At 37.7% G+C, this 144,179-nt stretch overlaps 7 protein-coding genes and 1 long non-coding RNA gene across 9 annotated transcripts; 3 read left to right on the top strand and 5 right to left on the bottom strand.

Moving 5' to 3' along the window:
• The first annotated feature begins 15,302 nt into the window (after window positions 1–15,302).
• mrps22 (mitochondrial ribosomal protein S22) lies at window positions 15,303–20,127 on the top strand. Its single transcript, XM_026282872.1, has 8 exons — window positions 15,303–15,467; window positions 15,899–16,056; window positions 16,285–16,449; window positions 16,644–16,787; window positions 16,865–16,948; window positions 17,065–17,210; window positions 17,639–17,747; window positions 19,933–20,127. The coding sequence occupies exons 1-8, from the start codon at window positions 15,344–15,346 to the stop codon at window positions 20,020–20,022; spliced, it is 1,020 nt and encodes a 339-aa protein (XP_026138657.1). The 5' UTR covers window positions 15,303–15,343; the 3' UTR covers window positions 20,023–20,127.
• Window positions 20,128–34,287: 14,160 nt separating this feature from the next.
• LOC113115583 (uncharacterized) lies at window positions 34,288–35,208 on the bottom strand. Its single transcript, XR_003293914.1, has 2 exons — window positions 34,713–35,208; window positions 34,288–34,624 (listed from the first exon to the last, which is right to left on the bottom strand). It is a non-coding gene; the product is annotated as an uncharacterized LOC113115583 (long non-coding RNA).
• Window positions 35,209–38,238: 3,030 nt separating this feature from the next.
• prss16 (serine protease 16) lies at window positions 38,239–43,520 on the top strand. The gene is made up of 11 exons (XM_026283156.1): window positions 38,239–38,379; window positions 38,621–38,720; window positions 38,914–39,043; window positions 39,134–39,257; window positions 39,773–39,850; window positions 39,957–40,004; window positions 40,083–40,367; window positions 41,309–41,441; window positions 42,195–42,374; window positions 43,087–43,238; window positions 43,388–43,520. Exons 1-11 carry the CDS (start codon window positions 38,239–38,241, stop codon window positions 43,439–43,441), a joined length of 1,425 nt encoding a protein of 474 aa, XP_026138941.1. The 3' UTR covers window positions 43,442–43,520.
• An 18,559-nt stretch (window positions 43,521–62,079) lies between these two features.
• Window positions 62,080–73,246, top strand: meis3 (myeloid ecotropic viral integration site 3). The gene is made up of 13 exons (XM_026282871.1): window positions 62,080–62,278; window positions 62,598–62,693; window positions 64,883–65,022; window positions 65,740–65,908; window positions 66,300–66,350; window positions 66,440–66,490; window positions 66,934–67,083; window positions 67,163–67,271; window positions 68,053–68,198; window positions 70,905–70,981; window positions 71,212–71,270; window positions 71,393–71,479; window positions 71,562–73,246. Exons 2-13 carry the CDS (start codon window positions 62,682–62,684, stop codon window positions 71,750–71,752), a joined length of 1,242 nt encoding a protein of 413 aa, XP_026138656.1. The 5' UTR covers window positions 62,080–62,278; window positions 62,598–62,681; the 3' UTR covers window positions 71,753–73,246.
• Window positions 73,247–77,213: 3,967 nt separating this feature from the next.
• On the bottom strand, window positions 77,214–95,859 carry rinl (Ras and Rab interactor-like). The gene is made up of 12 exons (XM_026282866.1): window positions 95,545–95,859; window positions 94,584–94,712; window positions 94,340–94,499; window positions 87,425–87,533; window positions 86,832–86,904; window positions 85,924–86,012; window positions 85,726–85,817; window positions 81,983–82,205; window positions 79,879–80,490; window positions 79,312–79,629; window positions 78,410–78,541; window positions 77,214–78,160 (listed from the first exon to the last, which is right to left on the bottom strand). The coding sequence occupies exons 2-12, from the start codon at window positions 94,628–94,630 to the stop codon at window positions 77,721–77,723; spliced, it is 2,295 nt and encodes a 764-aa protein (XP_026138651.1). The 5' UTR covers window positions 94,631–94,712; window positions 95,545–95,859; the 3' UTR covers window positions 77,214–77,720.
• An 801-nt stretch (window positions 95,860–96,660) lies between these two features.
• Window positions 96,661–104,347, bottom strand: sirt2 (sirtuin 2 (silent mating type information regulation 2, homolog) 2 (S. cerevisiae)). The gene is made up of 16 exons (XM_026282867.1): window positions 104,191–104,347; window positions 103,977–104,023; window positions 103,288–103,339; window positions 103,078–103,188; window positions 102,838–102,879; window positions 102,423–102,529; window positions 102,290–102,346; window positions 101,977–102,045; window positions 101,740–101,869; window positions 101,583–101,642; window positions 99,339–99,394; window positions 99,186–99,262; window positions 98,921–98,972; window positions 98,758–98,825; window positions 98,228–98,294; window positions 96,661–97,724 (listed from the first exon to the last, which is right to left on the bottom strand). Exons 1-16 carry the CDS (start codon window positions 104,198–104,200, stop codon window positions 97,590–97,592), a joined length of 1,140 nt encoding a protein of 379 aa, XP_026138652.1. The 5' UTR covers window positions 104,201–104,347; the 3' UTR covers window positions 96,661–97,589.
• An 821-nt stretch (window positions 104,348–105,168) lies between these two features.
• Window positions 105,169–109,404, bottom strand: dmac2 (distal membrane arm assembly component 2). 2 transcript variants are annotated; one of them, XM_026282868.1, is made up of 6 exons: window positions 109,164–109,404; window positions 107,426–107,619; window positions 107,146–107,226; window positions 106,852–106,991; window positions 105,684–105,846; window positions 105,169–105,507 (listed from the first exon to the last, which is right to left on the bottom strand). In XM_026282868.1, the coding sequence occupies exons 1-6, from the start codon at window positions 109,179–109,181 to the stop codon at window positions 105,309–105,311; spliced, it is 795 nt and encodes a 264-aa protein (XP_026138653.1). In that variant the 5' UTR covers window positions 109,182–109,404; the 3' UTR covers window positions 105,169–105,308. The 2 variants fall into 2 exon arrangements, with proteins under 2 accessions (XP_026138653.1, XP_026138654.1); XM_026282869.1 differs by lacking the exon at window positions 109,164–109,404 and adding an exon at window positions 108,980–109,123.
• A 9,658-nt stretch (window positions 109,405–119,062) lies between these two features.
• On the bottom strand, window positions 119,063–140,095 carry gjd1b (gap junction protein delta 1b). The gene is made up of 2 exons (XM_026282865.1): window positions 139,190–140,095; window positions 119,063–125,252 (listed from the first exon to the last, which is right to left on the bottom strand). The coding sequence occupies exons 1-2, from the start codon at window positions 139,258–139,260 to the stop codon at window positions 124,409–124,411; spliced, it is 915 nt and encodes a 304-aa protein (XP_026138650.1). The 5' UTR covers window positions 139,261–140,095; the 3' UTR covers window positions 119,063–124,408.
• Between the last annotated feature and the right edge of the window lie 4,084 nt (window positions 140,096–144,179).

Here is a 144,179-nt window from a genome sequence, read left to right as displayed (position 1 = left end):
TTCCACGTTAGAAATATCAGGCCCTTTCTTTTGGAACATGATACACAACTTTAAGTTCAAGCTCTTGTTCTGTCCAGACTCCAGACTGGACAATTTGCACTGTCTACCAATAGCTGCTCGCTTAACATTCAAGACATTAATGTTTTCCTACAAAACCACCACTTGCTCTGCACCCCTTTACCTAAATTCACTACTTCAATTCAATCCAATTCAAGTTTATTTGTATAGCGCTTATTACTATACAAATCATTGCAAAGCAACTTTACAGAAAATTAAGTTTCTACGATATTTAGTAGTAGCTTATCAGTGGTGACCATCAGTTTAGAAAAATTTATACAAGACGTAGTCAACCAGACGATGAACACTATTTACAGCAATTATTATATGATGGAAACACACTTGATTATATATATATATATATATTGTGACGAGTCAGCTGCCTCCTCCCTGATTATCACCGGCACCCCGTCCTAAATCGCCGCCCTTCACCAGGCTCCCGACTGGAGTGGGTGTGTGAGAGGAGGGGCGCTGGACGAGTCAGGGCTGGCGGCGTGTGATGGGGCACACCTGAAGGAAGTGGAGCCTCATTACCGCCGCTGTTTAAAAGCCCAACGCGCCTCTCCTCAGGAGACCGGTCTCTTCCCCGTGCATGCACACTGGTGTCCTCGTGGGTCCAGGAAGGGTGCGTTGAGGGACTCCCGCGCCACCAAGACGTGAGCTGCCGGACCCGCGATCCGGATGGGAACCGCACCCGTATACACGGCCGACGGGCCAGGATGCCGGGCCGTTCATCCCCTACCAGCGCCGCGGCCAACGAGAGAGACGCGGCCGCTAGGAGAAGCCGCCGCCCCTCGCGCCCCGGACCTAGGAGGGGGAGCGCGTGCGGCCGCCGGACTCCGCCCCTTGCCTGGACCCTTCCTTGATGAACACTGCCCGACCTACACAAATCCCGCAGCACGACGAGGACACCAGATTCCCTGTTATTTTGGACACTTTCCCCCTTTGGCCACTTTTATTCCCTTTGTTTTATGATTTCTGTTAATAAAAGCCTCTCCGAGGCCTGACGCCACGCCCACTGTGTCTGTCTTGTGCTCCTCCCGTGACACTGGTGGAGAATGCGGGCAGGCGGAGCCTAGACAGCGCAGTTGGGAAACGTCTGGTGACGTCACCCCCTCTCGCTTGCGAACGTTCGTGAGAACCCAGACTGGGACGGAGGAAAACTGGGGACAGCCTCCCAGCCACACAAGGGGTAAGTGACTTTTCCATTGTCATTTTTACCCTGTGGTTGGTTGAGGCTGTCACTAAAACCCGGTTTCTCTGTCCCTGTTCTGGTGCGCTGCGAGAGGGAGGACCGCCCGGAGAGGAAGCCCCGCCCACTCCGACCGTTTGGAGCCTGGTTGAGGATGGTAGCACTCCCGTGTGGGTGGCGCCCTGGGGACGGGGATGTCGCTTGGGAGGGGGAATGTGACGAGTCAGCTGCCTCCTCCCTGATTGTCACCGGCACCCCGTCCTAAATCGCCGCCCTTCACCAGGCTCCCGACTGGAGTGGGTGTGTGAGAGGAGGGGCGCTGGACGAGTCAGGGCTGGCGGCGTGTGATGGGGCACACCTGAAGGAAGTGGAGCCTCATTACCGCCGCTGTTTAAAAGCCCAACGCGCCTCTCCTCAGGAGACCGGTCTCTTCCCCGTGCATGCACACTGGTGTCCTCGTGGGTCCAGGAAGGGTGCGTTGAGGGACTCCCGCGCCACCAAGACGTGAGCTGCCGGACCCGCGATCCGGATGGGAACCGCACCCGTATACACGGCCGACGGGCCAGGATGCCGGGCCGTCCATCCCCTACCAGCGCCGCGGCCAACGAGAGAGACGCGGCCGCTAGGAGAAGCCGCCGCCCCTCGCGCCCCGGACCAAGGAGGGGAGCGCGTGCGGCCGCCGGACTCCGCCCCTTGCCTGGACCCTTCCTTGATGAACACTGCCCGACCTACACAAATCCCGCAGCACAATGAGGACACCAGTGTGCATGCACGGGGAAGAGACCGGTCTCCTGAGGAGAGGCGCGTTGGGCTTTTAAACAGCGGCGGTAATGAGGCTCCACTTCCTTCAGGTGTGCCCCATCACACGCCGCCAGCCCTGACTCGTCCAGCGCCCCTCCTCTCACACACCCACTCCAGTCGGGAGCCTGGTGAAGGGCGGCGATTTAGGACGGGGTGCCGGTGACAATCAGGGAGGAGGCAGCTGACTCGTCACAATATATATATATATATATATATATATATATATATATATATATATATATATATATATATATATATATATATATATATATATATATATATATATATATATATATATATATATATATATATATATATATAAACCTTGCCTAACATAGTTCGGGAGGCAGACACACTATGTCTGTTTAAATCTAGATTAAAGACCCATCCCTTTAACCTGGTTTAAACATAACACACTAACACATTTCCAATATTAAAATCCGTTAAATGATTTTTAGGCTACATTAATTAGGAAAACCGGAACAGGGAACACCATAACAAACAATGAACTTGCTACATTGTTAGAAGAATGGCATCTAATAATCTAATTTAATATTAGTCTGTTTCTCTCTTATTCCAAGGTCACCTTAGCCACAAGATCCAGTCTGTATCTGGATCAGATGGTCACTGCAGTCACCCGGATCCATTAAGTTTCCAGCCAAGATGGTGGATCAGCACCTAGAAAGAGGACCTCTACATCCCTGAATGTCAGCGGAGACCAGGACAACTAGATGAGCCCCAGAAACAGATCCACAGTCAAGACCTTGTGTCCTAAAAGGCCACCGGGAGAAGACCACAGGAAACAGATTCTCTGCACAATCTGACTTTGCTGCAGCCTGGAATTGAACTACTGGTTTCATCTGACCAGAGAAGAACTGGCCCCCCAACTGAGCCTGGTTTCTCCCAAGGTTTTTGGCATGGTGTGTCCATAAGGATCTGTGGCAATGGTTCATCTAGTCACCAAGGTATTTGCTGAGGATCTGTGCCAAGGGTTTGGGCTTTTTTCTTAATCACTGGTGACTGTGTATGAAGGTTATTTACTATGTTGTACATTACAAGTTAAGAAAGCTGCAAACTCTTGTGATAAGTGCAGATGATCAGAACTCAGGAGATTGGGAACGAGTGGGTATTCACCTTATTCCGCCCCGCCCACTTTTAATACTTCGCATTTCCGCATTTTGTCATCCAACTTCCGCTAAACCTATACGGCACGTCCGGTTACTAGTTTAGTAGTTGTAAGATTGTTTATAGCTAGCTATAACTGTGGCGAAATGACAAAGAAAGTTATGTTATAAATTGGGAGCACGATGAAAACGTCTTACGACGATCAAATGGTCTCAAATTGTCCCATCCATCATCGCTGTTAACGTGGGTAATGTTAGACGATATGAAGAAGTGGCCGGAGTTAACCTACCCTGTCAGGAGGAGTTGATGGAGCAGCAAGGAAAAATGATTTAAAAAAATGTACCGAGGCTTACCAGTATTTACATAGTGAGACAGTGGGTCGTGTACTGTTACACAGCGAGGGTTTTTTTCGTATTTTTTAAAATTGAACGTGCAACCAGCCAGTCGAGCAGTCTAAACCTCTCAGCATGGTGCTGGATAGTTTTGTGTGTGTGTGTGTGTGATGTTAATATACACGAAGGTTATAAATGTTTAAAAGTATAATAACGTATTTGATGACCATCATCAGACTAAGTATTTTGTCCAATAACTTAATTGTACAGTGGAGTAAGGTAAGTGAACGTTTATATAATTATAAATTGTATATAATTATACATACTAATTGTATAATTATTAGGCAGATTTTATTTTACAGATAAAACAAGCCAAAAAATATTATATATCACTTATAAAAGATTAAATGCAAAATTAATAGTTAAGATTGGTTTGGTTTGGAATTGGTAAATTTTACCAAAAAATATGATCAGAAAATCAGCTTGCCTCTTAATTCTGCACAGTGTATATGCAAAAGGTAAGGTAAAGGTAAGATTTGGTAGGTGTACATTAAGTCTAATCAATGAATAATGTAGGTAAACGTCGAGTGTAATAATAATGAATGATTCTGAAATAAGACAACTGTGAAATCTTTTAAATGTATTTTAGGTTTGCCATGCTCTGTACAGGGCTGAGGACCTGTAAGCTGCTCATCTGGGTTCATTCACAGCAAGTTACATGTGCCACACAATCAGCAATTCTGTGCCAAGACTGTAGCTAGACTACAAACCTTTTATTTTAAGTGTATGCTTCCTCGTGTCAGATGAGTTTCAGACAGGTGACCTGCTGCTTTCCACAAGATGCTTGCAGCTTTGTAAATAAGCAGGAATGAGAATAATTAGGTTAAGGATAGGATATTAGGTAATTGGGATGGGATGTAGAGGGTGTGGGTGAAGACTAACTATATGAAATAAGTTGTTTTAAACAAGAGACAGACTGTGATTTGTTTTTTGGAACATGGATAATTTAATATAAGTTGTATAAAATCATTTGTGATGTGTTTATCAGTGTTTGTTGTTTTCAGGAAGCAAGAGACCCCTTTCTACTGACCATCCTATAAAATTTCAACATTTAATTTCCATATGTAATAAACCAAGATGGAATTAACTTGCAAACTTGACATGACTTATTCCTTCGAATCAGAGATTAAAGAAAAAATGAAAATGATTTTTTTAAATGAAAAAAGAAGATCAAATTAAGATAAATAAATAAAAACTATTTACAGCAGGTAATGTCAGGTGACACTGTAAAGGTTCATAATAACTATTACAGCAGGCAACTTCTGGTGACTTTGTAAAGGTTCATAATAACTATTACAGCAGGTAACTTCTGGTGACTTTGTAAAGGTTCATAAAAAAATAACTATCACAGCAGGTAACTTCTGGTGACTTTCAGCAAGATCAGGGGCATGTGGATCTGATCACCCTCACAGTTGTCCACTGCATCACTGGCGGTCATCGATACATTTGTGGAAATAATTAAACATTTTTACATTAGTACTTACAATATATCATGAGAATTAATATATAATGTGACCCGAACTGAGAACTGTGTGTGTGTGTGTGAGAGAGAGAAAGAGCTGCATTAGACACAAAACAGTATACACACTGTTAACTGTAGTGTTCAAACGTAGGTCAGTATCTGAATGAGAAATGTAGCTAGCTGGCCTGCTATCACCTGCAATCTCTGTAGCAGGAATAATGTGAGCTATTGTGATGTATTATAATATCTTGTACTACCGTAAATATTAAATAAATAGGTGGACAATGGTAATCATGGAAAATTCGTTGTACCTTGTTAACTGCCTGTTACTGATCATAAATGTATTCATAGAATGGACTTCATAAATCTAACGTTAGGCGAGCAAACACATAGCTAGTTAAGGTTAGCTTACCCGAATCTGACAACATTTTCATCCCCGGCGTGACCTCTTTAACAGGACATCGTAGTCGAGCCATTTCTCGGGGTAAGGGTGTTCGTCAGTCGCCTTACCGTCCATGAAATGGTACAAACACACATAAGAGCGCTTGGGTGGGCGCTTCAAATTTAGCGCCTTCATCCATTTCCTCAGGTGCTTCTCTTCTTTAGGTGGTGGGTGTAAATTGTAAAGTGCACCACAACACTCCGACCGCGTCACAATGTGTTCGCTACATCGTTGGTGCAATTGTTTTTTTTAATACAATTGTTATGCAGCCCCTAACTGAGCATATATCATACTTCTGTTCGCTCTGCGTTCTGTTATCTAGCCAGCCACTAGCTTAGGTACGTTACATCCGGTCCCTCAGCCGGAAGTAAGATGACAAAACGAGCGCAATGGCGGCACCGTTGTTGCCATGGAAAATAAGGTGAATAGTGTAAGGGTCTGGTGCTGTGGAGGTTGCTGACTCTGTGACAGTAACCCCCACCACCTCCTTGGTGCTGGACAATCTGGGTGGTTCGTATGTAATTCAGGTAGCAGAGATGTGTCCAGAATGTCAACACTGGCAACCTGATCTTTTCTTCTGGCCAGAACCCTTCCCAGTAAACAAAGTATTCTAGTCAGCCACCCTGTTGTCGGTAGTCCAGGATGGTGTTGAGTCTGTTACCTCTGAAGGATCCACTGGAGGTGGAGGAGGCACATCATCAGCACCAGATCCTGGAGACAAAGGAATCAGAGACTCAGTATACAGATTTGATAGAAACATGTGAAATAAAGGTGAAATTCAGTAGTGGAGTGGAAGGTTTAGCCTCTTGATGACTTTGTTGATTTGTCTCCGAATGATGAAGGGAACTCAGCTTACCGCAGGGCAGTTAAAGATGGATGTCCCTTTTTGATACCCAGACCTTCTGCCCTGGATGGTACTGGGGAGTCAATGATCTTCTAGGTTCGTCCTGACTCTTGTGTGTCCTAACTGCCCTCTGCAGGTGAATGTGATCAGAGTCTCAGACCCTCTCACTCTCTTGAAACTAGTGGTGGATAGCTGGAAAGTCTGAAGGTTCACCTTACCAGGGAAACAGGGGTGGTTGGTAACTAAGAATGCACTAAAAAGGTATTAATCCCATGGTGATTTGATGCAGAGGGTCTGTGCATACTCAGCCCTCAGGAGAAAATGGCTCCAGCTGTCCTTATGTTCATGACAATATGAACACAGGTATCACCCAGTATCCACAGCCTGTTAGTTATAAGTAGAGGCTTGCCTTCTTGTAGATGATGAGGTACTCTTGATAAGGCAATGAGCAACATTGGATGAGCTGGGAGATTTCCTGTGCCATATTGGGCCAACAGTAGTGATTTCTTAATGAGTAAGAGTGTTTGCTGACTGCCTGGATGTCCAAAGCATGGAGTTGTATGGACTGAGTCCATGAGGGACAGATAGAGCCAAGTTGGAACATGGCTGTATCCCTCAGGACCTCTCCATGGAGCAGATTTAGACTGCTCATGTTCAGTGATTTCAGTGGACAACTGATTACGACAAACTATGATATAATACTATAATAAAGAACTATAATAACTAAGACTTCAAAGGGATGTAAGCTCCGTCCAGCCCATATCACCACTCTCTAAAGCCAGTTTGATAGCCAGCATTTTATGGATACCGATGTCATAAAATCGGTCCACCAGGGACAGCTTCCTAGAGTATAAGGCACGTGGATGGAGTGGATGGAACCTTCCTCTGGTCCATTTGGATGCTGATATCATCATGATATTGCCAAGGAAGTGAACAGTATCATGGTGGAACTTGCAGTACAGGTGGAATTCTTGAAGTTTCTTGAGGATCTGCATCATGTGGTGCAGATGTTTGGCCTTGTTTTGGGAATTGATGAGGATATAATCAATATAGACAATTATGAAATGATGGAGGAATTCTCTGGAAAAACCTTGATGAGTTGGTAGCTCAGTTGCCAGTTGCTTGCTGAAGACATCCTGGAATGCCCAGTATTCTGGAGGAATCTTTTGTTGCTAGGGGTTGTTCAGACTCTTGAAATAGAGCACCTAACAACATTTCTAGAAGAAGGTGTTGATTTCTGTTTGACAAATTTGAATGTGGTCTTTTTAACAGTTTTTATACAGTTAGCAAAGCAGATCTCATTATTGAACTTCTCTAATGTTCTAGTTTACAAGTAGGACTTGTTCTAACAATCATGGGCATCTCAGAATGATGTCAGCCATGGAACCCTGCAGCACCATGAATGAGATCCTTTCCAGATGTAAGCATCCTTATCCATATCCTAATTCGGCTGTGCAGTAATTCATAATTGAGGCGCCGGGGAAGACAGAGGACACACTGTAAGGACTATGTCTTTTGGCTGGCCTGGGAATGCCTCGGTATCACCCCGGAAGAGCTGGAGGAAGTGTCTAGGTAGTGGGAAGTCTGGGCGACTCTGCTTAGACTGCTGCCCCCATGACCTAGTACTAAGTAAGTGGAAGAAGATGGATGGATGTATGGATGGATGGATGGACTCGAAGGCTGGACGTGGAGACAGGGGATCCTTGTGCCTAGGCAGAGCTGGAGACTGGAAGGCCAGAGGTGTAACAAAGCATCCGGGCGATGCTGACCAAGGGTGAGCTGAGGGACTACCAAAAACCAGTGGAGACAGGGCTGAGGAGCTGGCTGGTTTAGGAGAGGAGGCAGGAGAGGGAAGCTGGGTGGGAACCCAGGAGACACAGGAAGTTCAGGAGATGCAGTAGAGTCAGGGCTGGGCGTAATCAGTGAAGACTCCAGGAAATTGGGCATTACCTCCCCAAACCAGTCAATTAAATCAACAAACATGTCCATCAGATCCTCTAAATAATTTCCAGAGGCCAAATGTAGCTTACCCTCAGTGGTAAGAGTATTAACCTCCCTCCAAGCCGTCAATATCCACCAGTACTCACTCAAGCATGTGCAGTGATACTGGCTCATACATCTTGTCAGGAATGTTGTGAGGCTCAGTATTGGAGGGCGATGATTGGCTCAGTCATGGGTTTTAGCACTGGCTCTAATGTCTGGGGTGGGCTCAGGAGATCACTCCATGCATTGTGGGAAAGGCGGCTGACTGGGCTCTTGGTTGAGTGTGGGGCTTGAGATGTCCTCCTCAAGATGGAGAAATGCAGTCCATTATTCTGCAGCACCAGCTCCACAAATGTAGCTAAATTTTCATTGGCATGTATTGTACCACTCATTCAGGCTGATGTGGTCTGTTTAGTGGGTTTGGTATGCTAGTTCAATAAAGTCCTGTGTGTGGTCTTCCAGCAGACAGTCTCCCTGCTCCAGGCATAATAGTTCCCATGGTGCAGGTCTACTGGAAGATGGGAGGGGGAAAAGAAAGAGAATGCTACAAAACAGTTTTTGTCCATTCTTCTGTCATGCATTGATGACACAAAATGAAAGATGATGGAAATCAGAAAACATAATAAATCCAGGATACAAGGCAAGGAAACCAACTAAACACAGATGAGATCAGACATAGAACGGATTAGAAATCAGGGCTTAATGTCTCATCTACACACATGTGCAGGGTGTTTGATAGCATCTTCATGACCCTCCATAGGATAAGCGGTTTGGAAAATGGATGGAATAGATTTTTGAATACGTCATAATTTCATCACATTCCACTTTTTCAGCATGCAAAAGAATGGAATATATAATAATAATAAAAAAAAAGACAGAGCATGTTGTTTAGCCACTGAAAACAATTCTCTACTTTTCATAAAATCCTTTAGACAGCATGTTTAGCAAGAAGGAGAGATCTGAGGGAGGGAGAAAAAGATGAAGGTCTCCTCCACACAGCTGTTATATTATCAGTCTGTGTGTGTCTGTGTGTATGAGATTGTGTAGTAAAGGTACAGTTTGCACTTATCTTCAGGGTCACTGTGAACTGCTGGGATCCAGCTGTTGTGTGTATGTGAAAGAGAGAGCAATTTCTGTGATAAGTATCTTAGCTAAAAGTATGTTCAGAAGCAGCTCTTCACTAATAATCATATCACGTAATCATAACAACAATCATTTTCCTTTTTGTGTTCTTGCGTGTAAGCTCATTCCCAGAATATCTGGAGCTGACAACTATAAACAAACATCTTTTCCGCAGTTTCTGATTGTTCTGTAAGAATGGAGAAGCATTAAAATCAGGCCTATAATTAGAGTCCCTCTCGTTCATCAGCTACATTTGCTATGTGTGTGCGTGTGTGTTTGTAATAGTAAGAACATTCCTGTATTGTGTTTTTAGTGATTACAGTCTTCCTACTGTTGCCTCTGAGTGTCAGTTTAACATTGTTTGTATGTAGATATTATAGTGCTTGTTTCTGGATTACTGTGACTTTCTATTCTTCTGTTTCAATCACAGGAACCTTTTTTCACATCTACCATATTTATAATGTCAATGGTGGAAAAGCAAAAGCAAAGAATTAAAAAATATTTGAAAATCCAAATTAAGAAATATATTGAATATAATTGTCTATACCAGAAGTAAACACAGACATGTCCAGATCTGACCTATGTAGAGATCTACATGTATTTAACCCATAAACTATCTCTGTTCATCAGTGAGAACAGAGGAAGACAAGTACTGTATGAACATCTTGTTTTAAAATTTAGAGTTATTGTGTTGTTTTATACTCTAATGTTGTCACAGTATTACAAAGAAAGAAAGAAAGTGAGATGATATAAAAATGTAGCTGCTGCTTTCAGAGCACTGGAAATGGGTCCATGAAAAAATAAATGCACAGAAGCATATGCCATATTTTTGCCATTTGTCAGTTATTTTTAAATTAGTGTTGCATTTTATTGATGTTGTTATTTACTAAAAGTATATTTGTTTTAAAATGCAATCCCTGGTCAATTAACAGTAATAGCACTATATTTTTTTGCAGCTATTGTCACATCCCACTCTGCATATTTAAAGTATGTTAATACATTTCTGACATAAATCAATCATAAGGGTCAATAACACATCAAAATAAATGAACAATCTTTACCGTAGCAAAGTTTAAATTATTAATCACAAACTTATTTTTGAAGTTTTTGTGTTACAATGTAAATACACAAATAACTATTATGAGTATATTAAATAGCATTTATAAAGGCATTCTACTCTTACTATTAATACTATTTTTGCAACGCCAAGGTTATTGGTTTGATTTATAAAATCATGAATCAAAGTTTATTTGGATGAAATGATTCACTAAAGGTATAAAATGTGATATTGGTGCTTTTAAATACAAAACTGAATAAAAATGAGTTTGTGTGTGTGTGTGTGTGTGTGTGTGTGTGCGCGTGTGTGCGTGTGTGTGTGTGAGACAAACAAACAAATCCACTAAGGCCACTTTTGCTGTTTATATTACTGTTCATGTGTAAATACTGCAAGATTAGTTTCTTAAAATGAAAGTAGAACTATAATGAAAGGAAAACGAGAGAGCAATTCTGTTGGGAAGCAGATAGAGGATGAGTGTCACTGTGCCCTTTTCCAATCTCTCCTTTACCTCCCTCCCATTCAAATGAGAAATACCAATGCTCAAGTCCTTGAAGCCTTAGAGCTGCCTCTGAGAGCACACTCACACTCACACACACACACACACACACACACACACACACACACACACACACACACACACACACCAATAAACTCCTTTCCATTTCTCTCTTCCTGAAACCTCAGAAAATGAGCATAGACTGAATTAGTCTTTATATACAATCAGTGTCCATACACATTGCCTGTGCAGCCAGGCAATCCTAGGTCAAGCTCTGACCTTCCTGGACACACGTGTACACACACACACACACACACACACACATACTTGTTTACTTAGCTTTCTAAATGGAGACATTCCATAGAATTCTATTGTTTTTTTTTATATATATATACACCTAGTTATAAATACTACAGCCTGACCTTAGCCCACACCCAATCGTAAATGAAAACTTAAATTTTTAATTGACTTTATCTAAGTATGATTTAGCTAATTTTTGAATAACATTTTAACACACACACACACACACACACACATCAATACACTCTCAGATAGTGTTCTAAATTCTATAATTCATATAAATGTGTATGAAGCTTGACAATAATAGGTGTGTGTGTGTGTTTTCTCCATTCTGTCACCGTTGGAGTTTTGGTTCCTTGCCGCTGTCGCCTCTGGCTTGCTTAGTTGGGAACACTTAATATCCAGCGATATCATTGACTTGATTGAACAGATACTATTTAAACTGAACTGAGCTGGATGATTGCATCACTGAATTCAATGATGAACTGCCTTTTTGCTTTATTGACACACTATTTTCCTATTTAATGCTGTTTAGTTGCTTTGACACAATCTGTATTGTTAAAAGCGCTACATAAATAAAGGTGACTTGACTTGACGTGTGTGTGTGTGTGTGTGTGTGTGTGTGTGTGTCTGGTTCAGTATGGAGACAGCTGTTGCTTGTTGAAAGGCTAAGTCTTGCCTCTGGTGACTACCCTCCACCATTAACATGTTCACACACACACACACACACACACACACACACACACACATTCATGACTACTTAGCAATCTTAGCTAGCTGATTTTCCTTAGGCGTCTGATGTTTTTATACACAGCAAATTATAAATATCACAGTCTTTTGCTTATAGTTTGGCAAAAAAAAATATTTCACTGACAAAAGCCCCCTTTGATGATATTCAGGTACATTTTTTCATTTTATTAATGCAATACATTCATGGTCAGGGTTATGTTTGTAGTTACATCATCATTTGCTAACCCTAACCCTACCCCTAAACCTACTCTTATAGAAAACCTTCTGCTACTTGAGTTTTTTAAAACACTTTATTCTGTATGATTTATTAGCTTTTATTCCTCATGGGGACCAAATAATGTCTCCATAAGGTCAAAGTTTTTTTTTGCATTGCTATACTTGTGGGGACATATCATAATGTAGTGAAGCTACACAAGCACACACGCACTTGTTTGTTTCACTGTATTATTGAGGACACCTCATAAACTTCCATTGTTTTTATATCAGGCTAATAATTTCTATAGCCTAACCCTAAACATAACCTTCATAGAAATGTAGACTTATAAATACAAACGTGATTTGCCCAATTTATAAGCCGTTTTAACTAGTGAGTGTTTAACTAGTTTAACTAGTCTGGCTCTCTAGTCTGTGTTTAACAGGTTTCACAAGTAGGCTACAGTCAAACCAGTACACACACATGCACACACACACATGCACACACACACACACATGTTTGTTTTTGTGAAAAGTGGGTTCATCCCATAGGTGTAATGGTTTTTATTCTGTACAAACTGTATATTCTATGGCCCTACACCAACCCTACACCTAACCCTTACCCTCACAGGAAACTTTGTGCATTTTTACTTTCTCAAAAAAACTCATTCTGTATGATTTATAAGCATTTCCTTGTAATACCTGTTTCATACTCATGTCATCATAGAAAGTTGTGTCCTGATATGTCACAAAAACACACCATGCGAACAGCTATGACCACCTTCAGAGGGACATACAGACCTTCTAAACACTCAGGATCCCACAGCCAGCTCTTTGTGTATGCTCAGAGTGATTGACATAAAAAATCCATACATGCAAGCATAAATACAGAGGACACAGCCTATATTTAAACAATTAGAAGAAATAATAAGTTTCACCTAAAACCTCATTGCTGTTCACATGAGATAGATGGTGATCACAGGAACCCTTGCCAAAAGTGGACAGACAAGACAAATAGACAAACCCAACAGATAGCCTAGCAGACTTTTAAATGTAGCTAATATGTAGTGATATTTTTCAATTATCATAAAGGGTATATTTGATCAATGATAAATGTCAGCATCACAGCAGTTTAGCAAAATATGAGCAAGCATCGGCATATACTAAAAAAACAAGCAAAAAAAAAAAAAAAAAAAGGAGAGAGAGATTGATGATTAATAACAATTGCTTTAAATCAATCTGTTAAAAACTTTGGGGTGCACAAAGGAAATTATCTGTTTAATTATTTCATCAAGGAATTATTTGACCATGTTATTGTAAAAAATATAGAACATAAATTAATACAAAACTTTTTTATTATAATCATCATTATTTTTATTTTATTTTTTTTACTGTTTTTGAAAAATTGACGGGTGGATGCGCAGCTGTAATAATCCAGGGATAACTGTAAACCTCTGGCGCCATCTACTGAGTAAAATATTCTCATCCCGTACAGATGATTTGACTTGTACAGGTTTACCAGCAATTCTGTAGGCCTACCAATACATGCTTTATGTGCAAATTTTTGGGTCTAATAAATTGTTTTACTATATTTGTGAGTACATCTCCATAGACTTTAAATCAGGTTTAGGATTTTCTATTGCCTAACCTGACCAAAGCCACGATCATATCCCTATAGAGAAACCTGTGCAAATCACCGGATTTATATATAAAGATGATTTGACCGAGTTATACGCTTTTATGAAGCTTTAATATCTAGCGCCATCTTGCGACAAAAAAAGGTTTAACGTGGGCTTGAAATGCAGGGCTGCTTTAATAAGCTTAATATTTTCAACATGTATGCTGATGACACATTTCAGCATTTTTTTTATTGGGGGGGGGGGGGGGGGATATTTGTTTCTGTATTTATTTTAATTGAAGTCTAATTACAAACCATATTTGGAATACATTTTTTCCGATAATCCTCTTGTGAGGTGAGGCCACAAGTTCACTAGTTCACGTTCATTTATATTTTACAAATTCTTAACAAAATTGATAGTGTATTATTGTATTATTAAAATGCAATAGAGAGATCAATGATCCTCTTTGGTCATCAATTTTCTGATCAGTGTTGCAATACATAGGAAAATGTGTCCTGTACTTTGCTTGTTCTTATATTTGTCTCTTCTACATGAAGGTAGAGCTGCCATTTAGCAAAGAGTAAACTAGCTTATCAATTGCCATTTCATTTGCATGATAATCTTGATAGGCTACTTGTTAAACTCTCTGTTTACAGTCCTAGCAGGTCCTGGCATGATGCGCTCACCGTGTTCATCACACTTATATAGTTTTTCATTAGATTAACAACTATTTGGGACAAATATGTATATAGTTTATCCTATGCTGGAACATTTTATATTGTGCCTTTTTTTTCTTCTTTCTTTAAATATTTTACCTTTATGCGGATTTATCTTTTCGGGGACATTTTATCCTTTGTCATTGGAAGAGAGTCTTCAGTACAGAGTTTAGTACGCAGGCATTTGTGAGAACACAGCTGAACTGACAGCCTATCCGCTAATCTACAACATATTTACTGTTAAAAATACATTTTTTGGAATTGCTATGTTACAACAACAACAAAAAAAACAAAAAAAAACAAAAAAAAAAAAACTTGTTTTATGGGACATATAATTTTGTTTTAATTTTATAGACTGTAATTTAATCTAAAAAAAAAATGTTTAAATAAAAATGGTGGTACACAGCAACAGAGCTGTCCATTCAATTCAATTCAAAATTGCTTTATTGGCATTACTGTAAATTATATAATATTGTAAAAGCTTAGTATACATATATAAAAAATAAAATAACATAAATAAATAAATAAATAAATAATAATAATATAACAATAATAATAATTAAATGAACACCACAGTAATATAATTCAATGTTATAACATTTTGGAAATTTAAAACTAACAAATTATAACGTGTGAACATTTGAACACACTGAGGTCAGACACAACGCACATCCACACCTGTTAGCACGTTTCTCTTCTCGGCAGTTATTTACTACATCTCCCAGCATTCCTTGTGGTTCTCTGAAAGGTGGAAGTTCAATACACAGCCGCAGTGAGTGATATCGTTTACAGCATGGCTGCGTTCAGTTTCACAAGGTGTTTAGTAAGGTCTCACTCTTGCTTTAAATGTGTAGATCATGTCCAAACGCGTTTACAGACAGCTACGCGAATGCTCTGTGTATCAGCATCACGCAGTGGTAAGTATACTCACTTTAAATGAGGCGTTAATGGTTCTGTGCTTCACAGTAGTGTAGAGCTGACCTTGTATATCACGTTTAATGTTTTGCAGTTTAAATGTCTCATGTGGCTACTAAATATAAAATAGCTTTAAAGTCATTAGAACATTGAAACGAAATTCGTGCTTAACGAAAAAGTACAGTTCGATTACCATTTTGCTGTAGCTAACAAAAGTACCACAGTAATTGTTTTTATTTGGAATTAATTTTTACGTGTGTAAATACTGTGCTGTATATGATATTTAAGTATGTAAGTAGTGTGGCATATTTCAAAGTACCATGCTATAACATAACTGTTAAGTGTCATTCATTTGATCAGTATTCGTTCGTTCATTCATTCATTCAGTCAGTCAGTGATTGATTGATTGATTGATTGTCCCTTCTTTTTCCAGGCTTTGTGGATGCACCCAAAGCTCAGTTCACAGATACAGAGGTTCAAGACATTCTGACCAAAATCACGGGTCTGGATCTGAATAAAGTGTTCCGACCCATAAGACAGCAGCTAACGCCACCTAAATACAAGCTTATGACAGACACAGAATTAGAAGAGGTGAGATTTCTCATGATAGGCCAGGATTCATGATGGGATGAAATTAGTGAGATGATGGTCATATGATACACTAGGGTTAAAAAAGGGATGAGATACCTGATGAAATGGAAAGAGATTCAGTATATCATTTGGGAATACATCAGATAACATCTGTGCTGTGATTGTACAGTTATTCTACTAGAAAAGACTGTGGTCTTAATTAGGTTCCTGTGTTCTGCTGCTGAGCAGGCAGTGCGTAAGGCAGAGGAACAGGCGAAACATCTGCTGAAGATGCCACCGGTCCTGCCTGAGAGGAAGCCTATAGATGATGTGCTCTCTGAAGATCAGATGCTAGAAGGCATGGACACTGCTAAATACGTCTTCACCGACATCAACTTCAACGTCCCGCATCGAGTAAGAAAACGACATTTTTTAGCGAATCTGTAAACTTTCATTTTACATTGAATTTAAAAGTAATGTGTATGTGTACTGTAATTTCTTGGTGTTTTTCTGATTTATTAATGCAATTTCTGATCGTTTTGTATGTATACAGAGGTACTGTCTTTCTTACTGTTGGAGGTTTTGTTTCTCTCACCATTATTCCAAAGGAAAGATTCATTGTTGTGAGAGAGCCCAGTGGAACCCTAAGAAAAGCAACATGGAATGAAAGAGATAGGCTGATACAGGTTTATTTCCCCAAAGAGGGTCGCAAGATCACACCACCACCCATCTTTAAGGAAGAAAACCTCAGGGTATGTGCAAACACTGATTAAGTCTTATTTATTTGCACATGTATTCATTTCTGACTAGTGTTTCCTTCTCTCTACAGGTGGTCTTTGAACAGGATAGACACGAGGATGTGCTGAACCAATGCGTTGTCCAATTTGAGCCAGACTCTGCAGAATTTAAGAATGTTCGTTGCTGACATAAAGATGTATAGAAAAGTTGTGCGATAAGCTGTCACAAACGCTGCAAAAACATCATTATTCTGAGTTTCTTGGAGAGAATAATATTTATGTGGTCTTTTAGGTGCTCGTGCTGACCTATGAAGACATTGAAAAGCATGGGAAATACGATCTGCTCAGATCTACACGGTTCTTCGGTGGTTTGGCCTGGCATCTGGTTAATGGCCGACGAATTGATGGCCTTCTTGTGGACATGTTGCAGAGAGACCTGTGAGTATGTGTGAGGAAAAAAAGGAGTGATCTGTTTTCAGTGCAGATGCAGTCAATTTCCACAGAAAAAAAATTGTCATTTTCATTTGATTTGTTATTCAGTTTTATAAAAAGAACAAAAACAAGCTTGGTGGAAAGCATTGCATTAAAAGTCTATCGGAGAAGTGTATTGGATGGTTTAACAGCAGAAATTAGTCTTTAAAATTAGCAGAAATAAAGTGATTGCTCCATGTAAAATGTGCCTTATAGATAATATAAAAGGAAAATGAAGAGACCACAAACAAAGCAAGATGAATGAATATCTGACTGTATAGCTTGGAGAGAGCTTTGGTCCTTAAAACTCTTGGAAGGTTTTGATTCACAGTATGGATTATCTTGTGAGAAGTCTAGTTGCTTTGTATGATGATCAAATGTTGTCTTACTTCCAGAATGCAGGATGCTGTGAGGTTGGTGCGTCTGTTCAACTTGGTTCATCCTCAGAGTGAGTCTGCACAGCAAGCTCAAAGACAACATGCCACTGACCTGGACCTGCTCAAGGTGAACACACGCAGGACATGGTCACCAGTGTTTTATTGTGCATTTCAATTCCACATCTGTTACTGTGACCTATCAAATTTGAACTATAGTTCAAGCATAACTATAATGGTTTGAAATTACGGTTTTCTATTACCATTACTTACTTACTGTTAGTGTACTATTAATTAATGTGCAATGTCCTGTGGTTACTTTGAGCTCCCATGACCTCATATATGTGACCCTTAAGTGTCGATTTTTCGAAATTGATATTTATACATCACCTGAAAGCTGAATAAATAAGCTTTCCATTGATTTATGGTTTATTAGAATCTGACAATATTTCTCCATGATGCAACTATTTGAATAATATCTGAAATCTACGGGTGCCTAAAAAAATCTAAATACTGAGAAAATTGCCTTTGAAGTTGTCTAAATGAATTCATAGCAATGCATATTACTAATTAAAATACGTTTTGATATATTTATGGTAGGAAATTTACAAAATATCTTTTTGAACATGATATTTACTTAATATCTTAATAATTTTTGGTATAAAAGAAAAATCTATCATTTTAACCCATACAATGTTTTTTTTTGGCCCTTGCTAAAGATATACCCCAGCAACATAAGACAAGGGTCACATATGCACATGTGCCCAAAACCTTTAGTCTGTATTTTAGACTGAGCAATTTCTTTTTTTAATGTGTAAGTTAGGCTGTCAGTTGTTTAAAAAAATATTCCAATTAAATTTTTTTGTTAATTGCTCAGGTTTGCACATGTAATCATAAATACATTGGGCCTCATTCATGAAACACGAGCAGAACAAATTGTGTAAATCATTCGTAAAGCTGTTCTGATATAAACTTACGAATTCATGAAAAAGGTCTTAATTTCAAAATGTTATTTTTTTTTTCTTCTTCTTCTTCAAATTGTCACTGTTGTCTAACTATTTACTATGACTTATATTATACCCTTAATAAACTGCTGCTTATTAATAGTTAGCAAGGTAGTTAAGTTAAGGTTATCTGAAATATGGTCATGCACAATAAGGGATTTTTAAGTGTTTTGGATGTAATAAACAGCCAACATGCTTGTCAATAGTAATAGTGGTCAATAGTAAAATAAATCACCTCAGATTATAAAACTGCATTTTAATAAGAGCATATCCACAAATGTACTAGAGATATTTACTGTGGTTTAAATTACTTTTAAAATCTCTAGTTTGGGTGTTTAGCCATTTAGCTTTTGAAGAGATCAGAAGAGCCGGTCAGCGAAACACTGGAGCTGTTCAGTCAATGTAAAAACAAAAACAAAAAAACACTGTTGCAATAATGATATGTGCTTTTGACAACTCTGGAAATAGGAAATAAGGGGTCAGGCCCAGGGTACATCACTTCCCATTAGCCTGTGGTTAGACCTTTAACCCATGCAAGGACGTCATTCAGAGTGCATGGAGTATAGAAGGGCAAGGAAATCTTGTCGAATTTTGAGATGCCACCAGTAATTTGGTAGAGATGGTGGAGTGACATGTTTTAATGTGTGTGTTAGAGAGCGTGAGTATATTAAATTCTTTGAAAGGAAATGGGAAAGCATGGTAGATTTGATGAGGGGCCACTGTTTAGTCACGGTTCCTGCTTAGTGCACACTCCACTCAACCCTTCTTATGTCACACTGACCCTTTAACCCCTGTATCAGGAAGTCAAGCTGGTTGATGTAGCCGGCTCAACTTCAGAGGTGGATTCAAGATTTTTTCAAATTTTACACAAAGAAATAAAATAAATTTAAATGATTTAGACTCACATGAGACAAAGACTCTGAAAGCTGTAAAAGCGGTTTTATTCTACACAGAGTGGATTTGGTGCCATTCTGACATCACAGTAACCAAAAAGAGCAATGGAAAGATAATGCGAATGGAAACATTCTGTGTGAACTGAAACAAACTTCATCAAAGGTGAACTGATACTAGTGGGACGAATAAGGGCCTGCTAAACTGAGCGAAGTACTTTAAGGCAGTGGAAAAGTACGATCACAGTCAGCTTCAGGCTTTTTTCTGGCTTATCAAAATAAATACAATAATAATAATAATAATAATAATAAAAACTTGTTTTAAAGTCACAAAAAATACAGTCCAAGGATATTATGTTTAATATATTTTAATTTAAATATGTGCATATATGATGCATTTTCTTTTTCCCCTTATTTTTAGATCTATGCCCAGTATGAGTCAAACAGAGCTGGGTTCATCGAGTTGGCGGTGCAAACCTATGAACAGACCGATGCCATGAGCTCTTTTTAAATACAATAATTATGAATGGAAGTATGTCATATAGTTCAACTGTTGATGTCAAGTTTTGAAACGCTTACTCATTCTGTACATAATAAAGAAAACTTTTGTATAAAAGGTCTGTTTCTTTAACTTCCTTTCAAGTGTACCAAATCTACTACTCTAATGTACCAGATTTGTAACATTTCATGTTGACTGGAACTCATTAATTAATAGAATGGAAGTTTTCATTGGCTTTAGCTATTTTTTTCATTATTATTATTATTTTGATTGCAGACTTTTTATGCTGCCATTGTTTTCCTTGGGTTTGGTTCTTGTTTCAATCCAATTTTAAGCTTTTTTTTTAGTTAGTTCCACACTAATAGGCAAACTCTGTCAAGCTAATACAGATCAGCACAGTTGGTTTTAAATTTATTTAGTTTAATGTAATTCAGTACTTTTTAATTCTCTTTTAATTCTTTTTAATTCTGTGTTTAACTTCTTTTAGTTCTGTGTTCTCAGAACGCCATTTTTAAAGCATGATTCAATATTCTATATTAATACCTGCTCCTGGATTAATTTAGAGCCAAGGAAACCACCCCTTATTGTTGCCTCTTCACTTGTTAAAGGAGAGATTATTTTTCATGTTAAAATGCTTTTGTTACATGCAAGTATAGCCGAAATCACATCACAACCATTGTCTTAATCTTATGTGTATTTGATTTCATTAAGACAATGTCGTGAATAGGATTTTAGTGCAGATTAATATTTTGAGAGCTGGTTATGTAGTTTCACTGGACCATGTTTAAGTCATTATAACATTCATACGTGTTTTCCTTAAAGAGCCACCGTACATCAGAGGAAAACACTGACTTCTTGAAAAAATAAAAGCTGCGTAATAAAACAACCCTATTTAAAAACCGAGCCCAGAGTCAGATATTAAACATGTATTTGTTGTTGTGACTATTTCCGCTTAAACATATAAACCACATTTTTTAAATTATTTTTTGTGATGGTCTTAATAAACCGGTCTTCGCTTATGTGATTTTGAATGTATCGGTCAAAGCAGGCACCTATATCATTTGCATTGAGATCTGCATTCAGAAGTAGGTTTGATCATCTAGCTGCATTTGTTAAAATACTCAAATGAACAATTTTCACTGTTTATATTAATGTTAATGTGGTTAAATAGCAAGCATATTGCTATGTCTGGGGCCTAACTGGGTGAAAGGTCACAAGTGCAATTACATTTAATTTTTTTTCCCTAAATGTAGAATTAATTACATTTATGGACAAAATCATATATATGCATGCGGTCTGTGTGTAAATAAATAATATAATAATGCATAAATTGTGTGTTTTTTAATTTTTTTTTTAGAAGCCATTACATCTGTCTTCAGTGTCACCTTCGGAAATCATTCTAATATGCTGATTTGGTGTTCAGTTGTTATCAATTATTATTGGTGCTCAGCTTAATAATAGTTCTTCGGTGTTCAATGAAAGCATTTGAAATATAAATCTTTTGTAACAATATAAATGTCATTTCTTTATCAGTTTAATGCAATTTTGCTAAATAAATGTATTAGTTTCTTCTTTTTTTAAATCTTACTTTCTTTAAACTTTTAAATTGTTAAAAACATTAATAATGAGAAATGTTTCTTGAGCATTAAATCAGCATATTAGAATGATTTCATATGATTTATTTCAACATTTGAATTTATGTTGAACTTTATATTTAGCTTTATCAATCAGTCCATTGCAAAATATGGATTTAGAAGTCTAAATGGCAAACTTTTTCTCATGTTTCATCAATACTCTTGTGCATCAATGTACATTGTCCGAAACCAGTGATTGTGGCCATTCATGAAGCAGGTTAGTTGTCTTGTTTAAAGAGGTTGCCAAAATATTTTATATTTTTAATACAATTTTATAAAAACATTTATATTGTGTTTATAGTGCGGATATAGAAGTTTAATTCTGTTCATTTTTAGAGTACTTTTCACAATACATAAAAAACAAAAAACTATGGATAACGAACTCTGTGGTGGGTGCAACAAAAAAAAAAAAAAGAAGTTTGTATGTTTAAGCTAATATTCAGCTGGATACATTCTTTCACAGGCTTAGACCTAATCAAAGCATGTGATATACACATAACGCCTGGTTTCAGATCAAGGTGTGGGCATTTTTATTAGATTTCTTTTCTGATTTTAATCATCAGTTCTCGAAAGCTCATTGTAGTCCCACATTGAACCACTGTGCTCTTATTTGTTTACTACCATTTTAAAATAACTTACATTTGCATTGATTCAATTTGAATGCCTGAATCCATCACCTGTGACACGGGTTTGGCAGCTGATGTCGGGACTTTGCAGGATCTCTCCAGTGTGATTGGAAGTCGAAGGTACTTGCTTTATCTTAAAGCATGTTATAGATTCAGTAGCAGTGCCCTGTGTTCATACAGCTCATTTTACATCTTTTCTTCTAATGTCTTTCAGTCTAGTGAATAAGTTGGTATTAAGGCAAGAAAGATGTATGCTGATGAAGCCAAGTGCTTGGACTGGGCAGGTGAGATATTTATACATGAGATTATATGCTATTTTTATTTTATACACACACACACACACACACACACACACAGATGGCAGCTGCGTCCAACGTGATACCTCTTGTCCTGCTGTACATGGGACCCCTACAGTGGTGGCTCAAGATCAATCAATCAATCACCTTTATTTATATAGCGCTTTAAACAAAATACATTGCGTCAAAGTACTGAACAACATTCATTAGGAAAACAGTGTGTCAATAATGCAAAATGATAGTTAAAGACAGTTCATCAGTTTAATTCAGTTATGTCATCTCTGTTCAGTTTAAATAGTCTCTGTGCATTTATTTGCAATCAAGTCAATGATATCGCTGTAGATGAAGTTACCCCAACTAAGCAAGCCAGAGGCAACAGCGGCAAGGAACCGAAACTCCATCGGTGACAGAATGGAGAAAAAAACCTTGGGAGAAACCAGGCTCAGTTGGGGGTCAGTTCTCCTCTGACCAGACGAAACCAGTAGTTCAATTCCAGGCTGCAGCAAAGTCAGATTGTGCAGAAGAATCATCTGTTTCCTGTGGTCTTGTCCTGGTGGTCCTCTGAGACAAGGTCTTTACAGGGGATCTGTATCTGGGGCTCTAGTTGTCCTGGTCTCCGCTGTCTTTCAGGGATGTAGAGGTCCTTTCTAGGTGCTGATCCACCATCTGGTCTGGATACGTACTGGATCTGGTGGCTACGGTGACCTCGGAACAAGAGAGAAACAGACAAATATTAGCGTAGATGCCATTCTTCTAATGATGTAGAAAGTACGGAGTTATGAAGTGTTTCCGGTTCCGGTTTACCTAATTAATGCAGCCTAAAAATCCTTTAACGGATTTGGATATTAAAAGCATATTAGTATGTTATATGTATGCCAGGTTAAAGAGATGAGTCTTTAATCTAGATTTAAACTGCAAGAGTGTGTCTGCCTCCCGAACAATGTTAGGTAGGTTATTCCAGAGTTTAGGCGCCAAATAGGAAAAGGATCTGCCGCCCGCAGTTGATTTTGATATTCTAGGTATTATCAAATTGCCTGAGTTTTGAGAACGTAGCGGACGTAGAGGAGTATAATGTAAAAGGAGCTCATTCAAATACTGAGGTGCTAAACCATTCAGGGCTTTATAAGTAATAAGTAATCTTTTAAAATCTATACGATGTTTGATAGGGAGCCAGTGCAGTCTGGACAGGACCGGGCTAATATGGTCATACTTTCTGGTTCTAGTAAGAACTCTTGCTGCTGCATTTTGGACTAGCTGTAGTTTGTTTACCAAGCGTGCAGAACAACCACCCAATAAAGCATTACAATAGTCTAACCTTGAAGTCATAAATGCATGGATTAACATTTCTGCATTTGACATTGAGAGCATAGGCCGTAATTTAGATATATTTTTGAGATGGAAAAATGCAGTTTTACAAATGCTAGAAACGTGGCTTTCTAAGGAAAGATTGCGATCAAGTAGCACACCTAGGTTCCTAACTGATGACGAAGAATTGACAGAGCAACTATCAAGTCTTAGACAGTGTTCTAGGTTATTACAAGCAGATTTTTTAGGCCCTATGATTAACACCTCTGTTTTTTTCTGAATTTAGCAGTAAGAAATTACTCGTCATCCAATTTTTTATATCGACTATGCATTCCATTAGTTTTCCAAATTGGTGTGTTTCACCGGGCTGCGAGGAAATATAGAGCTGCGTATCATCAGCATAACAGTGAAAGCTAACACCATGTTTCCTGATGATATCTCCCAAGGGTAACATATAAAGCGTATAGCGGCCCTAGTACTGAGCCTTGAGGTACTCCATACTGCACTTGTGATCGATATGATACATCTTCATTCACTGCTACGAACTGATGGCGGTCATATAAGTACGATTTAAACCATGCTAATGCACTTCCACGGATGCCAACAAAGTGTTCAAGTCTATGCAAAAGAATGTTGTGGTCAATTGTGTCAAACGCAGCACTAAGATCCAATAAAACTAATAGAGAGATACAACCACGATCAGATGATAAGAGTAGATCATTTGTAACTCTAAGGAGAGCAGTCTCAGTACTATGATACGGTCTAAATCCTGACTGGAAATCCTCACATATACCATTTTTCTCTAAGAAGGAATATAATTGTGAGGATACCACCTTTTCTAGTATCTTGGACAGAAAAGAGAGATTCGAGATTGGTCTATAATTAACAAGTTCTCTGGGGTCAAGTTGTGTTTTTTTTTTATGAGAGGCTTAATAACAGCCAGTTTGAAGGTTTTGGGGACATATCCTAATGACAATGAGGAATTAATAATAGTCAGAAGAGGACCTATGACTCTTTTAGGAGCTTAGATGGTATAGGGTCTAACATACATGTTGTTGGTTTAGATGATTTAACAAGTTTATACAATTCTTCCTCTCCTATAGTAGAGAATGAGTGGAACTGTTCCTCAGGAGGTCTATAGTGCACTGTCTGATGTGATACTGTAGCTGACGGCAGAATGGTTGCAATTTTATCTCCAATAGTATCGATTTTAGAAGTAAAGTAGTTCATAAAGTCATTACTGTTGTGGTGTTGGAAAATGTCAACACTTGTTGAGGTTTTATTTTTCGTTAATTTAGCCACTGTATTGAATAAATACCTGGGGTTATGTTTGTTTTCTTCTAAAAGAGAAGAAAAGTAATCAGATCTAGCAGTTTTTAATGCTTTTCTATAGGATATGCTACTTTCCCGCCAAGCAATACGAAATACCTCTAGTTTTGTTTTCCTCCAGCTGCGCTCCATTTTTCGGGCTGCTCTCTTTAGGGTGCGAGTATGCTCATTATACCATGGTGTCAAACTGTTTTCCTTAACCTTCCTTAAGCGTAAAGGAGCAACTGTATTTAAGGTGCTAGAAAAGAGAGAGTCCATAGTTTCTGTTACATCATCAAGTTGTTCTGAGGTTTTGGATATGCTAAGGAATTTGGATACATCAGGAAGATAACTTAAAAAGCAATCTTTTGTGGTAGAAGTGATGGTTCTTCGATACTTGTAACAAGAAGTAGAATTGACAATTTTGGCTATATGAAGTTTACACAGAACTAAATAATGATCTGAGATATCATCACTTGGCTGCATAATTTCAACACTATCAACATCAATTCCATGTGACAGTATTAAATCTAGGGTATGATTTCGACAATGAGTAGGTCCTGAAACATGTTGTCTAACACCAACAGAGTTCAGAATGTCTATAAATGCTGATCCCAATGCATCTTTTATATTATCGACATGGATATTAAAATCACCAATTATTAAAACTTTATCTGCAGCCAGAACTAAGTCAGATGTAAAATCACCAAACTCTTTAATAAAGTCTGTATGGTGCCCTGGTGGCCTGTATACAGTAGCCAGTACAAACATAACAGGGGGTTTATCATTAACATTGGTTTCTCTGGATAATGTTATATGAAGCACCATTACTTCAAATGAGTTATACTTGAAGCCTGCCCTCTGAGAAATCCTGAAAACGTTGTTATAAATTGAAGCAACTCCTCCCCCTTTGCCTTTTAGACGTGGCTCATGTTTATAACAGTAATCTTGGGGGGTGGACTCATTTAAAATAATGTAATCATCAGGTTTTAGCCAAGTTTCTGTCAAACAGAGCACATCTATATTATGATCAGTTATCATATTATTTACAAAAAGTGTTTTCGTAGAAATGGATCTGATATTCAATAAGCCAATCTTAATCTTTTTTTTTTATCCATATTGCATTTGTTTTTTATTTGTTGAACCTCAATTAAGTTGTTAATCTTAACTTGGTTTGGATGTTTTTTGTATTTTCTAGTTCGGGGAACAGACACAGTCTTCATAGTGTGATATCTAGGTGAAAGAGTCTCTATGTGCTTAGAATTAACTGACCTCTGTGACGGGAGGCAGCTAGCAGACAGTCGGTTTAGCCAGTCTGTCTGCTTCCTGACCTGGGCCCCAGTTAGTCAAGTATAAACACTAAGACTATGTGCCATATTTCTAAACAGAAGAGTGGCGCCACCCCAGGAGGGATGAAGACCATCTCTTTTAAACAGGTCAGGTCTGCCCCAAAAGCTCATCCAGTTGTCTATGAAACCTATGTTATTCTGTGGGCACCACTTAGACATCCAGCCATTGAGTGATGACAATCTGCTATGCATCTCGTCACCACGGTAAGCAGGGAGAGGACCAGAGCATATTACAGTGTCTGACATCGTGCTTGCAAGTTCACACACCTCTTTAAAGTTATTTGTAGTGATCCCCGACTGGCGAAGTCGAACATCATTAGCGCCGGCATGAATAACAATCTTACTGTAATTACGTTTAGCATTAGCCAGCACTTTTAAATTTGCCAAAATGTCAGGCGCTCTGGCTCCCGGTAAACATTTGACTATGGTGGCTGGTGTCTCTATATTCACGTTCCGTACAATAGAATCACCAATAACTAGAGCACTTTCATCAGGTTTCTCAGTCGGTGCATCACTGAGTGGGGAGAACCTGTTTAATGTTTTGATCGGAACAGAAGAGCGGTGTTTTGACCCACGACTACGCTGCCTCACCGTCACCCAGTTGCCCTGCTGCAGGGGCTCTGTTGCTGGAACCGGACAATGTACAGGAATCCCTGAGCTAGACGCAGCCAAAGCCGTATCTAGAGCCCTAACATTCTTACTGTCCTCAATTAAAGTTTGGATGCGTGTCTCTAATTCTGAAATCTTCTCTGTCAGCCTAATTATTTCCCTGCATTAGTCACATGTGAATCCCTCATCAGCGACAGAGATGGATAAACTGTACATGTGGCAAGAGGTGCAAATAACGATAGTAGGCAAAGCCATTACTCACCGTGCTTGATGAAATATTCTTACTGCGGTTGTTTGATGAACTTTGTGGTTGAGGAGAAAAGAAAACGCTAATGACAAGCTAACGAGTGCTAACGCTTTGCAGGTGTACTGAAGTCACGGAAGAGTGAACGATCAAAGTTAATCTGATAAGATTGATCGATAATATCAGAAATATGGTGTGAATTAAGTTATATTTTACAACTTAAAAAAACAAACAAACAGACAGTGATAGTAAGAAAGATTATAGAGAAAAAATATAAAATAAAAACAGCTACACGGAGCTATGATTAACTACAGAAGGCCAACAGGAAGTAGAGAAAACACTGTCCAACCTCAGGACCAAGGGATTTTCCCAGAGGGGCAATCCACTTCGAACTATCAAGGTCACGCGGTGCTGCCTCAGTGCCTTAGACATGTGGAAGAAACCTTGGTTCTTGAATCAGGGCCCGGTGCTGGGAGCTCCTTGTCGCTGTGTAATACTAGCGACGGATGCATCCCTCACTGGTTGGGGTGCAGTCATGAGTGGCCACCCTGCCCGTGGTCTGTGGAGTGGTCACTATCTGACATGGCATATCAATTGTATAGAAATATTAGCAGTTTATTGTGCACTGAAGCACTTCCTCCCAGACCTAAAGGGTCACCATGTGTTGGTGCACACTGACAACACATGGATGGTCTCTTACATCAACCACCAAGGAGGTCTGCGTTCGCGCCCCTTATACAAGCTGGTGCACCAGATCCTGGTGTGGTCCCAGAGCAAACTCGTCTCATTAAGAGCAGTATATATTCCTGGGAAACAAAATATGGGAGCAGACATACTGTCGAGGCAGGGGCCGAGGCCCGGGGAATGGAAGCTTCACCCCAAGGTGGTGAAGCAGATATGGATAGTTTTTGGCAGAGCTCAAGTAGACCTCTTTGCGACTCAAGAGACATCACAATGTCCCCTTTGGTTCTCTCTAGTTCATCCAGCTCCTCTGGGACTGGACGCTATGGTACAGACCTGGCCGAGGCTTCGTCTGTACGCCTTTCCCCCTATTGCTTTTCTCCCGGGAGTTCTGGCGAGAGTACTTGACGGCTCTCCATGGGAGATACCGATCAGGACAGACCTACTCTCACAGGTACAGGGCATGATAATTCACTCTAGCCCGGAGTTGTAGAAGCTGTGGGTGTGGCCCCTGAGGGGGCACAACTATTAGCATCTGGTCTCTTAATCGAGGTTGTTGAGACCCTTCTCCAATCCAGAGCTCCTTCAATGAAGAAACTGTACGCCCCGAGGTACAATCTCTTCACCTCATGGTGCAGAGACCACCAGCTAGACACAGCAAACTGCCCAGTTGGTACAGTTATGGAGTTCCTACAGGCCAGGCTCTCTGCAGGGTTGACCCACTCCACGTTGAAGATCTACGTGGCAGCTCGATGCTCAGTCTTTGGTAAGATACCCCTTAGTTACACATTTCCTCCGTGGTCCGCTGAGGCTGAGACCTCCAGTACAGTCCCATATTCCCCTGTGGGACTTGGTTGTGGTGTTAGAGGCGTTGTGCAAACCTCTGTTTGAGCCTATTCAATATATTTCAGACAGACATCTGACACTTAAAACCGCCTTTCTGTTGGCCTTGATTTTGCACCTGGCATGACCAAAGCTTTCATATATCCTCGAGCCGGATATGTTCCTAAGGTTTCCTCTACCACACCACAACCTGTAGTGCTGCAGGCCTTCTGTCCTCTTTCCTTTTCGGGAGCCCAACCAAGCAAAGCTAAACTGTATGTGTCCAGTTCGAGCGCTGGACGCATACGTCCACAGAGCTGACCTGTGGAAAAACACAGAACAATTGCTTGTATGCTATGGTCCCCCGAAGAGTGGTTCTCCTGCTTCTAAGCAGACTATTAGTTGTTGGATATGTAAGGGAAACAGGTCAATTTAGCTCAAAGGGAATCATTTAAGATTTTAAAGGGAATTTGAACAGAATCACTGTTTCACGGCTGGTCACGGAGACGCGCCTGCGGTTCAGTGAACGAGCCGTTTAACATCAAATCTGCGCTGGATACTAATATCCAAACTATAGTGAAAACACTATTAATTAGCACAGTAACAAGATCGGCAGTTTAAGACATTAACTTGTAAGCACAAAACACAAGATACTTCTCTTTTCAATATGAATAAGGCTTTATTAGATAAATCTAAGACATATAAACTAATCTAACACATAAACGCACGCACACACACATTCACACAAGTTGCAGGAAGGTCGAAAGTTAGGGAAAGATGAGTTTAAGAGAATGGAAATATGGAATTCCAAGTTTACAGCAATACGTTAAATTGCATAGACATGAACAACCATCAATCAAGTAATTAGCGCTCGCATTGAGTTCCTCAATGGGGTTAAAATTATATTAGATACACCAGCACAACAAATATCTGGGAATACGTTGCCTTCGTTTGCTGTGAAAGGGACTCCAGTTGAAAGGGGTATCCCGGTGTCGCTGATTGGCTGGAAGTTCAGTTGGCTGAAGTGACGTCTTGGGGAGCCCGTGCTTGGGCGTTGGCTGAAGCTGGAGTTGTGTAGCTGGTTGGAGTTCAAACGCGCAGACGAGGTCGACGTTACAAAACTTAAATCAGAACACGAAACTCTCAAACGGAAAAGAAAAGAAATAAAGTTTGACGAGACTAGGTTGTGTTCCTTCTCATTGTGGCATAGTAGCAGCAGGCAGGCACGCTGGAACCGCGCTCAAAGAACAATGATGACTAACCGCATGGCTAGATGCTACAAGCTAAAGCTAGGTAGCAAAGCTACAAGCTAAAAGCTAAGAGCAGGCATGACTAATAGCACGAGCAAGGCTGGAACTAAAAGCAGACTAAAAGCCGACATGGCTAATAGCAGCAGCTAGGGACTAAAAGCAGACTAAAAGCAAAATTACATCGTGTCCAACGTATTTAAACTTCCTTGTTGGCCACCCCTCAAGTGTTGCCTTGACCAATCAGATATGGTCTTGGGTCTGGGGTCATAAATGATTTGTTTATCTTACCAAGCATGTGGTTCCTGCCTCGCAGGATCTAATTTTGGACATGATTCCTATAACACAATTATGATATATTTAACAAATAAATGATTGTCAGGACAATATCAAGCAAGAAAATTCGATTATATCAATACTAGTCATGACTATGTATCCTATAGTTATCAAAAGACATACACAATAAGTGATTATACATGATAGTCAAATGTGTGGGTTACACATAAATGAATATGGAGTTAAGCAATGGAACGATTCATTTATAAGTCTTTTTGAGTTCATTCTGGTCCATATATAATGTACAACAAGCAGTTTCTTTGCCATTCTCTGGCAAAGGGACTTTTCTGTGAAGACAAAGGTTTAAAGCCCTTCCCCCTTAGGAATTTCAGTCTGGCTCTGCTGGATGGGGGAAGTCAATGCAAGTATTTAACTTGATCTCCTGGGTTTACATGTGATGTCCAGTGTTGCATCTCAATCACGAACAATAAATTTGACAATCTCTTCTTCGAATTAAAATTGTCAATAATTGTTCTATTGGTGTTAATGTTGAAAGCTGTTGTGTGAACAAGTTGGTTGGTTGGTTATCTTGCTTGGTTCCTGTGGCACTAGAACTGATTTATGACTTCCTGAGGAGTTCGGCTCTCGTTTAAATGCACACAGCTCTGATAGACTCTTTGATTTGTCTGATTCGACTCATTTCTGCTACAGATAGTTGAGACTATCAATGCCACTTTGAGTCCTCTGGTTGTCCCCCGCTGTCAGGAGCCAAGGCTCACTCTACACAGGGTATGGCAGCCTCCAAGGCCTTCCTAGCAGGTGTATCCATGCTGGACATCTGCAATGCTGCGGGGTGGTCCACACCTTCTACTTTTGTAAAATACTATGGCTTAGACATGCCAGTCACTGCAGGCGCTTCTGTCCTCTCGTCCTAAGCTGTGCTATTCGCATACACACTAGGCAGGGGTTCGGTAGCCTGGCAGCGTTGGTACTCGTTCCCCAAAGCTTTTTCAGCGCAGCTCAAGTTCCTGAAGAGGAACGTCTCTAGGTTACCTATGTAACCCTAGTTCCTCGAGCGAACGAGAACGAGGCGCTGCGTCTCCGGAGCCATACCCCCGGCACCCCTGCCGGCGCTTGCTGGTACTCGTAGCTAACGCCAGCTGCGCGGTACGTGTTTTTATAGCTTCCTGGTCGCTTATGTCACCCCGCCTGTGACGTCACGCTCTTCCATTGGACTGATTACACACAATAGTCTGAGTCGCTCATGCTAAGTGCGTTCCCCAAAGCGTTTTCGACACAGCGTCTCATTCCCTCAAGACTAGGGTTACATTTTTAACCTAGAGACGTTTCTGCAGAACACCTAGAATATGAGCATGCTTCAAACCCAAGATTTAACGAAGTCAGCTCAGGCAGCGATGAGAAGAAAAACCTCAAAGAAGTTACTTTCTCTAAGCTCTGAGAGTCTACACACACTTACTTACAAATAACATCTTCCTCAATGAAAACCACCTGATAAGTTAGGTTTGCTCATCTTAATCAACATGATTTTTACAGCTAAAGTGAAACTTGCCATTGCATATTTCAGTTCGGTCTTCACAATTCAGTGCCTTAACGCAGGTTCATGTCAAATAATTAACCAAAAAAATCCTGCTAAACATGTTCAGTGCTAAATGCATTAAAAATAAAATACCTGAAATGGAGGTAAATGGGTTGACTTGCTTTTGTAGTCTATGAATTGTTTTTAATTTATCAGTGTTCTACATTACATAAAAGGGTACAATTTGTATAAATATTTTTGTGATATTTTTGCATCTCAGTAAAACAGCTAATGCCAAATTAAGTATATTGTAGGATCTAGAAGAGAAAGTAGTTTGGTCTTGAAATATGAACGTCGTCACAGCTTGGATATTGTATTTTTCTGCGCGTCCAGGTTTCAGGTGTTCATTATCATACTGTACACACTGAAAAGTTATTCACAGAACTGTGGACTATGGGGTTAGAATTGTTGCATTATTCCAAATAAATAGATTATTATCCATAAATAAATGTAACGAGATTCACAAAAATATATCAAATTCACAAATAAATGTAAAGAGTTTCACAAAAAAATATAAAACTCACAAATAAATAAAATGAGATTTGCAAATAAAAAAATATATATTTACAAATGTGTTTAATGTCACAAACACAACTCTACCTGGCATTTATTTGTGAACCGCTGTCTGTGCATTTGTAAATTACTGCACGCATTTGTGGATCGCTTCCTGTGCATTTTTGGATTTGAAACACTTCTAGCGTCGACGTGCAGATAAATCCACAAATAAGTGGACTCCACCCACCGTCTACTTAACCCAATCAGACAACGCCCATGTTGCACTGACCAATCGCAGCACGCTCTCTCTCCAACCAATCACGTTTTGCCTTACAACCAGGGCGGGATCAGACACATGAACGCGAGTCACTCGCTACAGTCTCTTCAACATGGCCGATCAAGATGAGTAAAGACAGGTGAGTGATGCTAACACAGTAATTAACTGAAGTTTTACCAGGTTCTTGATATGTCATCATTTGTCATAACTAGTGAGGTAGTTTGACAATTTACACCATGATTTAATAAGTTATTATTTGCTCTCAAGCACCATTTCGAAGACTGTCGCATTTGTCTGCCACATACATCAAGGGTGTCTTAATTCTAAAATGGACCATTATTCATTGTGAGGTGTAAATTGTTGTAATTTCTTTACTTTTGAATTTCTTTACTTGTGGCCTACAAAATGCGACCTCCTTGAGAAAGCAGCCATCGAAACAGTCAGCTGATTTATTTTACATTTAGAATTACTGAATTAGTTTATTAGATTAAATAAACTATTACTTAATATTGAGTGCAAGATGAAGAATATGTGAAGCTGCGGATAGATTCGATGTGCGCCTGTAGTAAGGTTGCCAACTGCCCTAATTATACAGATATACGTTTGGGGTAAGATCTTCCACTGCATATTACATGAGACTCGGTTTTATTCCCCCTTGTCACCCCCCGCAGTGGCATCGTCTCAGATACTACGAGTATGTGTGAACTGAGGGTCATAAGCTGTTGTTACGTTACCTGTAATGCATGACATGACCACAGCCTGTTCATAGATTTATTGTAATTTATTATAAAGCACATTTGAGGAAAAATTGGTATGTCGTTCAGGTTACTATGATTGGAAGTATTAATAACATGTATTTAGTTACCACTTATAGTCCAACTGAACTTCTTGTAATACAAGTGGTAACTAAATACATATTGTTTTAAATAGAGGTAGTATATTAAAAGCACATTTTAGTTTATGGTGTCTCAAAAGAGCACAGTTGAGTACACTTAGATGTTCTTAAGATTATATTTTTTATTAATACTTTGCAAATCAAATTAGCGATATTTATTGTTTTAATATGTATTATAAATGGCTTAATTACAATATAAATCCTGTAAAAAGTATTTTTCAAACTTCTCATTCTAAGACTCATTGCAGTTTGACAGTTTTAATGCATACAACCTTCCATAAAATGTTAAGAGTTGTTTGTATGCATCTTCTGATTATTTTTCCACACAGTTACTACAGACCAGCTACAAAAGCTTACATCATTTTGGACTGGATGGGAAGTCCCATCCAAGAATCTCCAGGTAAATGTTTGGAATGGAAGATACTTCAAGGCTTCTACCTGCAGCAGGACCCTGATGATACCAGCTGAAATAACCACAATGGATAACTTTGCATCTACATTGCAAGCTTGTGCTAACACATCCTCCACTGGATTTGGACTCATTTAATTCTGGACACTGGTTCTATGTAATTTTTTTTTCTATGTACAAATAATAATAATAAAAAAAGTACTTCAATAACATTTTAAAATAAATTTAATTATTTTACATGTCTTAAAAGGTTGTTTCCACAAGTTTTACTTAAGATACAACTATATATACACATTTACAACCTTGCTGTCAAAATTAGAGCAGCAGAAATAAACCTTCAAATATCCCTTTATTCAATCAAAGTCTGTACATATGTGAGAGTCTTGAGGTATACATCTACTCCAAATGAATCAGACACTTGCAGTGGGTCAATTTGCTCATTTGTGAGTTGTGGCCTGTGAATTACAGGCACGTTGACTGCAAAGTGAACATGGTCAGCATCTCCACCATCTTGTTCAACTGCCATTGAGTCTGAATATTCCATCTAAAGGTAAACAAATAAATCATTTTAAATATGGGGGGTTAATCTAACAGAGCAAAACCAATAAAGCATTGTAAGAAGAAATAATTACCTCAGGGTTAATTATTGGATTCTGTCTCTGGCCAAACACATTCTCTCATCCAACGAACGATAGTTGTATGAGTGACACCTAAAATGTTACTGATGTTTTCCTGGGGTAATCCAAGCTTCAGAAAGTGGATTAGTCTGTCATTTGCTGTCTCACTGTCCTAAAATGCATAATAACAAACACAGAACATTTTGATCAATGCAATAAACCTTGTTCATAATGAAATATTAGTCTAATTGGTAAATACAGCACAGTACTTTAGATTTTTTTATTTTTAGCAGATAGCCAATATTCCAACAATATTTTAAAATGTAACATGCTACATGACCAAGTGGTCATTTAATTACCTTAAAAAAAAATAATTAATAACACAGACGGACGGATGGGTTCAGAAAACACCAGAGAGGTAGAAAACTGGGAAACACTAGTTAAATTACAAATAACGTTATAGTTTTATTTTGGATGTTACTACAGTAATGAGCATTATATATAATAGTAATTAGTGGAACGGCTTGGCCCTGGTGTCAGATCCCTGGCGATGATCTGCACTAATGCCCGAGCAGCACTTTCACCTTGTGCAGAAAGCCCCTGAACAAACAGTAAGTAAACACAAACTGCAGCCAAATATTTAACTGAACAGACTGTAGTTTAAAGGTGCATGGAGTAACAGTTCCAGTTATATACAAGGGAACATAATAATGAGGAAAGCCAACTTTTCACTAGTGATGGGAAGTCAGGTTCTTTTTTCGAAAACTGGTTCTTTTCGACAGTTAATTTCAATTAACATGTCATGCATTACAGGTAACGTAACAACAGCTTATGACCCTCAGTTCACACATACTCGTAGTATCTGAGACGATGCCACTGCGGGGGGTGACAAGGGGGAATAAAACCGAGTCTCATGTAATATGCAGTGGAAGATCTTACCCCAAACGTATATCTGTATAATTAGGGCAGTTGGCAACCTTACTACAGGCGCACATCGAATCTATCCGCAACTTCACATATTCTTCATCTTGCACTCAATATTAAGTAATAGTTTATTTAATCTAATAAACTAATTCAGTAATTCTAAATGTAAAATAAATCCGCTGACTGTTTCGAGGGCTGCTTCCTCAAGGAGGTCGCATTTTGTAGGCCACAAGTAAAGAAATTCAAAAGTAAAGAAATTACAACAATTTACACCTCACAATGAATAATGGTCCATTTTAGAATTAAGACACCCTTGATGTATGTGGCAGACAAATGCGACAGTCTTCGAAATGGTGCTTGAGAGCAAATAATAACTTATTAAATCATGGTGTAAATTGTCAAACTACCTCACTAGTTATGACAAATGATGACATATCAAGAACCTGGTAAAACTTCAGTTAATTACTGTGTTAGCATCACTCACCTGTCTTTACTCATCTTGATCGGCCATGTTGAAGAGACTGTAGCGAGTGACTCGCGTTCATGTGTCTGATCCCACCCTGGTTGTTAGGCAAAACGTGATTGGTTGGAGAGAGAGCGTGCTGCGATTGGTCAGTGCAACATGGGCGTTGTCTGATTGGGTTAAGTAGACGGTGGGTGGAGTCCACTTATTTGTGGATTTATCTGCACGTCGACGCTAGAAGTGTTTCAAATCCAAAAATGCACAGGAAGCGATCCACAAATGCGTGCAGTAATTTACAAATGCACAGACAGCGGTTCACAAATAAATGCCAGGTAGAGTTGTGTTTGTGACATTAAACACATTTGTAAATATATATTTTTTTATTTGCAAATCTCATTTTATTTATTTGTGAGTTTTATATTTTTTTGTGAAACTCTTTACATTTATTTGTGAATTTGATATATTTTTGTGAATCTCGTTACATTTATTTATGGATAATAATCTATTTATTTGGAATAATGCAACAATTCTAACCCCATAGTGGACATCATATCATATTACAGGCTTCTCAGTTGGGTATAAAAACTGCTCCAGTCTCATATACACTGGTAACCATAATCCACGACCAAACCACAGGCTTCTTTTAGACTAACATCTGTGAGATAATTAGGTAGAATGATGTCTATGATGAGTTGGGTTACAGTGATTCTGCTTATTGACCTGGTTTGCTCCGGTAAGACTGGTTCTGCATTGCCTTGAATTAGTTTGTATTACAAGCATTAACTTCTTATTTAACTTCTTACCCCTAACTTCTAACTCAATTTAAAATAATATAGCATTTGAAAAGTAATGTATCTTTTCATAGTCATGTTACTAGTTGTAGTTATTTCAGTGGGTAATTGAAAGAATAGTCTTTTCATTGTTGTATCTCTTATTATTATTATTGATAAGATTCTCTGAAAGCATGTAATTTCTCCCTTATTTACACCCCAATGATTAATTTATATTTATATAAAAAAAAATTAATATAAGAATGAAGTACTTTTTGCTTTGTATTGACATTTAGATATTATGCTTATTATTTTTAAAGTGATATATACATTTTATAAATGCATAAATTTTCCTTCACTTCAACTGTTCATTTCTCACCTGCTCCTTCTGACATGTTTAAACGAAACCTGTCCCCTTCAGCAGGGATAGTATTATCATCTCCAGCATTTGACAGCATTATTGTATTTTAAGTTTGTCAGTATGTTTACACTTATCTTGTTTTCATCAAGCTTCGAGTCAGCAATAGGCTTTTCTGCAGGAAATCGCTGTTCTCTTTCATGACGTTATGAGATATAAATCTCACTGTTATTAATGTTCTTTCAATTATAGTGTGTTATGTGAATCTTTACCAGATTTGATCAATGGGGTTGAAATAATTTAGGGCTAGAGTGATAAATATTAAAACCGTTCAGTCATGTTTCTTGAGAGTAACCAATGCATCAACAAGAGCTGTAATTAAATACTAACTAATTTGTTTCCTCCTACAAGTCCAGATAATCTTTTATCTGTTCACATTTAGCTTAATGTGATTACTACAAAGGTGTGTGTGTGTGTGTGTGTGTGTGTGTGTGTGCTGGTGAAATACAAGGACACAACTCTGTATAATGACATGGGTATGACACAGGTATTAACAAGGAGAGGGTGACTTATGAGGACATAACCAATGTCCCCATTTTTCAAAATGCTTATAAATCACACAGAATGAGTTTTTGTTTTTGAGAAAGTAAAAATGCAAAAAGTTTCCTGTTAGGTGTAGGGTTGGTGAAGGGCCATAGAATATTCAGTTTGTACAGAATAAAAACCATTACACCTATGGGATGTCCCCACTTTTCACAAAAACAAACGTGTGTGTGTGTGGTAAATGTATAAGAATGATAAATAAACTATAAAACTAACAAGGCCTGCTAGTAAATATATATCTATTAAATCTGAAGTGATTCCTGTATGGAAAAAATGGCTGACAAAAAATGAAAATGCTTCCTTCTGTTCCAACTGAAAGTATTCCCGCTTCAGATTATTACGTTACCAAACACTCACACACTTTTGTTTTCACATATATACTGTAGACATATGGTCTATTTTCTAGGTCAAATTCTATGGAGAATGAAGGACCATGTGCATAAAATCCAAGAGGCCAGAATAAAACAGCGTGTGACACAGACTTCCAGTGTCATTCCCAAAACAGGCACAATTCACCAACCCCTGAACCACTTTGATAGGAAAGATGACAAAACTTTTCCACAGGTACAAATGACAGACACAGTCTTACACTCACACACTTCTTTACATGTGATATAATCAGGATGGCACAAGAAGTATGTCATTTCAAAACACGTTATAATAACCTAATTTAAATTATGTTAAATAAATATAACGCAAATTATTTAATAATATTGATCATTATTCTTTTTATTCTAAAATTTAATTTTAATTATATTAGAATGAATGATTTATCTTCATTTATTCATTAATATTTGATCTGCAGAAATTCTTTGTGAACGACGTTTATTGGCAGCGTTCAGATGGACCAGTCTTTCTCTACATAGGAGGAGAGGGCCCACTCTCTAAATTCAGCGTGTTGTTCGGTTAGTACCAATTTTCCTTGTTTGAACCTGATCATTGATCCTGATCTGCTAATCTGCTAATGTATATCGTTTTTTTTTTTTTCAAGGCCTAGTGAATGAAATTTTAAAAGGTTCTGTAATGGAATCGGGCTAAAACATTTCCATTTCATTTTAAGAATGATTGATAAAGAAACAAATATTAAACAATTGTTAGGGCACCACGTGGACATGGCAGAGAGACATGGAGCACTGCTGGTGGCCCTGGAGCACCGCTTCTATGGGCAGAGCATCAACCCCGACGGTCTAGAGACAGAGAACCTGAGAGATCTCTCCAGCCAGCAAGCGTAAGTCATGCTGACAGACCGATACTCAGATCACAACAATCATCACAGTCACATTTACCAAGCATGTTGTTTCACCTCTTTCTATCTCAGTTTAGTCGACCTGGCTGCGTTCCATCATTATATCAGCCAGCGGTTCAGCCTGTCCCATAAGAACACCTGGATCAGCTTCGGTGGTTCGTATGCTGGAGCTCTCTCAGCTTGGTTAAGAGGAAAGGTTTGTTTCAAACAAATCGTTGTTGTTTAATTAAAAACATGTGCTAAAATTGTTTGTTTTCTACATTTATAATTCAAATGAACCATTTTAGACAATCAAGTCTCCACCAGTTCTGTTAACTGCACCTTAAAAAGTAAACAAATCAAAATACTGGGTAACATTTCATAATAGAGTCCCAGGTTAAGGCATTACATTTGATACAGTATTGATTAATAGTTGTAAACATTAGTCAATAAAATTAGGCTACAAGTGTTCAAGTTATTTCATGTTAGCTCAGGTCCATCAGATAATGTTGAAAGATACAACGCTTGTTTTTAACAATGTGTTTGAAAAGGTTGTGATTTGAATTCTTGAATATCATTAATTATTGTTAGTTCTAACTAATGGAACCTTCTTGTCAAGTGCTACCAAATTCTGTCATCATTCATTCTTTCCTGTATCGCCAAAGAATGCTTCAGTGAACATATAAATAACAAACAATAGCCTGTATCTTTCTAATGGTCTTTCTCTTCTAGTTTCCTCATCTTATCTATGGAGCAGTGGCATCCTCTGCCCCTGTTCAAGCTCAGTTGGACTTTAGCTCTTATAATAGGGTATGGGTTTGTAAAAACACACGTGGGAGATATTTTATAAATTAGAGCACATTATTATTGCATTACTTGTTTAGTTTGGTATTTATTAATTTATTCATTTTTGCAGGTGGTTGGTCATAGTCTTATGAATGAGGCAGTGGGTGGCTCTAAAAAGGTACAGTAAGAGCACATTTTTGCTCACTATTAATTTCTGTGTGTGTGTTTGAGTGTCTATCTGTGTGTGTGTCCTCAGTGTGTAGCAGAAGTGAAAGGGGTGTTTGCAGCAGTAGAGGCAGCTCTGCTAATGGGGAATGAGGTAGAGGTGGGAAAAGACTTCGGCTGTTGTGAGACCCCTTTCAAACCGGAGGACAAGATGGAACTGCTGCAGAGTTTGGCCGATATCTTCATGGGAACCGTCCAATACAATGAGGAGGGGGTTGCATTCAGCATCGCAGAACTTTGTGATATCATGACCAATAAAAGTGAACAGAATAAACTAAAGGAGGAGGCGTATGACCGTCTGGTCAAACTGGTGGCGGTAACATTTCCTAATCTCATATTAAGTGGTCTCCTAAAAATCTGTTTGGTGTTATAGTTTTCTTTGGTTCAAATTAAAAATGTTAAAACTTTTATGTAAAAAAAAAAACATTCTACATTTAAGCATTTAGCTGTATTTAAAAGTGTGGTACAACAGTATTTATTACCACAGATTGATTATTTATCTATTACTGTTTGCTATTTTAATAATATCAAGCATGATTGACTCTCTATTTTTGTGTATTATTTTATTCAGTATATAAATTCAATATATAAGTATAATTGCATTGGTATACTTACCTTAAATTCAGAATTACTGACATGAATGTAATACATTTATAAATGAACAAAGAATTGTCAAGGGGACACTGAACACATCATTGCCCATGCTCAGAATAACATACAGAACACTATTTCTGTTTATAATATGTATTTAATAATGTGGAATACTGTATCCCATAATGCCAAATGTTCAATTTAACCATAAATTTCTGGTGTGAGGAATGAGCTAGAAGTAATATAAGCTGCAACATATTTTTTTCTTGGGGTAATTTTGATCAAACTTCTGAGTGGTTAGATATGTTTGACTCAAAATGTAATTACAAATGCACAGTATGCTGAATGTAAATGAGGTCACATGGCAACAATTATCATACTAGTATTTGAAAAGTTTAATGCTGTCGATTGCTTTTGAAAAATAGTAGAGAGTATGCACTGTATTCACTAGCAGTATAAGTGTTCTATTTTGCACGTAACCCAAAATGTTCAGCAAAATGAAATGCACGATATTGTATCTAACCAGCAGAGGGCATCAATGTATATGAAAAAAAAAAGTTGCCTGATTTTTTTTTATTTTTTTTAATCTCCATTAAGTGTTTCCTCTTGCTACAGAATACATTGTGTTAGATTGAAAAAGTCACTACATCTTTGCCATGTATTCAGATGTATCGTGCCAGAGAGAAGGTGCCATGTCTGGATGTTTCTCATGAGAAGCTTGTGCTTGAACTCAGAAACACTACAGCTACATCCAGCTACAGACAGTGGTTCTACCAGACCTGCACTGAGTTTGGCTTCTGTGAGTACTAGATCCAGCCTACAGTGCTCTTGTTGATCATTCTCTAATTTCTGGGTTTCAATCAAACTCCCTATACAAATATTCACACACAGACACCTACACAGTAGCCCCAGGAGTAAAGTATCTTCTCACTTTTGTCTGAAAGTCATTACATTAGAACATTAGAAAACAAAAAAATCATCAAACCAGGTGGCATCTGCAAACAAACATTTTCTCAGAACTAACCAGTTATCTTCTTTTCATTTTGCATTGACTTTTAACAAACAAGGCGATTTTTATTAAGCCTACATGCATGTTTTGCATTTTATGAAGTCGGTTCCATCAGGTTCACACAGGTGGAGTATCACTGGTGTAGTTTATGTTCTGTCGACACGTTTGGTGAAAGTTTGTATCATACTACTTTTTGTCTTTATCTTGAACAGTATATCTATTGTTACATGGATGCATAAAACCTAACAAACACACACACACACACACACACACACATATATATATTTATATATTTAATATATATATATATATATATATATTTTTTTTTTTTTTTTTTTTTTGTGGAACTTGCTATCTTTAAATGGCATTTGGCTTGACATACACAATGCTATGATGTTCTTGAAATTGTTCAGTGCAGCCAAATTCTTGTAATCTCTATGTATTTAAGCTAATTGCATAATCTTTTACAAGTGTATTCCAAATTTAGTTTACACGAGGTCTATAGTTTTGAGTTATTTTCATGTTTTTGTGTTTATGGAGCAGATCAGACGTGTGAGGACACTAGCTGCCCCTTCTCACGTATGTCAACCATCCAGTCTCAGACTGAACTCTGCTCTCGAATCTTTGACATCCCTCAGGACCATCTGCCTGTCCACGTTGACTTTACCAACCAGTACTATGGAGGGAACCGGCCCCAAACACAAAGAGTGCTCTATGTCAATGGTAAGAATGGAGCTGGATTTAGTTTTTTTACGAAGTGTTAATATGTTTATTAAAAATAGGATGATCTGTTACAAAAATGTTAGCAAACCAAAATGGAAGAAGATAAAAGAACATCAACACTATTATTTAAAAATTTAATTATAAATAGCGTGTAAACAGAAGTTTTTTTCTAATTTATATTCTTTCAACTTACATTTTTTGCTTAAATATTTAAAAATAAAATTTATATTTGAGTTTATTCACATTTTCTTAGATGTAATGACAGTAGATCCCTGCTCAAGAGTACAGTGACTAAATGTTGCCATACAGCAAAAAAAAAAAAAAAAAAAAAAAAAATATATATATATATATATATATATATATATATTCAGAAATATTAGTAAATATATATAAAAAATGGCCAAACAATTTTTTTTTGTTAAGGTATATGTACATACATATATATTTAACAATATAAATATATATAACAATAACAATATAACAATAATAATATAAATATATATTTTAAACACATTTAAAAATATATACATTTCACTTCTATATATTTCAGTCCAAGAACATGCTTTTTCATGCCTCAGAAATGCATTTAGAAATATGTTTTGATATATGAAGTTTGAAACTAAATACATTTCTTATTTCAAAAATAAACTTCATTGTGCTTCACTGTTTGCAAAATTTCTTTGTTTCATTAAGACCTGTTTTTCTGACCAAGGAAACATTGACCCATGGACAGAGCTAAGTGTGGTCTGGAATGACACTATGGTGGACAATGACAGAGTTATTCTTATTGACGGGACCGCCCACTGTAGGGACATGAACTCAGATAAATCAATGGATAGACCTGCATTGCACCAAGCCAGGAAGGTACAAATCTAAATAAAAATAAAAAAATGAAAAACATTTAAAACGATTATATAGATTCATTATTTTCTGTTTCATATATACAGACATATATTAAATAAGGTAGAAGTTCTGTTTTTTCTCTCACCGTTTTCATGTTCTTACCCCCACAGGAGATTGGAAGACGTGTGGCCGTGTGGCTCAAAAGTGCAGCTCTGGCACCATAAGATTTGATCAGCATGTCTTTCTGATAATCACATGATCGAAGCATGCCAACTGAGTTTCCTTTTTCCCTTTAATTTGCAAAAAATAAATAACTAAATAAAAATAAATAAATAAAATTTAGTGCTTGAAATCTTGAAATCTCTTCTGCAGTAGATTGTTTAGCCTTCTTTAGGAGTCAAGAGACTAACCAGATTCTCATTGGCTTTGGTCAGTGGTACATTTTGTGTTAGGGTTTGGTCAGCAGTGCATTTTAGTATGCAATTACACACTAGTGCTTTAAATAGCATTTTAAATATGAATAAATATAATGTACTGTAAGTACATAATAATTAAAGATATAAAGTCGGCTCAATATTACTATTACTATTACAATATTACCCCATTTTCACACCATGAAAAAACAAACTTCCCTGGTTATGTATTATCATGCTGTTTTTATCAGGCCTTGCTTAAATACAAGTTTTTCTCAAATTTGAACTTCTGAAATTTAACCTAGCCTATTATAAATAGTGTAATAGACAATTTACATCGACGATTATGTCTGTGAAAAACCACCAGCTTGTCTTATACAATAGGAGGCGCTATTGGTATTATGTATACCCCTCCTAATAACAACCTCTTCTAGCCAAAAAAAAAAAAAAAAAACGTTAGGAGGGTTGATCTGTAAGTACCTTTCTCAATGAAAAACAATAATAACTGCATAAGTAATAATGTAGTTGCTTCAATTGCAGATCTAATTCATATAATAGATGAATCTTGCAAAGCTTTCAGCACGTTTAACAAATTTAATGATGCAATTCAAAGACCAAGAGATATTATGAGATGCATGATGATAAGAACAAGAAGATTATCCTGTTATTCTCAGATATTCCTATTGCATGATCTGTACATTACAAGAGTAATCAATTGTTTCTACGCAAATAATTTACAAATAGAGGCATGTGAAGTGTTGTCTGAACAACGGCAGAAACAGAAAATCAATCATACTCAATCTGTGAATGTATGAGTGTGTGTAAGGTGAGCAAGAGCCAGTTGTTACAAAGCCATCTGCTTGGCGGCAGTGTGTGTGTGAGAGGGGGTGGTTTAGGGGACAGGGGGTGTGTTCAGCTCCTGCTGTTTGGTCCTGCCTCTCGCTGATTGATGATCTCCACTCCCCCAGGGTCGACCAGGTCACGACCTCCCACTACTGACCCCCCCTCGGAGAGAGCTCATTCAGCACCCTGCCTTCTCTCTCTCTCTCTCACACACACACACACTATTCCCTCCATTTGGTGCCCTCCCCCTGCTTTCAGCAGACATATGAATACATATACACTTGCCAATGTACTGTCCACAGTCACTTATCCTGTCTTAAATATGACGTGTGAACAGCAGGGTCCTGTAGTGTGACATGCTCTGCTTCATCTGAAACTATTTTAGAATTATTATCCATGATATGGATTCATGTTAATTTTAAATGTGTAGAAATGTAACATTTGTACTTTTAAAAATGTATTTTTGAAACTCCAGGACACTGCTTTTACATGTCAACTGCCCATATATAAGACGGGGAATTACCACATACACACACACACAGACATACACACACACACGTTTTAAATTTGAATTTAAAAATGATAAAAAGTATACATGCATTTTTTTATTTATTTCTTTTTTTTACTATTTTAGTTCACACACACACACACACACACACACACACACACACACACACACACACACACACACACACACATATATATATATATATATATATATATATATATATATAATTATTTACATACCTCACAATTTTTTTGTTTTTGCATTTTATTAATCTTTTTTACATACATATTACTTTACAATATTGTTTTACAGACATTTTGTCTTTTAATTTATCTTATAATTCTATCAATGATTAAATACATTTGTCTTTTATATTTCCATAGATGCTTAAAAATCAATAAATATATTGTCAAGAAATAATAAATAATAAAATATAAGTTGCTCAGAGTTGACAGTATCATGTACCCAGTAATATCATAAACATCAAATCACATCACATAAAGATTTTACACACACTGTTTTGGCTTTTACTTATGTCAGTTTGTGTCATTAAAACCAATAATGATTATGTAAACAATAATAATAATAATGAAAAACTTGATAATGCAATTAATTGCTTCTGTATTTTGTTAATTTATTTGGTTTTGCTTGTTTTATCGATTTTACAGGCATTAAAAAAATATTGTTTTACAGACATTTTATGTAATTTATTGTTGTCCATTGATGATTAAAAAATAAAGAATAGTCTACTGTAAACTAATAATAAACAAAATATATATGTTGATGTTGCATAGTACAAAGAATTATGTTTCAATTATAATATTAGCATACATCACACACTTTATGTTTAGACTTGTTAGCAGAACACATTCTAATATATTTTTAACCATTCTGTGCTGTAAATAATATCACTATGAATTAAATTTGGTAAAAGCAGCCTGCACACAGGCTTTATCTCATCACTGCAACCAGATAAGCAGAAGCTAAGAGTCTGTTGTAGAAAACTCTCTCTCTCTTCAGCCTGTTCCCTTGATCAATGAGCAAGTGCCAGAGCCACAACTATTAATCAGGGCCTATCGGCTATCTGTCTACCACAACAACCAATCACAGTGCCCCGACAGCTACTCCATAACAAATGGAGCAGGGAGGAAGGAGGAGGGGTGAGGTGAAGCCATTCTTTATCTGATCTTAGCCAGGTCACAGCACAATGACACTTACAGATGACTACAGATGCTGATTGAAAACACACATGCGGTCTGAAACAAAAGTATGCACACGTGTAAACAGCGATGCCATGCTATAATGAACAAACATTTGGTGCAGAGACGTCCCATGTCAAGAAGAGATCTGTTTGTGAAATTAAGTCCTATTACAGATTCGAATCACACCTAGCTTTTGTCATGAAACAGTTTGGTAGGATGCTATCATAAATAAAAACAGAAATTATGTTGGCTTGACAAATCTTTCTAAGTTTCAAGGTTATTAAGCATATAAACAGCATTAAATGTGCCATAGAATGCACAAATCACTTTTATAAGGTGTTTGAACACAGCTGTGTGGCCTGCATGTGTGAAAACAACCAGCCTTTAATGGTAAAATTCCACCCACTCATTGTTTTATAATCCCAATAATTCATAAACAGTCTCTCCACACGAGCTGTTCCAGGTTTCTCACTACTATGATGACAAAGTCTGTCATAGACTTTAAAAATATTGAAAATCCCGCCCATTTGTGACACTCTCTGCCCTATTAGCATATACACAGCCCTGAGTGAGAAGCTGCGGTCCGCCATTACTGTTTTCTTGCTGTAGCTGCTGGAGGTACAATGTCAGCACCAAAGAGCCAATAAAAGTGTCGTGTGTTGGGATGCACCAGCGAACACAGGAGTCACCATAGACCGCTGAAGACATGTGGTTACATTTCATTTTCGAAGAAAATGTCCCCGGAATGCCTCTGCCTGTTTTCACTAATGCTGCCTTCATGTGCTACCAGAATGATCATAAATAGGAATGTGGTAGTGTGTGAGGTCAGTAACACGGTCACGTAACACCGGTATGCCGCAAGCATGAGCTCTTGAAGCTCTGCACTCTTCTGAGGAGTTTTCGCAACAAAGCCCTCTTGAGGACATGAAAAGCAAACCTCGGTGACAGTGTTAAAGTAGCCCAATTCTGCAGGGAAAACTGCAGACTTAGCAACACTGGAAGGGAGGCGGGAACACCGGCTCATTTTAATTTAAAGGGGACGTACACATAAACAGAGCATTTTGGCTCATACCCTAAGAGTGCCATTTTCAATTATCTGTGGGGTATTTTGAGATAAAACTTTGCATACACACTCTGGGGCATCAGAGAACAATTTTAAATATTGTATCAATGCATTATATGGCACCTTTAAGGGTTAGAAAGATGCATGTGGCCCATTGTATTGCTGCACTAAGAACCAAAAAGTCTTCTGTTAGACAAGATAGCAGTCAGATAGAACAGACAGAAGCACTGCACCGAGTTTAGTGGATGAAGCTTGAAAGGTCTGAAATATTGACCTGTGATACAAACCCGATTCCAAAAAAGTTGGGACACTGTACAGATTGTGAATAAAAACAGAATGCAATGATGTGGAAGTTTCCAATTTCAATATTTTATTCAGAATACAACATAGATGACATATCAAATGTTTAAACTGAGAAAATGTATAATTTTAAGGGAAAACAAGCAGATTTTAACCTGATTTTAACACATCTCAAAAAAGTTGGGATAAGGCCATGTTTACCACTGTGTGGCATCCCCTTTCCTTTTTCTATCTGTCTGCAAACGTCTGGGGATTGAGGAGACAAGTTGCTCAAGTTTATCAGGATTGTTGTTCCATTCTTGTCTAATACAGGCTTCTAGTTGCTCTACTGTCTTAGGTCTTCTTTGTCACATCTTCCTCTTTATGATACACCAAATGTTTTCAAATTTCAGTACCCAGATCCTTCTTCTACACAGACATGATGTGGTAATTGATGCAGTATGTGGTCTGGCATTGTCATGTTGGAAAATGCAAGGTCTTCCCTGAAAGAGACAACGTCTGGATGGGAGAATATGTTGTTCTAGAACTTGGATACCTTTCAGCATTGATGGTGCCTTTCCAGATGTGTGAGCTGCCCATGCCACACGCACTCATGCAACCCCATACCATCAGAGATGCAGGCTTTTGAACTGAGCACTGATAACAACTTGGGTTGTCCTTGTCCTCTTTAGTCTGGATGACATGGCGTCCCAGTTTTCCAAAAAGAACTTCAAATTTTGATTCATCTGACCACAGAACAGTTTTCCACAGTCCATTTTAAATGAGCCTTGGCCCAGAGAAAACACCTGCGCTTCTGGATCATGTTTCGATATGGCTTCTTTTTGACCTATAGAGTTTAAGCTGGCAACGACGAATGGCACGGTGGATTGTGTTCACTGATAGTGTTTTCCTGAGCCCATGTTGTGATTTCCATTATAGTAGCATTCCTGTATGTGATGCAGTGCCGTCTAAGGGCCCCAAGATCACGGGCATCCAGTATAGTTTTCCGGACTTGACCATTACACATAGAGATTGTTCCAGATTATCTGAATCTTCGGGTGATATTATGCACTGTAGATGATGATAACTTCAAACTCTTTGCAATTTTTCTCTGAGAAACTCCTTTCTGATATTGCTTCAGTGTTTTTCACCGCAGCATTGGGGGAATTGGTGATCCTCTGCCCATCTTGACTTCTGAGAGACACTGCCACTCTGAGAGACTCTTTTTATACCCAATCATGTTGCCAGTTGACTTAATAAGTTGCAAATTGGTCCTCCAGCTGTTCCTTTTCCGGCCTCTTATTGCTACCTGTCCCAACTTTTTTGGAATGTGTAGCTCTCATGAAACCAAAATGAGCCAATATTTGGCATGATATTTCAAAATGTCTCACTTTCAACATTTGATATGTTATCTATATTCTATTGTGAATAATATATAAGTTTATGAGATTTGTAAATTATTCCATTCCTTTTTTTACTCACAATTTGTACAGTGTCCCAACTTTTTTGGAATTGGGTTTGTACATTTTTCAGGATTCTTTGATAAAAAGTTCAAAATAAAAGTGTTTATCCATGTTAAATGGTGTCTTGTTCTTCATTTATTATATGTTGCACAGGCATGCAAAATAAGGAGACGTACAGCGAGTACCAAACAAACTTGGAGCTTTACTGGCAAACGTGCAGCAGTATTCACGTCACATACAAATGGCGCAAAGCCAATCATCCCACAGCAAACTTGCTGTCATGCCGTAAATCAGTGTTGCAAATATTCAGTGCTTACGTGAATATCACATCCCTTTTCTTTTAAAGAAAAACAAAAACAAAACAAAACATTATACATATACATATGTGTCATACATATTCAAACTACTCAAACAGTACACTATCATAAATAGAGGTTGTTGCATTTCACGAAACATCTCCACACATCTGACACTTAACGTAGCACATCATGTAACAATATTTATGAACGAAATGTCTATGGTTCTCAGACAGCCCATACCAGATCTTAGATTCCATTTTCTCTCACAGGGGCAGCGATCCGCCTACACTCCAGACGAATTACAAATCACAAATTAAGAATTGCTCTTGGTCGCACTGCTCGACCCGATCTGGTAAGGTATTGTATGGGCTGGACCTCTCTGTCACTTGAACGCTTTGCTGGTACTTCAGGGTGTATCTGAAGCATTGATGAGGCTTTGGTGTTTTGCTCTTCCTCTATGTTTGCAGAAACGCAAGTGTTTTCCACAGGCTCCTCTTTTGTGCTGAGAAGATGACGACGGTTTCGGCGATACACCCGACCATCTGAAGTACAAACATGATAGGATCTTTGTGTATTGGCAGGGTGGACAACAACAGCTGGTTTCCAAAGGCCGTTCTCTTGTATCCTAACGGATTGTCCAATATGAAGCTGTGAAAGTGGACAAGTCGAACGATCATAATACTTTTTCTGCTGCTGCTGATGTTTTACTCTTTTGGAGCATGCCTCTGCGAAACTGGGGGTAATGGGGGCTAGTGGTGGTCTTCAAACTCCCTGCCTCGATATTGTGGACTTTTTCTGGAATGCCATGTCTCGCGAAGATGACTTTGAGTTTGCTGATGACAGTGGCAGCCGTGGTCGTGTTCAGTTTGTCCAATTAAAAAAACAGCTATAATAGTCTACTGTAACCATGTATTCTTCGTTGTTCCAGGTAAGGAGGTCCTTTTGTCAATGACAGTTCATCTCGGAAATTACCGAAGTCACTGATGTCTGCGGGGCATTTTTTCCTTTCTCCGGGCCATCCATCCAGAATCACCTGTCTTAGCTGGACAAGCTGGCTGTCCGACTCAGTCTCGGCACAGATCTGTTGCAGCTTTGCATCACTAACAGGTAAGCTTTTTAAATCATGGGAATCTGCATGTCCATTCCTTCGCTAAGACTGTTCGTGTTCTGTCTCGATGAACTTTCTAGAGAGGGTATCTGCTGCAGGAATCTCCTTTCCTGGCCGGTGTGTGATGGTGATGACATATTTCAGGAGTTGTAGGATCATTCTTTGAGGTCGCGGCGGAGCTGCGGCTAGTGGTTTTTTCATCACTGATTCAAGCAGCTTGTGATCGGACTCCACTATGACTTTCCAGCCATACACGTATTGATGAAAGTGCTTACTTTCATAAGACCGCATAGAGCTCTTTCTCTCTTTGAGCGTAGCTAACTTCACATTCGGTCAGTGACCTTGACGCATAGCTGAGCCGCTTCCCGTCCTGCAGTAGGACAGCACCGAGGCCATATTTCGATGCATCCACTTGAAGGTGCAGTTCTTTCTGTGGGTCATAGTACGCAAGTACTGGTCCCGGTTCCTTAGTTATGAGATCTTTCATTTTTTGGAATGCGGTGTCGTGCTGGGAATCCCATATTAACTCGCTGGACTGTTTGAGGAGTTGCCGAAGTGGTGCATTAATGTCCGATAAGCAGGGTGCAAACTTGGACAGGTAATTTACCATTCACAGGACTGTTTCGAGCTCCGCTTTGATCTTTGGTGGCTTCATGAACTTGATTGCTGAGACCTTTTCAGGGTCTGGCTTGACTCCTTCAGCAGATAAACAGTGACCGAAATAGCGAACTTGAGTAGCACTCACGGTGCTTTTCTCAGGGTTGAGCTTCACACCTTTCTCACGAGACCTTTGCAACATTGCGTGTAAGTTGTCTTCATGTTCCTTTTTGGTCTGTCCATAAACCAGAATGTCATCAACGATCGCAACGACACCATTTAGACCTTTGCATGTCTCATCAATTTTGTGCTGAAATTCATCCTGAGCTGAAATTATGCCAAATGGAAGACGCCGAAATCTGTATCGCCCAAATACAGTGTTGAATGTCGTCAGCTTGGAAGATTCTTCTGTAAGTTTTATTGCCCAGTACCCTGAACGGGCATCCAAAACACTGAAGTATTTTGCACCTGTTGGCTTGGGCGTGATGTCTTCTATTGTTGGCAAGGGGTAATGTGGACGCTTGATAGCTTTATTGAGGTCGCGGGGATCCAAGCATATTCTGAGTTTGCCGGTTCTCGGTTTTTCCATGACCACAAGTGCATTTACCCAGATGGTGGGCTCCGTTACCTTGACTATGACTCCGTTTTTCCATATTTTGCAGCTCTTCTTTCAGTCTGCCACGTAGAGCCAACAGTATTCTCCTTGGTGGGTAAACAACTGGAGTTGCATCGGGTTTTAGATGGATTGTGCATTCCCCTGGAAATAATCCAATGCCATCAAATACATCAGCATATTCCTCCATGATGGACTTGTCTTCTTTAAGTGCATTCACTGAGAGCACTAGCTTGATTAAGTCCAGGTCCAGACATGCTTTTAGACCTAATACAGGCGGAGCTTACGTGTCGACTATGTAAAAGTTCATCAGTGTTTTCATGTCTTTGTATCTGCACGGCAGCGCACAGCCTAACCTGATTTTACCAAGTGAGACATGTTCCTGGGACAACATCGTTGTTGACCCTGGAACAACATTGTGATTAACCAATCAGATTTGAAGAACCAGTTTATAGATTTTGTGAAGTTTACGCTTAAAATCAGTGTTTGGTGCTTGTGCATCAGTGTCATTCATCTATCATTTCCTCTGATTTTAGGGATTACTCATGGTTAAGGTTAGGTTTAGGTGTAGGGATATGGTTAAGAATATATTTTTGGAGTAAAATGTTGTTCCAGGGTCAACAAAATATGTTGACCTAGGAACACATCGGACTTGGCAAAATCAGGACGTGCCAGCGCACATGTCCCTTTTACTGCGAGCAATTGACCACCATATCCTGTGAGGCTGTGCTTAGTTGGTGTGAGCTTGCTCTGAGCTTGTAGCTTATTAAATGTGTGCAATGGAATTACATTTACCTGTGCTCCAGTGTCCAATTTGAAATTAACTTAATTTTTTTCTTTTCCCAATAGTATGTCTGCAAATGCTTGTTCAGTGTCACGTGACTTTTGAAAGACCGTATCCATGAAAAACTCTGCATTTGGGTCTTCCTCATCATAAGAGGTCTCTTTGCTCAATGCATGAACATTCCTTTTGTAAGCAGAGCGACAGACTTTGGCGAAGTGGTTGCGTTTCCCGCATTTGCCACATTTTTTACCTCTTGCAGGGCATTTATCAGAAGGACAGTGAGCCTGGTTACCACAGTAACCACAAGTTCTGCCACGCTCTGTGACGTCATTGCTGGTCCGATGCAAGGCTTTCACTCCAGCTTTTACTGTTCGCTTTTGCGACCCTTTCTGTGTGCTGACTGCGTGCACTGCTTGATCGCGGGGGCTGTACACACTGTTTGCAAACGTTTTGAGCTGGGCTTGTGCAACTTCGTGGGTCTGGCTATATCTATGGCCTTCTCTAGCATTAACTCAGAGCCGACGCTCAGCAGCTTCGCGGAGAGTGAATGCCAAACACGATGCGATCCCTAACCATTTCCTCGCTGTCTGCATATGCACAGTCTTTCACTAAGAGTCTTAGCTCAGTCACAAATTGCTCAAAAGTTTCGTTAGCTCCTTGAATTCGCTCTTGAAATTTATACCTGGCAAAAATTGTGTTCGTCTTGGGCATCACATATGCTTCGTACTTGTTTGCAGTACCTTTGCTTCATCTGTCGTCAGCGCCCAGGTGTTGAAGATATCTCTTCCTTTTTCTCCTATCCACAGGAGTAAATAACTGCACTTTTCATCTTCACCCCGTTTCTTTAACGGACCTGCGAACATGAGCTCTGCATGCTGTCTGAACATACGCCATGCATCTGGTACGTTAGACGATTCCCAATTCATGTGCGGCGATGGTACTCCTGCAAAATTCATTTTTACTTATTTTTCTTCTGACACCATGTCTTGTTCTTCATTTATTATATGTTGCACAGGGCGTGCAAAATAAGGAGACGTACAGCGAGTATCAAACAAACTTGTAGCTTTACTGGCAAACGTGCAGCAGTATTCACATGTCACATACAACGAGACTTAGGTCTCTGCAGAGAAAAAGTGGGCGTTTATCACCATGTGGGTGTTTTTCAAACTGCTGGGTGTTTCTAAATCATGCAATCTAAATGATCCCCCTTACCCAACCCCACCTCTAAACCTAAAGTCACTATGACGTAAACCAATCAGGTATCATGGTGTAAAAACACCCTGATCTGGCAACTCCCATTACTTTCCTGTAATCAGTAAATCAGTAAATCAGTGTCGCAAATATTCAGTGCTTACACACAACAGTTTCAACACTGATAATAAATCAGCATATTAGAATGATTTCTGAAGAGGGAATGGCTGATTAAAATGCAATTCTGCGTCATAGAAATAAACAATATGTTAAGGTTCAAATTTTAATAGGAAACCAATATTAAGAATTACAGTCATATTTCACAATAGTTTTTTTCTGTATATTTTATTCAAATAAATACAGCCTTGATGAACAGAAGAGACTTTATCTGTCTATACACACACACACACGTACATTTGCTGTGCAACTACAATAAAATAAGTAATCTTACGATGAAATAAGTTTGTTGATTAGACTGGACAGTATCATGTTCTCCATAATAATTTCTGCATTAAATTAGATTATTTTGTCAGTAATATCACAGTCAGAAAAAGCTGATTTCAGAATAGTGTTTAATATCTTAATATTTAGAAAAATTCTTAACCCTATTGTTTTTCTCTCTCTCTCTCTCTCTTTGGCTGACAACTTCATACACTCCAACCCCATTTCAAACCCCTCCTCAAAAAACAACTGTTCCCAGGTCAGCAGGTCCTTCAGAAAATCAGTATACACTCATAAACTTCCACAGTAAAACGCTATACACAAAGACGAAAGTTTGAGAGCTCCTCTCCCCCTCACATACAGAAAAAAACATGAAATTCTGTCCAATCAGCAAGCGGTAAAGCAGTCATTCATCATAACACCTCTGCAACAGTCTGTCAGTGCCTGATGCAAAGCAGACCTTCCATTAGATTTATCGAGCACTTGGCTTAGCGTTCCTCCCTTGGCCTTCTCTCTTACCTCCCTCTGTCCTTCTCCACATCTGTCCATCCATCATCTCGGTGGCCAGCGGAAGAGTATTAATCCCTCCACCCCATCCTTCACTCCTCTGGACTGATGAGACGGAGAGCAGGAAATGGGAGAACCTTGGATTTTTCATAACATTTTTGCAACACTGAAAAAGAAAAACTATTGCATTACAGAAAACTCATGCACATACATTACACACACCTCTGGGTTCACTGCAGGTGTGTCAGTGTGTGTTTAGTTGATTGTCTGAGGGCATATCATGAAGTCATGAAAAAGTTCACTGTATCAAGATATATCCACTGAAACGATGCCATGCGTTTAGCACCTGTGTTAAGACATGTTGAGCTTTATTGTTTATGCAGGTGGTGCTATAGTTTGATGTTTCCAGATCCAGTTCAACCCTTCTGTTATCTTCATTCTTGCATATCATCTTTCATTTCTCTGTAAACAAAAGTGGCAAAAGCTTAATTGTGAATTATTCCCTTTCACTTCATGTTAAAAGAGCTGATTGTAATGCATAGAGCTTGAATATGTGCAAGCGTGACAGAGATTTCATTCTGTCTGATGGAAAGAGTTGTGTTAAAGGCACTTTGCAGACACTCTATTAGTAAAGTAGACCATGCTTTAGGCTGATAATAATAAATCTGCATTTACATCCATACATTTACATCACAAATAGTTTTGAACCTTTTTATACATCAAATACAAAAATTGACAATTTTCTTCCTTTTCATATTGCTCACAGCGTTTTAATGTTGGCATTTTCCCAATTTTGCAGGATTCTTTCAAATTAATTTGAGCAAAAAAAATAAAATAAAATACTGTAGTTTGTTTGAATGCACAAACTGTAATACTTAAAAAAAAAAAAAATATATATATATATATATATATATATATATATATATATATATATATATATATATATATATATATATATATATATATATTTACATTTAAGTATTTGAATTGCATTCCATCCATTTGAGAGAAGTCAAAGCAAAGCAGAACTATTGGCAAGATAAGCCATACCAAAATCTTTCCTCTTTGTTTCTCTCTTCCACTCATTCCCCACACTCTGTTCTCCTGCCTCTCCCCCCGGAGTGACAGGTAGATTAAGGGGCGTGATAGATGCCTCTCTTTCTATCTCCTTCTCTCCATCTCCTCCCTCTCTCCCTCTATCTATCATGGGCCCTGCTGTAATTGCGGTTGTGTCGGGCTGGCACTGCAAGCCACCATCCATCTCTTTAATAACAAACAGTCAGGGAAACGGATGGTGCTCGGGCTCGGAGTTAATCTCCATCTGTAAGAAGACCATTGGAGGGAGAGAGAGAGAAAAAGAAAGAGGGGGAGAGATTGTGAGAGTTGAGGATGAAGAGAAAGACAGACTTAGGGTTCTAGAGAAAGACAGGAAAGTCTGCCATGGCTTCTTTGCTCCCAGATGTGGTGAGATATGAATATACAAGAACTACACACACACAAACAAAAACAAAGACAGAAGAATAAAGAACAGGGAAACTTTTGACTGTTGAACAAAATATGCAAGTGAACAAATCCTTTAATATCTTAAAAATTGCTAAAAATGGGCTGTAATGAATATGCAGATGGTAAAGAATTCTGAGTGGTTTTTGGCGTGCTGCTATGCAGTTTCTGGGTGGATGAAATAGGGTTTTGCTAGTAGTTGCTTACACTTAAATGTGGCATTAAGGTTCTTTATTGACATCAATGGTTCCACAAAGAACCTTTACCATCCATGGAACCTTTTCATTCCACTTAGGTTTCCTCACATTGGTTAAAGGTTCTTCACACTAAGAAAAAAGAAAAAAAATTATATATATATATCAGAGTATGTGAGCGGAGTGGAGTGGCAACAATTTCCCCTCCGCGCTCAGAGCATTTAATAATCACTCCGCTCCAGCTCCGCTCCGGGTTCACAATTTCCCGCTCCCGCTCCACTCCACGCTCAATTATACCAGAAACACCGTTCCGCCTTCGCTCCGTGGCTAAAGTATTTCAGTATGTTTGAAATGTTATGTTCATAACGTAGCCTATATTAAAATAAAACAATAAAATAACAGGAGAGCTTCAAACTGTATTCTGCTGTGCAAATTTTATTTGTGATTAAAATAACAGTACATTTTTATTTTATCTACAGATCAATGCATTTCTTACAGATTTATGCTCATTCAAAATCAGATACAGATGAAGTAACACTGTAAGATTACATTTGTTTGAATGCATTATTGCAAAAGCGATTGCGTGTGAATGTGCTGTAACTGTTTAAATCATGCTTCGACCCGAAAATATTAAGTAAAAGCACGCTAAACTCCTTGAGAACTAACCTATAACTTCCCGCTCGGTTATTGTCGTCATTGTAACCTTCTGATTTGAGAGATCCATCTGTATCAAGCTATAGTTAAATATGTTTAACGTGAATACTTGCTAAATATGCAGTTATATTACGGCCCGTTGGCATGAATTGTACTCGTGATGGAGCGGTGGTGGAGCGCTCTTGGAGCAAGTGAAAACCACATCCGTTCCTCGCTCCTGTCAAAATCACACCGCTCCACTCCACGCTCCGCTCCCACTCCACTCCGCTCACATACTCTGATATATATATATGTATGTATATATATAGTATAGGGTCCAATTCACACTAATAACTAGTTGCTTATTAGCATATCTATTATTAACATATTGGCTGTTTATTAGTGCTTATGAAGTACAAATAATGCATGACATCCATAATCCTACCCAATACCCTAAACTTAACAATTACCTTATAAACTTTTAATAAGCAGCAAATAAGGAGTGAATTGAGCCAAAAGTCATAGTTAATGGTTAGTTAATAGTGAGAATTGGACCTTAAAATAAAGTGTGACCATAATATATATAATATATATATTATTTTAAGAACTGTTCACTGAAAGGTTCTTTATGGAACCAAAACTGGTTCTTCTATGACATCATTGTGAAACCTGAAACCTTTATTTTTTTGAGTGTTTTCGAAATGATTTAACTGATTTTAAATTGGTTTGTTGGTTGGTTCTGTGATGTTAAATAATATTTTTGACTTTGACTTGAAACAAGATTTTAGTTGTTAGCACTTTTAGATTACTTTTTTCTTTTTCTTTTTTGGCCCAAGTCAAAATGAACTATCCCTGGGTTTTTATGGCAACCTTCAGTGTCTTTGGGTTCTCTATCATTCTGATTTCTCTTTAAATACTTGGAATATTATTATTTATTTATTTTTGCCAGCAAGCCTAAATCTTCAGAATGAGCAACCGTGATGCTTACGTTACCAAACACCGATAAATAATAATAATTTATAGTGATTCATATTGTTTAAAAAGTAGTTTTAAATATTCAGCTTTATTGTACTTAAGAAACATCTATAGGAGATAAACATTTCAGACAAAGTTCAGGCAGAGGGTGAACACATATATGGCACGCATAAGAGGCCTGATGTGAAAGATCGAAAAAGTGAAAGAATATTTATGGTTGCTGGGCCAGACGACAAAGTAACTGGAGAGGAGCATGCTCATAAAAAAGCACTCTCTCCCGCTCTCTTTTTTAACCTCCCTCTTTGGTTGGGCTGCTACAGGCTTACTTTGATGCTCATGCCGCTAACCTGCAGCATGTCAGGGTTACACTGACCATTAGTGTTAACAGTCATGTCAATGTCATCCCTGAGCTGACAACACAAGCTAACTTTTCTGCTGATGTACACAACCAAACATTTCAATGATTAAATATTATGTTTACTGGCTTTTATAGTATGTGCCAGTTACAACATATACCAAAAGCTTTGTGTCATTGGGAATACAAACATTATTAAATGTAAATTATTTAAATATCTTGTTCTGTATCAGCCAGTTCACAAAAGAGAAGGCTACACCATGCGATTCATCCTAGGCATGCAGGCAGTATGTTTCCATTTAACATCAAGCTTTATTTAGGAGGGCTACAGTCTTTAGCTGTGTACATTACACAATGCATAGCTGAATATCTGAAGGATTAAATACATGTTACACATCACCTCTGTATTTCGGGGTATGCGCACAATGCCAAAGTCAATTGTAATTTGATTGATATGTACACATGCTGCAATCTCATTATCTAGCTCTCCTAGTCTGACTTCGCAAAATGTTTACAAGACATTTTAAAAGACAAACTATTACTGAAATCAAACTTTCAAAGTGCATGTAACATGAGCAGTGCAATAAGGGCTATAAAGAAGTACCAAAAAGCATGAAAAGGCACCAAAAATGTTGACCGAGAGATCCTGACATGAGGATTTGGGGTGAACGGACACCAGAGAACGACTCCCTCAGGGATAACACAACGCTCACAGCAGCAGATATAGATCCAGATGTCAAAGGTCAGGCCTAAAAGACTGTGTGAGGTTGCTGGGATGTTAATTTGTGAGGTCACTTTGCTAGTATCATAAACTGTAAATGTAGGATCATAAGATCAGCCAGCTCCGGGTTAATATTAAACATTATAGGGCTACAAAGTGTATGAGTGAGAGAGAGAGTTTGGTTGCATCTAAAATAGTACTGTCACTTCTCTATGCCTTTTTCGGCTCCTGATGCCTTGACTAAAGACCGAATGTCTCTCACATGGCACGCACACTCACACATACTGTGACAAATGTCCCTAAACAAACATTCACAACTTTAGAGGAAGTGACAAACAGCCACATTAAACAAAAAAAATCACACTAACCTGCCTCACACCACAATACTAATGAGCTTATTCTCTAAAAACAACCTCACTACCACAAAAACACACAATTAATGTGAAACATAGCATGGCAACAGTCAATCGACTATATTGCATTGCAATATAAAATGTTTGCATCTAGCCCTAGAATCTTATAACCATTATTTAAAAATGGACCAGACATTTGAGAGCATCCCCGACACAATCTTTATTATTATTTCCCTGAATTATTTAAAAGTCATAGTATAGCAGGCGTTGCATTGGTTATAATGCATTTGCCTGCGTATTAAATGACAACGCATTACAAGTGGAAATCCCCGATTAAAGGCCGCATTCAAAGGGCGTTGCTCCATTGAGCGTCTTTACAATCACTGTTGTTGCGCTGTTAATGCTTTTATGTAGCTATGATCATCTCTGCTGGCCAGTGCCCTCCCTTGGTGTTGGAAGGCCGAAGACCGCCTGATCCTCTGCCTCGCTTGTGTCACGCCGCCCACCGCCCACCGAGCGCGTCGCTCCGGCCGCACCGCGCTGGAGAGGCCCGCGGTGATTGAAGTCCTGACCGCCTGTAGAGCGCTCGCTCTGCGGGAGAGGAGTTCAGGGGACGGGTGGAATAATTATTATGTTATTTAAGGGTGATTTACAACACAAGACCACGTTTGGTACTCCGTGGAACTGTTTTCCTGTTGCAGGTTTGCTCTAACTGATTGTAATGCCACTTGGTACATATTAAAGCCAATTGTTTTCATTCACGTTTCACATGCACCTTGTATTTAAAATGTTTTATAGGCTATTTAATGCCTTTCAAATTTAAGCAGCAAAACAAATATGAATTTTGAAATATTCTAATGAATGCATTGTATAAAGTTGTATACAAACACATGTGACAACTTTCCCCAGTCCAATCTAAAAAAAATACCTGTCTTGAAAAACAACCTTTCAGTTACCTTGTGTAATTTACAATTTTTCTTATTATGGTTTAATTAAGTGTGGAAACTGAAAGTATAGTTCACTTTCTCCAGACAACAGACACAGTCTCCCCTATTACTGGTTCAAAGATAAGAGTCATAAATAACAGAAACATATTGCTGTGATTTGCCCTGCAATAAAAACAATTACATGGTAATGGTTATAACGGTGAGTCTAACTGGCAGTTAGCATTATCAGCTGATTGCTACTTCATTGCATTTTTTTCTTATTTCTTTTCTACTTTCTGCAGCATAAAGTCTAAAGAATAAGTTCACCAAAAATTAAAATTAGGCTGCGTTTTACTCACTCTTGAAGGCATCCTAGGTTTATATGACTTTATTCTTTCAGACGAATCCAGTCGGAGTTATATTAAAAATTGTCCTCATACGTAATTCCCCCAAAACTGCTTCCATTTACAGCAGCGAGTGCAAGCTAGAGTCAAGTGAAGTGAACACCCACTGACTGCAATGACAGAGCTTGAAAGATCAAAGACCATTTTGAATATAAGTTCAACTGGATTTGTCTGAAAGAAGAAAGTCATGCCTCCAAGGGTGAGTAAAACGCAGCCTAATTTTCATTTTTTGGTGAACTAAAACTTTAAGAAACACAAACGAATGTCAATGCTTTCATTGTCATGCTAGTTGCATTTATTTTAAAGGAAGAAAGCACAAGTTTACATTTCAAGTAAATATTTAATTATGAGAAATTTAGTAGGTGTTAAATTTTACAGTTATATAGTATACCTGGAAATGTAAGACTTTTTGCTGTAGTCTGTAAATGTAACTTTGTATTATTTATTTTGCACCATGTACAGTATATCTTTAGCCTTTTAATATTTTCCCACATTTCAGGTGAAGTTGTCTTTCCTAAACTTTTATATCACTCTTAATTGCAGTGCAGTTTTCACATCCTATGCACTGCCGGGTGAGTTGTAACAGTTGGGTGGGATTGGTTATAACATTAATAGAAAACATGGGGTGTTTTCTATTCTATTAACATCAGGTGTTTACAACACATTTATTTTCTTCATAATCCCTTCGCCCAATTCAATTTCATTTCAAGTGTTTTAATACAAAAAAGTGAGATGTAAAAGAGCAAACAGATTTATCAATTGAAACAAGAAAATCTGCTGATAAATACTTGCTAAATGCAAATCAAATTACAGCTCAGAAGTTTTTCAACCTCTATGTATTTATTAAGGCCTGTGTGATCATTCACTCATTCATTCATGTAAATCTTTTATAATCTTACACATACACAACTTTAAGTGTCCCCACAGGAGGGTGGTGATCATGATGATCATTTCATACATTTTAAATGTAGGATTTTGACTCATTCTGGTTATTAAATGTTATGTTAACCTGGAAAATATAATGGTAAGTGTCTTCATATATAAAGATGGCAAGGGAGTTCGTTCTGAGAAAAGGTCTTTTGTATTTTTAATATAATGCATTTTAAAATGCGGTACAAGTTTACAAATACTTTTTGGTGGTATTGTGTAGAATATGTGACGCGTGTGTTGTGGAGAATAACGCATGACAATGCATGCTTCGAAACAGATCTGAGGCACATGCTAGTCAACCTATAATCAGATCAAATGATTTTTCACCAGAATAGCGATGATGAAACTTGGTAAACTCGGTATCTGTGTGTTTGTGTGTCTGTGTGTGTATGAGAGAGAGAGAGAGAGAGAGAGAGCGTTTTTCAGATAAAAACGAAAGCCTCTGCATTTGTAATGCGCGAAAGAGAGAGAGGGAGTGTGTGTGTGTGTGTGTGTGTGTTGCGCGAGTGTGTGCTATAAGGAGGTGGGGGTGAGAGACCCCGTTGTGTTTTGACCCCCTAAACAACTCTCAGTCTCCATCTCTCTCTCTCTCTCTCTCTCTCTCTCTCTCTGGTTTAAAGCTTCATCGCTCACTGTGGAGAGACGCATTTCGCTTCATGGACGTCGATAGAGCGGAAGGCACGCGACATCATCTCAAACGCGCCGCTAATGCTGGATCCTCGGCCCGCTCCACGCTTCTGCTGCTGCTGTCTTATTAAGGTGGGGTATCTTTACGCCTTCTCATCATACCCATAATATAACCCGATTTCCATAACCATAACATTTACGTGGATAAATAATTTGTTATTCGTTTAGTATGCGTTTATATATAATATTATTATAAGCAATTCTCATTCACTCTAGAACACTTAAGCTGCTATTTTGGTGGATATTTTTAAAGTGAAAAGCAATCTTACCTACTGTGCTCGCATTTATTTCATGATGCCCCAAATGCTTAGGACCAGAATTTGAATATGGTATCAGTAAATGATTGTGTCATAATGCATGCTTAGTTTTGTTCAATTTTTTTATGCTTTAGTTCTTGTGGAGAGTGTGTCTTATCTGCCGCTCTGGTGTGTGTTGTCATCCGTCAGTGAGTGTGTGAGCTCGGCTTCCGTATCGCATGGAGAAGAGGGTAGGTCCTGTTTTTCCCTTGATTTTCTAGGTCCATTTTTTTATTTAATTTTTATTTTTTTGCTACTTTGATGCAAAGGATGCTATCATGTGAATAACCAAAAACAAATTGATTAACAATAAGCATAACTAAATATAATAACTATTGAGATGTACAAGCAATGTGTAGTCACAATCCAAAAAAATAATTCTTAATTTGTAATTGTTAGATTTTTGGCTGACACTTTATAATAACTTTCAATCCAGCGTCCCAGTCAGTAATAAACATTATTCCATTATGTGATGCCTAATTGATGCTCATTAGGTAATGCTCATTCAAATAGTATAAAGTAGGCTATCATTACAATATCATTTATATATTTTCATGTAGGCTTACATTTACTTGAAAGAAAACTGAGTTTACAAAGGTGATTATACACACAGCTACTTAGTTTTATCCTTATTATAATCAATTACATGCATTCAGAATAGCAATAAAAGGCAAACATCAGATGGAGAAGTGTAGGGAAACAGCATACAGGCCCTAGTAAGGGAGATGAAGTCAGTAAGTAGGTCAACTCTTGTGCTACAGTGAGCGGCCAAATGGAAATTCTTGTTGCTTTCTGTCTACTTCCAAATGGTAATTATGATCCTATTAATTTGGCATCGCTCTGTTCAATCTCAAATATAAGCTCTTTTATCTGTCCCTGCAATATCCTCATCTGTCAGATTCAGTTACACTGATTGGCATTTTTTATTTTTTTTTTGCCTGTAAAAGCCTGTTAGATTTGAAGTTTATATATATATATATATATATATATATATTTATATACTTCAAATCTCTCTCTCTCTCTCTCTCTCTCTCTCTCTCTCTCTCTCTCTCTCTATATATATATATATATATATATATATATATATATATATATATATATATATACATATATATATAATATTCTATGATCTTCTACATTACGTTTGCACCTTTAAGGTTGTGAAGTACACATTCTGTTTTCTTTAGAGAAAGCAACGCTGCAGCATACACAATTAAATGTATTCTGTTCATGTTTAAGTATATTTAGTTTTAAAAAAAAACTCTACTGCTTTTAATTGATTGTAGTTTTTTCTATATAATAACCTTACTCATTTACACTACTAATCATCAAAAACATCACAGTTTGATTATGTTTCTGTCAACAGAAAGAAAATTAATCAAACATTGGTTTTTATATATGTAAAAAAAATGTGTTCTGCATGTTTATGTGTTTTACATATTTTTAAATACTCACATTTTGTCCGTCTTTACAGTAGGCATGCTTAATTTGAACTCAGAACGTATTTTTGGTTAATCAGTTTATTATGAATTGTGGTGTCCTTAATCTTTAGTTAGATATTTATTGTTTCAAAACAGAATAATTATTGGAAATATTTTAAAGACCATGAATATGGGAATATTGCAGTTTCAGAGTTAAATGAAATGTTTCATTCCATGGTAAACACATATGGGGAAATAAGTATATCACACATGTAAATATGGAGTTTATATGCTACAGAAAATCCAGATTATTTACAGATGTTTAAATTACACATTACATTTTTTTTTCTTTTTTTTCTTTTTTTGTCAGAATGTACGTCCCTGAGGTGGCTTACATTAAGTCATATTGTTAGTGATACATATAATACAACTTCCATCTCAATAGTGTGCAGTCATTGGAAATTGCTTAAATGAAATGTATAGTTGTGCAGTGAGAAATAAGAGTTTTTTTCTTGTTATTGATTATTCAGAAAGCATAGTGTAAGTCTTTTTCCTCAGTGCTGTTTTTCTGATCATTTATCTGACTACAGCATTAATCAGAAAGCTGACTGTTAAACCACCTAATTAGTGTAAATGAAGGCGGGATGACTTTATGTATTTGTATGTAAGGCGGTTAATTATAAATCAGCTGGAAAGTTTTTTCTTTGGAGTTTATGTCCCTGGGTGAATGTTGCTTGGCGCTCTGAAAAATGGCACATCAAAGCCTCCCCGCATCCAGTGTTTATTAAGGAGGAGACACAATTAGCAGCGACTTCAAACAGGCTAGCGCTAGCTCACATACTCAAATGTACTGTCAGTCCTGTAGCCTATACACTTATTCATCATAATAACCCCCTCCCCCCAATCCCAGGAATTGTCTTATCTCTTAGATTTGTCTAATCATGTCCCTCCGTATCTAGTATGAGGAGTTGTTGCAGTACCCAGGCTCTGACGCCATGCCTGTGGGAGACTACAGGGATGCCATGAGGTCACTTCCTCCACCTCACTACGGCCACACTGTGCCTGACTCCCTGAAACACCACCGGGACCAGATCTACGGGTGAGAGTCTGGTTACTTTAACCATCTGTTACCTCCCACGAAACATGAACGAGCACTGCATTTGTTAATATACATAGCCTTCAGCCCTTGGTTAGTTCTGACTAGGACAACTATAGCATTATATGTGGTTTTTGTTAGAATAAAATACAGTAATATACTACTTTGTTTTTCTTTTCAGGTGAAGATTTTTTTTTTTTTTTTTTTTTTGCTAGAAACAAATAAATAAATAAATACATGCACAGTAGTAAAGGTGAAGTTTGTTATCTTTGCACCACTAGAGGCACCAAATGGAATTGGAATGGAAGTAATTACAATCTTCAGGTTTTCCAAACACTCCCATTGGTCAGATTAACTGTTATTCTGGCCCCAAACTCACTTCATCGGTGATGATTTAGGCTTCTCAGTCTCAAACAAAAATAGCAGTGTTTGAAATATGCCTCAGAACCATTTTATTTGCAATTTGAGGGAACGCCAATTTACAAGTAGTTTACTTATAATCCTCTATGTATTAAGTTGAGAAAGGAGAAAGGATATAACATCAAAGCAATGACACACTTCACCTTTTCAGAAAATCCAGAGTAGTTCTGACATTTGTGGAGGCATTAATTATTATAATTTTTAAAATAAAAACTCTCAATTTTAGGCAGGATTAGCTGTGTAGCATTTTCTTACTCTGCTGTGTTTTCTAACTTGGAGCATATATGTGTTTATTTGCAGTCATCCTCTGTTTCCACTTCTGGCTCTGGTATTTGAGAAGTGTGAACTTGCCACCTGCTCACCACGAGACTCGATGTCAAACTCCGCCCATCTCCTCGGCATGACCAATCACAGTGACGTCTGCTCCTCTGACTCCTTCAATGATGATATCGCGGCCTTTGCTAAACAAGTGAGGAACCATGCGTATTGACCTTAATGTCTTTTCAATTCCAATTCAGTTCTTACATTTAAATTGAATTTGCATTGAGGTTCTGAAAACAGGATGCAACTGTATATTTTGACTATAAAAGCAAAGTTTGTCAAGACGAAATGAATTTTGGCATGACAAAGGCTAAAAAAGTAAAGTAAAAAAAAAACCTGACAAATCCGACAGCTTATAGGCCTTTTCTACAAACAGAACAATAGACGGATTCTCAAATTCTTGTCTCAGACTAGTGTAACATAAAAGACAACAGCTTTGTCTTGTTCTGGGCTTTACTAGAGAAATACCTGCAGATTGCAGAAACATCAAGCATCAAATTCAGTATATGTTGATTTTTTTTTTCTGTTAATTATTTTAGATTCGATCAGAGAAACCTATCTTTTCATCGAATCCAGAACTGGACAATCTGGTAAGATATACACAAGCTTTAAAATAAGTGGTTTCCATGTAATTTTGTCAAGAGCACGACAGTTTTAACCATATGATCTCTTTGCACAGATGATCCAGGCCATTCAAGTCCTAAGGTTTCATCTATTAGAGCTAGAAAAGGTATGTATTTTCTCTCTTACAACATGCTTGTAAAGCTTACAATTATATTATCATGGAATATGTCCTCAAATAAAACATGGTACTATGTGTGTTTAAGTGATTTTTCTCATTTCTAATTTTTTTGCTATTTTTACTTTTTATTTAGTGTGTGATTTTCTTCAGTAAAAATCCTGTTATAATTTACTTACCCCAATTATTATTTTTTTTCATTTTCTTTACTTTTATTATTTTGTATAAAACTTTTTTTTCCCAATCGTCTCGTTATGTTTCGCCATACTCAAATGTGGCATGTCAAACTATACTATATGTTTACTATCAGTGACAGCTCTTCTCATAAATCGTTTAGCTTTTATTGTATTCGAAAGTGCAGCATGACCGTGCTATGAATTTTTAGCTTTATACAGTATGTCAATGAACCTGATATCTTCACTTGTCTCTCATAGGTTCATGACCTCTGTGATAATTTCTGCCATCGGTACATCACCTGTCTTAAAGGCAAGATGCCCACTGATTTGGTGCTGGACGACCGGGAGGGTGGATCCAAATCTGACATGGAAGATTTCACTGGCTCTTGCACCAATCTGTCAGACCAAGTAAGTCAGTAGACGTCTGACACATATCAGGGAGTTGTAGCGTGTGTGTGTCTGACTGTGCCTGTCTCTCCTGATCTAGAATCAGTCTTGGTTGCGAGATCCGGATGATTGTGTGTCGACCCCCTCGGGCACCCCCAGTGCCTCCTGTGGTCTCACCTCACACAGCGCAGAGAACTGCAGCGATGCCGGTACTTATCATTTTACACACACCGGCTATAGTGAAGTCTAGCATTTTTGCTGCATACTGTACTGTTTTATATCAATCTTACGGGAAATAACACTAGATTGCTCTATTCTTTTTCTATTATATTATTTAATAAACCCTTGCTACATGTACTGTATAGCACTTGTATATCATTGCTCTTTTGTTGATTTTGATTGCTTCCATTGTCCTCATTTGTAAGTTGCTCTGGATAAAAGCGTCTGCTAAATGACTAAATGGAAATATATGCATTGATAAATGTTGCAAGTTTGCATGTTTAACTCGACAACTGGCATCTTGTTGTCATCTTGGAAATAAAAAAAATGTTACTTTGGAAATATAATATGTTACAGATTACAAGTTACCCTATTCAAAATGTAACTAGTTGTGTAACTATTTCAATTACTTATTAAAGTAATGTATCTGATTACATTTGGTTACTTTTCTACATTTTCACATTTTTTAAGGGTTAACCTTACATTGATCACTGTCAGACTTTCAGAATCCTTCATCAGTTGAATTAATCTTTACGAAAGAAATCCATCAGATTTGTATGTGTGAGAAAATGTTCCAATCTAAGACACTTTGTATTCTTTAACATTTTCATATACTGTCATTTAATGTTACTGTAATTTAATTACAAGATGACAGTTACATTTATTTTGTAACTAATAACTAGTTACTCCCAGACACTGATAAAAACATTTTACATTTCCCATCCAATCCAACAAGATATTTCATTAGTCCTGTGTGTTGTTCTGTGTCAGGTGATGGGTTGGATGGAAGTGTGGCATCTCCCAGCACGGGAGAAGAAGATGAAACAGATAGAGACAGACGAAACAACAAGAAAAGAGGAATCTTTCCCAAAGTTGCGACAAACATTATGAGAGCTTGGCTCTTCCAGCACCTGTCGGTAAGAGAGAAAACAAACTCTTTTACAGTTAAAAACGTACTTTAACAAACATATTTCTTTTGTGTTCCATTGAAAAATAGCAGCATAAATGTGGAAACTGTGGTATTTTGGTATTTAATATTTAATATCCAAGAATGTATGAAATCTTCGATAATTAATATTGTATAGATGAGAACTGCTGAACTGAGCAATGCTTTATCTGAAGTTGCAATGAGCATATGGTAATTATGTGACGCTAATGACTAATGACGCTTCTGTAATTACAAATGACAGAAGATCCAGAGCTTACTAATAATAGCAAGAATAAAAACATTGTGAGTAATAATGCAACTAACAAACTGACTTGAGTAAATAAAGATATCATTAAAGGGTTAGTTCGCCAAAAAATTTAAATTATGTCATTAATAACTCACCCTTATGCTGTTCCAAACATGTAAGACCTCCTTTTATCTTCGGAACACAGTTTAAGATATTTTAGATTTAGTCCGAGAGCTCTCGGTCCCTCAATTGAAGCTGTGTGTACGATATACTGTCCATGTCCAGAAAGGTAAGAAAACATCATCAAAGTAGTCCATGTGACATCAGAGGGTCATTTAGAATTTTTTGAAGCATCGAAAATACATTTTGGTCCAAAAAAAGCAAAGACTATGGCTTTATTCAGCATTGTCTTCTCTTCTGTGTCTGTTGTGAGAGAGAGTTCAAATCAAAGCAGGATATCCGGTTCGCGAACGTATCATTCAGTTCACCAAATCGAACTGAATCATTTTAAGCGGTTCGCATCTCTAATACGCATTAATCCACAAATGACTTAAGATGTTAACTTTTTTTTTAATGTGGCTGACACTCCCTCTGAGTTCAAACAAACCAATATCCCGGAGTAATGCATGCACTCAAACAGTACATTGACTGAACTGCTGTGAAGATGAACACCGAGCTGAGCCAGATAACGAACAATAGACTGACTCGTTCACGAGTGAAGAACCGGTTGCATCGGTGTTCGGATCACCAGTAGTTCTTTCGGACAGTTCGATTCAATAAACCGGTTGAAGAAAACGGTTCACCAGTTCTTTTGCGCTCGACGTAATGGCTTCATTTGCGATGATTGTCCTTGATTCAAGCCTTCGGTTTACCCGCGCTCATAACATTAGCACAGAATCAGTTCATAATCAATCACCAAAATAATCAGTTCAGTTCAGACGCTCTGTGTGTCAGTCTGCTTCACACTGAATCACACATGCGCAGACGCATCAGGTTCACGAATCGGACGCGTCTGACAGAAACGGTTCTTGACTCATGAACGAGTCAATGTTTTGTTCATTATCTGGCTCGGCTCGGTGTTCATCTTCAGTTCTCTCTTCACAGCAGTTCAGTCAGTGTACTGTTTGAGTCAATGAATTACTCCGGGATATTGGTTTGTTTGAAGTCAGAGGGAGTGTCAGCCACATTAAAAAAGTTAACAGCTTATGTCATTTGTGGATTAATGATCATTAGAGATGCGAACCATTTAAAACGATTCAGTTCGATTTGGTGAACTGAATGAATCGTTCGCGAACCGGATATCCAGACTGCTTTGATTTGAACTCTCTCTCACACAGACATGGAAGAGAAGACAATGCTGAATAAAGTCGTTGTTTTTGCTATTTTTGGACCAAAATGTATTTTCGATGCTTCAAAAAATTCTAACTGACCCTCTGATGTCACATGGACTACTTTGATGATGTTTTTCTTACCTTTCTGGACATGGACAGTATACCGTACACACAGTTTCAATGGAGGGACTGAGAGCTCTCGGACTAAATCTAAAATATCTTAAACTGTGTTCCAAAGATAAAAGGAGGTCTTACTGGTTTGGAACAGCATTTTTGGGTGAACTAACCCTTTAAAGAGCATTCTCAGTTTAACTCAGAGATGCACAACAATAACTAGTGTTAAAGGGATGCTCCACCCCGAAATTAAGTTTTGTCATTAATCACTTACCCCCATGTCATTCCAAACCCATTAGTTCATCTTCAGAACACAATTTAAGATATTTAAGAGGAAAACTGGGGAGGCTTGAGACTGTCCTATTGACTGCCAAGAAAAATACAATGTCAAGGTCCAGAAAAGTATGAAAGCATCGTCAGAATATTCATCTGCCATCAGTGGTTCAACTGAAACATTGTGAATCGACGAGAATACATTCTATACACAAATAAAACAAAAATAATGACTTTATTCAGCAATTTATCTCCTGCGTACAGCTGAGATTCTCCCAAATGGTGCTACGGTGATGTGGAGAGACAAAGAAGAGACAAATTGTTAAATGAAGTCATTATTTTTGTTTTATTTGTATACAAAAAGTATTCTCATCGCTTCATAACATGAAGGTTGAACCACTGATGGCAGATGGATTATTTTGATGATGCTTTTCATACATACGGGTTTGGAATTACATGGGGTTAAGTGATTAATGACAAAATCTTCATTTTGGGGTGGAGTATCCCTTTAAGGAACTTATTTGAAATAGTTGTAGGTAAAAAAATTAAAATAAAAAAAAGATAAAACATAGTTATTTGAAAAATTATATTTGCTTAAAAAGCATTTAGTATGGTTATGTAAATAGGAAACCCCATCACTTTTATAACAATATTGTTGTGCTCTGATAATATAGTCACAGCACTAACCTAGACTTATTTGATCATGTATTACCGTTTTGTCCTCTCTCAGCATCCGTACCCATCTGAAGAACAGAAGAAACAGCTCTCCCAAGACACAGGTCTCACTATACTGCAGGTCAATAACTGGTTAGTAATCACTCTCTTTTACCACCTTTCTCATTGCATGCCATCATATTCACCTAGTTAAAATAATGAGCAATTTCATTCCAAGTTAAAATGCGTGTGTTTTGTATTTACATTTTTGTTCAGTATTTTAAAATTCCTGCAAAATGGATTCAAATGTCCTCATTTGGTCTACAGCTATACTGTTGAATTCATCAAAATAACTTGTGTTTGCTCTTGCCGTCTCCCCTCAGGTTTATAAATGCCAGACGCAGAATAGTCCAGCCAATGATTGACCAATCGAATCGCTCAGGTGAAATAGTTATCCTGGATTTGTTGGCTGATTGTACGATCATTCTAATTGTATGTAAACTAATATTCGTGGCTCTTTGCACTGAATAACACATATCTGTGTGTGTGTGTTTTTTAAATCAGGCCAGAGTGCTCCATACAGTCCAGAGGGGGCGGCTCTAGGAGGATATGGGTTAGATGCACAGACTCATTTAGGTCTTAGGACAGCAGGTGAGACACACACCACCAAAACAATGCTCCAGAGTCAATACTGGCTTTCATTCACTCTCTCTCTCTCTTTCTCTTTTGTCAGGACTTCAGGGAATGCCGTCCCTGCCCACAGATTACCCCGGGGCACTTCTGCCCCAACCGGCATACTCCCACGCCGGCCCATCCTTGCACCCCTACCCCGGCCCCCACACTGCCATGCTGCTCCATCCCCCACCCCACAGCCACCCCGCTGAACCTCTCATAGGACAAGGCCTTGACATACATGCCCACTAACTGAGAGCGGAGCAGGGAGGGCGCGCTGAACATGGGATGGAAGGGTACATTGTAAATTGACTTTGCAGTATCACAGCCCATCATTCTCACCAAACCTTCGGGGCATCACCGCGGTCGACACATAATGACTCTGAGAATGTCTTAAATGCACTGACCTGGCATCATAAATGTATCAAAACGCTCCCATGCAATGCCCATCTCAAATGCTTGACAGACTTGTTACATTCCTTAACCATTTATTGCTCTCTGATCTCCTCATGACAATGCTCTGAATGCACTGTATTTAGGACATCTATCTACTAGTTTTTATGCACACTGCTGCGTTTGATTGATATACCCACGTCTTCCTATGGCCTTAGGGGTGAGCTGAAATCTCCCTTAATCTAACATTAAGGCCTTCATTGCCTTTCTTGCCTTGCCTCCGAAAACCCTCTTGAGGAGCACAAACAGAAAAACACAGCATATACCTCCTCAGTCAGGACCCAACATGTCAGAAAGTCCTGAAATAGTCTTCTGAGATGAACAATTGCACCAAATCCTTACAACCTAACTGCTGAACATGGTTAGTGAAATGTAAGGGTGAAGCTCATGAAACCATGTCACGTTTCATCCCAAAATCAAAAGACATTTTGCACAAGAAACCTATTATTAGAAGAGAATTAGGAATCATTTCGCATTGTGGTCTCATTTCTATGAATTGCATTTTCCACAAAAATCTCATTGCTGTAATGCATCTGGATGTGTTTTTTTTTTCTTCTATTATTCTTAATAGTAATTTTCATTAGTTTCTCATATTACAGTAATACAGTAAAAAGCTTGAAAGACAAAAATCAGTCTTATTTTGATTTTGGGGTGAAACAGATTTCACAGACATGTTCCTGGTAGATTTTTTGAGATTCACCTGTAAAACGTCAAAGAGCCTCGAGTCTCTTGTCTTCCTAGCTGAGGGCCATATACATTTCTTTCAGAAGCCAGTCTCACTTTCCGTTTAACACATTATTTAATTTAATTTTTATGTTGTTTTTTTGTATTTATCTGTGTCATAACTATGGGTACTCCAAAACTTTAAAAACAAATATTCCGAGTGTCACGTTTATTTTATTTTTTTAATATCTCGATTTGATAAAGAAGTGAATATGTTCTTCAGTTATTTGAAGTTTATGTGAATGTTCATCTGCTGAGGTCCCGACAGGCACATTTTTGGTTTGCTCTGAAGGACCTGACTCACATTACCATCAATATTTCACCCAGTTTCATCACACGAATGAATACCAGAAGATCTGACGATACTTTTTGGAGATATGTTTTGACTTCAATCTCGGAAAACTGAGCTCTTTTTTGTCATTCCCCTGTCTGCATTAAAACATATTGTGACTGTTGATATTTTGATATTTCTGTTGATATAGGCCACAAAATATTACGTTCAAGCATTGACACAATGTTGCTTTTGGCCATTTAAAAAATGTAGGAATTAAAAGTTAATTTGATTAATGACCAATGCATATTTAATTAGGCACATTTCTCAATCCAGAAATATTTCTAAAGCACAACACACCCACCCCACAAATGGAAAAGTGAAAAAATAAAATAAATAAAATAAAATCTAGTCATTAATAATTTTTTGAGTTTAAATGAAATGAAACAATTAGAGACTAAAAGAGAGGACATTTGAATTTGAGAGAAGTGACATTTCAAGTAATTTAATAAAATCACCAGTTTATTTGTTTGTTTTTGGTATTTTGGGGGCAATTTTTATCTATTGTATCTCTTTGTTTAAAACGTGTATAAAAACTGAAATAAACTCCAGGCAAAATAAAATAAATAAAAGTTTCTACATGTGGGTTGGCTTTTACTTTCCTTGTCATCACAAATCTGTGCCAAAGTGTTTTTCATGCATCAGTGCTTTTCTGGCTCCATGTTCACCCCCATACATGCCAAGCAGCCTTGTGTGATTGATTCAGCCTGCAGCAGGGGTCAGAGTTCACTGAAGGGTTAACAGGAAGAGGCCTATCTCTCTGACCCCTTAAGGTCACCCAAGTCCCTCCACTTCAATTTCTTTCCTAATTTTTCCTGACCATAAATTAGCTTTTCTTCTCCTTCTGCTCTGTATTATATATATATTTTAAATTCAGATTATTTAAAGACATCAAAGTATTTATAAATGTTTGCTGCATCGGAAAAACAACAACAACAACGAAAACCAAAAATACTTGTATAAGATTGCATTTTGAGGGTAAAAAACAAAACAAAAAGAAAAACTTAAGTCACAGCTCATGTCACATTTTATTAGCCCTATCACTTTCCTAAATAATAAAAGATAAAAAAACTGTAGTCTAAAGCAAAATGTTTAAAAACATTCTAATAACAGTTTCTCTCCAAAACAAATCCTCTAAAGTTTAGGCTGTAAAAACATCAATCCAAAAACAAATTAATTTAAGGTGAAGCTGATGCCTACCTTTCTCATTCGGGACGAATCCAAAATGTTTCCATGTTCCCGACGTATCTGGATGCTAAAATATTATTTATTATGTAGTGTCTGTACTTTCATCGACATAAAACACTATCCTTCACATCAGCTATATCAGCACAGTGAGGCACAGTCACGCTGAACACAACATTTTGTACAACGGAGCAGTGTAACTTTTTATTTGTTTCTTTAACTGTATTTTATATTGATAATGAAAAGGCTTCAATATAGCAAAATAAGGTTGTGTCAGCGCGATGGTAATATCAAAGCTGGTTGGTTATACAGAAGCAAGACATTATTCAAAGCTGTCAAACTTTTGCAAAATAAAGAAAACTACTCTCTGCTGTTTCGTTTTCCTTTCCGAAAACTTTGGAACGTGTCACAATGAATCGTAATTTCTAAATCACATTTTTTTTCTTTCATTTCGTTAATCTGTCAATATGATTTAAGTGAAATATATTTAGTGTATTTGCCTATATTTTTTTTTATGTAATCCTATAGTTTTTCTGTTTTCTCCACTCACAGAAGCGCTGCTAGTGTGTGTGATCTGTTGAATTCATCTCACACTATCCTCAGATAAACTCTAAGGGCAGTCATTGAGACTTAGTGTTCACAGCTGAGCGAATATTTCACTCATTGGCTTCGGCGTCATATTTGCATATGCCGTACTACTGGAATTCATGATTGGTTCACAGCAAATTTCAAATATTAAATGGAAGGATAAAATAACATTATTAACTGGTTAATGGCCATTTCAAATTTTCGATTCTGTTCAGAATTATAAAATTAGATTTTGTTTCTGTTTCTGGATCTGTTCCTGTTAAAATTTCCATTTTCCGTTTTCGTTCCTTGAACTGGTTCAGAGCCCTGATTACCGCCACCTATCTCTCAAGTGGACTATTGACACTCCTAATTGAGATTGTAGATAGAGTGTCATCGACCCACTTGAGAGATAGTTGGCGGTAATGTACTTATAAATCTGCAATCCGCCATAAAGCAAGAAGAAGAAGACACTTGAGAACGCTTCAAGAAGATGCGTCAGGCGCCTGCTGTTGAGAACGCACTCAGGACAGTTCAGACATTACTGTGAAAATCAGAGGTAAAAACTAAATAAATACTGTTCTGTTAATTTGTTTTTGTTTGTGTATGTTTTTTTTTGTTTTTTTTACTCTCAAAGCCGTGATTCCCATACACTTACATTATATGACTGACAGACTGCAACGGTTTGAGTTAAAAATCATTATTTGTATTCTTCTGAAGAAACAAAGTCTCCTGCACTTTGGATGCCCTGGGGGTAAGCAGATAGATATTGTATTTTTTATTTTTGGGTGAATTTTGTATAATTAGAATTTTAAGAATTTTATGTTCCAGAGTTACATGGGAAATCAAGACAAAAGTAACATCTTAAATTGTATAATATATTGTCTTATGATACCATGCTATTTAGATGGAACACTATAAAGCAGCTCCACTTTATTATTATACGTCACTGTTCACAGCACAATATCAGCAAAATTGGTGTGAACAAGCTGCTGCAAATGATATATGCATTTTGGGTCTGTGATTGAAGAGAAGTGTGAAAATGTGTGTGAGAAAGAAAGGAAAAAATCCAGGCAGGTTGTTAATGATCCATCCGTTGGTTTAATGTAGAGAATAATTGGTTTGAAAGTGTTGGGGTGCATTTTGCCAACGGCACTTCTCTATTTATCTCCATTAACTGCGACTTCGTTATAGCTCACACTCCTTACAAAGATGTCAGTCAAAGCATCACAAATTCAGAATGTTTTATTTGAAAGCCAGGTCCTCTTTGTTGCTGTCTTTAGTCTTCAAAGAGCACAGACTTTAACCATCTGTGTATTCAGCGACGCACAAGAGAAAGCCATATATCTCATTTATGCCCTGTGCTGGATGCATTGTTTCACTACATATGATCCACTGAATGAGTGAAAAATTCATAATTGTTTATTTCTAAATGACGACTTTGTGATGTTGTTGTGGCTGAACTGCAGCCTTAATAGCCTGTTAATAATAATAATAATTCCTTATATTTATATAGGGCTTCTCTAGGCACTCAAAGCGCTTTACATAGTCAGGGGGTATCTTCTCATCCACCAGTTGTATTGCAAGATGCAAGAGGTCTGAATACATAATGGGGCTTGTAATCTCGTTCCTCTAGGTTTTTGTTGGCTTTTGTTGTTTGTCTGTTTTTAAAAAGGATTATTATATATAAACAAGCATGTATTAACAGTTATGTGTCTCTGTGTGAGTGTGTTTATGATCACCATTCGCAATGTACTGCCAAATGATAAAGAAAATTTAACACAATCACTCCAACTAGCCACTTTGGCCTTTTCCATCTTGCTATATTTCAGCTACACTGAACTGTCTGTGTAAATGCAGCGGAAAGATAATTTTTTTTTTTTATATGCTGATTGAATTTGATTGGTTAAAGCCCTATATTGTCTTATTATATTAAGTGGAATTATTAACAAAATTTAAGAATTTGATATGAAAGACATTGCATGCGTTTAAGATAAAATGCTCTTTTAATAGGCAAAATAAAATGACCTGGAAATCAATTTAAATAAATATTTGTATGCAGTATTAAGTCATAGAAAATGTAATTTCCCAACAACAAAATTGTGGCCAGTGAAAATGTGGAGTGGTTAGTAGGCCTAAGTGGTTTGAAAACCATGAGCAAAAAAGTTAATGTAAGTGGCATATAATGGCAATAATAAATACATAAGCAATATTACAACACACAGTGAGAACTCACAATCTTTCTTGGTAAAAACAAAACAAAAACATTACAATACTTCCCCCTAGTGGTCACGATGAACGGCCGATAATTCATCGTAGGCCTACACAAGAAGATTGGACGACAGGAAGAGGAACTGCATTCAACCGATCCAAAACATTCACACAACTGAGACATTTTCATTAGTCCAACAAGATGGACAAAACAAAACAAAAAATAATCTTCCAACATGGTCATTCGATTGAAAGTTAATTTATTAAATATAAAGCACAATTCTGTATATAGAAAATTTGTTGTGTGATAACAAGTGCATGATTAATTCATGGTGAAAAATGAAACATATTATTAGAAAGTACTTACAGCAGTTTAAATTCAATTCATATTCACTCAAAAGGCATTCTTAATTTGATTTTTCATAACCCTATCACAGTGGTTGCTGGAGTGTCTGCATACTGGTCCATGTCAAGCAAAGTACAGTATGTACTTGAAAGTGATATGATAACAAAAACTATATTTTTAATTTAGATAATTCTGAAGAAAATGTGAGTGCGCCTGCCAATGCAACACCCCCAACCATGACGGTATTGTGTATGATTGCCAGGGTGTTTTTTCCCGCACTCATTTTATCATCTAACAAGTGAAAATCAGAAATCTGATTGCTTAGAGAAATGACAGCATGAATTCTTATTAAGTTGCATGATTTGAGGTGAAATTTAAATTTGAGTATTTCCTCATTCCTCGTGTTAGTTATCTTCTTTCCAGCATACTCCATCACCTCCCACTTTATCTTCTGTTTTAGAACTGGTGAGGTGCAATGTCTCTTTAGCCTGTATCTGTCCCTCCTCTTCTTCCTTTACCGCCTCTAACTCTTCATCCAAACCCTGGAGAGTTTCTTGCATGTCAGAGGAGGCTAGCATGACGTCGGTCGGACCCCTGGACTCTGTGCTCGCATTCAAAGAGTTCTGTTCGTCCGATGTTTTACGGCTTCCGTCTGCCGGCCCGTGTCTCCGGATGGTCCTTCGGTTTCTGCTGCGCCGTGATTGGTTGCAGTGCAGTGTGCGTCTGCGATGCCATTGGCTGAGAGATCTGTGTGCTTCTGCGCTAAGTTGCCGCTTCGCTACACGAGGCCGGAAGCTGCTGATGTAAAAAAGGGCAGCGTAGAGAGACGTAAGGTAGTACCCACCTGAGAGAAAGACCGAAAGACAGTTTCCATGTTACACATGCTTCTATGTGAATATTTCAAAAAACCTAATAAACTACACCCTTCTGGTGGAAGATTCCATTGACGGTCATTATTTTTATTATTATAAGCTGACATGCTGGACTGAGTATTGCTTTGAAAGAATCACATTGTTTGCTTTAACCTCACTGCATACAATATAAACGAGTACAGAAAATGCTTGATGGGTTGGAATGTGTGTGTGCCCCCTACCCTCTCCTTGTAGTTGCAGGGGGTCTAGCAGCTCCATCATATAGTCAGTGTCCACCTGAAGTGTAGCTACATCACTACGCAGTAACACCCATGTCAGGCATGGCAGGAAGTCGTCTGCCCCGAAGACCGTACCTGACATCAAACATAAATCTGCACCTTAATGACGGAGGGTTTTAGTAATGCCTCTATGTCTATATGTTTGGGTAATCTATACAGGACAAATCTAAATGATTAGAGCACTAGTATTTCCACCAGCTAAAATGGTTTTAAGTCAGCATCTTTTGCTGTAGTTTGTCAGTAGGAAACAGAGATCTGATCCCATCATCATTCAGGACTAAATCCAGAAGAACTGTGCCAACGTCTCCAAGGTGCTTCAAGAAACTGAAGAACTACGTGCAAGTGCACCTAGCGCTAAAGCTGCTATAAACATAAAGATGGTCACACCAAATGTTGACTTGATTTAGTTAACAGAAGTTCATTGATAAAGAAAATCTATTTTAACGGCATCCTCATTTTACAGCATTTTTACACAAGTGCCTAAAACTTTTAAAGTGCTGTAGCTTTGCAGGAAGCTTTCTTGAAGTGTCTTAGAGACGCAAGTTTGTTCTGTTTCTTCGTGTCGTTCCAGATCTAGATCTCTGTGTGGAGCACTGGCTGTCGTCAGACCAAAATCTCACTGGATTATTACAATTAATTGTTAACTGATATTTCCTACTGACACACTACAGCAAAAGATAGAAATAACTGACCTTAAACCATTTTTAGCTGGTGAAAGTACTAGTGTTCTAATAGTTTTGGCCACTGTATAGAAATGAACGTACAAGGTCATCGTTGAAAGGAAGTGGAATGTTGAATATCAAGAGAATCTGCATGTGTCTACTGTACAGTAGCACTTCACTCACCAGGCTTGGCATTAGCATTCATACTATGGTAGATATTCTTGCAGACTTTGAGCAGGGTGTCAACTTTTTTACTGGGTGAATAGGCCTCATGCATTGTGGTCCAGCGTTGCTGGATCTTATCCATCATGCTGGAATCAGGCACCCCGGCCCCTGCTGTGCCCTCCAGCTCCTCCAGGCTACAGTTCTCCAGGGTGCTCTTGTTGGCCTCTAAACGCTGCAGAGTGCCATCATCCCTGCGTGCTGTCTTCAGACACACGTAAAGGTGAGAGTAAACTGGCTTCAGAGCGACTTTATGTAAGGAAAGCTCCAGCATAGCATCTAAAGGCAGAGAGAAAAACAGATTTGTGAATAAATTTGGTTTTAGTAAAGGCAAATAAAAGAATTGTTACTGTATGGAATTCTTGCTAGAAAGATTTGTGCTGTGTCATCATGACCAAACATGCTTTCTATTGTAAACCACATAAGATTAGCTTTAAGATTTTTTTTTCTTAATTCTAGACCCATGAAAATATATATGTAAAAAAACAGACAGCTGTGAAATGTGTAATGCATTATGAATTGTCATACCCAGCTCAAAATCCGGAGTGTCTGTGATGCTGTCTGTGATGCTTTGGATCTCTGGACAATCAAACAGGGTTTCCCTCAGAGAGGTGAGAGACGAACGCACTTCCTGCAGCATCTCTGTGCAGGTCACTCCAGAACTGACCCCGCTTGCAAGAGTCTGCTCAACAAATCCCCGCACAGCCTCAGCAAAAGCCCCGCTCTTCCGCTCCGCCATCTCCTGGACACGTTTACTCAGTCTGCGGTGTGGAGACACAAGTCCACCGAGAGCCTGACCCACTGCGGAGAGGCGGTTCTTCATCTTATCTGCCAAGTGGAGGCGGGGCGAAGGTAGTGATGGGGAGGGGCTTATAGCTGGCTCAGACTCCTCCTCTATACTGCTGACCGACAGCGAGTCCAGCTCTAAGCCAGGCGGTTGAAGCAGAGAGGAAGGAAGTGATGAGTTCAGCCATATCTTGTCTTCTATCCACGACACACGGTGTGGTGACTGAGGGAGAGGGCTTTGAATAGAGTCAACACTTGCTCTTTTTAGGGGGTCTTCATTGCCGGCGCCACTCGCCCTTCGAAGCACAACTCCACTTGGGGGAACTGGAGAGTCTGGATTCTTCTCAAATGATCCTTTGAGAAGTAACAAAGACATTAACGTGAGATATGCCTTTTTATCGAGAGATCCTGATGTAGTACATAAACATTACAGCTTAAGGCAAGACACCACAGGTGAATAGGGTAAAAAAACTACAACAACAAACTAATAGATATCACCATACTTCTCCAGTTGACTGATTACATTAAAGGGCTATTCCACCCAAAAATGAAAATTTTGTCTTTAAACACTTAACCCCCATGTCGTTCCAAACCCATAAAAGCTTTGTTCGTCTTCGGAACACAATTTAAGATATTTTGGATGAAAACAGGGGGGCTTGAAACTGTCCCATAGACTGCCAAATAAATAACACTGTCAAGGTCCAGGAAAGTATGAAAAGCATCGTCAGAATCGTCCATCTGCCATCAGTGATTCAACCGTGACATTATGAAGCGACGAGAATACTTTTGTATGAAACAATCTCTCTCCTCTGTGTCACTCCATATCACTGTGCTGCGTATGCTCTTCTGTGTCCTCCGCACCACAAGGATGCACTGTTTCTACATGCATTTAGCTTTGATTTGAAATAAAACAGTGCATTGCATTGTGGTGCGGAGGACACAGAAGAGCATAGACAGCACAGTGATATGGAGGGACACAGAGGAGACCGTTGAGAAAGGAATTACTGAATAAAGACATTATTTTTGTTTTCTTCGCTTACAAGTGTTTCTGTCGCTTCATATAACCCAGATTGCACATCTGATGGCAGACAGAGTATTCTGACGATGCTTTTCATACCTTTTATGGACGTTGGCACTGTTATTTACTTGGCAGTCTATGGGACAGTCTCAAGCCTCCAGGTTTTCATCCAAAATATCTCTAATTGTGTTCAGAAGACGAACTTTTACGGGTTTGGAACGACATGGGGGTAAGTGATTAAAGACAAAATTTTAGGGTGTAGTATCCCTTTAAGAACATTTATACATCTATAATTAAATATGCATTAAATTGCAAACATCTGAACATTCGATGAAGCCAGGTTCAAAATTCTTGTTTAATTTTTTTTTTGACATATTAGAGTTAAAGGTTTCTACAGATGGGAATTTTGTATTTCTTTTTTCTTTCTTTTTCACTCCAAAAAACACTCAGAAAATACTACCAATATGCTAGTGCTATTAAATTGGAAATGTTTGGGTCAGTGGAGGAGAAAAATAGCATTCTGAGAAAACAGGCTTTAAAGATATGCACCGTAATCAAAATATCTCTAAAAACAGATGAGAAAATCTTTGTAGTTTTGCACATTAAATGTAAAAATCTTAAATTATAATTATAAATGTGCCTTAGAAACAAACTTAAATAAAATAAGTTGAAGTACTAGAATTACCAAAACTAAAACTGAAATAAATCAAAGCTGAACAGAAATATCTTAACTAAAAAAATACAAACTAACAACAATAAGTTAGAAAATTAGAAAACTGACAGTATAAAAGTAAAAGATAGCTGGCAGAAATAAAGGACAGCCACTACCTCTGTCATGGTCAAAGCTGCTGGAGTTGTCATCAGATAGTGTAGATGACCTTTGTTTGAGTCCTCTCCCTGCCCATGCTCTCGTGGTACTTAACCGCTTGTCTCGCCTGAAGTTCATTGGAAGATTGACTGAGCTGGCTGAAGAATGAGTGAGCCAATCGTCACCATGCTCTTGAAGGTACAAGGGATTGATGAAGCACATGGCACCACTGGCAGCTGTAACCTACCAACAAGTAGAAACAATTTCATGGTCTTGCCTCCCACACACAGTACAGTGGGGCTCGAAAGTTTGGGCACCCCTTGCAAAATCTGTGAAAATGCGAGTAATTTTCAAAAAATAAGAGAGATCATACTAAATGCATGTTATATTTTATTTAGTACTGTCCTGAGTAAAATATTGTACATAAAAGATATTAACATTTAGTCCACAAGACAAAAAAAAATGCTGAAATTATTCAAATAACCCTACTCAAAAGTTTGGGAACCCTTGGTTCTTAGTACTGTGTGCTGTTACCTGATGATCCAGGACTGTCTTTCTGTTTTGTGATGGTTGTGCATGAGTCCCTTGTTTGTTCTGAACAGTTAAACTGAGCAGCGTTCTTCAGAAAAATCTTTAAGCTCCTGCAGATTCTTCAGTTTTCCAGCATCTTTGCATATTTGAACCCTTTCAAGCAGTGACTTTATGGTTTTGAGTTACATCTTATCACACTGAGGACATTTGAGGGACTCAAACACAACTATTTAAAAAGATTCAAACATTCACTGATGCTCCAGAAGGAAACAAGATGCATTAAGAGCTGGGGGGTGAAAACTTTTGAACACGATGAAGATGGCCAAATTTGTCTTATTTTGTTGAAATATAATTGTTTTCCATTTAGTTCTGCCCTTTCGTAAGCAACAGAAGATACTTGTATGTTTCCCGGTACACAAATTAAGTACAATTTACCTTGATCTTCAAATTCCAAAAGTTTTCACCCCCAGCTCTTAATGCATCTTGTTTCCTCCTGGAGCATCAGTGAATGTTTGAATCTTTTTAAATAGTTGTGTTTGAGTCCCTCAAATTTCCTCAGTCTGAAAAGATGTATCTCAAAATCATACAGTCACTGCTGGAAAGGGTTCAAATATGCAAAGATGCTGGAAAACTGAAGAATCTGCAGGACCTTAAAGATTTTTCTGAAGAACGCTGCTCAGTTTAACTGTTCAGAACAAACAAGGGACTCATGCACAACCATCACAAAACAGAAAGACAGTCGAGGATCATCAGGGAACAGCACACAGTACTAAGAACCAAGGGTTCCCAAACTTTTGAGAGGGTTATTTTAATAATTTCATAATTTTTTTTGTCTTGTGGACTAAATGTTAACATCTTTTATGTATAATATCTTACTCAGTACAGTACTAAATAAAATATAACACGCATTTAGTATGATCTCTCTTATATTTTGAAAATTACTCATATTTTCACTGATTCTGCAGGGGGTCGAGCCCCACTGTATATAGAATCGCAAAGATTAAAGAGAATAGATTCCTAATGGATACATTAGTTGTGGCAGTACATTTCAATGTCCTTGTTCACCGCTACACAGGTTTGGGGATTTTCATACATTAAAGCAGCATAAATCAATATTTAGATATTGCACTTAAAAGTCCAATATGTTCCTGTAGCACCGAGGCCAAAATATTGCAGGGTTTCCACTGTCGAGCCAGAAGCTTAACTGCGCTTCACTAAAACCCGCCCTTTACACGCCTCTCAGAAACAACATCACGAAACCCTTTCATTTCACCAACAAAGAGAAGTTATCAGAAAACGAATAAGAAATAAGTCACTGGAACTAGCACGATCACAAAACGAACACGATAAAAGCGACCATTTGTTTGCATGCTTTGTTAAATAATCCGAAAGCATGATGTTTTTACTATAATAAGTGATACTTTGATCATGATTAATTAATTTATTATAATTGAAAATGTCACACAGAAAAGCGTTATCCTGCTTATTCAGTCGAGTCTGTTTCTGTTTATTTGAAGTCACAATAGCCTATATACATCACATTTAGAAAGAATGATCATTTATATATTTTTATAAAAGCTCCCCCCAAAAAATGATTATATTGTTATGATTAGCTACGTTCATACGAGACTTATGAAAGATAAAATATGATACTAAATAAAGACACGATTGTGATAGAGAATAAGAAGCTGACGTCTGATTTCTCCATCGGTCACATTTACCATGTTTACTGTGGTAATGTTAATGCCTAGCGTGCAAAGTCTTATAAATATTTCTGCCTTGTATGGTGATTATAATCCACATCAGATCAAGTTATTTTAAACACTCGCTGCTGACTGAAAGTGAGTTTTGAGCTCAACTTATTTTAAAAAGTCTTTAATGCTGGTGTTACAGCTGTTATCTTTCAGAAATGATCCGCGGCGCTGACGCTGTCCAGATGTGGAGAAACTTCGCCTTTCTTCATAACTCCTCCTCTACCCCCTGCTGGCCTACTTTGGCCCAAGGTTTTTGTCGGGCCAAAAAACCCTGGCCGTTGGCCCCGAAGAAGCACCGAAGAGGCATGATCAAGCCCCGGAAGTGACAGTGGAAATGCGACTGGCCCTGGCACGCACTAGCACGCCTGCTTTTAGCCCGACAGTGAAAACACTATAGTTGACCACAAGTTTATTGCCTACCAACTGATTTGGCGGATTAAAATCCTTTTGGTAACTTATTGTCAGTAGCTATGTTTCCATCCACCTATTTCTATGCACATTTTGGGATTTCGTGTAAAAAAATAAATAAATAAAGGAGAAAAAAAAAACCCTGGATGGAAATGGCAAGATGGGCAAATATACTTAAAATTTGCATAAATCTGCTGCACTCAACCAAGTAGAATAAATTACTTATCCGGTAATAAAACATGAACAAACTTCCTTTCAAGACTTCCTTCAAACTTCAAAGACATATAACTTTGTGATGGGACAGTATAACTGGACCAACCAAAGACTGATCTAATTGCATTTAAATGCTAGTTTTGTTGTTCTAAAATGCTTGAGCAAAGTCTTGCCAAAGTGCTTTGTTATAATTAACTCTCAGAACTGCTTTCCCAAACAGCAGACTCTGAAAATAAGATAACATGAGCATGTTTCGTCTGCGCTCTCTAAAGCTCCTAATTTATTGCATACTAGGATTATTACATACAGTACAGCGCCTTCTCCTATTCTTTGTAATATTTAGCGCAAAATAATCGGAAAGTGACCATTTTGTCCTATTCAACATACTGGATGGAAATGCTGCTTCACAAATGTTTTATGCAATGATCCAATTTTGCGCATAAGTTTAATTTGTAACTTTGAACGGAAACACAGCTAGTGTCTAGATGATACACATTAAAATTCATGTGAACCAGACAGTCTAATATCCACGAATATTTGGTTACACTTTAGTATTAGGTGTCCATTGTTGCAGTGTAATACCGTAACACAAATAAGGACCAGTTTCTACTACAGAAAGTAGATGTAACATGAAACAGGAACACTTTAAGATAAAGTGATACCAATTATTTCTCTCAAATGATTAGTCATTTTCTCTAAAACAAGTTACATGGGCAATACTTAAAACAAACAGGGGCAAGAACTAGTATCTTTTATAGGTACAGTAGTCTGCTTTATGACATACCCCATTAATAAATTCAGAAATTTGAATTATCAGAGAAGTAAAGTAAAGGCCAGAGTCAGAGGGTTTGTATCACCTGTATAGTGCACATGATTGTTTCTGCCATGTCTTTGGTTTCTGGTTTCATACTGCTAATCAGCGGATCTGAAGAGGGGCACAGCCAGGTCTCTAAAGGTCAAACACACAAATCACTAGAATTCAGAGAGTCCGATTTGCATAACGTCAGAGTTATAATGTAGTACAGAGGATAGTGAATGACAGCGCAAGTACTTACTTGGACCAAGCAGAGGAATGAGATGATCTGGAAGACTTTTAAGGGAGTAAACCCATGAGGGAACCAATAAACAGACAGGCAAAACATCCCTGAGAGAAAATTAAGTGTAGCAGATGTCAGATAATACAAAAATAAATAAATAAATAAATACTTATAGTGTACTTACAGTGTATTTATCTAAAAATGTTCTGGTAATACAAGGTAAGTACATGGGGTAGGGTTAGGTTTAGGGGTAGGTTCAGGGTTAGTACCTAGTTATTACATAGTTATTGTAATTATTATAATAAGTACATAGTATGTACATGAGAAACAGGACTGTAAAATAAAGTGCTACCTATATATTTATAGCAATATTTATATCGTAAGTTCAAAGTAACTTTAAAAGTAACTATTTTTAATAACGTTAATAAAGAATAAATATTATTTAACAGCACTGATCCAACCTTAATACAGCCTTTATACCAACACGCAAACTTTTAATCAGGTTTAATAAGTTTCAAATATTTATTTAATGTATCAATTACAGGGTGCCCCTTAAAAGTGTAATATTATGCCAAATTACAATTTTACTGCAATAGAAACAAACAGATTATTGATTATTTGAGATCGTTTGTCCGACATGGTAACCACAATTTGTAACATCTAAAATAACTGGTTTTATTCAAGTCAAAAATATTATTTAACACCACTGAACCAAATTATATACGTGAATTTATACCAACAAAACACATTTTTATGGGTGGAATCATTGCAAGTTACCAGTTCTTTATACAATGCATAGCAAATTGAATATAACTTACTACCCAACACAGGGGTGCACAGAGCTTCCTGTGATAGCATCCTGTTATCAAGCAAAACAGACGTGCTTCCTTATCAACAGCTGCTAGATAAAAAGAACTGAGTCCCACCTGCTCACTGTGTAGAAGTGCAGCAGCTGAAAGAGATCAGGGAAAGCCAGGTGTGATGCCGTCAAGTGCAGAGCTATGAAAGAAAAACAGAGACAAGAGAACTAACTGAGTCAGACGAACACTATGAGTAATAGAGAGAAACTGGACAGACTAGTCATGAACTTCAAAAGTACACAAATGCAATGAGGAAATAGGAAGACTGTAGGGTTCAGGATGTGAATTTTATCAGCATGCACAAATAGAGAACAAACTGCTGCGTAGAAGAGTTGACTGAACTTTGCACAAACGTCTCATGTAGCCTACATTGTACAAACTCTTCCCATTCTGTTCTTCTCATGTCAGTTTGTAACAGGAAACGTAGAGAACATGCATGCTTTAGAACTGCATTATGCCTGGCAGCTCATTCACTTCCTTGCCAAAAAAAAAAAAAAAAACCCCAGGTGGCTCTTTCATAGAGGTGTTGAGAACACGACGTCATGAGAACATGTTGATCATGATAAATGCTTGAGGTCATGTTAATTTCTGACTTGTGATTAGAAACTTGGGTATAGCGTATCTGAGCAGCAATCAAAGATGAAAAGGCTTTTTTGTACCTGTTCCAGTGGTTAAGATGGGGAATTCTTTGACCGGCTCCCCTCTGTCCCCCACAGACACACACAGAAGCTGGTCTTGAGACGAAGAGTCTTGGACCACCAGGAAACTCTGTGTAAATGAACAGCTATTTAACAGTCATTTCGCTGTTATGCTTAAATCATTGAGAATCAAAATATCATGGAGAATAATGTATCACTGTGGTACTAATCAGTTGAGCACTCATTTGAAAAAGCAATACAACAACCACTGAATTCAAGGAAATGCTCACTTTGTGGGTAAGCACTCTTACAAGAGGAAGTCAGTGCACACCAAAGTTAGGTGGCAAAAAAAATCTAAATATAGATGACTACTTTAGTTATCAGTATTAAATTAGCTTATTAAAACCTATCATGGATATGCTTCTAGAATATACACAGCAGCTAACTTTCTTTCAAATTCAAAATATAAAAATAACGTTTCAAGAACTTTGTTTGAGGATTTAGCTCCTTTACATTGACCACAACGGAAGTGAAATGAGACCTTTGATAATTGACATCATTTACTCGTTATATAGAGTGTAAATATGAAAGCATATTTCATGGTTTTGAAAGGTGGAGGGGGAAAAAAAGTTGCTCACACATACAGACTTTCAACATATGTCAACACTTTTTTTAAATGTACAACATTAGATCCCTGGATACTTTATTCAAAATAAAGCCAAGATGTAATAAATAAATAAATAAATATTATGTAATCTTGTATTTTTCCATAATTATTTTTAAAAACACAAATGAGCGTTATACTAGCAGAAACACAAACCAAACCAAACCAAACCAAAGTAACACCAACATAAATAATCACTTCCACAAACCCTGGAATAGGTCTTTATCTGATCTTACACCACCACTCTGCCTCTCTTTAAGTGCACTTGCAGTCATCCTTTATGCAAACTTATCAAACTCTACTTCTGCAAATATCTACAACATAACGGTAGATTTTATTCTGTAAAAAAACACAAAGCTCAACTTCAGTTAGTGGCACTAGTTTAAGGAAAATTTCATATATATACATATATATATATATATATATATTATATCATTAAGGAAAATTTCATATATATGATAATAAATTCACGTCTTCCGAAAGTACATGGCTTGGCAATGATCCTCTTCACGGAAGAATGTGGTTTGAGGCACACGTGTATAAATATAGGACTTCTTATTTGCAAAACTAAGTTATGCTATTTTCTGTGATGTAATTGGCAAGACTTCCGATTCAGTAGGTAATTAACTGGAGGAAAGTGCATTTAATGGTAAAACTATTTGCGCTACAGACCAATGTGTTCATGAAAAATATAAATTAAAAAAAATAATTAAATAAATTAAAACAATATGTTCAGAAATAAGAAAGTTTGTAATATTATAAGCAGGTTATAAGGTTTTTTTATTTTTTAATAACTGGAAGCAGATCGCATTAAAGCCTCCACATAAAAGGTACAAATGACTGTAACATATTAATGGACAATGGATATTAATGAACAATGGTATACATAATTTAAACAATTTGTGTTATCAGGCTGCAACATAACAAAATTGAAAAAAGTGAAGGGGGCCTGAATACCTTCTGAATGCACTTTTGTGTCCAGTTTCCCTCAAAGTCCACCCCAACTGCTCTTAAATAGCCTATATCATTATTACAGGTTTATCAAAGCCTGTGACGTCAGACCAAGTGCGAGAGCCGGCTACAGTGCTCACCGCGGGGAGAGTGCCATGGACAGCAGAGCTTGTTTCTCTGTTTTGTCACAGATCTAGGATTTACACAAGCTCCAAATCTGGATCCAGAACACCTGAGAAGAGATGATGCCAACCCCTAAGAGTATTGTATTACAAAAAGCACTATATAAATAAATTGAATGAATCCCCCTGAGGATCCTGAACTCCCGGCCAGCCTCCCTCTCCCACCACCTCTGTCCCAGCCCTCAGCATCTCCTCCGCTGTCTCCTGGGAGCCCTTCTGCTCACCCTCAGCCCATCATCTGCACATGTCTATCTATATAGGTGCATATATGGATGCATGTCTATAATCTGTTGTGTCAGGAGGATCCCTTGACTCTGTCTCCAGCCTCTGAGTCCCATACTCCACCTCGACCTGTTGACCCAGCAGCTCCACCATAGCTCCTAGCTTCCTCCTCTCCACTGTGCCCCATCAGCACAATAGCACCGCAGGGATGGTTTGTCCTTACGGCTCAGCCTTGGTCTGTCATCGACCATCTGCTGCCTTGATACTCCTCTGGCTACACCTCGTCCCTCTGGCTCTTTCAGGCTCCTTCTTCCCTCCAGCTCCACCTTGGTCCTCTGTTGCTCTGGCTCCACCGTATCCTTCCGGATCCCTACTTTTGTCTCGTTCTTCCCTCTGGATCCTCCCCTGTCACCTTGGCTTACTGGCTCTCCGTCTCCGCCTCGGCTCCACCACTACCTGCTCCACTACCGTCGGTCACCCCACTGGAGTCATCAGCTCTTCCTCCACCATGGCTACTCCCTTCGTCTGCTTCACCATGGACCGCCATCCTGGCTGGGCTCTGGGTTCCTGATGGCTCCTCCGCTCCTGCCTGTCTCCCTCCTCCGACAGCTCCACCCTGTTTTTCGGCTGTCGCCCTCCTCCCTGGTGTCCTTCCTCTGCTAGAGCCTCCATCTGTTTTGTCTGTCTGTCTGCCTACCTTCCTCCCAGCCCTTTGCCGTCCCTGGTAACCATTCCACATCCACTCGTTTGTCCTCCACCAACAGTAAAAAAATGGAAGAAGCAGCAGATTGTTCTCAAATGTAAAACCTACGGTAAATACCTTTGAACATCATAAATGCCTCGATAGGCTATGGCTACATACAGTAAACTTTAAATAGAAATAAAAATATAGAAAAATTTCACTTCATTGTTTAGCTTTGTGCAAACTTCATATAGCCAAAATTGTAAATTCTACTTCTTGTTAAAAAGTATGGAAGAACCATTACTTATACCACAAAAGACTGCTTTTTAAGTTATTTTCCTTAGCTATCCAAAATGTCAGAACAACTTGATGATGTAACAGAAACTATGGACCTTTTTTTTTTTTAGCATTTTAAATAAAGTTGTTCCTTTATGCTTAAGGAAGGTTAAGGAAACCAGTATGACACCATGGTATAATGAGCATACTCACACCCTAAAGAGAGCAGCCCGAAAAATGGAGCGCAGCTGGAGGAAAAGAAAACTAGAGGTATTTCGTTTTGCTTGGCGGGAAAGTAAACTATCCTACAGAAAAGCATTAAAATCTGATCCAATTACTTTTCTTTTCTTTTATCTTTTAGAAGAAAACAAACATAACCCCAGGTATTTATTCAATACAGTGGCTAAATTAACTTGTTAAATCATCTAAACCAACAACATGTATGTTACACCCTATACCATCTAAGCTCCTAAAAGAGGTGCTTCCAGAAGTCATAGATCCTCTTCTGACTATTATTAGTTCCTCATTGTCAGTAGAATATGTCCCCAAGCTGGCTGTTATTAAGCCTCTCATCAAAAAAAAAAACACAACTTTACTCCAAAGAACTAGTTAATTATAGACCAATCTCGAATCTCCCTTTTCTGTCTAAGATACTAGAAAGTGTGGTATCCTCACAATTATATTCCTTCTTAGAGAAAAATGCTATATATGAGGACTTCCAGTCAGGATTAAGACCGCATCATAGTACTGAGACTGCTCTCTTTAGAGTTACAAATGATCTGCTCTTATCATCTGATCGTGGTTGTATCTCTCTATTAGTTTTATTGGATCTTAGTGCTGCGTTTGACACAATTGACCACAACATTCTTTTGCATAGACTTGAACACTTTGTTGGCATTAATGGAAGTGCACTAGCATGGTTTAAATCAGTTTCGTAGCAGTGAATGAAGATGTATCATATCGATCACAAGTGCAGTATGGAGTACCTCAAGGCTCAGTATTAGGGCCGCTACTCTTCACGCTTTATATGTTACCCTTGGGAGATATCATCAGGAAACATGGTGTTAGCTTTCACTGTTATGCTGATGATACTCAGCTCTATATTTCTTTGCGGCCCGGTGAAACACACCAATTTGAAAAACTAATGGAATGCATTGTTGATATAAAAAAAACTGGATGACTAGTAATTTCTTACAGCTAAATTCTGAAAAAACAGAGGTGTTAATTATAGGACCTAAAAACTCTGCATGTAATAACCTAGAACACTGTCTGACTTAATGGCTGCTCTGTCAATTCTTCGTCATCAGTTAGGAACCTAGGTGTGCTATGTGACTGCAATCTTTCCTTAGAAAGCCACGTTTCTAGCATTTGTAAAACTACATTTTTCCATCTCAAAAATGTATCTAAATTATGGCCTATGCTCTCAATGTCAAATGCAGGAATGTTAATCCATGCATTTATGACGTCAAGGTTAGATTACTGTAATGCTTTATTGGGTGGTTGTTCTGCACACTCAGTAAACAAACTACAGCTAATCCAAAATGCAGCAGCAAGAGTTCTTACTAGAAACCAGGAAATATGACCATATTAGCCCGGTCCTGTCATCGCTGCACTGGCTCCCTATCAAACATCGTATAGATTTTAAAATATATCTCATTACTTATAAAGCCCTGAATGGTTTAGCACCTCAGTATTTGAATGAGCTCCTTTTACATTATAATCCTCTACGTCTGCTATGTTCTCAAAACTCAGGCAATTTCATAATACCTAGAATATCAAAATCAACTGCGGGCGGCAGATCCTTTTCCTATTTGGCGCCTAAACTCTGGAATAACCTACCATTGTTCGGGAGGCAGACACACTCTTGCAGTTTAAATCTAGATTAAAGACCCATCTTTTTAACCTGGTTTACACATAACATACTAATATTCTTTTAATATCCAAATCCGTTAAAGGATTTTTAGGCTGCACTAATTAGGAACTGGGAAACACCCATACCACCCGATGTACTACGCTAATATTAGTCTGTTTCTCTCTTATTCCGAGGTCACCGTAGCCACCAGATCCAGTACGTATCCAGACCAGATGGTGGATCAGCACCTAGAAAGGACCTCTACATCCCTGAAAGACAGCAGAGACCAGGACAACTAGAGCCCCAGATACAGATCCCCTGTAAAGACCTTGTCTCAGAGGACCACCAGGACAAGACCACAGGAAACAGATTCTCTGCACAATCTGACTTTGCTGCAGCCTGGAATTGAACTACTGGTTTCGTCTGGTCAGAGAAGAACTGGCCCCCCAACTGAGCCTGGTTTCTCCCAAGGTTTTTTTCTCCATTCTGTCACCGATGGAGTTTCGGTTCCTTGCCGCTGTCGCCTCTGGCTTGCTTAGTTGGGGTCACTTCATCTACAGTGATATTGTTGACTTGATTGCAAATAAATGCACAGAAACTATTTAAACTGAACAGAGATGACATCACTGAATTCAATGATGAACTGCCTTTAACTTTCATTTTGCATTATTTACACACTGTTTTCCTAATGAATGTTGTTCAGTTGTTTTGAAGCAATGTATATTGTTTAAAGCGCTATATAAATAAAGGTGACTTGACTTGACTTGACTACTTGAAGCCTATTTCGGCCCATGTCTCAAGAGCAAGTAATTCAATTGTCCCTTCCTTTGATGTTCCTGTGGCACAAGGTTGCACCTTTTCGAGAGGGGGGTGAACTGTCACACCTCAAGGACCTTTTTTTTTTGTGTTTCCTTCCCCATGTGGTCAGTTGACCTAGTTTTCAGTGTATGTCTGATTTTCATTTGGTTCAGATGTGGTTCTTGTTAATTATCTTCATTTACCAATGTATTTAAGATGTGTTCAGTCTTGTGTTTCCTCGTCTGGTCTACTACGTCTCTACGTGTGTCTCCTGCCTGTTCTGTTCTGGATTTACCCTTGAGTGGATTTATTAAAGACTGTTTGCATTTCATCTTCCTCGTGCATTTCATTCAACCGTAGCATGAAAGTTTTACAGCTCAATTATAAACAAGAAATGATGACAACCTCTACCATAAATCAATCACAGAATAAACTTCTCCACTGCACTATACAACTATGCTTCCACTATGCACATAGACAAAGAAATGGCTGATATTAAACAGGGAAATATCAAAGGGAACAGGGACTTTCCACAGTATAGTTTTATAAAATAAGCAGGGTGGTGTTGGAACAGTGGATAAGACACATGCCTTTGGCGTGAGAGACCCGGGTTCGAATCCACTGTGAGGTGTTCCTGAGCAAGACACTTAACCCCTAGTTGTTCCAGAGGCGTGTGACCTCTTACATATATATATATATATATAGCAATTGTAAGTCACTTTGGATAAAAGCGTCCGCTAAATGAATAAATTTTAAATAAGTATCAATTGACATTTAGCAGACACTTTTATACAAAAAGACTTACGAATGAGGACAATGGAAGCAATCAAAAACAACAAAAGAGCAATGATGTAGTGATGAAGTGTTATAACAAGTCTCAGTTAGCGTAAATGCAGTACACTTAGCAAGGGCTTTTAAATAATAGAATAAATCAAAAAGAAAACAGATAGAATAGAAAAAGAATAGAGCAAACTAGTGTTATAGGTCTTTTTATATATAATTGTGTAATACATGAAAAGAAAATAGAATACAAAAAAAGATTAGAAAGGTAAGAAATTAGAAAGTTTTTTTTTTTTCAGTGGGGATGGGTTATGCGCTACAACTACCTGTACCTATGTCTATCCCCCAGCCCTAGTAAGACTAGATTTGATAGAATTTAAATTATTGAATTATGTATGAGTCATATTTCAAGTTGTATTTAACTAAAACACCTTTTTTATAGCACTGACAACATCAAGGTTTACAGGAATACTGCTGAAAATAATTAGTAACTTAATTAGTAAGCCCTGATAAAAAGGAAGGCACCCACCCCGGCAGGTCTGCCCCACAGAGCGGCATGTGCTCCATGACTGTCCCAGGGACTTTTGGGAGCCCACGCATCCTGACACAACCGTAAACCTCTCAGCAGACTCAGGAGTTTTGTGTCATCTTTGGAGACCCCATTGGGTACTGTGCTAGCAGGATTTTCTCTATTGATAAAAAAAAAAAAAAAATGCACATGGAATAAAATGGTGATTACATTTACTGAAGATTGTATCCTTGTTCTCTCTCACCTGTTCTCACTGGTTGTGAATTCATCTTTTGAATCTTTCATCATCATTGGTCCAACAGAATAGCGATGGACCTGTTCAGGAAATCTATTCTGTTATAAGCTCCTCCATTTTAGCTATGTTGCTGTAACCCTGCAGAAATTTAGAAAAAGAGAAACAAAGGAAATGAAGAAATATAATTTCTCTCTAACCCCACATCCTTCATTGGTATTTTTCATTCACTCTTGCTTTGTCACAGTTCTTTGTTAATAGCTCATGTGTTCTATCAGTGGTGAAATCTACAGTCCGTTTCTTCTTTTTTATTTTTTTTTAGGAAAGAGTTTCAATAAATAAATAAATTACAAATAAATTAAAAATACTTTCCAACTTGTTGAACAAATTATCAAATATTTGGGCAAACATTGTTGCTCAAAACTGCTATTTATCACTTCCGAATAACAATACTGTGGATGGATCATGTATGAATGGTTAAATTATCACGCAGTATAAACTCAAGCTAACATTTCATGATACATAAATAGTGCCAGTGAATAAAAAAAGTTCTAATTCTGACAATTATTACATCAATTTCAGAGTACTAAATTGCCCATCGTTACAACACTCCTTAATACTTAAATTATTATTTTTGTCTCACTGGTAGGCCTTTATCTGTAAGCAATGTAAATATTTATAATATTTTTATTCATGGCGGTTTTTATTATTTTATTATTATTATTATTTGTTTACAGTTCTGACATTTCTGTAAAAAAAAAAAAATGTAAGAAATGTAAAACCTACAGTAAATACCTTTGGACGTCATAATGCCTTGACAGGCTATGTAAGCTACATACAGTAAACTTAAAATAAATAAATAAAAGAATTATAAAAAAATAATAAATCCATGTCTAAAGCCTACTTTGGCCCATGTCTCAAGAGCAAGTAACTCACTTGTAATGATGCAAACAGAAGTCAGAGTTGAACTCACATGTGGTGTCTTCAAAATGTCCTCCTACATGAAGAAAAGAGTGAGCATCTGTGAAAGCTGCTCCAAACACCTCCACACACCTCCACACTCTGCAGATTCACGTGTGATGTAGCTGACACTCCTCATCACGGATCTGTCCTAACTCTCTCACGTCGCCGACAGTGAGATTCACTTTTGCTCCAGTGATGTTCAAGCCATCAATTTCAGTCACACTGAAGTTCAGTTTGAGCTTGAGAGTGACAGTACTTTTGATGATGATTTTGTGTGTGTCTCGCACTATAAGCTCCACCCATATTGATGGTTGCGGTAAACCTCACAGTGAAAACTTGACACAGTGACAGAAGTAGGATGTCACATAATGCAGATAGATTATAGCTGAACGAGTGTTACTTTCATATGCAACAGCATCACGCAGCTCAGTTTATATCGGTTTCAATGTATCAACAGTCACAAAATAAAGCCCCTTTTATTTTTATGTGAACTTACTGTTAGTTCTGCTAATAACTGAGTTCAGGGGAAGACAGTTACCCATTGTTCCTCAATGAATTTCCTCTTACATTAAATTCCATATTAACTTTAATTAAGGTCAAACACATATCCATCTCTAAAAACAGTTATTTAAGATAAAAAAGGTTAAAGGTTTCAATAAACGTTTGAGAACTGTAACATTTCAGTGCTATCTATAATCTGGTACTAATTATCACAAAGGTCGTTCAACCCAGAGATCGTTTCATCATCACACTGTAAATATAGCATGCTAACAACAAATGTAAGTGAGAAAAGCTAATATGAAAGTGTTAATAATAATAAAGCAATAACAAACTACATGTTACTACTTACTGCTAAAAGCATAGGGTAAGCAAATTATAGCATCATACTCATGCAAAAAAGTTAAGGACCAGGCATTTAAACTGAGGTTACTAGGCCTGTGCGTGTTATGCAGTCATATACACAGCCACTAGGGGAACAGCTGTCCAATTTCATAGCTGTTATTTACAATATATTTATATTAGCATGGCTGGAATACTGTGTTGGCTAATCAGCATCCAGGACCAAATTATCCTTTATTTAAATCAATTTTAATGCCTTTTGAAAAAAAATCACACCACATGCATACACCGTATAAAAACTCTTGAAGGTTTTATCTTTCATTCTGGTTTCTCCACATAAGGTTGCATTGGACTCAATCAGATATCATGCTTTGTATTGTTGTAAAACACTTTTAGGCCAACATCCTCTTACACAATTGAGCCAAAGGTGTAGATATATTTCCAAACCAAAAAGAAGCAATAGAGAAATGAATAAACATCAGAAAATGTATTATAATAGTTAGCATAATTCAGAGATGGTTAATAATTCATTAAAATAAAAATTTGTTATCACTATTCAAAATACAACATTATACTAAAATCTACAAATGATTGCACAGAGAAAAGAATCTTACTGACAAGGTCAAACAAAAGATCGTAACCCTCATTAGTAATATGGTTAATCTCTTGTAAATTCTCATTATTGTAATGCACAGAAGCAATTCTCATTACTGTAGTGTAAGAATAAAGTATTTATACAGCATAATAACATTTGTTATACATCCTTTTGTACTTTTCTGTAGTTTAATTTCACTTTAACACAATTATGAGAATAACAAAAAGAAGTGAAAAACTTGCAGGTGCATTACAGCAATGACAATCTAGGTTTCAGAGACTTTTGTTTTAAGCAGGATAAAATGAGACCCATATGATGAAGCATAAAGTGTGAATGTAATACTTAGAAGATTTTAGAACATTACATTAAAGCATTGCTATTCATAGTTATCCAAAGCCGCCTCGAGGCCCAAGCACAACACCACGTTCCTGCGAGTGTTTGCTGTCTGTCGGTCTCACTGTTCTTGTCTGAGCTCTGTGAGCGTCTGTACTATTTCTATTCTTATCTATATTGCTATTACAAGCAAACGAGAGACACAGTAGTTCAGAGAAACAGAAAGATTCGATAGACAGTAGACTCGAGAAAGCCAGACTTGGACAGCCTCTTCGTGCTGTAATTGGTTATTCTGTCTTGTCACTCTTTCCAGCCTCTGCCCCAGTGCTTCTGGAGCTCTGACTCGCTTCCTTGTCTTTCTTTTTGGCATCTTTGCTGTCAATTAAAGCATGTTCACGCTTCACCATCTCTTCCAGCTCTGCCTGAAACAAAGGCAACAAACAAAATTCAAGAGCAAAATATTTTACTGTATTGTATATCAGTAATGCATTAAATATATTACTGATTTAAATCAAAGGTTACACTTTATTTTAATGTGTCCTAGGTACAGTGTATATATTTAAATACGGAGTGATATTAGCTAACTACATGTACTTACTACAGCGGGTAAAATAAGTATTGAACACATCACCATTTTCCCCAGTAAATATATTTAAAGGTGCTGCTGAATTGAAATTTTCACTGAATGTCAGTAACAAGCCAAGTAATCATATAAATAAAACAAATGAGTTCAGACATTAATTTATGTGTAATAAAATTGAATATATGGTTAGGGTTATGAATAGGGTTTGGCCTAGGGTTACTTGCATGTAGCTGTGCATAATTAATTATTATTATAATAGTAAGTACATGTAACAAGCACACTTTAAAATAAAGTGTTACCAAATAAAACGTCAGATTTGTGTGTGAATATGCCTGTATTTACTTTCCAGCCCAGCAGATCAGCGAGAGCCATGCAGCCGTCATCACAGGTGCTCAGGTGAGCCACATCTCTGTCAACATCAATACAAATCAGTACAATCTTCTCTAACACCCGTACACACATTCACGCCAAAGTTTAACGTTTGGAAGACATTTTTGCTTTTTGAACATTTTATTCACTTATGATGTCATTAAATTGATTGAAACCTATTTTAATGATGGTTGTTTACATACATGAGGGACTTTCACACAATATTTGATATATTTAAGATAAAATGAATAATAAATTATTAAAAAAATTATTCTATGTTAACATCACTCCATTAATAAGATAATGTAACTAAGTTTAGCATCCTGTTATATACAGTATCTAGCAAGTCATGGGGACACAACTGGTGCAGAGAATGACCCATATATTCAAAATCAGTTTCATGTCAGGATGAGTTTAATAGTGTTGAATAGTTTCGGTCAGAAATTCATAATGCCTGTGAACAGGCCTAAAGAGAGCAAACTGTTTAACATGACAAAACTTACCTGTAGGCTTTGTCTGAGTCAAAATCCATTCCTCCTCCAAAACCAAATAATCCCATGCCAAATTCTGACTGTTTGAGAAAGGAACAATGCAAAAATGTTACTGTAAAATGAATTTGTTTTATTAAAATGTTTATCATAATCATACATTTATTGAGCTACAGACCTGTCCGGTTTTCTCCATATTGATGAGCAGTCTAGGACAGCTGTTTGACACTCTGAAGATGAGAAGGAGTCACAGATATAACAACTCCATCATCACAGACCTGCATATTTTGTGCAGAATCATTGCGATATGTGCTAAATATCCAGCTCTTTTACCTTATTTTACCTTATCTACATCGATTCCTCAGCATTTCCCCCAGAATCATCAGAGAAAATGTGAAGCAATCTTAAGGTTTTGTGGGGCCCAAAAGACACGAGAGTCTTACCTATTGACCAGTGATGCAAATGGTTGAACCTGCAGGGATGTGCCCATTATGATGAGAAGGTCACATCGAGGAAAGTCCTGCGGTAGAATGATACTGAGAACCTGGACCGACTGAAAAGGAAGTTTGACCTTAACAGATAAGATGAATCCTCACCATTTTCATGGTAGCGAAGAATCGGGCAGGTAGATTCTCCCCAAAAAACACAATATCTAAAAAAAAAAAAAAAAGAGGAACAAATATACATCCACAATAGCTAAAATCAGCGTAAAAGAAGCAGAGACTAGATACCAATGAAATCAATTTAATGAATATGGTTTCAGAAGACAATGAATGACCTTATAAAACCTGTATGGACTTCTTTTGTTGTATTTTTTTATATTTATGCTAAAGCGCAACTCTTCTGCAGTATATCTTTTGTGTTACAACAAAGAACGAAAAATCACACAACTTTGAAATTACATAATAATTGGGTGAACTAGACCTCGATTCAAATTTTTATTAAAAATAGAGGCTAAAGTTCGAAGACGAACTTTGACGTTGGCTTGATAAAGCCAGCCTGGGCAGCTTTGTTGGCAAAAGAGCCAGAGCACGTGTGTGTCCGGCGTTCTTGAGTTGCCCCGCTGAAGAAAATCTGACCGTTAAAGTTTTCATAATATTTTTCTATGGTCCCTTGCTATTTTCCTTTGAGAACCCCCCCCCCCCCCCCCCCCCCCCCCACTATTAACAGCTTGGACAGAGCTGGATGCAAAATATTCTATTAGTATTGTGGAAATTACAGTTTTTGCACACTTAATATAATTAATTTATATGCAATTTATTAATAAAAGTCAATTTCTTGAATTATTTTCAGTCTTTGAGCTGAGTCTCGAAGGATTTGCTATCCTGTGGCTCCCTCGTGTGGACAACATTAGTATTATGGCCTTCATCTCTGAATCATATTAATCGCTATATAATGGCTAATATATATATATATATATATTTTATAATTACAAATGTTTAATGATTACTTCACTGATAATACACCCAGATTAAACACAACTTTACTGATTTGGTATGTTATTTCATGCTTTAAGAGTTTAAGAAATTTCAACTGACATTTTAAGCTGTAATGATTGATTCTTATATTTGTTAAATGGTAATTTGTCAATTATAATATGTAAACAATATAATTATTAAAAAAGTATAACAATTATTGTTTTCATAATTTCTATAAACCCTAGTTATTTGTATTTTTATTAAAAAGCTTTTTAACAGAAACTGTGATTAGCACTAATAAAACACTTTAATATATATTGTTTTTCAATAGGTCAAGCACATTTTCTCAAATATGGCTGTTTTTAAGTTTTTTTTTTAAGGATGTACGTTTAAAAAAGTCAAATTGTAGTATTTCAAGCATTTTAAGCAGCTTGTATGGACCCTGGTAATATTTGTTATAGACCGCTGTATTTTTCTATTCGAACAAACAAGTTTATTATGATAATACAATTGTAGATACCAGTTTAACTGCACTGTAATGAAGTTGCAAGTTTTATGTTTGTAGGTGATTAGACACAGAAATGGAAGAACCACACGTAAAACAGCATTGCATAGTTTCCATGAAATATTGATTCTTGTTAGAGCAATGAATAAATAAAAGCCAAGACAAATGAATTAATTTCTGGTTTTTATGGATTAACATAGAAGACAGACTATAGCAATAAAGCACTTAATTCAATCAATGCACTGGGCGCGAGCGTTCAGCGATGCATGGCTTTCAGTTACACAAAAAGGACTCACAAACCTAAATTTAGCTCTTGGTATGTTCTAATTAGTGCATTGCATGAATTCGATGTAATGTTTACATTTAGATGGCTTTAAAAAAACATGCAAATGCTGTAATTTTGTGAGCACGTACGGAGTGCACTCGCTGCAAGAGCGTTGCTCTACAGTTATATCTCACAAGAACTAATTTTACCTCTTTATTATGTTCTTCTAATTGTATTAAGTTCAGTCGCTGGAGTGTTTTTATTTACAATCCTTTAAAACATATTTAAATTATGCAGTTTTTTGTATGTAGCCTAATCAGATATGGGAGATAACATAGAAAACAGCTCACATGAACTCAATTTAGCTTATCAATATGTTATTCTACTATTAATGTGTTCTATCGCTGAAGTGTTTTCATTTAAAAGGCTATAAAACACATACAAATACTGTAGATCTCTTATCTTTCACACTGCTCAGGCCATCAGACTGTAAATATTATCCTATCTTGACCCGGTAATGATCAGATATGTTGGTTTAGCATGTCGCTGTGAATGAAATTTATGTATAAGTATTTTTAGCCGATTTTAAAGTGAAACTAAGGAGTTATCCGACTCCTCCCTCTAGTGGAGTGGAATTGTTAATTCCTCTTACCAGGTTTTACCAGGCTCCCACAGGAATCACACTTAGGAATATCTTCAGAGAAAATTTTATCTGAGAGTCAAAAACAGGAAATGTGAATAGTTAACTATATTCCCACATCTCATTTAAAACAGAAAGCACAGAGAAATGTTAGCGTTCAATACTGTACTTTTCATCCAGTCCATGGAGTACTCCTTACGACACAGGAAGCTCACACAGTGTGAGGTGTGAAATGTGCCATGAGCTTCAATCAGGTCCTCTCCTTCCAGACCGGCAACTCTCTCTAAAGTATCGATGTTCTTAAAAAAATAACAATAATAATTGTATTATATATGATAAAATACATATACCATAATTATTATTTTTCAAGAACAGCATAAAATGACAGATAAACACACTCTCTTACCTGAGAGTAACATCGAGTCAGTAGACCTTTGTCCTTCAGCATCCTTATAAAATAGTGACAGACTGTGGGCTGAAGAAACCAAAGAGCATGTAACAGAAAACCACAGCATTACACGTGTCATGATTTGTATGTGCTGCCTTATCAAACTCATCTCAAGACAAAGAAGAGCATGTAATATTGTAATATATGGTCTATACTGGCAAATAAATGACATATTAGCTGTTGATTTGTGATGTTACAATATTCTTGCTCAGGTTTGATTTCATTTCTAACAGAATTTCATTGGTGACCGTCAGAAAAGATTCATAAATACCTTAAACTGTCCTGGGTAGAGTTCTCTGGCGAGGGCAAAGAAGGGCTCTGGATGTTTCTGGAGAGACAGAATGACATCTTCTTAGATGACAAATGATGAGATTGTAGCTTTTCTTCAAGAATGACAGTCAGACCTTGAAATAGTCGATCTGAAAGATGGCCTCTGGGTAAGGCAGATTGAACTTCTGCAAATTGTCATATAGACCGGTGCCAGGAGAGCGGAAATCTGGGATCCCAGCAGCTAAAGCAGGAAGAAACTACAGGGTTAATTAATAGTGTAACATATGAACCAATAATTACAAATTAAAGCCATAATAATATTCACATGTATTCATTTGGCAGATGCTTTTATCCAAAGTGACTTACAGTTGAGGAAAACTGTGATTTATCATGAGATGGCAACAAACACGAGAAGTGCTATATAATAATAAGAGTCAGAACCATATAATAGGACCTACAAGAGGTCTTCAAATATTAAAGATATGATCTATTTAAAAAAAAAGTGCTTAATTTAAGAAAAATGCATTTTATGGTAAGTGATTTACTTACATGTAGATATTCCAGCTCCAACCATACAGATAATGTTCTTGCCTGTTGAGACAGTCAGATTAACAAAGGTGAAATATTTTACCAAAAGTTTTTACACAGGAAGCAAACCAACAAAGGTTTTTTTTTTTTTTTTTTTTTTTTTGCAGCTGACTGTTCGTATTGAATTGTATATAATAAAGTATTTTAACATTCAACACACTTCACTTTTAAAGACTGGACTCATCTGAGAGGTTAACTCACATTTGCCGCTCAGGATATAGCGGGCGACACCATCCAGGGTCAGCTCATCCAAGACTTTATCTCCAGGACTCAGGCCAAGAGTTCGCGAGAAGAGACTGCGCAGGAAATCCACTGAAAAATGAAGCATATATACATATAAGCATATATCTATTCAGCTTAGATCACATGACTTCTTTAAATGTACTTCAAGACTGACTGTTTGACACATACTCTCAGTGTCTCCTGAAGCGTCGCCCTCGTCGCTGCTGTCGTCAGACTGACCCTGCAGAAAAGAGTAACACAATAATACTTTTCTTTTTGGCACGAATAAAAGTGGTGGCTTACAGTGCTGAACATGGTATTGTTTACTACATTTACATATTGTGTTTATGTCTCATGTTCCCATATACATTTCCTATGCATACATTTGTTTTACAGAAAAAAAACTAAACAAAAACTAAATAAAAATACTGCAGAGTGGGGAAATAACACTAAAACAAGCTAATATACGAGTTAAAATTAGGCCTTTTTAAAATGACTGGCAGAGGTTGGAGTATTTTCATGAAATATTTTATTAATATGCAATTTTATTATTGCTGTTTTAGATTTTAACCACTGACATTTTTTTTACATAAAAATATAACATCAACAACAACAATAATAGTATGGTATTTTGATAAATACAGAGAATACAATGTCACTTCCATGGTCCAAGTACAAAAACAAAACAAAACAAAACATGGTATTAGCTTTGTGCAAGTCTCAAACATCTTCTACACCTTCATGATAAGTCTAATGGACGTGTTGTGTGACCTGTCATGTGTGTCTGATGTTTTGCACCCATCTTACGTGTAATGTTTACATCTATAGACGTATGTGCATCTGTTATAAAATGTACTCACAGATGTATCTTTATTTACCTCGAGATCTGGTGTGTCAGCCTCCTCTTCTGCCCTTTTATAAACCTCTACAGGACAAAATAACACATATCACACTGATGTGAATGTCATAGCAGCTAATATCAGTCACATAAACAGTCGAAGAACTTCCAATACACAACTAGCTTTCTCTTTTGCTAAAGGCTAACTCTGTCTGATAACACCCACATAAACAAATGCACAATCGTAATACTACCTTCAGACATCTATCCGCTTTCAAACAGAACTAAAATCCCAAAACACATAAAGTTAATAGGTGACAGGACGGTTTTATTAAAGGTAAACTGTGTCGCGTCGCTCATTGAGTGTCGAAAGGCGGAAGACGTTCCTATTGAACATACCTCGAGGGGACGCTAGAGAGGCTCAGAGAGCCGAGGCCTCCTCCGATGAGTCGCATTCAAATCAAAAGACGAATTATATATCAAATGACAAACTTAAAGGCTTAATCGTATATTAATTTAAATTTATACATATAAAGGACTGTCTCGTGGTATGCTAATAAAAATCCGCTTTTGCAATATATATATTTTAAACATGTTTCCCAGCGATTACAAACGAGACAGCGATGAGAAAAGTAAGAAGTATCACATGATAATGCATTCCAGTCACTGCTGCTTGAGTGGCAGTCTATTTTATACCTGAATAACACGGTTAAAATTGAAAAATTATATATATAAAAAAAAAAAAAAAAAACAGGAAGACACCATCCGGGCCTCTAATTCTCGCCTAGATCGGATATTTCTGGAAATGCCATAAAACACATTTCTGTATTATTTCTACGTAATATTTCTCTGCACTTTGTAGCTCAAATATTCCGGGTGGAAACTTTGTATAAAACATGTTTTTCAAGGCAATGTTAATACAACAGTGTAAGAAAAAGTAACGTCATGTGTTAATACTTATATATATATATATATATATATATATATAGACTGTATAGAAAGTGAGTTGTTTAAATATTATCATAATGGAAAAAACATTACCTTATGTCAGGTTTCTTCATCCACCCTCTTCCTGTGTATGTGCCTCAGTCTTTCTAACACTTAGATCCAATATCCTCACACCTCCATGAAAAGGATTACAGGATTTACTCTGACTAATCAGATTTGACACCTGTCACCTGTTTGTTTTTAAATGGTATATAAATCAAATTTAAGAACAAATTCTCAACTGGCATATTAAACATAAATATTTATTGAGCCTGTTTCAAAACAATGATAGCTTATACATGAACACAGCACTTCATTAGAATCACAGGTTTGGGCATCACAATGAACAACAATACAGAATCTCCACTGTCATCAGCCCTATAGTTTACAGATGTCTGAGTCCAGTGTGTGTGGACGCTTCGTGATGATCCTCTGTTTGCTCTTGGCTGTCTGGCTGGATCAGGCCCTGCTCGTATTCAACTCCAGAGACCTGGCAGTGCGGCAGCATTTCCTCCAGTAGAATCCGCACCAGGCCTGGATTCTGCAGCCGTGGCAGTCCGGAGATGTCCAGCCGCTCTAGCTTTCTGAGAGTTTAAGATGGAGGGAATAAAATAACACAGAATATGAGATTTTCAGAAACATGCAGTGTATGTTTTGGCTGTTTGTTGCCTTGAAAACAAAAATCAAGTTGCTCCAGATAATGCACATGTGCATATGAGACACAAGTGAAGATCTGAGGTTATGTAATGCGGAAAATGACCTGAGGTTCTGTAAAGCAGCGAGTCCTCCCACAGTGATACGAGAGCAGTGGGACAGGTCCAACTCCACCAGACTTTCTCCAAAGACATGTAGATGTGCAAGGAACCAGTCGTCCACTTCAGGACAGCCTCGCACAGAGAGAGTCCGAAGTTTATTCTGTTTCACTGAGAAGAGGTGGAATAAACTAATTACACCTCAGCAACATGTTTTAGTGGCAGCTGTGAGATCAATTACAAATGTGCAAATTACTCTCTCCAAAAAGTATTTCATTACTAATTATTTCTAAATCTTATTTCAACCTCGACAAGTTAATAATACAAGGATATACATGAAAAGGTTATTTTAATTATATCAAATAAATAAAAGATAACTACATAAATTATTCTGGTTACACTTTAGATTAGGGTCCAAGTCTCACTATTAACTAACTATTAACTAGGTCTTCTGCCTCAAAATACCCCTAATTATTACTTATTAATGTAGTTGTTAAGTTTAAGAATCGGGTAGGAATAGTGCAGGATTAAGAATAAGGTCTTGCAGAATAAGAAACTAATACGTGCTTTTTAAGTAATAATAAACAGCCAATATCCCAGTAATATTCATGCTAATTACAAACTAGTGAGAATTGGACACTAACTTGTTAACAATATTCTTATTAACTCACCAAAGAATATAAAGTGAGAAGGCTACATAAAAAGCATGTATTTTGATGTTACAATTTACATTCTTATTTTAAAATCCACTATTGTATATAAACGGTATATATATATTGTATATACGGTCTACACAGCATTAAATTAAATTACATAAGTGACTAATTAAATTACAGAAAAATATAAGAGTAATCCCTTATTTTACTTTTTCAAGGAAAAAGTAATTGAAGTACAGTAACTTGGTAACTTTTTACACCCAACACTGCTTATTAGAAAAATGAATATTTGAACATACACCAGCAATAAGGAAGATAAGAAAAAAAATCAATCTTAAGACAAAAATTACTTGAGTTTTTAGTTTGGCTCACATCCCATTTGTTTACATGGAGAGAGAGGCATATCTGAGTCTATGTCTATACTGTTCAGCAAACGGCAATTAAATTATGAGATGCTTTCAAAGCAAATAAGCAATGCTCCAGGAGAGGCCAGGTAAAGCAGAATATCTCAGTAGATTACCAAGGTTTTCAAGTCCATTATGGTTTATTAGGGTGCCACTCAGATCCACCTCCTCAATTTGTGCGTCAGGTGTGCTCATGAAGTCATAGCTGAATCTTCCTCTAGAGTCTGGACGAAACCATTCGGACTGGCCAGCGAATCTGCAGACACAAGCATTACACAACGGAGACAGTTTAACAGTGTTTACGACACATCTGACCTAAACTGGGTTTAATTCAGAATGGAAAAACAGGCTCAGCATAAAAGGTGCATTCAGTTAATTAATATATGATGTTTTAAAAAGATGATTTTTACCTGAAGCTCCCTCTGAGAGTCAGAATATAATAGGCTGCTGCTACATTATTCCCGAAATTCTTCTGTGCATAACCAAATAACCTATATAAAAAAAATATATAAAAAAATAGACATTATTTGATTATAGGGACACAGGACACCACAACATCCAGACACAAAAAGGCAATCTCAATGCATTAGTCGTCTTACTATATTACAGTATATTTTTACAGTGCAACATCTATAAAGCGATAAGACAAAACAATTCAACACATCTGAGATCACATGCACTGACACTTGCCTATTTTTGCGTATGATAGCTTGTGTCCTCAACCAGCCGTTCCAATCCAAAATGTTCTCCACATCATAGAAGTAGTGACTGAGTTTTAATAAGAACCTGGTGAAGACCGACGGAGCGGCAGCACCCGAACTCAAAGCCCTCCTGACCGCAACGGCAGCACAGACGTGTGCTGAACATCTTCTCATGGCTTGAGACTTTCGAAAGAGACAGTTAGGAAATATAAAGCCATAAAGATCATTTACAAAATCCTAAACTAATAATTAAAAAGGTAAACAAGTTCTGGTCCCTTAAGGACATACAAGTGAAAATGCATATCCAGCTATCAACAACAATATTCTAGATTAAATTTAGAAATAATACTATAGTATGTGAAACTGTAGCGTGAATACAGAAGACTGCTATGATGGCACACAGATGATATTGTCATGGTAAAGTAATACATAGAGGGGCTGGACAAAATAATGGGGAAATATCATTTTTATAGGCTACAGTGAAAAAAACAAACAATGTATTTATATTTATTTATCTTTACATAGTCTATATTTTCTAGTTTGTATACGAGTCTTTTATAAGTTGTGATCAGGCCGTGGGTGAAATAAAGTGCGGGCATCTGTAATAAAACACACGGCTCCAGGGTGAATAAAGTCCCCCTGTAGAGAATCCATGCGTTTTTATAAGATAAATATCCAGATTTCAAACTTAATAAACACTTTTTTCTAACATCTGCTGACTGTGGGACGAGAAAGACGTCTGCGTCACGAGCGCATCTCTAGGAAATAGAGTTTTAAAACAAAGTTTCCTTACTTTAGCAAAGGAAAACCAGTCTCCTCTTGGATATTTTAGAAACCTTTTTCTTTACAAATCCTAATTTTGCGCTTCTAATTCGTGACCAGCATTATTTTTTGTTGTTCTCTCTCCGCTCGTCACTACAACATCCGCTTGCACATCTTCAGGTTCCCCTGAGTCAGCAGAAGTGAGAATAAATATAAATAAATAAAATCTGAATATTTATCTTACAAGAATGCATTCAGATTATTCTGAAAGAAGAAAGTCACATACACATAGGATGCTTAGAGGCTGAGTAGAAGATGGACAAATTGTCATTCTTGGGTGAATTAACCCTTTAAAGGCAAATGGTGGTAAACATTTGAATATTACATTGAACATTTCACAGGTGTTCACATTATTTTGTCCAGCCCCTTTACAATGGCATTGTGAATAATAATAATTAGCTCTCTTTCAATTCATATCTATGGGTGACATTTCAAACAATGCATACTAATAGACATAAAATACTATGTTATTTAATCATTAAAATTAAACATATATGAAACTTGGAAATATTTTTTCTTTAAATCACTCCATTTTCATTTTGCCTTATTATATTAACTTTTAATTTCTGTATCTTTATTGCTATCTCACTTTAAATTCGATTAACATTCCGAATTCAGTGAATTGTGCATCAGCGAAGGATTATTTTCAAGATATTCTAAGGTACTTCATAATACCATGGTACCAGGTCCAAAACCCCATGAGATTGCCCTGGTAACTTACAGGTCTAAGAACACAGCGATGACGAGGTTCATGCTGTTACTCTTTTGCTAGTGAAGATGCTCGACTATATAATGAACCAACTGTCGTGTAAAACTGTGGCGTTTACTGTGCAGGAAACAAGACACATGCTACAATTTCATCAATAAACTATTATTTTCGTAAGCAGGAGAACAGTTCAACTCACCAACAAGGAGGCTGCCATGTTTGTTTTTCTTCTATGGCGGCTGTGAAGGGACAAACTTTAGCTCTAGAAGCTATGGGCGAAACTCCTTTTCGGGACTAGTTATGGTGAGCACTCTATAGAAATCTGTGTTGATATGTACTGTTTAGATCAATGGTTCGGAGCATTTATCTAATTTACCATTAACCGAGTCCAAGACTTCGTACGTCGTATTTGTTTCGAATACTCGCCGTTAGGGGGCGATCTCAGCGAATCTATTAACCTTATTACTGTAACTGATGTCGGATCATATTTTATAATGTAAACGATTTATTGGCCTATTCGTAATGAAAGGGAAGAATAGTAGGTAAATGCCTCGTACTGGCTGCAGAGCCAAACCAAACCAAACAAGCCTTTACAAATGAGCAAAAGAACACATTTTATATTGGCACTTGACATTTAATAATATTTGATGATTTTTTTTTGCATGTAATAGATTTCAAAAGAGCTTCCAAAAAAAAAAAAAAAAAATATATATATATATATATATATATATATATATATATATATATATATATAAATATATAATTATTAAATTGTTTTGTAAAAGGTCTGTGTATGTGCGCATACAAACACGCACACAACTGGTGGATGACATTTTGGAGGGCTCTGGCAGTGCTCCTTCTTTGCACAAAGGAGTAGGTACCGGTGGTCCTGCTGCTGGATGTTGCCCTTTTATGGCCCTTTCCAGCTATCATTGTATTAACATGAATTTGGCAAATTTAATCAGATTTCACTTCCGTGCAGTGTTTAAAGGGCCTTCATTTTGTGAAGCAATTGCTTGAACTGATTCCAAGTTGTCCACAAGCTCTGTTTATAATCACTACCTGCACAAGTTGCCACATCTCTTATATCTTTAGTCAGTATCAGTTCTCTTTTCATCTGTTTATTTGTAAACCTTCTCTATTCATACTAAAAAAGTTGATTACTTGTGTTGGTGACACTGGTCTAAATTGATTTAAATGTCAATAGTACAAACTGTGGTGTTGCCGAAGCCGTTTGTTACAGAAGAGTAGACTATGAACACAACAGCTAAATTAAGTGCAGACTTGTTTTATTTTGTCCGTTTGAGATTGTTGTAAATAAATATAATTTTGTAAATTGTTCGTTTATTGCATTCACAACACTAGATCTATACAAATTTTACTGGCATTCATGGGGGCTTTAAAATAGCCAGGAAGGATCTGAGGCTTTGGATGAATGTAGAGTATTTGGTCCCCTTTTTTTCTTCTTGTGTCAAATGCTCTTCACATTGACTTCTGCAATAAGTGAAAGAGAAGCTGATTAAGAGATGGTGCTGTGTTTCAGAAACTCAGTCCCAGTGACTGGACAGATGATTGCTGACCAGTACCTGCAATAAACACCAGATTCTTCTGCAAAAGTCAAGGAATCCTGGCTTGAGGATGAGTACATTTTCTGCCATTTTTTATTTTTGGGTAATCTATTCCCTTAATATGACTTTCATTTTTTTAAATATTTTTGGAGAAAAGCATTAGCTAAAATGAATATAAATGTAGTCAGCCAGTTGCTAGAATGCATAATAAAACTGATGTAAGTGGTGAAGAACAGCTTTTATTTGAAATGGAAGTAATACTTTAACATTATATACACGATCAATTTAAAATGTAATGTGCTACCCTTGTATGGCTGTTATGTTCTGATTGGTTCCCTGGTTGCATGTGTCTTGTTCTCATTGGTTGGTTTTGTCATGTGCTCATCTTGTCTAGTATAAAAGATCTTCTCACACACTCCAAGGGGGCTGATTATTGAATAGCCTTCCCTTGTTCCTAGTTTACCCCTTTTTCTGTGTTTCCTAGTTATCCTGTGTTTGTTGTTTGGACCTTGTATTTTTTATTTTATTTTTTTATTGTTTTGCTGCCTGCCCTGACCATCACCTGTATATTGGATTCCTCTTTTGCCTCTGCCTCGGAATGTACTGTCCTGTTTGCTGGTGTTCGACCCTGACTGTTTTGACCACATTTGTAAATAAAGCCTTGCATTTGGAACCCACGCTCCCACGTTCATTCTTATTTATTTATTAGAACTCTTGAAAATTCGTTTGTTTAAAATGTTATAATTTTATGCAATTGATTAATCACATTTTCCTTAATTAATTTTCCTGACCCCCCCCCCCCCCCAATTACTTACATTGTTTTGTTTATAATTTCTTAAATTAAGCAGCTGAACACTTGAATCAGTCATTCATTTCAAAGTTGTCGTGCAGTGCAGGTGGTAGCGATGTTCAAAAATGTTAATTTTAGTGGGTTGAATTATTTAATTATTTTGTGGAAGCGGCAAGTTAAGACAGACAACTTACCCAATATCAGTCCATCTCAGTTCTGTTCCTGACACCCCACAGCTCTGCACGTTTTGTATGCCTTCGTTAAGATCGGATTGATTCAGGCCCCATCCACATGGGGACTCTTGTAGCTGTATACACATACATTTTGTATTGTATATGCGTTTCGTCCACACGGATCCGGACTAATAAATGTTCCATGTTTTTTTGTATGCCGTGTGCAAGGTTTATGCGCTAGTGTTGTTCGTAGGGCTGGACAATATATCGAACATTATGATCATGTACATCTCGTCAGTAAAGCCGGTTCCATGATCAGTGGTAAATCCCTATCCCTTGCTTTCAAGTGGAGCGGCAGTTAATACACAGAGCCGTATTTCACTGACAAGCTACGCTATATCGAGTTCATTATCAAAGGCGATTCATCTTCAATAATGAACTCGATATTGTGTAGATTGTCAGTGAAATACGGCTCTGTGTATTAACTGCCGCTCCATTTGAAAGCAGGAGATGTAATTAATTTGAATAATTCAGTATATAATCGAGCATTATCAAAATAATAATATGCACTAAATATGCAATAAATAAATATGCACACATGCTTCATATCTCAATACAATATAGTTCAGTAGCTTAATACTTTGAATTATGATAACATTCAGTTTCAGGTTAAGTGCTGTGAGCCTTGTGTAAAATTTGTAAATCTCCATTTGCTTATTTTAGCTCTTTTCCTTTTGCACACATATCCAAATAACCACATAATCCCTTGCACGGTGAGATTTCTGGTGTAGACATTTGGTGGTTAAACTGTTCTGATGTAGCGTATCATACTTCATCACTAACTGTTGAAACAAAAGTAGAATGTTCCTAGAAATGCTGTCCTATTATAAAAACAACTAAACTGATGGCACACTATTGAACGATGTAGTCAAGTTAAAAATGTTTCAACATGCCAGAAGTTGACCTGTCGGAGTGCTCAAACAAACAAAGCAAAGTTTGGAAAGAACCAGGCCACTGTGTTTATGCTCTTCAGGAGGTCAGCCTATAAATAGTTTACTTAAACTGGGATAGGAGAAAATATTCTTTAAAAAATTGCTCTCCTTACCTTCCATGTGTCCATATGATGAGTCTACAGTAAACATTGTGAATGAAAAAGGTCTCTCTTGTGGACTGATAATGAGGGCAGTCAGGATACATTGCTGCAAAACTTTAAATGAATAGCAATAAATGTCCGAATCTGCTGTCTGTCGTCATGGAAAGTTTGAATGCACTTTCTCTAAAGGCAAATGTTGAGTTTGTCACTACATTAGTTCAGCAATAAATCTGTGCATAGATAACTCTGGAATTTTTCAACGGAGCAATAAGATGATAATCATAACAACAGCTGAAGTTGAAACCATCTGTGATTATACGTTTTGCTTTATGGATAAATGTTGTGTGTCCACACAAAAGCCATGTTTATTTAACCGTGTAATTACTCTTTCTGTCCAATATAGGTGATGTTAAATGACATGGTTTTTGTCCCACTATGTCTGTGTCGAGTAGTGAAATCTAAATAATCATGAACCCGATTTTCATCTCGAATACAGTATGAAGAGCACATGTTGGTTGACTTTATCAAGTTAAATTAGATCTATATTTGTCAAATCTCACTGCTACAGTTCTAGGTGGTTGATGGTGGTTGCCAGCTCACTGATGGTGGTTTCTAGGTGGTGTTCTGGTACCAGATGCTTAGGTAAATAGCAGTGTTTCGGACTTTATACCACAGTTCTCTTTTAAAATATCTATTTAAACTAAAAAAGACATGTTCACTTTAGCTTCAATTGGTGTCATTGCCATAGACTGTAAAAAAAATATGGACGTAGTGTCCGTGACGTCACCCATAGACTCCTCAATAGCGGTTTTGAACAGGCGGCAAGGAAGTCGACCGGAAGTTGAAGTCGGCTGGGTGCCGCCATCTTTTAGCAGAACTTCACTTGCGTTAGCATTCCCATTGACTCCCATTCATTTTGGCCTCACTTTGACAGCGAATAACTTTACATCTGAGGCGTTTAAAGACTCCAGTTGTCCATTATTTATTTCTAAAGATACACGACAATGTATAAAGGGCTCCATTACCTTCTATGTTACATAATGGCCCCGTAGAAACAGTTTTTGTAAAAATAGGCTAACGATTGCGTCATAACCACTTGACTCTATGTCGCATTACCATATAGACAGGAGGAGAAGCTCACAGGCAATTAACTTAATATGGCGTACTGGCGTTACATTTTAAAATACTATACAAAATAATTAATCAGATAACTTACTCCTGCTCACTCACGCCAAAGAACTCCCCGCTCAAGCTCGCCGTCTCTGCAAGATTAACGATGGCAGTTTTCACGCACAGCTACTAGAAGATTTACATCTGTCAGACAGGTTGCTGACGTCGTCAAGCTTCGTTTGAGTCTGCGCGGCAGAAACGGAAGTGCTAAAAAACGCTAAAAATGGGCTTCACTTGAGTTCCAATGGGGTCGCGGTGTCCATTTCTTTTACTGTCTATGGTTTTGAAACCTAAAGTGTGCAGAGCGGGCCGTCGCCATCTTGGCAGCACCTCACCGCGCGCGACCTCACCATTCACTTAATTATGCAGAACTTTAAGGCTTAATATAATTTAAACGGATGAGTCATAAAAAATTCACCCCCCTCACAGTTGTCATGAAGGGCAAAATTAGCAATATAGAACAAACTCATTTTTTGAAGTTGGGCATTTTAACATGGGGAGTCTATGGGACTGACTCTCTTCTGCAGCCAGCCTCAAGCGGCCAGTCGATGAATTGCAGTTTTAGTCACTTCCTTATTGGCTTCACGAGAGAGAGCGCGAGGTTGCTGCTCGGTCATTGCTCATTGGTTCGATTTTCAAGTAAGTATGAATGATGTGACAGGTGAACAGAAAAGCTCCTAGGCTATGTTCACACAGGACATGCTGTCCTTGTCTCAACTGTTGCTGGTCCTGCTGAGAGAATGACTTCAATGGGAAAGGATTACAGCTGATGGTCAACATATGGTCACGACTGTCTGAGTTAAATACAGTCAAGGTCATACATCTTCTCTTACATAAAGACTTCTTTTTTATAATGGCAAGATATACGTATATAAATATATTCAAAGTTAAACAGGGTCATTTCAGGAACCTGTACACTGAAACTAATATCTGCTAAATATAATATTACACTGAAAATACAATTAATCAGAGTATACCCTTGTAGAACAAGTAGGCCTACACTTTAGTAAAAGGAGGTAATGGAAATTATATACTTTAAAAGCAAACTTAAGTGCAAACTGAATGTAATGTTATTTGCAATGAAAAGAAACTGTATAGCATGGTCACATGGAAATTAATTTATTCATTCATTTTTTTTATTTTTTTTTTTGGAGTTGGCAGCAATATGTCTCTGTTGTTCTGCTGTTCATTTATCCAGGAAGCAAAGCAACTGAGTGGGGAGAGGAGCCAGAATTAATCCAGCCGAATTACATATTTGCAATATTAATATAATTTTTTAAAATTTTTTTATTTTTTTTTGCACAAGGTACACAAAATAAATAGTAACTTAAAATATTAAGCAGTGGTAAAAATTTAGAACAAGATAAACACATGGAAGCATAAATGGTCCTCTTTACCTGAATTCACTTTATTTTAAAAGGTGATTTTAAATATTTTTAAACAATACATTAATATTCATTTAATCTCTTTGCATACCATAGAGTTATCAGTAGAGGTTTTAATCATACCATATTTCTTGCCATGTGTTCATATTAATAGTTTGATGTAGCATTCTGTTACCTTAAGTAGAATATTATTCTGTGGTCTGCGTAATACTCAGTCTTTCCGGGATAAACTAGTCATTATTAGACAATGTAAGTAAATACTGTCAGAAGAACACAGAACCCTGAACCAAGCCAGGAGTCAAGACCGGCTTAAAAAGTGCAGGCTGCATGTGGCAGGATTACATAACCTTGTGTGTGTGTGTGTGTGTGTGTGTGTGTGTGTGTGTGTGTGTGTGTGTGTGTGTGTGTTAGACTGGGAGGGATAGTCTTGTCAGGAGAGCCTGTGTGTCCTCTCTGCTACGGCTGTCACTGTGACTATATTGAGGGCTCAGGGCTTTGGAGATGGTGACGTGGAGTGACCCGGGTCTTGGCGTGCCCACTGCACACTGTGGTTCCGCTCTGCATGTGTGGACAGGGTTGCAGGCCAAACATGGCCACAGCGCAGTGCCGTGTGATAGTGTTGCTGCCAAGCTGCCAGACCGGGGGAAATGTGCATGTGTGTGTGTGTGTGTGTGTGTGTGTGTGTGTGAGGCACGAGTGGCACGCTACACCGCTTTTGATTGGCATGTTTGGTAGTTCACTGCAGCTATTACCACTCATCTCACTTATGCAGCATTTAAAAACACTATAGACGCTCTCTCAAAATGAAGGCTGTTCCAAAATGTTAAAAGGGACATTGTTTTGGCTAAATATTAAGGCGGCATCAACTTTTACTTCATAAAAAAGCAATGTCAGCATGCATTGTGAGATCAAATGATGCAAAATGGCAGACAAAGCAGATTAAATGTACATTAAGAAAGAAATATACATTAAAGAGTAAACTTCATTTCTAGGACATACAAAGTATTCAGATATGAGTCACATATGAGAATCTATTTTAGTTATGACAGACAGCTGTCTATGGCAGTAGGCGATGAGGCAGCTCACTGGTTTTGGAAGAAAGCCAGTAAAATTCATTTTTCCGTTGCAGCTGTGTTGTTTTAATCTCTCTCAAACTGCAGTTCTTTCTGTCTAAATCCACTTCTCTCTCTCAGCGTCTGTCTTTCTAAATATCTCAGCTTCTTATTGTTCCCTCCCTGTATTATTTATGCCTGCCACCTATTTTTAAGTTTGTCTTCATGTAGCGTGGTCCCTTTGTTGATCCCGTCTCTATTTATCCTGTCTTCATTTGTTCTTCACCCTCTTTGTTGTCTCACACCATCACACTGCTAAAGTTATCCACAAAGAGGCATTTTCTCTGTATTCCAGAAACTAACATCCACAGCTAAATGATGCTGCAAATGATATCACACTTATGAATATGATATAAAACAGCCATAAACTCAAGATCAAATCCTGAGTGAACAGAAAAGGTATATGTTGTATATGTATATGCAATCTCTGCATAAAGGAGAAAGCATTTGTAAGATGGAAACAAATACACACTTTACACTTTGTTTAAAGCCTTTTTTCTTATTTTTTTTGTCTCTCTCTTCTCTTCTGTCGTCAGTAGAGTGCAAACCTCTTTGCTCTTCATCTGTTATCTATCCATCGATTATGATGCAGAGCCTGCCACCTCGACCCCAGCAGAGAGCTGTTCTGCCGACTGAAGCCATTTCTCTCGCTCATGGGTTTGTCAAACAGAGGTCATTAGTATCTGTAGGCAGAGTGCATGTATATATGTCATTCCTGAACTCATAATCATTTCACTGCTCCACATGCACAATTTATGCCACGCCATGAGAAGAACACCCTTAACATAGCCCATCAGTGTTCACGCTGGCTTTTGAATTGATCACCTGAACTTCCAAGTGGTTTCTCAATATTTCAAATGCATGGTGGTCATTATTAACGTCGATGCTAATCAAAGGTGATTATAAGTGACATTTCCTTCCGCTGTGGGAGATCAGGTGATGTATGCGGCTGCAGGTGCTGATGCTAATGATTATGTGACGGCGGAGTTTGCCGTGATCTCTGCTCGTCTCTTAGGAAGTGACGCTCTCTCTCACCCATCTGTCCGCACAATAATCCCCGTAGCGCTTAGTGATATTACTGCCTGACTTATCGCCGTGGCAACAGGCCCTCAATCCCAGCTCAAACCACGTGACTGTGGGCAGGAGAATGGGGTTGACGTGAAACACACAGACATGGGTAATAAAACAGAGCACAATGACTGTCTTATGTCACATATGTACAATGACTCACATTCTTGCTTGATGCTTAACGACCAAATGTGGAAGCAAATGTTCTTGCAGGAATGCTGATTCAACTAATAGAGATGCCTGTCAGTCTGAATCTTTAATTCATGAGAGTTCATTAGCCTTTCTGTTATAATTACCATTCCTGCTATGACCGCTGCTATTAGAAAGCTGCTGTGCTGTTCTGTTGATTTAATGCAGGAACTGCGTGAGCTCATTAATGCAGCAGTTACGCCATTGGAAACTACAACCTTTCCAGCTGTTATAATAGTTACAAACACTCACATGTGATTAGGTTACTATGCAGTTTAGTCCACGGCTGATTACCGGATCCAAGTCTGAAACTACTCGTGAAAATTCTTCTGTTTTGCATTTTTGTATTTTTTTCTTTTCAGTATATGTATTAAAGAGCCTAGACATGAATTTGAAAATGTGTGAGTGTTTAGTTTGTACTCTTTGTCCTTTAATGGCAGCAGCACTCGCGCTGGCATGGACTTCACAAATGTGTGCTAAACCTGATCACCCATGTTATCCCAGCAGGATGTGAGGATGTTCCAAAGAGCATCTTCTGTCAATTTTGACCTTTTGTTTAAAATCGTTTTTTTGTTTGGTTAGTGATCTGGAAAGGAAGCTGAATTTTATTCTACACAATATATATATTTTTTTTTTGGAGCCAACTGTCACATTTAGATGTATTTATTTCCTGATTTCAGCTTTCCTGAATATACAGTATGGCATCATATGAAGTTCAGTGCGTGCATTTCTTGAATGGAAATGATGAACAGACTTACTTTACCCAATTGGAATTAAGTTACATACAGATTATATAATGAACTGTACACAAGAATCTAAACTAAAAAAAAATGTGTTAAGGTTCCCAAAATTCATCTGATAGACTTGATGGGCTCCAGCAAATAAAAAAAACCCCGCTCTATTCATTTATTTTTCTTTACACTCACTTAATGCCATTCTGGAAGATACTTTGCATCACATGCCACATTTTTACTCTTACTTCTTTCTAACTAACTGTTATAGTCTCATTGCAAAGAACTTTATTAAATAAATATCAGATAACACTCTGCTGCTCAGACATCCAAACATGTTCTGTAATAGCTTAATCAGTTTATCTGCTAAACTGAAGAATTATTTAGATCATACATTAGTCTCTTTTCCTAAAGCCTGGCAGCTGGACTCTATGGACTATAATGCTTGATGCCTGAAGTAAATTTTGGATAAAACCAGAAGGCAAAAGGAGACATCCTCTTAACCATCAGGGAATCTCATAGGTGACTGATCTGGTAAACTCTCCATAGACAGAATCTATGCCACACCAATAATGCTCAGCACAGAAGATAGAAGAGTGATTTGAGCTAATGGTCTAATGAGCAAACTAATAGTAAACACAAATAGTGTCTAAAACAATCCATTCCCTGATAAACCAATCTAAACCCATCATTTAAGATTTTCCAGCCCGATCTCACCAGTGCTCAGCTATGAACATATATCTGCATCAAATACCCATGCAAAAATCTGATCTGATGCACACAAATAAATACACTTAAGGACACAGACAAATCACTGTGTTCATTCAAGGTGTTTAATTAAGTCATTGTACACAATCCACAAGTCAGAAACATATAGAAAGAACACCTTCAAATAAGGTCAGTTACAAAACCGAAATCTGTGTCCCAAACAACAGATATTCTCCATCGTGCATTTGGACTCGATTTTGCAAAAACTATGAAAGAGATCAAAACAGGGCTAAGAGATACATTTGTGGATTTGACAGTCGATGTACAGCTGTCAGTAAAATCTGTATCACCGTCACTTATGCGTTTTAGCGGCACCTGTTTGATATTTCAGGATCATCACATTTTCACATCGAGTTGAACACAATTGTGCGTTGACCTTCGCCTAGCACACAAAGTAAGACAAATTAAAAATGAAACGAAAAACAGAAAATCTGATTCAAAAGAAGGTAATTTAACAAATCCTATTCCGTGCACACAATCTAACCCATTTTAATTAGATAAAGTAATCATTTCGTGGTGGATTAAAGGGTTGCACATTGCCCTCATAAATACGTATAATCTCTGAAGGACATGGCAGCCACAGGTAGCGCCGTTACCCTTTACCACATGACAGGGTGTGATCCTAATAATGCAAGTCTACCTTTTCAGAATCTGAAAGAATTAAAGAACTGTTGCTTCACTTTACTATGTTTCATATGGCTTCCCTGGTTTCCACTGATTTTGACAAGTTCCTGCAGTTCTCCTATATTAATGTTTCCCTGGTTAGCAAAACGGGCCCTGTCTTCTATGTATAAACGTTGGTTTTAGGATTGGTGCCTTTGCAGGGATCCTGAGCTACAGCGGCGTGTGTTGATGGTGCAGGTACGAGGGATGAATGACTCGTCTGCCCTTTTGCCTTTGCTAAGTGCTAATCCAGTGTTTATACGGGCCGTGTAAGCAGCTGCGAGCGATTAGGAGCGGCGACTCTTCTTATTCCTGAGAGATTAGGACGGATTGTGCAGCGGGTGTCAAACACCCCTGGCAGCACACATGGAGTTTTAATTGGTTCAAGATCCACCCAAAACCAGATTTATAATGCAGTTTTATATAGAAAAAGGGAAAGCGAACCCTGTTTGTGAATTGAAACTTAAGATGTCTTCTTTTGAGCAGTTTGGAACTACAACAGTGGTTATTAAGAAAAGGACAACAGACTAAAACGGCATCATCTCATTTAACTGATCGTGCCGAAACGAGGGATTGAGTGTGATCCAGGGCTCTAGAGGAAAACCTGAGCTGGCAATGGAAAAGTGTGGTTGGGACACGGGCTCTGGTGATGGTGGGTGCCGCTCAGAGAGCATTCTGGGATATGTGATGATCATTCAAACAGGATTAATGCGAGATTAGAACGATTGTTTTTCCTGAGCTAATAGGGAGTGAATTTGACTCTTTTGTATTAATATGTAAATCTGTGTAGCTATAAAAATCTTTTGGCGCTGCCAGGAGAGACTCGTTAGACTGATGTTTGAGCGTTATTCTGAATATATTCCCTGTATGCATCCCGAAAACATGTTTGTAAAAGATTCTGTTATCAAATAATTTACAATTCATCAGTTGTTTTTGATTTTCATCTCTATAAAACGTGGGCAAACTTTCAACTGGCTTTTGCAAAAATACTTTACATTGAATAATAATTGTAGAAACACTTAGAACATGTCATTTGGAAAATCTGTCACCTGAGACATCTTTTATTTCTTTTATGTGCACTGGTCCGCTCTGTTTTATGGGTGTTTAATTACCATTATGACTTAATCAAATGAAATATCAGCATTTCATTACTTGATCTCACATTTAAGACCATCAGTGGCAGTAGATTAACGTACATGCCGTCAAATAAACACACAGGTTGCTTAATTACACATCAATTATGTCTCAAAAAACACTTTTTGTAAAACAGTTATTTTCTTCTAAACTGTCTGGCAGTGACTACAGGATGTGTGTAACCATAAAAATACTTTTTGACCACAGTGTCAAAAGTTTGTGCTGAAAATCGAGTGTTGCATATGTTTGTAACAAGATTGCAGTCTGCGTAGTTATTTAGTTTTGGCCCATTAATGCCTGAAATATTAACCATTTTACCCAGTTTTCTAATCTAACCATGCCATTTACATCCCTGCTTTCCTGTTTCATAAAAAAAGAATTAAAAAAAAGAACAAAAACATGCTTTCCATATCATGCTTTACATTAATTGTACAACCCGTTCACTGAAACCCATTTAGTTAAGTTGCATATAACAAAACTTTGGCAAGTAAAGCCACATTTGAACTTTAAATCCTAATTCTGGTCTTTAAATACCCCCTGCTGTGTCCCTCATATCACAGCACTGTAAAAAAAGAGTAACACATATAAACAGAATCCACAAGCTGGAATAAATAAAAAGAAGAAACTAAATCTGACATTGTTCTTTTTTTTTCTTTTTTTTTTTGTCTAGTATTCAAACTCTGATATAGGTTTTATAAAAATAGACCGAGGAGAAGAGTGGATTAAGCACATGAAGAAGTTCTCACTTGGGGAAGCAGTCTTCATCGTCTCTGAACTGCACTTTAATGCTGCATAGCTACAGAGGTTATGATTTTGGCAGAGTTATTATTTTCGTAGATCAGAATAAAAGAACTGGATTTCTCGAACACAGGAGAAGGTATAGTTTAGGAAATCGATATGCTTGGTCCCAAGTGTAGGGTGCATTTCATTTCTACCCCACACAATAATGGCTATAGTCCCTTATCATTTACATGTTAAACTGGTCCCGACTATTAGATCTGCAGAGGAATCAATCTTCTGTGTTAAAAGAGACTGTTGAGTCTTTCTTTCAGCCATTACTATTATTGTTTTCTGATTAAATTAAAATTGAGTTGTTTTCCAGTAAAAAAAAATACATCTAAACACTCTTTAAAACTTAATTTTTGGTTTAGGTGACTTATTGAAATTTTAATTTGAAGTTTAATTTACCTGATAACTCCTCTCTTTTTTTTATTTCATTGCCATTTTGTGTTATTTTAGGCAAACCTCATAAAGTTAGATGCTACAAAAATACTGTTTAATAAATTGCTTTTTAGAGTGTATACAGAGGGTTCAAAATGATCTTTTCACCATGCTGGCAAATGGCAGGTCAATTTAGAAAATGTAAATATTTATTAATGGCCATGAAATTGAATTTGCATTTGAAATAAATAACAGCAGTTGTAGTTTATATGTCTTTGAATTGCATCACTTTGTTGAGGGTTATATTTTTATTGCAGTACTGTTGCAGTTCCTAATAAACTGGCAAGGAGCTTCGTTTATGTACTTGGCAATCACATTTACCGCTTGATGGGTGTTAATTTTGTACCCTGGGTCTAAATGCAATCGTGTTCTCATCTTGGATGAAGTGCAGAAAAGTCCACGAGTGCTTCTAAGTTTTAACCGATCATTTACAAGCTGTTTAGATTTGCAGTAAAACAAATGTGACCTGCTTTGGACGCCTCCTAATGCGGCCGATTTTATACCGCTCATTCAATTTGGATGTAAGCGACAACATCCATCCTCACACTGACTTCTGGCCTGAATCAAAACTGCGGCTAAACTGCACTTCATGTCAAGCTAAACATAAACACACACTTTCCTGTGAAATACTTTTTTTCTGTAAGAAACGCCTTAGTCAGGACAATTGAGGGCCTCTGCAGTTTCCTCTCTTTCTCTCTGTGTCTCGTCTGACAGTGTTTTCTGTGTCTGCGGTATGTCAGCGAGCTGGTCTGTGTTAGTTGCACTGTGTTCTGTCTACACTGGGTTGTTTTATGTGCACGTGCAGAGAGGAGTCAGGGCGGTGTAGGCACAAGTACGTTCTTTAGTGGGCTGAAAGACAACTCAAATGTTTTTGGTGAGTGTTCGTTAGAGATGTTACACTCTGCTTTAACCCACACTGTGTAAACAAAGGCACACAGTGGATAACCGCTACATACACGCACACACCTACGTACTTGTCATCGATCTTATTTCAGATGGACCAATTCAAAAGGCTCAATGATGTCCTCCCAGAGTGAGTTTCTCCTTTTATCCACTCTTCCCATCCTCACAAAGTGCAATGCATACATATATGTTTTCTACGTCTCTTCTTTTCTTAATAGTAAAGGCATGCCGAATAAACACGTGACAAGAAGAAAAAAGCTAATAAAAACACTATAAATTGATCCTTTTTCCTAATAACACACACTGAACATCGATTTTTCATTTCAAAAGTCATTTGACAGATAAAGCTTTGTAAACATGCCTTTGAAAGATACCTTTATGCTAATGTTTTGATAATAAATTCATCTGATAGAAACATTTGGATAAATGAAAACATTTCTTCAATTCTTTTTATGGGTGTCCCCATCAAGCATCTATCCTAACACACAAGACTTTCTTTCTTAATCATGTTCACCAGAAAACCATGCTGGTTACTCTTCTCCACCAGATAACCCAGCAATAACCAGCATGGAAATGATTTTCAACAGGGTTGGCTCTCTTTCCCAATAAAGAGAAATAATCTATGTTTTAAACAATATTCTGAAATAAACAGTCATTTAAGTTGATGGCACCAACCTTTGCGAAAAAAAAAGAAGGTATAATCTTAAAATGAACAAAAAGGAATCTGCGACTTCTAAATTCTTTCAACTTTGGTCACATACATACATATAAACACACATTCATGCAATACTTGACTGGAGCACGTAACAGTGGGTGTCTTTATGGAAGGGCACACTTTGCGCGGAGGTAATAATCCTCTCCTAGTCTTTTACGACAACCAGAGAGAGATTACAAAAGAAGATGCTAATGATTGTTCAATCAAATGTCAAAGTGAAGGTGCCACTGCTTGTAACCATGTTTATATCCCACCTGATGTTTGTTTTAGGCCGATGCACTGCCAGGAGAGCAAACCTAAACAGTTTTCTTCTTCTGGCACCATCTCAGCAACAACGGTTGAGGATAGCGGGAGGTTATTGTCATGCTACGTTCCCCTGCTAACTATCCTTCTTTTTCTCAAGATGTGAGAAAAGTGGGAAAACAGACCCAAAATCTTTCATTTCCAGTACATTCTGTGTTAGACATCCATCACCTCCCTGTATCGTACCTAACGCTCTTTACCCTTCCATTGATCCTTGTGTTCGATATTAAAAATTCCCTTTTATGTCGTCTTCACATACTGTTCCAGAAGCCTAACATTGTGCAAACTTCCTCAAACATTGTCCTATGTCATAAAGAGGGAGGGAGTGGTTTATGGGAAAGGGGTGTGGCTATGTGGAGCCCCTCCCCCTTTGCCATTATAAACATTTGCACAAGTACCATAACTGCATTCCACTCTGCTCCACTCCTGGTGAATCTCCATATTTAGGTGAATGGAGATCAGACATAAGCAGACTCGCTGGACTGGGTCCTGCCCAGGTTTGGCGGTTGTGACAGGTGGGCCATGTCCTTTTTGCGGATCTCACAGATGGACTTCCTGCGGGCTTGCACACCTCGAATGGCAGCCTTGATTTTCCTCCAGCCGAGGTGGTTGAGCTCGGCAAGGTTGAGCACGACGCAGATCCCACTCACTGCAAACATGAACACTAGGAACACTGTCTTCTCAGTGGGTCGTGATACGTAGCACTCCACCTCCTTCAAGCAGGGGTAGCGGTCACACTCAAAGATGCCAGGGACACTGAAGCCATACAGAAAATACTGTCCCACCAAGAAGCCTATCTCCAGTGCATTGCGGAACACGACCTGGATTATGTAAAAGCGAGAGATGCCCTCTTGTCGTCGTACCTTGGAGCTCCTGCTATGCAAGAGGCCTCTTGGAGCATTTGGGATCTCCTTTACTTCTAAGCAATCAGGTTCATCCTTTCCCCCACCACTGTCAGAGTGCTGCACCAAAATGCCATTAATATTGCGTAGTTTGCGGGTACCCTCACGACTGTAGTCCTTCTCCATCATTGGGTAGAGGAAGGAGTAGCGACGGTCACGTTGTTTGGCCGACTGATGCACTGAATAGGTGATGAAGCACAGGCTGGGCGTACAAACGAGGATGATCTGGAAGACCCAGTATCGGATGTGAGAGATGGGGAAGGCCTTGTCGTAGCAGGCCTGGTTGCACCCAGGTTGGAGGGTGTTGCAGATAAACATGGTCTGCTCATCTTCATAGACCGTTTCACCTACGATGGCCACGATTAGGATACGGAATATCACCACCACTGTCAGTAGAATCCTGATAGAGAGAAAAAGAGGGAATGTGATTGGATGTACAATATAAACAGCCCCCCCCCCAATTGACGTTCCATTGACGTAATTGGTCCCTTATTTAGGTTACCAGCTAATTAGCATTGCAGATGTTTGGATTTGCTATTCAAAGTAGCATTTTTCACTTTCAAGGCCAACTTTGCACATTTAATTAATGCACTCTAATTTTGAAACACTTCTCCTCTCTCAAGCTCTAATTATAGCTCCTTCTGTGCCGTTAAACTCTGTTAACATGGTAACCTGTGTCGATGCTAGTCTCTATTCTGCTCATTAATTTGGTAGCATGATGGCAGTCTAACCTGTTCTCTTCTATTTCCCTTAGCAACAGTTTAGATTTTACACCTCAGTTGTCACTGTCGTTAGGGCTATTTCTGTACCAGTGTTTGATTGAGCGAAAGAAAGAGAGAGACATGGACAAAGAGAGAGATTAAATATGCTTGTAAGGGAAGGCAGGAGTAAAACAGATTGAATTCATGCATCTGTGGGTCTGGACTTACACTCTACATTTAAGATGATTGGCTCTGTAAGAGCTTTTGTAAATGGGGTATTTGCATATTTTCTTCTAGGTTCTGTAATTGTGGACATTTGGGTTGTTTTGTGCAAAGTGGAGAGGGTGGATACGACGTGCATTTTCTTAGTCAATCACCTATCCACTTCAACCAAATTTCATAGGCTTGAAAGGTTAGGTTCACACTGAACCCAATTCTAATATGGTTTTCAAATCTGTAGGATGGACTATCCACTCTGTCTTTATGCAAGTAATGAAATCAGATTTATTATTCAGAGAACATAGTCAACATCCAATTTATGTAATTTTGTTACCAATGACTTTAGCATCAACCTGACTCCAAAATGAGATAAGAGTAGCTGTCGGTGTGGAGATTTTTGAAAATAGATGTGGTTTTTGAAAAGAAAACAAAAAGGTATAAAGCAGTCCCTTAACAACGTTTTAAATAAAATACATATTTGCAATCATGGCAGCAGGACTTCATTATTAATTAATGTTAGATGATGCATAAACTAACATAAATTAACAATGAGTCATGCATTTATTACAGTTAATTAATATTTGTTCATTTCACTTAATACATATTCTCATTGTAAGATAAGTCATGTAACATAAAGTTAACAACTGGAACATTATTGCATTGAACTGATTATCTGAAACATTGTGTTCTTCAGAAAACCTTTTACTGGATATTTATTTGTGTCCTCATCCAGAAATGTAGTAGCTTTTGCGATCTCATTAATTTTTTAATCAAAGTCAGCATCACTTGCGCATGCCAGACATCCCAGACACAAACACAGTCAGAAATACTCCAAAAGTGTTAGTGTGCATGGGCAGTAATGAACTACATATGCAGAGGTAAAAACCATAATCAACCACTTGTATTCTACATCTTATCAATTAAATAAAGTGATATATCAATGATAATGTATATCAGGCAAAGCTGGAGTCTTGATCTTAACTCAGAACCCATCTCATGCATTGAATCGCTTGGAGCTCACTCTCTGATTATACATTATGCATTAGAACAGCACTGGATGAAGTCTTTATAATTCAATTCATTATTATTTACATCTGTGTAGTACATCATGTAGAGTTTGTGAATGTAACATATGACTAACAGTTCATGCAAACACTAAAAGTGCCAAAAATGAGTTGACCACTTCTAATTGTTCTTTAATTACAGAAGAAGTAAATGTCTACAGTTATAATATAGTACATTTTTTAATAATTATAAATTTGGTTTTAAATGTTTGAGTGCTTTAAAGTGTATCTCACTGGGTGTTTTTCCAATTGAATGGTTTCTCGGTTCTTTCTAGCTCTGTAGAAGGTGTCACATCAGGTGAGTGAATTATGTGATTGGAGCCCTCACTTATGATGGATTTATTCACACTGCGTTCTTGTTCCAGCTGTGAGGTCAAAGAGGCAGCTTTAATCTGCACCCGATCAGCCACAGTGTTTTTGTTTTTCTGGGCCCAGCCTGAGTCTGTGGCTGGACAGGAGGCAAAACCGTACTCCGCGTCCCTCTATTGCAAGTTCTTTCAACTAAAACTTTGATGCTTTAAAAAAATATATAAAGGCAATTTTAAAAGTGTTAAGAGTGTTTTAATCCAAGTTGTCTGAAGAGAAGATTTATTTACATGATGTTTTGGGGGAGAGAAATCTCTCAGGTTTTAACCGTACATTAAACCATGATTTTTTTAACACTAAAAACAAAATGACACACTGCTTTGAAATGATGGCTGTTAAGGTAAAACAATGGACATCACATGTGCCAGCAATCCTCCATGGCAGGTTTCTCTAACATTTCATCACATGGACATGAAATCCAAACCCGCCAAAGATTAAACTGATTTCTTTGGTGACTTTGATAAGGTGTGCATTTCCTCCTTTTATGCTTTTGCAACTCATTGCAAGCACTGTGCCCTTTGTAGGAGTGTGATGTCTCTGTGCAATTAAGCGTAGGCAGCAAGACTGATTAAAAGAGTCCGTGGAATGCTGGGAGAAAGGGAAAAATGTGAAGGGAATTGCACATGTACACAACACTGACAAATAATATGAGATTTTCGTGAATAAAAAACTGCCAATGTGGTACAAGTTTCATCAGAGGATGAATTATATAATAGCTTCCACACGCAAAACCCACAACCTCTAATCTGTACTAGAGCCAATAGAGGGATTCGTGCATTACCGGTTCTTTAATACCATCCAATAGCTTTAGATTATGTATTCCCCAACCCCCACCTACTCCTCAATCTTCCCCTCATACTTTCTCGTTTTTTATTTTTTATTTATTTTTTTTTCCTTCTGTCTGGCTCACCTGTTCTATGTCTCTCATCACTTTCTTTAATCCAAAAACACATTTAGGGGCTATTTTAGTCACAACTACACTGGCTAAAAATACTTTCTTTCTCTTTTTTTCTTTGTTTGGTTTAAAACTTTACATTTTAAATGAGGATTAATTAAAACATTTAATATGAATCAGAAATATTGATGTATTTAAGACTGAAACATTAAAATAGTAAAACTGTGACTATTAATAAAAGTAATATGTTAGATGTATTACCTTACTACGCTTGATGTTAGGGACAGGTTTGGGGGTAGGGGTAGGTTTTAAGGTGGTTTAAGGTGTAAGAGATGGGTCAAAAGTGTAATTATAAATGTAATTACAGAAATTAATTACAGATGTAATTACATAAAGGTAATTTTAAAATATAAGTACAATGTAAAAACACAATTCAAGTGCATTGTACCAAATAATTAATTCAAATGGTAGTTAATGCAACATATTTTCTTTTATGTAATTCCTCTATGAAAAAAATCTGTTACACTATCAACATGGTAATACAATGAGCCTTATTCACTTGACTAATATTTCTGAATAATACACTGAAAGCACTAAATATGTGGAGAAAAGATCTGTCACTAGATATCAAATGTCTCTAGCACTAGCCTTTAATGCCACTGACTGACTGTGTGTATGTTTTAGTAGTAAGGAGGCGTTAAACTGCTCACTCCGTGGGGGAGAGACCCCCCCCCCATCAGTGGTACCCACAGCATCACTCTGCCTCCTGCTGCCTGTTACCATGGCAACAACACAGGGCAGAAGTCTGGCGAGAACAAGGGAAAGGGGAGTGAGAGAGTGATTTTCACTTGGTTATATGATAAGAACCTGCTATATTGAGAAGTCGCAGAGTATTCAGATTCTATTTTGGCTCTGGCAGCATTCTTGCTGTTTCACTGCCTCTGATAGCAGCAATTACACTGGCATGCTGATGACTCTGATTAAGACAACACAGAGGAGCCTAGAGGCACAGAGAAGCAGGATGTTTTGACACGCATTCTTCCTAATGCAACAAACCATTACATCATTCAGTTTCACACAACTCTTTCTGTGCCTGCTGCTTCAGAAAACAAGGATAGCAAAGAGGGAAAAATGGAGGAGATGGGGAAAGGCTGTCTCTCCTTTTGTCATTTTACTGGCTGAATCGATGAAATCTGCAAGCTTGTGTTCCAGTGCACTTCTAGCTTGTGGCATTTTCAGCTGTGGATTGTGAAGTGTGACTGGGATCTTTTTTTCCATGCATAGCTTACCATAGTTTAAATTACTGCATTAATTAATTGTCTTAACGGTTTAATATTCCATTTAGATTTTTCATCTTGCCATAACGCATACACAAAGGTCTTTTTGCATAATCTATGGGTGTATAAATGCATTTTATACATGGCTTGGAGGGTTGGGAACTGCATTATTTCAAAATTGCTTTTCAGTATAAATTACTACTTGCCTACTAAAATGAAATCAGTAACATACTGCAAAAATAAAACTGCATGGACTGGATTTACCAACCTGTCCTCCAAGACCTGAATGTCTTCTGAACACACAACGCTAAAAATTTAAATTGTATTTCTTTATCTCAGAAATAGCAAATAATTGCAACATTTTCAATAATAGTGATAAGGTAGCAATAGTTTGAGCATGACTGTTGTGTAGAAGACACTATGAGCTGAAGACTGGGTCAACAGAGATCCATAAATTATTTTGGAATAGCAAATAATTTTACACTTTATTTGAGTATATAGGTGGAATAGAGGACTGAATGCAGTAGTTTTCAGAAATTATAATGGTTCATTTTAAAATATAGTATTACTTCCATATATTTTCGGGCATGAATAAAGCAGAATATTACCTCTACTTTCAATTTCCCAGGTCCATCTTCCTGTGTTGAGACAGACCCACATCACAATTGCTAGCTTTCTCACATTATATTATCAACATATTTTATTTTTTAAGAAATGTTAATCAAATTATCCGATCTCCGAGTATTTTTATGTAATTTATTTGAATATAATGCATCAAATTGACTGAACATTTTGGAAAGATTTAATGCTAAAAACCAATTCAGGGACCTGTTTCATTCTTATTTTATTGTGTAAAAAGAAATATATGGATAAAATTGGATTTTTAAGAATCAATTCTCACTATTAACTAGCATGCACATTACTAGCATATATTGGCTGTTTATTAGTAATTATGAAGCACTTATTAATGTCTTATTCTGCATAATCATATTTTAGACCCCTTTACCTAAACTTAACAACTAACTTACTAACTATTAATAAGCAGCAAATTAGGAGTCTGTTGATGCAAAAGTCATAGTTAATAGTTAGATAATAGTGAGAATTGGACTTGGAATTGGAAAATGTCATTGTTAAATGAAGGAATTCTGCAAAGAATCACAGTAAACTTTATATAATACTGTAATGAAAACAGATTCTGCATCTGTCCCTATCTCTGTAGTTACCATCACCCAACAGAAATTCTCTGAAATCACATTGAAACGTGACATTTTGATATTTCTTATGTGAGACTTAACTGTTTGGTATCATGTTTATACCACAGTACCATGGTATCCATCACTACAGTATTTCTGTAAGGGACTTCCTTCCACAAACCCAGCAGAGACCCACATGCCCTTATATAGAGAGACAGAGGATGGCTAGGCTCCATATCTGTCCTCTCTCAGCAGAAGGACAGAGGAGAAAGAGAGGAGAGGAAGGTCTCTACGCAAGCTTCGTGCCAGGATGGCCATCCGTTTACCCCGCACTGACTTCCAGAATCCTGGGTGACACACATGCACATACGCAGACACGAGTCAGCAACAGGAAGTGGCCACTGAGCGTTCTGGGTCAATTCTGATCTCGTACTCAAAAAGATTTGCGTTTACTTTAACTGAGTGATCACAGGTCGTTTTATGCATTAAAGTGAAGCGTCTGTGAGTACATTTGGCGGTGATGTATGTACATTGCATAACCTGGGTTCTGGCGAAGTTTGCAATGTTTTCTCTCTCTCAAGCTTTATTGTTTGAATTCTGCTGGTCTGAAAAACAGCATCCCTTAGGATACTGCTATGCTTATGTACGCTCCGTTTGTGTGACACTGAGTGGAATTATTCAGGGTTTACGCACATCTTACGCACTCATCTCTCGCTGTGAAGTCATATCCTCCCTAGAATCTGCCTGTGTTGCAAGACATGGGATATTTGTACTTGATATCTCCTACTGAATGACTAAAAGCATTCCCTCTGCCAACTTGGATAATGATGTACAAGAAAATAAACTAACAGTGATACTTTTGCTAGTGCACCTCCTTAGATGAGCCATGTACATCTGCATTTCAGCGTAGTTGTTGGTTTACATTTTCTGCAAGAGTTTACAGTACACTTTTAAGTGGTCCCTAGGTGCAAATTCCAAGGCTTTGTCCACACTAATACGTTTTCGTTTGAAAACTGAAACATTTTCATTTCGTTTTGGCCTTCCAATCACATGGAGGCGACGTTTTTGTCAAGGAAAACTGATCTTTTTGAAAACACTCTCCAAAAGCATTTGAAAACTTTGTAATGCGGACTATGAAAACAGAGGCTTTTGAAAAACGTGACGCATGTTTAGTTATGTGATACATATTGTACCAATATATATATATATATATATATATATATATATATGTATATGTTATACTACTATTGTGCCAGTTATGTGCTATTCACAGTATTGCTGCAGTTAAAAGTTTACTCGCGATTGCTGTTCGCGGCAAAACACGAGGGTAGTTGCATTTTAGATCTGATATACAATCGTGAGTGCGACCTGAATGCGTGGTGAGAGATTTTCCTAAAGAAAATGATCCTGTCAGAAAAATACCATGAAAACCTTTATTTTCTCAGTGAGCTTTTTTGAGGCTTTACACAAGGGCAGTAAAGCGAATTTAACGTTTTCTGACATTTCAATGTGGTTGAGAAACTTTTGGAAAATGCTTGAAAATGAAAATGCCATTTTAAAATGTATCCGTATTAATGTAGACATAGCCCAAGTTGAATGCAACACACAGTATGTCAGTCTTTAATGAACAGAGATGGATCTGTCAACATCTAATGAGCCAAACATCAGTTAAAGATTTCAATACTAATATTGATCCTAGTAGGAAGGTTAGGGTATTTGTATCAGCCACATGAAGAAACCAACGCTTTATCACATATTTACAGTATGAGATTTACTTATCGCATTATTTGCTGCAATACCAAACCTAGACTACACCTCCATCATCATCCACCAGGATCATCACAAACCCATGGCTCAATACAGATTTATTAAAACCAAGTTGATGTTTGTACATTTTTGTAATGTGTAAGAACAAAAATCACAAATTAGTTTCAATAGTCGTTGCAGACTTAATACTATTTTTGCTTTTCAAGACAAAGACCCCAGTAATCTTTGAAATGTTTAATAAAATAAGACTAGATTTGCCAAGACACCGTCTTCTGCCTAAACCAAGTCAGATTTTCAATATGAAGGGTATTTTGATTGTCCAATTTAGAAATTTTACTAACTATAAGTAACTGTGTAACTACGTGTCAATTGTACAGAGTAATAGCAGAGTGTCTGTTTAATATCTGCTCACGATTTTGATGGTGGTGCACTACAAACATTCTACTGCTTATAAGTAACTTCACAAGTACTTCAACTCATTCCACCAAACCTATTGCAAGGTTACTTATCTTTAAAGTAGACTGTTGAAATAAAGTGTAATTAAATGATACATTTTTATGTATTTGTATTATTTTAACTGCTTCTGTTTTTATTTTAGAAACATTTGCATGAAGTGATAAGTGTATTGGGTGCATATGGTTGTTGCTATAGAGAAGTATTCATGCCAACCCTCCTACATGTTTTCACATATGAGAATGTGTGAGTGCGAGTGTGTGCATACTTTTTAAATTACGTATATAATGGGACAGGAGGCTGACGTGACCCTGAAAGAACGCTCGTCTCACTGATATGATGTGTTAGTAAATGGTGACACACTGTTGGGACAGCCACCTCTGTTGTGTGTGTGCAGTGGATGATGAATGTGTGTGTTTGTGTGTGAGTTGTTCAGTCTCGTTCTTGGGGGATGTACTCACAGTGTCACCTCTAAACCTTGTTTTGTGTTATATAGGTTCTGACAACCATCGTGTGCTTCTCCTGTCCTCACAGGACCTTCTTTCCCTTATTATTTCATCTTCCGTGAGCAGCTTGAGGTTTTGATGTGTTTCAGAGCGATGAGATGCTGATTTATGCTTTACTTGTTCAGGAGAGGCAGTTAGATGTCATCCCAGATCCCATAAATCTCACACCTCAACTTTAAAATCTGACTGTAAAAATGATATTGTCTTCTTTATTATGACTGTGTTGTCAGAATATGTGTGATTTATTTCCCATGAAGACATTTGCTAGGTGATGTGCTACCGTTCATCATAAAGCTTTAGACTTTGAACGCAGCACAGAAGCCACTTCTGAAGTGGTATGTTTTTTTAGAGGAACAAACCCCTTTAACTGCAACCGTTTCAGGTTTAGAGATTTAATTTGTATGGAACCAAAGCCACATCAAATCCTTCTATAATACTGAGGAGAGGCAGAGGTTGCATACTTTTGAAGTGTTTTTTTTTTTTTACTCTGCAATGTAAAGACAGCATATTAATATGTTTATTATTAATTAAATGTATGAACAGTATTTAAATATCATTTGCACATATTTAAAGTTATATTTAAAAACCAATGGCATTGACAACAAATGGCTTGATTTGAAATGTAACAATTCAACCATATATAATATATATATATAACATATGAGCCTGTCCTCCAACAAAAAACGACCATGCTAAATTATGATTTATTGAGCATATACATTTTCGTGCATGTTTGTTCCCTGGGATCGAACCTATGATAGCATGATTACATATCAAGGTATAACACAATAATCTACTAACTGAGCTACACAAAACGCAAACCAGAGGGCAAATAAAAGAGTACAAAACATTAATATGAAAACGACCTTTTGCCGATAGGGGCGCAATTGTAGTATACGCTCTGATGGGTCGTATTTCTGGGATTTGGACAAACGACCTATACGAGCGTATTGGTTGGAGGACAGGTTGCATATATAACATATTTTGAGTTTGGGACAACATGAGGGTGAGTAAATGATGACAAAAGTCTTACAGATTTGGAATAGCAAGGATATTGTGACACAATTTTTAATTTGGGGGGTGAACAATGTTTTAACAGCTTGAGCTTTTACATTCAGAAGACACTTCTATATGCACTAGAGTAATTTTTAATGTTTTCTTTGGTGGTAAATGCTTCTCATTTTACTCTATCTTCTGAGAGTACATTTACAAGACAACGATGTAGTCAAAATGGAAGCGTTTTCAAAACAGTTCGCGTTTACACATATCCGCAAAAACAGCCAAAAATGCTGTATTAAGTATGCCAGGCCTGTAGTTGGTGCTGTCACCTTTTTAGTAAACAGTACCTGTAGGGAAGTGACAATTTATATGTTGCGTATGATGTGTCTCGACTGTTGGTTGTAATATTGGTGAAGTAAATCAACACTTTGCTGAAGAAGTTTCAACAACAGCACCATGTACTTCATTGTTGTGTATGTTTGTTCGTGCTTGACTTTCAAATCGACACTTCTGCAGATGTCTACATACCTAACACATACTACCCATGCAACGTGACGCCACCGTTTTCAATGATTCCTTGGTGTTTACATCGAAACAATAACTGTGGCGTTTTCAAAAACTTGCGCTTTGAAACCCATTTTCAAAAATATGTGTTTTCACTCCTGAAACGCTGTTGTTGTGTAAACGAACAGACAAAATACACAAAAAGTTTCCAGTTTTTGGCTGAAAACGTTGTCGTGCAAACGGCTCCTAAATTACAAATCACGCTTTGGCATAACGTCTGTCCTCACTGTGTAATCTTACTGTAACAGAGATTGAAGATGATTGTGTCTACAGTATACATTTGTAGTGTCTAATCTGAATAAAACCTTTGTTGATGCTGAGAGGCAAGCGGATTGATGATTTTGAAATGTGTGTCATAACACATCTCCTTCGAGGCTTCATGTTATTTCTTTGCACAGAATCAAATGCATAACCAATATAATCCAAGGGCTAAAAGCGACAAAGAGATGAAAACATGGATTGAGGGCTGAGAGAGACTGGAAAAGCAGAACGGATAACAGCCAACAGCCTGTGGTTCAGGAAGTCTCAGTGTGAGTCAAGTCACGCACAAGTGTGTGTGTGTGTGTGTGTGTGTGTGTGAATAGAGCTGTAATGAATCTGTAAATTGATGTTTAAATATGTATAGAAATGATATGGTATGAATTAATGACTAAGCAGTCAAATATGACTGGATGGTGTGATGGACATCCGAAATGGAAAGTTAAATCCACCGTGATTAAGGTATCAGTCTCTAAAAATACACACGGATACACATCGAGAAGCCAACATGATACCCAGAAATCTGTGCAGCTATAAATACCCTATTCAAAAGTGAGCATCCCTCTGCCAGACTCACTCTGTAGTGCAGAACAATTGAAGCGAGGGGATGTGACGGGTAGGGCTTCAGGGCATTGCTGTCTCATATTTTGTGATCCCTTCCCTTTATGATGGGATTCAGTTGCTTTTGTTGGGAATGACTAGTGTGTTTTCCATGAGATCAGGTTAGCAGTAGTGCATCCTTCAAGAAAAACTAAACAAAACAATGCAATGGAATTTGCCATGTATGCATGTTCAGTCACCTCACCACAGGCTAAAATTAAATTACAGTATTATAAATACATCATCTAAAGAACAGTAGTGACAGCAGTTATCATGAAACTTACCAACTCACACATAAGTGCCTCTGTATATGCACCATTTACTCCATATACAGTAAGGGCTGCGACTAATAATACTTATTTTAGTTGTGGACATTGTCATCTAAATAATTTTTTTTCTTCAAACAAGTCTAAAGCACACCTTGCACACCAAACCAGTAAAATAAATTAAAAAAAACACTTTGATTTGAATGAAACTATGTGGAATCAATGTATGATCTATTTACACTCTGAAAAGGAAACTCTGCAGTTCTTGCCATACAGGGCTATTTCTGCTTGGTTTGGCACTATTGGTGCAACATAATGTGACCATAATATTTTAATCCCATTGAATAATATTTTTTACATGAATGAAATGTTAAATTAGATGTCACAGCTTAAAATGCATTTCTTCGTAATCTATCTGACAAAAGCATTTCTTCCACTGTATCCATAAATATTCACTGTGAACTGTAACAGCACAGCCAACTGTCTACTACACATCTTACATGTCTATTTCAAGACATACTTTGCTGAACAGTAGCTTGTAAATGATACGGCTGTTTAGAACAAAAACCAGTTGCCCACATCCCCAACTCCCTTCCCTAAATGGGAATTTAATTGCTCCAATAAACTTTGAAGTACTGCAAAATAAATGATCAGTTAATTCTGAAAGGATTTATTAGGTAATTATATTAGCTCAAATGCTATAAACATATCTGAAGCACTTGGAATTACATGAATTTAAACTGGATTTGAACATTTTCTAAAAAATGTAAGCAAGCGTATTTGGAACAAATCAAGGTATCAGCCTGATGTATGTTTTATTTTCAGTAATATAAAGATGCATGCTAGTACCCATCATGCCCCACTGAGGTACTGTAGGTAAACAATGCATTATCATTTGTTGCATGAATCATTCTGTGCTCTCTTGTCTTCTACAAGCTTTGTAGAATTACAAATTAAAAAATAATAATGTTTTGAATATATATTTAGATCTGAATAGATATTTAGATATTTAAATCTGGAGCCGTACATTCTTGACCATGCAAAATTCTCATGGAATGTCTCATTGGAAACATGTTTTATTCCTTTTCACACACAGTATGATTTACAGGGCCAGAGTTTTGATTAAGAAAGCCTAGTTCTCACACCATTCCACGCACAATATAATTTTTTGACTCACTGCAGTGTCATTGCTATATGGTTGTACTGTGAGGGGGAGAAAGCACATCTTCAGGTCTCCTACAAATCCATTAACCTCCTTGTAACAGCTTACATCAGAAAACTACCCACATCACCTCAGTAATGCCAAACATAATGAATGAAACAGTCCCTTGAGACTAAGGCATACCCTGTGAGGCGTAGTGTAATTCACCATTGGCTGCCAAGCAGCCTTCGCTCACTGAAGTGTGAGTGTGGGGGCAGTGACTGGTGAATGAGATCTGATCAGGGTAATCATTCATATTCAGCCTAATCTATGCACGTTTATGAAAGTGTCGCTTAATGTCTGGCCAGCCAAATCAATGCCAGAGCTAACAATTGCAGGAGGAAATACATGGCAAATGCCAACCTCCTATCATTTGGTCTCAAGAATGGAATGGAGAAAGACAAATTCTGTTGCCATGGAATCAGTGTGTATTCTGGGGTCTAGTGTAGAAATGAACCAGACCCTGCTGGATGAGGGAGAGTGGTCCATTACATCATGGCTTTGGATGGTCGAGACCTATAATGATCATATGATAAACGACGAACTGTCAGAAGGCGAGTCACCAAAAACCTGAATGCTAAGCATAGGTACATGACTGTTTGGATGTCTAATACCATTTCACACCCAATGTCTCCTGGCTGACTGCCTAAATGTACACTGCATCATAGTGTTTGTCTTCAATATAATTTGATATGACAGGCTGAAACTAATTAGTGTGTTTTTTAGAAAACTGCATTAGAGATTTAAGTCCAGGGTACTTGCGGACAAAACAGTGCACACAGAAAAATGACGCCTCAAATAATCTCAATTAAACCACAATTAGCTTTAACATTAAGCATCAAACAATACATCTTTAAAAGATGCAAAAAAAATTATATTTTTAGCAAAATACGAATGAAGAAAAGAATGTGAGGGGCTAAACTGGAAGAATAAATAGCATCACACGAGCAGGCGATGTCACTTGAGGTCTCACAAGCTTCAGTGGTTCAAGCATTGGATCTACTGAAGCTTGAGACTGACCAATAGGCGCTCACGGTGCCTGCAGGATTAACTAAAAGCTCAGCCGCGAGGTCATTCTCTCTTCACCATAAGCCACCATTATGGAGCGATAACGCCATACAGTAGTGGTTCTTAATCCTGGTCCTGGGGACCCACAGAACTGCACATTTTGTATGTCTAATGCTCCTGAATCAAATCGTCAAGCTCATTAGTAGAAAGCTTTATGGAGCTTGGTGTGTCAGATAAGAAACACAAAATGTACAGTGCTCCGGTCCTCAGAAACAGCATTAGGAACCACTACAGAGGAATACCTTTAATCCACCAATGCATGCCATTTCTTTTTTTGCATTTAAAATTTTTGCATTTGGATCATGCATCATCAACTTGTATCTGATCATTTGGAACAATCTGTCTCTGTGATGCCAGTTTTATTATTTGCCAGGTGAAAATGATTTATATAGCACATTGCTTAATAATGTTTAAATACTACCTTATAAGCCACATGGTTTAAACAATCATTCATATCCAACCTCATGTCACGGAAGACATATCTTTTTTTACAAAATGCCGATTTCATATGTACACTGTGAATTTGATAAAAACGTACAATTGTTAGAAGAAAAGCATGAAGGGCCACCCTTAGCCCCACCCCTAAATGAAACCGCAATGAAACAAATATAGAAATGATATCGAACAAGTCATACAAATTAGTCACCAATTTGCTAAAATTTTACAAATGCTACAAATTGCCATGACATTGTTTGAGTTTAAAACATTCTATCCCTAATATAAGACAGAAACTGACAAACTGGGCTGCGCAGACAAACAGAGTAACAGTGTTTACACTTTTCAGACATTCTTAATTTCAATTGTCTCTACACACTAAACTGGGAGAGGAAAACGTATTTAACATTAAAAAATAAAATATTCGAACCCGATTAAAGGTCGCTGTAAATTATTACTTTGAGAGAACTGAACCAGATCATTGCATTGATTTCGCATTTCTTACCTTCCAATCATTGTAGAGTGCTGCTGTACAGCGGCCTCCAGGAGGCGCTCTAAAATGGTCCACTCTCCCATGGCTGGGTGCTGAAGACATCAAGGGATCACTGGACACTATAATGGACCCCCGCCGATCCTTCACGTACACCTCCGAAGAAACTCTACAGTCTTCGTGGCTTTACCCTGTGAGGTAGTCAGCAACAACAGTCCTACAAATAGTTCCGTTGACGTCTCAAGAAGACACGTGCTCCCATGGTTTCACCTTAATTTGCCTTCAACAGTCTCTGTTTATTGGTTTGCTTTCCTTTGTTGGGTCTGAAGTACTCAAGACGGCAGTTATCGGAGAGCTGTGCTTGTCCCTGAATGCCCTGGCATCCTCAAGTGCTTCAGCTATCTGCACTATCTTTTCCCTTTTCTCAAGCAACTCTTCAGCTGCACAGCTTTCTCATCTAAACACACACACTCATGAACAAGCTGCACCTAGCCCTTTTGTTCACTAATAAACACACACACTCTCTAACACACACACAACCGTCCTCGTCATGATCTCTCGTAATCCACCAAGCACGTTTTCCAGGCAGTACTGGTAGCACAATCAGACCCGCTCACGCATACACACTCCACGCTGCAAATTAAGCACTGCCAATTGCACATCTCAAACACATTTGGACAAATCAGTCAGTTTCCTCACTTTCTCTTCTGTTTCCACAATGTTGCTTCCTAATGACTCTTTCTAGCCTTGGTTGTATTTTCTTGTTTCCTCCTCACCAGCTCAGCTTCAGTGTCTTTCCTGCATTTTTCCCCCACTGACAGTTTTCTCTTCCCCAGTTCACTCGCTCGCTCTGCCTCCTTCTGCCCCTGCTGTCACTATGAGCCACTGTCTTGGCCACACTCTCATTTTCTGCTTTCCTCTCCCTCCCTCCCTGACGTTCTCTCTGTCACTCCTGATAAGTGTGCCGCCTCCCTCCCATCTCTCTCTCTCTCTCTCTCTCACACACACACACACACACACACACATACATACATACATATGCAAGTCAGTGTTCTGAAATTGTTGCAGTAGTCACTGCATCATTGGCACCAACTGATGGCATCCTTTATTTAAACAGTTCTTCTTTGAATTAACCCTGTTCATTCACCTTTCACTCTACAAGCCTCTTTCTCCGTCTCTCATGGGCACCTGGCTTGTGCGTGTGTCCAGAGGATTAGTGCGAGCAATCATCACACTACCCCTCCTCGGTTTTCCTCTCATCCAAACACCACACAGCCAACCAAACTCTTCTTTTTATCGCAAATCCCAATCCCGATTTTGTCTGTCTCTCACAAAGGAGGAAACAGACGTGTAGCATAACAAAATAGTGTACTTTTTTTTTACACTCACACTCGGAGTATTGATCATCTAAAGACAGAACGGAAATGAAAAATAAATTAATAAAAAATAAATAAATTAAAATAAAACAGAGCAGCTTTGCACAACAGATCAGCTTCAGTTTTACAAAAACCATCAGTTTTACAAAACAGAGCAGATTTACAAAACCTTTACACAACAGAACAGCTGTTCACATGTACATGATAAAATGTACACTGCTGCTTTATAATATAGCAGACTTACACAGCTCTACACCATTTTTACTTTACAGAGCACCTTTACACAACAGATCAGTTTACAACAACTTTACACCACCTTTATGTAAAAGTTTTACACAACAGAGCACTGTACACTGCTTCTTTATAACAGAGCAGAATTCCACAGCTCTACTTTACTTTACTTTACAGAGCACATTTACACAACAGATCAGTTTTACAAAACAGTATATTTCATTAAAGCTGCGGTAGGGAACTTTTGACGCTCTAGCGGTTAATAAACAGAACTGCTTGCGTCTTGCGGAAGAACATCGTAGACGGAACTACTTCTCTCTGTTTATGTCTATGAAGAATCACAAAGGTACTGGGTTACTCCGCCGCGGTATCCCCGAAGCAATCTAAAATAGTCTGAATATAAACACTTATTATAGGTGCACCCTAGTGATTCAGGACAAGCTAAAAACACGGTTTGGAAAATGGATTCATGGTGTGCTCGCTTATTATATACATTGTTCTACATTTTGAACACAAACAAAGTTACGGACCGCAGATCTGATTGGTTATTTTTTACCTGGAGCGATGGAGTTTCTGCAAATGGCAATAGGACCACTGGGAGGAGCCAGAGGAGCTTGATTTTTTCACAGATTATCTGTCTCATATTCTACTGTCAGGACATAATGACAGGTTTAATAAATATGTAAAAAATATGTATTTTTACAAAAGTTCCCTACAGCACCTTTAACACAAAAGAACGGCTTGACATGAACACATTTGAACAGTTACCCACCACTTTTATGTAACAGAGTAGGTTTACTCAACAGAGCAGCTCTACACCTCATTTACTTTACATATACATTTACACAACAGAACCGCTTTATGCCACATTTACTTGATTGAGCAGATTTACACAACAGTTAAAACACCTTTACAGATTAGTTTTACAAAACAGAGCAGATTTACAACACCTTTATACAACAGAACAGCTACACATCTGAAAAATTTAACACCAACTTTATGTAACAGAGGAGACTTACAAAACAAAGGCTCTCTACACCACATTTACTTTACAGAATACATTTACACCACCTTTACACAACAGATCAGTTTTACAAAACAGAGCAGATTTAAAACACCTTTGCACAACAGAACAGCTACACATCTGAACAATTTTACACCAACTTTATGTAACAAAGGAGACCTACACAACAAAGGCTCTCTACACCACATTTACTTTACAGAGTACATTTACACCACAGTTACACCACCTTTACACAACAGATCAGTTTTACAAAACAGAGCAGATTTACAACACCTTTACACAACAGAAAAGCTACACATCTAAACATTTTTACACCAACTTTATGTAACAAAGGAGACCTACACAACAAAGGCTCTCTACACCACATTTACTTTACAGAGTACATTTACACCACAGTTACACCACCTTTACACAACAGATCAGTTTTACAAAACAGAGCAGATTTACAACACCTTTACACAACAGAACAGCTACACATCTGAACAATTTTACACCAACTTTATGTAACAAAGGAGACCTACACAACAAAGGCTCTCTACACCACATTTACTTTACAGAGTACATTTACACCACAGTTACACCACCTTTACACAACAGATCAATTTTACAAAACAGAGCAGATTTACTACAACTTTACACAATAGAACATTTGTACACAACATTTACAGCGGAGAACATATGTATCGAACGTCACCATTTTTCACAATAAATATATTTTCTTAAGGTGCTGTTCACTTGAAATTTTCACCAGATGACGGTAATAACCCAAGTAATCCATACATGCAAATAAGACAACACTCATACTTCACTAAATAAATAAAGTTAACGAAATACATAATACATAACATTTTATGATATATTATTGATTGTCTTTGTCGCTAAGGTTAGTTGCGAAGGGTTTTGCTTGGTGATGCATAGAACAGTTGGGTGAAGCGGCCATAGTCGTGCTGTATCGTGAATAAAACAACTGCTATCCAATCAGAATCGAGGAATGGAACTAACCATTTTATAATACTTGGTACAAAAGTCTTTGTTGGTAATGACAGCTTCAAGATGCCTCCTGTATGGAGACTAGCCGCACACATTGCTCAGGTATGATTGTGGCCCACTCTTCCATACAGTCTTCAAATCTTGAAGGTTCCATGGGCCTTTTCTATGAAATCTGATCTTTAGTTCTTATTTTACATTGGATTTAAGTCAGGTGATTAGCACCTTTATTTTCTTTTTTCTCAAACCAATTGAGAGTTTATTTGGCTGTGTTTGGGATCATTGTCATCCGGAAATGTCCACCCTTGTTTCATCTTTATGGTATAGTAGGCAGTGTTCGAAATGTGTCAAAGCTCTTTTGTGTCAAAGCAATACTTTGATAAAAAATAGATAGGGCTATGTCAAATATGGTTTCTATTTTAGTTTTAATGAAAAAAACCAGGGGTTGAACGTGTTAGTCTACAGTATTGTTCGTTATCTGGCTCGGCTCGGTGTTCATCTTCAGTTCTCTCTTCACATCAGTTCAGTCAGTGTACTGTTTGAGTAAATGAATTACTCCGGGATATTGGTTTGTTTGAACTCAGAGGGAGTGTCAGCCACATTAAAAAAGTTAACAGCTTAAGTCATTTGTGGATTAATGCGTATTGGAGACGCAAACCGTTTAAAATGATTCAGTTTGATTTGGTGAACTAGTTCAAAAAGATCCGGTTACATCGAATGATTCGTTCGCGAACCGGATATCAATAGACTTGAACGCCCTCACAACAGACCCGGAAGAGAAGACAATGCTGAATAAAGTCATAGTTTTTCCTATTTTTGGACCAAAATATATTTTTGATGCTTCAAAAAATTCTAACTGACACTCTGATGTCACATGGACTACTTTTATGATGTTTTTCTTACCTTTCTGGACATGGACAGTAGACCGTACACACAGTTTAATGGAGGGACTGAGAGCTCTCGTACTAAATCTAAAATATCTTAAACTGTGTCCCGAAGATGAACGGAGGTCTCACGGGTTTGGAACGACATGAGGATGAGTCATTAATGACAAATTTTCTTTTTTCATTTTTCGAACTAACCCTTTAATATCTACACATTCGGACAATTGTACACCACCTTTATGTAACAGAAACAACAGAGCACATTTTACATGACAGAACAAATTTACAAACCTTAAATAACAACTTCACACCACCTTTATGTAGCATGGGTTACACGGAGTATCTGTACATTAAATTTAATTTGCAGATTACACAGCATTTACACCAACTTTACACAATTGATCAGTTTTTTACAAACCTCTACACAAAAGAACAACTTTAGACCACCTTCATAAAACAGAGCGGATTTACACAACAGAGTAACTCTACATTACATTTAATTT

Source organism: Carassius auratus, chromosome 15 (genome assembly GCF_003368295.1).
Source record: "Carassius auratus strain Wakin chromosome 15, ASM336829v1, whole genome shotgun sequence".
In the NCBI taxonomy this organism is placed as follows: Eukaryota; Metazoa; Chordata; class Actinopteri; order Cypriniformes; family Cyprinidae; genus Carassius; species Carassius auratus.
This window is presented reverse-complemented; position numbering and strand designations above follow the sequence as displayed.

Coding starts and splice junctions, on each gene's coding strand:
- mrps22 (XM_026282872.1), top strand. CDS start 15,344: ATGGCTGCGTTCAGTTTCACAAGGTGTTTAGTAAGGTCTCACTCTTGC. Junction 15,468..15,898: donor TGTATCAGCATCACGCAGTG/GTAAGTATACTC, acceptor TTCTTTTTCCAG/GCTTTGTGGATGCACCCAAA. Junction 17,748..19,932: donor CTGACCTGGACCTGCTCAAG/GTGAACACACGC, acceptor CCTTATTTTTAG/ATCTATGCCCAGTATGAGTC.
- prss16 (XM_026283156.1), top strand. CDS start 38,239: ATGAAGGACCATGTGCATAAAATCCAAGAGGCCAGAATAAAACAGCGT. Junction 40,005..40,082: donor CAGTGGGTGGCTCTAAAAAG/GTACAGTAAGAG, acceptor GTGTGTCCTCAG/TGTGTAGCAGAAGTGAAAGG. Junction 42,375..43,086: donor AAGAGTGCTCTATGTCAATG/GTAAGAATGGAG, acceptor TTTCTGACCAAG/GAAACATTGACCCATGGACA.
- meis3 (XM_026282871.1), top strand. Junction 66,351..66,439: donor ATCCAGAACTGGACAATCTG/GTAAGATATACA, acceptor CTCTTTGCACAG/ATGATCCAGGCCATTCAAGT. Junction 70,982..71,211: donor ATACTGCAGGTCAATAACTG/GTTAGTAATCAC, acceptor GTCTCCCCTCAG/GTTTATAAATGCCAGACGCA.
- rinl (XM_026282866.1), bottom strand. CDS start 94,630: ATGATGATGAAAGATTCAAAAGATGAATTCACAACCAGTGAGAACAG. Junction 78,542..79,311: donor GAATGCTAATGCCAAGCCTG/GTGAGTGAAGTG, acceptor GTTTGATGTCAG/GTACGGTCTTCGGGGCAGAC. Junction 78,161..78,409: donor CCTGCAACTACAAGGAGAGG/GTAGGGGGCACA, acceptor TCTTTCTCTCAG/GTGGGTACTACCTTACGTCT.
- sirt2 (XM_026282867.1), bottom strand. Junction 103,189..103,287: donor CGCTTCAGGAGACACTGAGA/GTATGTGTCAAA, acceptor TTCATTTTTCAG/TGGATTTCCTGCGCAGTCTC. Junction 102,347..102,422: donor TTCAGATCGACTATTTCAAG/GTCTGACTGTCA, acceptor CTGTCTCTCCAG/AAACATCCAGAGCCCTTCTT.
- dmac2 (XM_026282868.1), bottom strand. Junction 106,992..107,145: donor ACTCTCAGAGGGAGCTTCAG/GTAAAAATCATC, acceptor TTGTGTCTGCAG/ATTCGCTGGCCAGTCCGAAT. Junction 105,847..106,851: donor TAATGGACTTGAAAACCTTG/GTAATCTACTGA, acceptor ACCTCTTCTCAG/TGAAACAGAATAAACTTCGG.
- gjd1b (XM_026282865.1), bottom strand. CDS start 139,260: ATGGGAGAGTGGACCATTTTAGAGCGCCTCCTGGAGGCCGCTGTACAG. Junction 125,253..139,189: donor CACTCTACAATGATTGGAAG/GTAAGAAATGCG, acceptor TCTCTCTATCAG/GATTCTACTGACAGTGGTGG.